The sequence below is a fragment of the Mobula birostris genome, chromosome 9 (genome assembly GCF_030028105.1).
Source record: "Mobula birostris isolate sMobBir1 chromosome 9, sMobBir1.hap1, whole genome shotgun sequence".
Lineage (NCBI taxonomy): Eukaryota > Metazoa > Chordata > Chondrichthyes > Myliobatiformes > Myliobatidae > Mobula > Mobula birostris.
The window spans coordinates 134,869,346-135,013,524 of NC_092378.1; the positions used below are offsets into that span (position 1 = coordinate 134,869,346).

The 144,179-nt window shown below is 41.2% G+C and overlaps 3 protein-coding genes across 6 annotated transcripts; 1 reads left to right on the forward strand and 2 right to left on the reverse strand.

Annotated features, from left to right (window-relative positions):
• Window positions 1-358: 358 nt before the first annotated feature.
• On the reverse strand, window positions 359-11,090 carry LOC140203102 (uncharacterized). 3 transcript variants are annotated; one of them, XM_072268902.1, is made up of 7 exons: window positions 10,525-11,090; window positions 10,291-10,420; window positions 9,106-9,273; window positions 6,131-6,224; window positions 3,472-3,631; window positions 3,142-3,294; window positions 359-2,243 (listed from the first exon to the last, which is right to left on the reverse strand). In XM_072268902.1, the coding sequence occupies exons 3-7, from the start codon at window positions 9,246-9,248 to the stop codon at window positions 2,068-2,070; spliced, it is 726 nt and encodes a 241-aa protein (XP_072125003.1). In that variant the 5' UTR covers window positions 9,249-9,273; window positions 10,291-10,420; window positions 10,525-11,090; the 3' UTR covers window positions 359-2,067. The 3 variants fall into 3 exon arrangements, with proteins under 3 accessions (XP_072125003.1, XP_072125004.1, XP_072125002.1); XM_072268903.1 differs by lacking the exon at window positions 10,291-10,420 and having other exon boundaries at window positions 10,585-11,090; XM_072268901.1 differs by lacking the exon at window positions 10,291-10,420.
• Window positions 10,731-62,136, forward strand: stub1 (STIP1 homology and U-Box containing protein 1). Its single transcript, XM_072268897.1, has 7 exons — window positions 10,731-11,162; window positions 45,706-45,904; window positions 51,290-51,455; window positions 53,548-53,638; window positions 54,486-54,542; window positions 58,143-58,259; window positions 58,349-62,136. The coding sequence occupies exons 1-7, from the start codon at window positions 11,049-11,051 to the stop codon at window positions 58,472-58,474; spliced, it is 870 nt and encodes a 289-aa protein (XP_072124998.1). The 5' UTR covers window positions 10,731-11,048; the 3' UTR covers window positions 58,475-62,136.
• Window positions 30,458-93,772, reverse strand: jmjd8 (jumonji domain containing 8). Of its 2 annotated transcripts, none has more exons than XM_072268900.1 (9): window positions 93,615-93,772; window positions 82,015-82,104; window positions 77,733-77,781; window positions 73,888-73,984; window positions 69,374-69,442; window positions 67,571-67,690; window positions 66,966-67,033; window positions 66,177-66,311; window positions 30,458-30,530 (listed from the first exon to the last, which is right to left on the reverse strand). In XM_072268900.1, the coding sequence occupies exons 1-9, from the start codon at window positions 93,698-93,700 to the stop codon at window positions 30,471-30,473; spliced, it is 774 nt and encodes a 257-aa protein (XP_072125001.1). In that variant the 5' UTR covers window positions 93,701-93,772; the 3' UTR covers window positions 30,458-30,470. The 2 variants fall into 2 exon arrangements, with proteins under 2 accessions (XP_072125001.1, XP_072124999.1); XM_072268898.1 differs by lacking the exon at window positions 30,458-30,530 and adding an exon at window positions 63,074-65,796.
• Between the last annotated feature and the right edge of the window lie 50,407 nt (window positions 93,773-144,179).

Below are 144,179 nucleotides of genomic sequence, written 5' to 3' on the forward strand. Positions count from 1 at the left end.
AGTCTGCCCCCTTCAAGAACAGTCATTAAATCTAAATTTCACTCCCACTGACAATGGCAATTAAATTAGATGCAGATACAAATTGATAACCACCAGTTCATAATTTGGTTAGAACTAATATTTGCTTAAGAATACAGCTTGTGGTTACAGTTTTCATCTGATTATTCTCTTGAGTAGGGCCTTGGATGTGTTACTATGCAGTAGTATTAACTGAGTACAAGATGTCCACTGATCCTTCATCAAGACAAACCACACACATGCTTTGCTTGGAATAACTCCCAAATCTACTTTTATACAATGAACTGAATAAAGTTGGAGGGTCACTCAATGTAACAGTTATTAATAAAAAATACACATGTTCACATAAACTATCACAATTTTATTAAAAAGAAAATCATACAGAACCTTATAAAATACTGCCAAATAAGCGTCACCAAAATTAGATTTTTTTACAAAAGGTTCAAGCTGAAAGAGAGTACATATACACCAAGTCAAAACTAATTATTGCATATACCTTGCAAAGCTCCATCACAGAGCCGCTCAGGAACATGAGTAATGTTAATCAGCAATTCAAATTTATTAACAGATGGCGGGAGTTCGGAAAGCACATTGAGCAAACAATCAAGGAAAAATATTGGAGCACTATATACAAAAAGAAAAGGTTTGCAGAGCAGAAAACAGCAGGTAAGGAATTTGAAGAACATAGAAAATGCAATCATAGTAAACAGCTTAACTAAAAACTGTTCAGCACCTGGTGATGTCAATTCTAAGGTCGCAAATTTCTAAAGCATTTCTATACTTGCCTTCAGTAATTCAAAGATCTAGAGACATCCCAGAAATATAATAAAATCATGTAGATCTCCCAATGAAAATTATATCACTATAGCCCATTTCACACATATGTAATCTTCACTTTCAGTTCATCCACTGCAAGCATGTGCTTGGGGGGCGGGGGGGGGGGGGAATTCACAACCGTCGGATGTCTAAGCAAAGCAAAACCAATTTTAACTATGCAAAATAAATGAGAAAATATTGAAGGTATCAGGAGACATCAATCTATCACTTTGGTTGAACACCTATTTAAATTATATACAGGATTTCTGTCTTTTGTGAAAAATACAAATTTCAGGTTTTAAACTGTATACATTCTCTGATATTAAATGAATGTTTGAAAATCACAACAACTGATTGGTATAAAGACTTTGCCAAATGGATTATTAGCTTCCACAACTGACCATTTCTAACATAATGTTTGCTCCGGTTCATCCCTTTGCTGGGTTCACTAAATAAAATAAGACACAATGATCTGTTATCACCAAATTATCTATGATATTCTTGGCAATCCACCTCCTCTTGACTGAGCTTTATACTTTTAATTTATAGTAAAACTCTGATGATCCAGCATCATTAGGACCTTTGTTGGCGTTGATTTCTGGTTATATTATTTAACACTTCTATTTCACTTTATGTTCACGTGTTAAGCAGAAATATGATAAATTTTCTAGTGAACCGGGTGAATTTAAAGGAGTGTGAATTGTATTTATGCAACTTAAAAGGATGTGTGGAAAACAGAAGCCACCAAGCTGAAACATAGGCACTCTGAACTCCAGACCTTAACTTCCAATGTTCCTAAGCCCATTATGTGTATACAGTACAATCTATGGCTGACCTAGTGAGTATATAGATCCACAATGGCATGTCTACAGATAACAACTTTATGTATTAATGAGGAAACAAGATAGCTAACTAATGGGATATCCAAACAATGAATCAGATTACTGGATGCAGTGTTCCCATTATAAAACAACAATGCCCCATCAATACAAAATTGCTATTTATTTCCATACAAGCTTGCATACATTAATTAAGTACATCAATAGATACCACATGAAAGAATGACAGCATTTCTTCCTTCACCTTCCTGCAGATTCAACATCTCTCCTTAGTGTATGGTCTCACTGAATTGCTTCAGACTTCAACATTCATTGTTGCACAGTTTAGGCATTGCAAAGCTGCAATTTTTTTCTTGCAACTTTGGCTGTTTTGATAAAGGGACTGATTTTCTTATTATTGCACTCTCTGTCTTTTCGTGGGTCTCACTTCTGTGAGTTTTTCGTTATTTGACATTTTGTTTTGATACATGATGGGACTCTCCAGCAATGAGGGTTTGACACTTTTGGCCACGGCCCAGGTCCAGAGACACTGTTCTATTTTGTGAGGTGTCCAGTCATTCACCGAGTCATCTGTAAATGACACGTACATCATTATAGAATGGCAATGTCAAAATACAGTCATATACATCACACTGACACAGACCAATAAGATCAAAGCACTGGATTTAATCACTGCATCACTCAATAGAAAATATTGCACAAGGAAATGAATTCCAAGATTGTGCGTGGACCTCATCAAGCATACAGTACATTCAGAACAACCTCCTAGATGTGTCCATCTTCATAATTTATAAATTCTGAATCACCACAGCCCAAATTCAAGTTTTTAATGGATGTTAATAACAGGAGTGGACCTAATACCGAAAGCAAGAAAACCAAACCTTCCTCTGTCTGAAGCCAAATCAAAACTATTGTTCATCCCTTCGCCAGTTCTGTACCCATATAGCTCCTGGTGTAACAGAGCGTAGTACATATCTGAAAATGGACCTAAATCACGGTCATCTTGATAACAGGTCTATGTAGTTAGATCAAGCTTAACTCCAATTTTCCTGTAAATTTTGTTCAATAAAATAATATAAATTTGGGTATGCTAAATTGTTAATCATTTAGCTGGAGAAAAGTGTAACCTGTATCAACAAAGTTTTTCTCATCATCTCTGAACTATATGCCTATCAAGTAATTTTAAAGTATGCTATTGTAATATGGGAGCTACACAACTTAAATACAAGACTATAATTTAACATCTTACAATCTGATTTCAAGGCGAGACCACACACTCATCTGACTACTAAATAACAATCTTCACCCTAACTCTTAATCGTCAACTTCTTTGTTAAAGCCACAACGTTTACCTTGTGTATTTGACATGAAGAATTTAGAAAACTTCAGTACACAAGAAAAACACATTTCCATAAATTTCCTTTGACACAAAATAGTGCATATCTGTGTACATGTGGGGAAAACTTACTTGTATTGAGTTGTTCTGCACACTCCCTCACCTTGTCCAGGTAAAGAATGTAGTGCTTAAGTGTGTATTTAATGGGAACCAAGCCTGGGATTGACTCCAGCACTTCGTCGGCCATGAAAGCAGCTTCCTGAGGAGCACCAGTAACCAACACAGCTAAGCACAAGAGAAAGCTTTCCATTAGAATACAAGCGACCCACGTGAATGAGCAAAGAAGGTAATGTGATGTAAGTGCTTTCTTACCTGACATGGTGGCAGGTCCCACTGCTTTTAGAATACAAGTGACCCACGTGAATGAGCAAAGAAGGTAATGTGATGTAAGTGCTTTCCTACCTGATGCGGTGGCAGGTCCCACTGCTTTCAGCTTAGTGAGTTCCGTGATTGCGGCCGACACGTCAGGAAGCAGCTTGAAAGCTTTCTGCGTGCACGACTCCACACTGCTCACAGAGTTACTCGCAATCATCTTCTGCAGCATCGGACGGAATTTGCCTCTCTGTCAGAAAGTAGGCACAGGGAAAGAAAAGTCAGATCAGTAGGTGTGACCCCACTGCAATATTACAAATCTAAAGGTTCGTAGAATAAACTTGACGCCATCTGTAATGGACGACTGCATAAGCAGCACTGTGTCTTCGATCACAGCACTTATATCATCCAAGTTGCTAACCTAGAAGCGATGCAATCAAAAATAATCCACTTTTCCTTTTGGACTAAACTATACAATCGGGATAGAAAGATATATAAAAAATGAATATGTAGAGTTTTGTACACCAGAAAACAGGTAAAGCCAAACCTTAGGCCATTCAACCCTTGAAGCCTATTCCTCCATTCAATAAGACTGTGGCTAATTATTGATTACAGTAACCTGTTCAAGCTTACTCTCTGTAACACATCATCTCCAAGAACAATATCCAATTCTTTCTTAAACATGTTTAATAGTTTGGCTTTAACTGCTTTCTGGTGTAGAGAACTCTACAGATTCATCTGTCTGAGGGAGAAAATTTTCTCATCATCCTCAGTCTCAAATGGTGTACTCCTTATCTAGCATTAGAAACATTCTTCCTGTATTAATCTGTCCAATTCTGTTAGACTTTATTGAGATCCCCTCTCAATCTTCTAACCTCTAGTAAATGCAAGCCTGATTGATCGACTGTCTTCAGACATTAGCCCTGCCAGTTTAAGAATGAATCTGATGACCTTCCCTGAACTCTCTCCATAGCAAAAGTATCCTACCTCAGATAAAGATCAAAACTGCACACAATATTCAAGGTGTGGTCTCATCAAGACCATGTAGAATTACAAAATTACCCCCTGCTCTTACAGAGAATCCTCTTGCCAAGAAGAGCAGCGTACCATGTGCCTTCTCTTCCTGAGCCCACATGTTTAACGTCAGTAACCCTCAGGTCTTGTTGCACTTCCCCCTTTCCGAACCTATCACCAGATAATACCTGCCTTCCTGTTACTGCCAACAAATGAGATAACTTCATATTTATCCATATTATATAGCATCTGTTATGGTTCCACCCACTCCCTCAACTTCCAAATCAACCGGACCTTTTCTGCATCTTCTTTAATGCTCGCCTCCCATCAGCTTTCTGCAAACTTGCAGTTCCCTCATCCAAATCATTATTATATGTGGTGGATAACTGTGATACCAGCACCAATCCTGTTCAACCCACTAGTCACTATCTGCCACTTGGAAAGAGACATGTTTATTCCTATTAACCAAACAGATCTCTATGCATAGAAATAGCTTAACACGATCACTGTGCTCACACATATCAGTGTTTGTTTTGCACACTAATTTCTTATATAAGACCTCACTGAAGCTTCCTGAAAGTCCAAGTATACTACATCTGCTGGGGATTCGCTCTCATCTACTCTGGATCGACTGGCTTTGCTCCTATGAATCCTATCACAACTAGCCTTCAATAAATAATGTAATTTGAATTTGGTTGCAAAAGTATGATAACTGAATGGAGATGTATCAATAATTCACAGTACATGAGAACCAAGCTCTCTGAGCTGATTTCAGTGTACCAAATAGACAAAATTCAGGAAAATGGTATTTAACCAATATGAGTTTAATAAACAATCAATTCTTTCTTGTAGTTCAAAAATTTGATGTTTCATAACCAAAGCCAAAACACTGACTATTGATTTAGACGACTAAATCTAATACACAGGCAGGTAACTGAAGGTTGCTGAAGACTTTGTTAGTACTCTTTGGAAAAGAGTATACTATATTACCTAACATGAGAGAAGTTTGGGAAAAGGTTCTGGGAGGGAAGACAGGACAAATGTAATAATGATATACAAAATAATTGAAGCAGCAGACTATGTTCCTATTGATAGAGTAGGGAAGACCAGTATGCATGCAAACAAATCCAATAGAGTTTTTTGTTGCTCAGATAACAGCACACTATGGGACAAAATTCTAATGCTTGGCAAACCTTTAAATGAGAGTGGGATCTGTACCTGGCAGAGATTATATCATTAAAAAAAAATGGGCAAAACATTAGACAACGTGGTCTCCTGAACTTGTTTATTAAGAGGTGTTTCAAATTTCCTTTTGTTCATTTCATTTTGATTTTTTTTTGTCTGGAGATGGCTTACCTGCTTTGTGCAAAGATTAACTAGTGACAACACCAAGGCAGGGTGTTTTCTACCAACACATTTTATAGTGTCAAGGATGGTACGATGATGGGAGCACTTTTCTAGCGTTTAAACATCTAAACAAAACTCCTCCAAAGACCCAGCATTGTACTCAGCAACAGATGCAAAGATTTCAATTTTGATCTCATTCCTGCGCAAAGAAAGTGGATCGCACTCCAGGGACCCCAACTTATCTTTCTACCAGGTTTAATGGGGGGGGGGGGGGGTAGGAAAAAAAGTACAAGCAGAATTCCCAATCTTGAATGCTGAAGAAAACTAAAACATGCAGAAATAATTTCAAATTTCATTACATATAGTCAACCCTACCTAGTTAACTTACCGTCAGCTTCCACTCCATCAACTGAACCAGCTCAGCATGGGTGAGAAATTTCTCCGTACGACTGCAAACTATTTCCGGTAACTCTTCCTGATACCTTTATTAGAAACATTAAATTTCAGATTGACCACCAATAAGTCAAAGAGCAGGTAAGTTTACTTCTCTCATTCTCTACTATAAACCACACACTACTCCTACAGGCATTGAACACTTTACCCATCTATTTACATTGATACAAGTGGTCTTGTGGTACTTCATTAATAAACAGATGGTCCTGCTGGTCTTCCCTCCCAATATCATAAAATATATTGACTGTTAATTGCATTTATAAAGGGCAATTTAAACCTTAATTTATTTATTCAGAGTTACAGCATGTAACGGGCCCTTCCCGCCCAAAGAGCCACACTGCCCAGCAACCCACCAAGCCTAATCATAGGACAATTAGCAATGGCCAATTAACCCACTAACCGGTACACCTTTGGACTGCGGGAGGAAATTGGAGCACCCGGAGGAAACTCACGCGGTTCGGGGGGAGAGCATACAAATTCCTTACAGACGCTGTCGTAATTGTACTCCAAATGCCCCAGGCTGTAATAGCTACATGCTAACCACTACGCTAATTCTCAAGATTATTTCAGTTACAAAATAGTTGTAAGTTTCAAATCCTATCCCAAACCATTCTCTTTTCATGTTAAAGGAAAATAGGATGCGGGTGGGCAAGGAGCTAACCACACTTCAGGAGATGGCCACCGCTTTGCTGAGCACCTCTGCTCTGTTTAAGGGCCATTTGCTGCTCCCATTTGATCGTCATTTTATTCCCCCCTCACATTGTCACACTAATCTGTCCATCCTTAGTCTCCTCCACTGCTAGTTTGAGGCCAGAACCAAATTCTACCTGGACAGTCCACGTACAATACAATGGGATGAGCACTGAATGCTCCAATATCAGATAACTCATTCCTGCTCTCCTTCAGAGCTACCCATGTCCTCTCACACACCCTTCTTTCCACCGCACCTCCCAACCCACACTACCCAGTTTCTCTCTCCCCCTCTATCTTTTCCATCTTGTCATCACACAATCCTCCCACTTGCCCTCCTATCACTTCCCGTCCCCTCCATGTTGCATGTGCCCACTACCTCTCCCTTACTTGGTCATATTCTTCAGCCTCATTCCTTATCAGATTTCACAAACTGCAGCCCTTTGTCATCTCCACCTATCATCTCCCAGCCTCTGTCTCCCCTTTTCCACCGATTCCATCTGTCAATCAATTTTCCCCTTGCCTGTATGTACCTATCTCTTATCAGCTCTTGTTCCACCGCTCCCCACTATTCTTTCAATCCAAATGAAAGGTCTCAAGCTGAATTGTCCACTGCCCATTTCCCTCCACAGATGCCACCTGACCTGCTGAAATCCTGTTCTTCTTTTGGTTTAAAATTCTTGACCTCAGCTTCAAATCTCTTCAGTGTTTTGCTTCGCCCTGCCTAAATTTCCTGTCCTACATGAGTGAGCATTCAGCAGTATCAGCATATTTTTCCCTACCATAAACAACTCTCTTTCAGCTGTTTTGTTGGCCATTTCTGAATGATGCATCTTCAGTACACTTCATTGTTGTTTCTTTGCCTGGATTTAAAGTTTCTTTATGAACAATTACTTTGAAAATCATTTTACTATTTTATGTGCTCAATGATCCACACTCATCAAACTTACTGCATTTTGCACACATTTCCAAGGAATATTTTACAAGAGTAAATCAAGCAACTAAAAAGTTTCTAACATAAGAAAAAGTTATTATTAGTAAAAAAAAAGTTTACAACAGTCAATGCAGCTTCAGGTTATTGTGTTTCTTTGTGAGAGGCACTTTCAGCCATCATGACCAAGAATGCAGAAAGTATGCATCTGTTGATTGAAGTGAGAGTCTGAGGCTACGTCCACACGAGACCAGATAAATCCATAACCGAAGCTTTTTCTCTTCGTTTTGACCCTCTGTCCACACTGAAATGGCGTTTTCCTTCCCTGAAAATGGAGCTTTTCTCAAACACTCTCCAGAGTGTTTAAATCTGAAAACGTCGGTTGGCCGTTGTAGTGTGTACGGGGTAACTGGCTAATTTTAAAAATGCTGTCATGACGTGCCGGAACAAATGGTGGCGGCAGCGCAGCATCTCATTGTTTTCTTGAATGCAGCCTCCAACACCACAACAATATCTGACAATAGATGTGTAACAGTCTAATGTAACATTGTATGGAAATACAAGATAACACTGATGCAGACATGTTTTATACATTTAACAAGGTATTTTATTAATGTATTATTTGTGCAAACATTCAATAGATGCAATTGTCACTTTTGCCCAGTAACTCGTTTTATTGCACATGTTAAATACAGCAAAATAATACACAAAGACATGGCAAAAGTAAAGGCAAACAAATGAGGTAACAGCAAATTTCACTTTTGCTCAGTAACAAGCCTTATTGCATTTAGTTGTAGCTGTCGTCCCTTTCATCGGTGAAGAGACTATGGCTGTACGAAATCTCTCTGGACAAACGCACACCAAGTCTTTCGTTTGGCAATTTCCTTTTAAGTTTTTCTAGTCTGTAACTGGACAAATGCGCACCGTTTCCTCTTCGCTTGTTTTCTGTGTGTCCTGCGCATGCCCAGTAGGAGGAGATTCGCCCAAATATCCGTTTTAATGTGGACGGAGGTATTTTCAAAAACGCCTGGTGTGGACGCCTAACATTTTTACACGAAACCAGTTTTTTCAAATTATCCGGTCTAGTGCGGATGTAGCCTGAGAATCCACAGGTTTGCTTGAACAGATTCCAGTTTTATTTGTGAAGTAGATAACTGTTAAGTGCAGAGTTTAAATGCACATACATTTGCCACAATAGAAAAGCAAAACAAAGCAGAATGATCTGAAGGCATGTCTACCTTTAGCAGATTTGTGCCACTTGTTTAAATTATTCAAGATCCACCCCTCACCATTTATCCAGAGCAGTCAGCTTGCCTGCTTTAACTCCTTTGGATGTCGTCGCCTTTGCTTCGATGACATCCTTGTAAACTGCAAGGACAGACCTCCATACAGCAGGATCCTTACAGTCATATAGTCTGCCATTTCCAGACATGGTTTCATGCAAAAGTGGCTTCAACCTGCAGGTTTTCATCAATTTGTTATTTTATAGTGATATCAAACTTGATCAACATACTTAAAACATTCTCTACTGATATCCATTGATAATCTGGAATGTCAAAGATTTGCTATGTATGAAAAAGTCTTAAGTTGCTCATATCCCTGGAAGCACATTGAACAACCAACATTTTTGCTGGTGGAGCTCAAAGTTGAGTAGCATCTGTGCTGGGGGTGGGGGGGGCATGGAGAGGAATTGTGGACATTTGGGAGTCAAAGCCCAGCATCAGAATTGAACAACTACTGAACGAAATGTTGAACAAAGTGTGGCCTGGCATGCTGCACAAATTGTGGCAGATGTGCAGTTTTCCAGGTCAGAAGTGAAATTGTTCTACTCTCTTCAAATAAATATCAGAAGAGTATATTACCTGACCCTGCTGGCTCCTCTAGCACTCTAATTCCCTGTCAGCGTTACGGGCAAACAGATTATCTGATTACTATTAGAATGTTACTTACTAGAATTTAGGGTAAAATGCCAGCTAGATAATTAAAACTGGATTATAATGCTTTCGCTGCAGAGCAGATTATAAACTGGGTATTATATAATGTAACTATCTCATAACTTATTTCCACATACAGAAAGGAAAAAGTACGAGATGTTATAGAAGTCTTACATTTACCACGAGAACAACTGCAAAGAGACTCATAAATCGTTATGTCATTGAGCAAAATGCAGAACAAAAAAAAACCATTGGAATAACATGCACAAAATGTTGGAGGAACTTAATAAGTTAGGCAATATCTATGGAGGGGAATAAACAGTCAACGTTTCCGGCCGAGTCCCTTCATCAGGACTAGAAGGGGTGAAGGGCTGAAAGTTGGCACTGGAAATTCATAATAAAAACAGAAATATCCAAGAAGCCAAACAGCAATTGTGTCGAAAGAAACAAAGTTAATGTTTCAGGATGATTAATTTTTTTCAATAAAATGTACTTTTATTTTAAGCCACTTTGTTCGATTTCTTCGTGTTCGGAACTTACAAGACAAGACAAAGCACCGACAGTGGTTGAACATCCAAGCAAGATCCGAGGAAGGGAACAAACTTGAAATTTGTGACAAATTAGGTAAATCCCACTTCAAAGTCAACGTTATTACCTTATGCACAAGTACCTGCAAATACAGATACAGTGAAAACCTACTTGCAGCAGGACTACAGGCGCATAGAATCAGATAAGCAGCATTCACAAGAAATACAACTACTTCGCACCAATTACCTGCAGCAACTTCAAGTTATTCTATTATCATTTTATAACTCATTATAGAGTTAAACTCACTCCCCTCAGTGTGGTCCTGGGCGACTCTCGTACGTCATCAAACATGCGCGCACCCATGGGTGGGTATGGAGGGATGACGCGCACCCACCGTATACCCAGTTTTGGCGGCGGCACATATCGAGTGCGTCGCCGGCTTCCTGACGTCATCAGCGAGCCGCGATGGGTGACGTCACCGAGCGCCGCTGTTTACGTGCGTTCTGTACACAAACGGCCCTCGTTGCTTGCGGCCCCTTTCCGGCAGCTCTGGGGACCAGATCCTGCCGGGGCCCGAGGTCACAACACCCCGTCTTCCGTTTCGGTAAACCACGGGGAGCCCGTCACTAGAGACACGTCCTGCCGGCTGGGCACGCTCCAACTTTGGCTTGGGCCCGCTGCACGGTGTCGGAGTGTCTGTCTACTGCTGCGGGACGCCGGCTTGTCTCCGCGCCTCTGTGGTCGAGTCACCGGGGATCCGGAGGAACAGCATGTCCGGAAGCCCAGAGAAGAGCCTTACTGCCCAAGAGCTGAAGGAGCAAGGGAATCGCCTCTTCCTCGGTAGGAAGTATCAAGAAGCCGCGGCCTCCTACAGCAAGGCCATAGTGAGTATCTCAACTGGAGTCGGGGAGGAGAGGCGGCGGAGAGCCCAGCCTCAGTTCAGTCAATCTCCCCTGTTCCAGCTAAAGGTGTATAGAAGACATCAGAAATATCTTCCTCCCTGTTGTTCATTGTGCTTTGTCATTCCTGGCTGTGGAATTCGGAACTAGTGGCTGTCAGAACAAAACTGCAATTGTTCATGTGACTTGCTCGGCGTTAATATTGTCGCAGTTTTTATAGGTTTGTTCTGCTACCACATTCAGTACACATTCAGTATTGCTGCGACATTAGCCAGATGTTGATGTGGTATACAAAACATTTATTTAGTCGACGAAATATAGAAGTGTAAACTTCTATGTGTGGGTGTGTATATATATATATATATATATTAGTGTGTTTATGAGTTATATATCGCTGGTGAATATCTAATGGTAGTATTAAGGTGTCTTGAACTTGTTGTATAATTGTAAAGGTCATGATAGAAAATATTTAATTCTGAAGATCACCTTAACTGTGTGTTGGGATTCTGAAACCATGGATTTGTTTATAAAGTTATATGATTCTCAGTTATTTTAACAGTATTGTTCCACAAACTAGCATGGTACTGCAAGACTGAAATATGTGTTTTAGGTGTGACTTTACTAACTTCGTAATTTGCAGAGTTGGGTCGCACCAGCAATGTAAAAAGACTGATTTTATTTTGCAAGATTTCATTCTTATAGAATGTAAAACAGTAGAGCACCGAAAAAGGCCCATGATGTCTACAGCAATGTGAATTCACGTTTAGCTGGGCATAATTTGTATCCCTCTGTCAATTGCATGTGGCTGTCCAAGTGCCTCTTAAATGCTGTGATCACATCTTCCACCGCTTCCTTTGGCTGTGCATTCCAGGCACCCACCACTTTCTGAGTGGGGGGAGAAAAATGCCTAGCAAATCTCCTTGAAACTTACCTTATTTTTACCTTGTGACACAGTGACGGTCTACCATGTCTATGCCTCTCATTATTTATATCCTTCTGACAGTTCACTCCCTGTCTCTGAGACTCCAAACAAAACTATCCAAGTCTGTCCTTTATTCCCATCTAGTTAATACTAAAATGTGTTGAGCTATTAATCTGCCTACTCCCTTCGACCTGCCCCCGGACCATAGCCCTCCATACCACTCCCATCCATGTACCTATTCAAATTTCTCTTCAATGTTGAAAACAAAGCCGCATCCGCCACCGTGAAATGCAAATTCAAGGTAAGTCATAGAAAACTACAGCACAGAAATAGGCCCTTCAGCCCATCTAGTCCATGCTGAACCATTTAAACTACCTACTCCCATTGACCTGCGCCGGAACCATAGCCCTCCATACCCCTGCCATCCATGTACCTATCCAAACTGCTTTTAAATGTTGACATCGAGCTTGCATGCACCACTTGTGCTGGCAGCTCGTTCCATACATTCAACATCATCTGAGTGAAGAAATTTCTCCTCATGTTCACCTTAAACATTTCACCTTTCACCCTTAACCCATGACCTTGAGTTGTAGTCTCACCCAGCCTGAGTGAAAAAGGCCTGCTTGCACTTACCTTATCTACATCCATGATAGTTTTGTATATCTCTGTCAAATCTCCCTTCATTCATCTACAGTCTGGGAAATAAAGTCCTAACCTGTTCAACCTTTCCCTATACCTCAGATCCTCAAGGCTTGACAATATCCTTGTAAATTTTCTCTGCACTCTTTCAATCTTATTGACATCTTTCTTGTAGGCAGGTGACTAAAATGGCTCACAATTCTTTAAATTAGGCCAGCAGCATCTTATACAACTTCAACATAACATCCCAACTCCTGTACTCCATACATTGATTTCCAAAAGTGAACGTGCCAAAGGCTTTCTTTACAACCCTGTCTACATGTGATGCCACTTTCAAGGGATTATTGATCTGTATTCGCAGATCTGTCTGTTCTACTGCACTCCTCAGCGGCCCCGTGCTCACTGTGTAAGTGCTACTCTGGTTGGTCCTCCCAAAGTGCAAAACCTCACAGTTGTCTGCATTAAATCTCATCTGCCATTTTTCAGCCCATTTTTCCAGCTGCTCCAGATCCCGTTGCAAACTTTAACAGTCTACTTCACTGTTTGTTACACTTTCAATCTTGGTGTCATCTGCAAATTTGCTAATCCATTTTATCACGTAATCATCCAGAATGTTGACATAGATGACAAACAGCAACGGACTGCACACCGATCCGTGAATCACAGGCCTCAGGCTGGAGAAGCAACCATCTGCTACCACTCTCTGGCTTCTTCTGCAAAGCCAATATCTAATCCAGTTTGCTACCTCCTCTTGAATGACAAGCCACTGAATCTTCTTGACCAACCTCCCATGCAGGACCTTTTAAAGGCTCTGCAAATCCACATAGAGAACATCCACTGTCTTGCCTTCATCAGCTTGCTTGGTACCTTCCTTGAAAAACTCTGTAAAATTTGTTAGGCATAACGTATCATGCACAAAGCCATGTTGACTATCCCTAATCAGTCCCTGTCTAGTATGTGGTCCCTTAGAATACCTTCCAATACCTTGCCCACTACTGATGTCAGGCTCACTATCCTGTACTCTCCTGAACCAAACAACATTAGCCAGCCTCCAATCCTCCGGCACCTTAGCCATGGCTAAGGGCATTTTAAATATCTCTGCTAGGGCCCCTGTAATTTCTGCACTAGTCTCCCACAGGGTCTGAGGGGACACCTGGTCAGGCCCTGGGGATTTATTCACCCTAATTTGCCTCAAGACAGCAAACACCTCCTCTGTAATCTGTATGTGGTTCATGACCTCATTGCAGCTTTGTGAGACTCTGTGTCTGTCTCACAACTAAATACAAATGCAAAACAATCCATTTACGATCTCCCCCAACTCTTGACTCCATGCGTAGGTGACTGCTCTGATCTTTCAGCTGACCAATTCTGTTCCTTGCTACATACACAAAAAATGCTGGTGAACGCAGCAGGCCAGGCAGCATCTATAGGAAGAGGTACAGTCAACGTTACGGGCCTGGACCATTCACCAGGCCTGAAACGTCGACTGTACCTCTTCCTATAGATGCTGCCTGGTCTGCTGTGTTCACCAGCATTTTTTGTGTGTGTTGCTTGAATTTCCAGCATCTGCAGATTTCCTCGTGTCTGTTCCTTTCTATCACTTTGCTCTTAATACATCTGTAGAAGCCTTTGGGATTCTCCTTCACCTTGTCTACTAGAACAACCTCCTGCCTTCTTTTAGCCCTCCTGATTCCCTTACATTTCTTGTAGTCCTTAAGTACCTTATCTGCTCCTTCCTACCAATACCTGCTGTGCACTTCTTTTTCCTGTACCAGGGCCTCAATTTCTGTCCTAAACCAAGGTTCCCAAAAACTGTTATCCTTGCCTTTTATTTTAACAGGAACATACAATCTCTACTCTCAAAATTTAAACTTTTTAAGGCCTCCCGCTTACCAAGTACTCCTTTGGCAGGAAACAACCTGTCCCAATCCACACTTGCCAGATCCTTTGTGATGCCTTCAAAATTGGCCTTTCTCCAATTTAGAATCTCAACCCAAACACCAGAGCTATCCTTCTCCATAATTAACCTGAAACTAATGATCAGAAAATGCAAAGTGTTCCCCTATGTTTTACCAAAGTGTCACTTGCCCTGCCTCATTCCCTAATAGGAGATCGAGTATCACACTGTCTCTAGTTCGGACTTCTATGTACTGATTAAGGCAACTTTTTTGAACACATTTTACAAGCACTTTCCCACCCAGCCCTTTTACAGTATGGGACTCCCAGTCAATATGTGGAAAGTTAAAGTCACCTACTATTACAACCTAAACAACAGGAATTCTGCAAATGCTGGAAATTCAAGCAATACACATCAAAGTTGCTGGTGAACGCAGCAGGCCAAGCAGCATCTGTAGGAAGAGGTGCAGTCGACGTTTCAGGCCGAGACCCTTCGTCAGGACTAACTGAAGGAAGAGTGAGTAAGGGATTTGAAAGTTGGAGGGGGAGGGGGAGATCCAAAATGATAGGAGAAGACAGGAGGGGGAGGGATGGAGCCAAGAGCTGGACAGGTGATAGGCAAAAGGGATACGAGAGGATCATTGGACAGGAGATCCGGGAAGGAGGACAGGGGCGGGGGGTGACCCAGAGGATGGGCAAGAGGTATATTCAGAGGGACAGAGGGAGAAAAAGGAGAGTGAGAGAAAGAATGTGTGCATAAAAATGAGTAACAGATAGGGTACGAGGGGGAGGTGGGGCCTTAGCGGAAGTTAGAGAAGTCGATGTTCATGCCATCAGGTTGGAGGCTACCCAGACGGAATATAAGGTGTTGTTCCTCCAACCTGAGTGTGGCTTCATCTTTACAGTAGAGGAGGCCGTGGGTAGACATGTCAGAATGGGAATGGGATGTGGAATTAAAATGTGTGGCCACTGGGAGATCCTGCTTTCTCTGGCGGACAGAGCGTAGATGTTCAGCAAAGTGGTCTCCCAGTCTGCGTTGGGTCTCGCCAATATATAAAAGGCCACATCAGGAGCACCGGACGCAGTATATCATCCCAGTCGACTCACAGGTGAAGTGTTGCCTCACCTGGAAGGACTGTTTGGGGCCCTGAATGGTGGTAAGGGAGGAAGTGTAAGGGCATGTGTAGCACTTGTTCCGCTTACACGGATAAGTGCCAGGAGGGAGATCAGTGGGGAGGGATGGGGGGGGGGGCGAATGGACAAGGGAGTTGTGTAGGGAGCGATCTCTGCGGAATACAGAGAGAGCGGGGGAGGGAAAGATGTGCTTAGTGGTGGGATCTCGTTGGAGGTGGCGGAAGTTACGGAGAATAATATGTTGGACCGGGAAGCTGGTGAGGTGGTAGGTGAGGACCAGGGGAACCCTATTCCTAGTGGGGTGGCGGGAGGATGGAGTGAGAGCAGATGTACGTGAAATGGGGGAGATGCGTTTAAGAGCAGAGTTGATAGTGGAGGAAGGGAAGCCCTTTTCTTTAAAAAAGGAAGACATCTCCCTCGTCCTAGAATGAAAAGCCTCATCCTGAGAGCAGATGCGGCGGAGATGGAGGAATTGCGAGAAGGGGATGGCGTTTTTGCAAGAGACAGGGTGAGAAGAGGAATAGTCTAGATAGCTGTGAGAGTCAGTAGGCTTATAGTAGACATCAGTGGATAAGCTGTCTCCAGAGACAGAGACAGAAAGATCTAGGAAGGAGAGGGAGGTGTCGGAAATGGACCAGGTAAACTTGAGGGCAGGGTGAAAGTTGGAGGCAAAGTTAATAAAGTCAACGAGTTCTGCATGCGTGCAGGAAGCAGCGCCAATGCAGTCGTCGATGTAGCGAAGGAAAAGTGGGGGGCAGATACCAGAATAGGCACGGAACATAGATTGTTCCACAAACCCAACAAAAAGGCAGGCATAGCTAGGACCCATACGGGTGCCGATAGCTACACCTTTAGTTTGGAGGAAGTGGGAGGAGCCAAAGGAGAAATTATTAAGAGTAAGGACTAATTCCGCTAGACGGAGCAGAGTGGTGGTAGAGGGGAACTGATTAGGTCTGGAATCCAAAAAGAAGCGTAGAGCTTTGAGACCTTCCTGATGGGGGATGGAAGTATATAAGGACTGGACATCCATGGTGAAAATAAAGCGGTGGGGGCCAGGGAACTTAAAATCATCGAAAAGTTTAAGAGCGTGAGAAGTGTCACGAACGTAGGTCGGAAGGGATTGAACAAGGGGTGATAAAACAGTGTCGAGGTATGCAGAAATGAGTTCGGTGGGGCAGGAGCAAGCTGAGACAATAGGTCGGCCAGGACAGGCAGGTTTGTGGATCTTGGGTAGGAGGTAGAAACGGGAAGTGCGGGGTGTGGGAACTAAAAGGTTGGTAGCAGTGGATGGGAGATCCCCTGAGCGGATAAAGTCGGTGATGGTGTGGGAGACAATGGCCTGGTGCTCCTTAGTGGGGTCACGATCGAGGGGTAAATAAGAGGAGGTATCCGCGAGTTGTCGCTGTGCCTCGGCAAGGTAGAGGTCAGTACGCCAGACTACAACAGCACCCCCCTTATCGGCGGGTTTAATAATAAGGTTAGGATTAGTGCGGAGGGAGTGGAGAGAAGAGCGTTCTGAAGGAGTGAGGTTGGAATGGGAACAAGGTGCGGTGAAGTCGAGACGGTTGATGTCCCGTCGGCAGTTAGCGATAAAGAGATCCAGAGCAGGCAGAAGACCAGAGCAGGGTGTCCATGAAGAAGAGAAGGGCTGAAGACGGGAGAAGGGGTCATCGGTGGGGGTGGAAGAGTCCTTGCCGAAGAAGTAGGCTCGGAGACAGAGACGGCGGAAGAAGAGTTCCGCATCATGGCCAACACAGAACTCACTGAGGTGTGGGTGAAGGGGGACAAAGATGAGGCCCTTACTGAGGACAGAGCGTTCTGCCTCAGACGGTTGAAGGTCGGAGGGGATGGTAAAGACCCAGCACGGATGACAGCTGGGATCAGAGGGGGGAGAGGGGAGGCTGGGGGTGTCAGTGGAGAGGGGAGGGTTGGGGTGAGAGGAAGGTGGAGCCTCTGAGGGCCCAGGTGCTGACGGTGGGATATGAGGGAGATGGGGCTGCGCGAGTGGTGGTGGGGGGAGGGGAGGCGGGAGTCACAATAGCAGCACTTGAAGACCCGGCCTGGAGTTCAAGGCTGGAGTCGCAGTTGGTGGTTGCGCAATCACTGTGAAGGTGTCCATGGTCGTTGTTGGAGTCCGGGTTTTGAATATGCCCTGAGGTGTTGGAGCCGGCGAGATCAATGGCAGGGGCCGCAATCTGAGGTTCATGCCTGCTAGCGTCGGGGCCGGCAGGCTCTGGAGTCCGTAGATGTAGCATCTTGCGATCTTTGCCTAACATGACAAAGTCAAAAAAACGGCGATTGCAGGCGTGAATCCGACGGAGGATGAAATAACGGGTAGGACCATTACAGACGGCGAAGAAAGTGTCCCGAAGGTGTGGAAGGGTCTGGGATAGGGACACCAAGTACCTCCTCATGGCGGAGAGGGTCGCCTTCAGAGCTTGACGGGAGAAGCGGCGAGAGGCAGAGTCAATAAAATGTGAGTACCTGGGATCCTCAGAAGGTCCAAACTGAGAGGCTGGGAAACGAATCCTAAGGCCAACTTGGTAACGGAGGCACGTTCCAAGAAAGGATATATGGCTGTGATAGCGAGTCTGAGTCAAAGTGTGGTCGAAAAGTTGAAGAGCCGAAGAAATTACAGATGGGGAGCAGTGAGAGATGGTTTCACTGAACTCCCGTCGAAGAGAGGATCTAAACTTCTTCGGTGTAGGCATCACCGGAAGAGGCTTCGCAGTAGTGAATTTAAACGCAAACAACAGGAATTCTGCAGATGCTGGAAATTCAAGCAACACACATCAAAGTTGCTGGTGAACGCAGCAGGCCAAGCAGCATCTGTAGGAAGAGGTGCAGTCGACGTTTCAGGCCGAGACCCTTCGTCAGGACTAAATGAAGGAAGAGTGAGTAAGGGATTTGAAAGTTGGAGGGGGAGGGGGAGATCCAAAATGATAGGAGAAGACAGGAGGGGGAGGGATAGAGCCAAGAGCTGGACAGGCGATAGGCAAAAGGGGATAGGAGAGGATCATGGGACAGGAGGTCCGGGAAGAAAGACGGGGGGGGGTACCCAGAGGATGGGCAAGAGGTATATTCAGAGGGACAGAGGGAGAAAAAGGAGAGTGAGAGAAAGAATGTGTGCATAAAAATGAGTAACAGATGGGGTACGAGGGGGAGGTGGGGCCTTAGTGGAAGTTAGAGAAGTCGATTACACGGGATCCCACCACTAAGCACATCTTTCCCTCCCCCCCCCCCCTGCATTCCGCAGGGATCGCTCCCTACGCAACTCCCTTGTCCATTCGTCCCCCCCATCCCTCCCCACTGATCTCCCTCCTAGCACTTAGCCGTGTAAGCGGAACAAGTGCTACACATGCCCTTACACTTCCTCCCTTACCACCATTCAGGGCCCCAAACAGTCCTTCCAGGTGAGGCTACACTTCACCTGTGAGTCGACTGGGGTGATGTACTGCGTCTGGTGCTCTCGATGTGGCCTTTTATATATTGGCGAGACCCGACGCAGACTGGGAGACCGCTTTGCTGAACATCTACGCTCTGTCTGCCAGAGAAAGCAGGATCTCCCAGTGGCCACACATTTTAATTCCACATCCCATTCCCATTCTGACATGTCTATCCACGGCCTCCTCTACTGTAAAGATGATGCCACACTCAGGTTGGAGGAACAACACCTTATATTCCGTCTGGGTAGCCTCCAACCTGATGGCATGAACATCGACTTCTCTAACTTCCGCTAAGGCCCCACCTCCCCCTCATACCCCATCTGTTACTCATTTTTATGCACACATTTCTTCTCTCGCTCTCCTTTTTCTCCCTCTGTCCCTCTGAATATACCTCTTGCCCATCCTCTGGGTCCCCCCCCCCCTTGTCTTTCTTCCCGGACCTCCTGTCCCATGATCCTCTCGTATCCCCTTTTGCCTATCACCTGTCCAGCTCTTGGCTCTATCCCTCCCCCTCCTGTCTTCTATCATTTTGGATCTCCCCCTTCCCCTCCAACTTTCAAATCCCTTACTCACGTTTCCTTCAGTTAGTCCGGAGGAAGGGTCTTGGCCTGAAACGTCGACTGCACCTCTTCCTACAGATGCTGCTTGGCCTGCTGCGTTCACCAGCAACTTTGATGTGTGTTGCTACTATTACAAACTTAATGTTTCTTGAAACAGTGTGCAATTTCTCTACAAATTTGCTCCTTGAAGTCTTGTAGACAGTTGGGTGGTCTGTAATATAATCCATTAACATTGTCATCCCCTCCTTAAGCCTCAGTTCTACCCATATTGCCTCAGTAGATGAGCTCTCCAGTCTGTCCTGTCTGAGCACTGTCATGACATTTTTCCTGCCGTCTCTACCATTTCCTCATCTAAAACGACAGAGCTCTGGATCATTGAGCTGCCAGGCCTACGCTTCCTGGAACCAAGTCTCACTAATGGCTAACATGTCATAATTCTATGTTACCAATTCCATGTTTCTGCTTACATTTGACCTCTCAAGGTACATTTGCTTGGATTAAACGCGATCTATCGGTTCTCTGCCCTTATTTGCAATTGATCTATATCCTGCAGTATCTTTTGACAATCTTCTTCACCTGTCCACAGCTTCCCAATTTTCATGCAAACCTACTAATTAGTTCAGTTTCATTTTTATCTAGTTTATTTATTTGTTTATTTATTATATATCACAAACACCAGAGTCCCCAATACTGAATCCTGCAGAGCATCACTGGTGACAAAATTTCAGTCGTAAACACTCTTTTTTCTATGTCTAACCCAATATTGAATCCAACCTAACAAGTCTCTATGGATCCCATTTGTGTTATTCTTCGAGATCAGCCTATTATTATTTTTAAACAACTCCCACTGGTTGTATATGGATTTGCCTTAAAAAAAAAATAGCTGTTCCCTGTCTATATTCCCTAGCTCTTACCTAGTGGAGTTGTAATTAGCCTCCCCCCCCCCCTCCAAATTTACCACTTTCCTCCAAGGTCCAGTCTTATTCTTTTCCATGACTGTCTGAAAAGTTAGATTTGTAATCACAGTAAGAGCACAAAATGCTCTTCCATTGAGATTCTATTCACCGGGTTTGCCTCATTTCCCAGTACGAGGTCTGCTCCAGTCTGACCCTTCACTGGTTGGATTATTGTCATTCTGTTTCAAGACACCTTCCTGGATCCACTTAACAAATCCTGCCTCATCTAAGGCTCTAACACTAATCAAGTTTCAGTTAATACAGAGAACATTGAAGTCACAATTTACTTGGATTGTCTCACCGGAGGGTCCCTCAAAGACGTCTGCTGAAAATGCAGCTGTGACATACACCCTAGTCACCCAGCTCTTTTAAATCCTCCTTTATCCCGTTGGAAACTCCTAAACCCTGGAACGCTGAGCTGCCACTCCTGCCCTTTTCTTAACCAAGCCTCTGTAATGGCCACAGCATTGTAGTTCTAACCAACAAACCTGTCTCTTGAGTTCATCTGCCTTTCCCATAACACACCTTACGTTGAAATAAGTACACTTTAATCTCTTGGTCTAAAAGAATTGAAATCTGTTGCATAGTAGCAGGTGATATAGACAGCTTGGTGGAATGGACAGTTAGCTGGCATTTGAAATTTAATAGTGAGAAATGCAAAGTATTGCATTTTATTAGGAAATACAAATAATATAAACTGTAGATACAGTTCCAAAAGGAATATAAGAACAAAATAATCTAGGGTCATTGATGTTGGCAAGGCAGTTTAAGAAAATGGTTTCAAGAAATGATATATTGAGTTTTATAAATGGGGATTTAGTGTAAAGAACAAGAAAATCATAATAAAACACTGGTTTGGCTGCTCAGGGACATTGTATCCACTTCTAATACTTTTTAAGAAATATGTACTGTCTAGAATCGATGCAAAATAAATTTTTAAATCGTTTTTAAAAAAAAACACCTCAGGGATGAGGGACCAGATACTTGTGTGGATTGACTAGTGAAATAGGATTTATTCTCTTAGTCAAAAGTAATACGGCTCAGAAATCGGAATTGCAGCCACCTCCAGAGCATTCCGACCCATTAGGCCAATCCCATTTTCTGCTGATCTGACTTAGCTTTCACATTTTGTGAGAGGATGCCCTACCAAACTAGACAGTAATGAGGATGCTCTCGATGATGGCCATGTAGAATTGCACCGTTATGATCTGGGGAAGGTGTAACTTTACCAACTGCTGCAAGAAGTACATCCTCTGTTCTGAAGGTTCTCCCGGATGAGGTCCTGGCAAATAATGATCCCCAGGAACCTGAATGTCGAAACGGTGCTAACTGTAGTGTTGTTGGTGAGTGTGTGGAGAGGAGACTCATTTGTCCGGAAGTTGATACGCATCATGGTTTTGAGGGCAGTGGGCTCCAAGTTATTGTTATTGCACGAGGACACTATCTTGTTTACGTCTTGGTAGTACTTGGTTTGTGGCCTCTGTTGACTAGTCAGTGGTGTCATCCACGGACTTTATGGATCACTGGAGACACGGTCATTGGTATAGAGAGAAAATAGGAAAGGGGAGAGAAGACACACCCGGGGTGCACCAGTGCTAAGTGAACGGGGTGTGAAGATGTGCTTGCCTAGTTTCTCACACTGCCTTCTGTCATAGAGGAAGTTTGTCATCCTCCTGCAGATGGGAGCTGGTACGTTTGGAGAGTTTCTCTTGCAGAAGCTCAAGGGTGATGGTATTGAAGGCTGAACTGAAATCAGCAAAGGAAATCCTGACGTGTACTTGGGGAATTGAGGTGCTGCAGAGTGAAGTCAAGACCAGATGTTAATGGCTTCATCTACAGATCTATAGGCAAACTGCGGCAGATCTTGAAAATTTTGAGTTATGGATTTGAGAAATGGCTTGATTAGCCTCTCAAAATCTTTATGACTGATATGAGTACAGCTGGTATTGGTCCATGGCATAATAAAGGTTGAGAACCCGAGTTAAGTGATTTTTGATTTTTTTCAGAGACTGGAACAATAACAGATTTCATGAAATGTGCTGGAACAGTGCATAGTCTGAGAGACTGATTGAAAATGTCTGAAAAGACTAGACAGCTGGTTAGCATAGTGTTTAAGTAAGAGGCAGGGGAGACGGTCGGGGCCAGTAGCCTTCTTGGTAGTTTGCTTCTTGAACAGCTTCTTCAACCACCTCTTCCTTTACAGCAAAGGGTGTGAGGCATTGGTGATGGTCTGGTTGAATAGGTACTCATGGGGATCTTTGAAGTGTGATCTGTGAGTCAAATCTGCAGTAGAATTGGCTTAACTGGTTTGGAAAGAGGGAGTCATCGGTTCAGGGGTGCCTTCTTTTTGTAGTTGGTAATGGACTGAAGTGATGCTAAAAAGTTTCTGACCGCTTTAGAATTTTCTCTATTTCTGCATAACTATGACCTAAAATATGATTAGATCTTCATGTAAGTCCTAAAACTAGATAGAAAACCCAATTAAATAAATAACACAAAAAATTATATTTGTTCATTTATTTATTGAGAATTTACATGTATTTGTTGGAAAAAAAAGTATGTGAACCTTTGCTTTCAGTAACTGGTGTGTCTTCCTTGTATAGTAATACCTTCAACCAAACGTTTCCGATAACTCAAACAACAGGAATTCTGCAGATGCTGGAAATTCAAGCAACACACATCAAAGTTGCTGGTGAACGCAGCAGGCCAGGCAGCATCTCTAGGAAGAGGTACAGTTGACGTTTCAGGCCGAGACCCTTCGTCAGGACTGACAGGTCTCGGCCTAAAACGTCGACTGTACCTCTCCCTAGAGATGCTGCCTGGCCTGCTGCGTTCACCAGCAACTTTGATGTGTGTTGTTTCCGGTAACTGTTGATCGGTTCTGCACATCAGCTTGGAGGAATTTTAGACCATTGCTCCATACAAAACTCTTTCAGTTCATCACTATTTCTGGGATGCCTTGCATGAACAGCACTCTTCTGGTCATGCCACCACATCTCAATTGGGTTAAGATCTGGACTCTGACTTGGCCATTTCAAAACACAAATTTTTTTCTTGTTGAACTATTCTGTTGTTGATTTGCTCTTGAGTTTCAGATCATTGTCTTGTTGCACCACCCAACTTCCATTAATCTTCAGGTGACAGAACGCTACCTTGACATTCTCCTGTAAAATGTCCTGTTACAATTTTGGATTCATTGCTCCTGCAATATTTGCAAGCTGTCCAAGACTTGACGCAGCAAAGCAGCCCCAAACCATGATGCCTCTTCCACCATGCTTTACAGTTGGGATGAGGTTTTGGTGTTGGTGTCTAGTGCCCTTTTTCCACCAAATGTAGTGTGCATTTCTGCCCAAATGCTAAACTTTTGTCTCATTTGTCCACAGAATTTTGTCCCAGAAGCATTCTGGAACATCCATGTGCTCTTTGCAAACAAAACGTGCAGCAAAGATTTTTTTGGGAGAGCATTAGTTTCCTCCGTGGTGTCCTTCCATGAACACCATTCTTGTTCAGTGCTTTTCTTCTAGTGGACACATGAACAGAGACCTTAGAAAGTTCTGGAGATACCTTCAGGTCTTTTTGCTGTTACCCTTGGGTTCTTTTTCACCTCCTTCAGCATTGCACGTTGTGCTCTTAGTGTGATCTTTGCAGGACACCCACTCCTAGGGAGAGTAGCAATAGTACTGAATTTCTTCCTTTGGAGACAATCTCTCTTATTGTGGACTGATGAACACTCAGGTCTTTAGAAATAATTTCATAGCCTCTTCCAGCTTCATGCATCTTTAAAATTCTTCTAAGGTCCTCTGAAAGTTGTTTTGATCGGGGCATGGTGCGCCTAAACAGATCATTTTTGAGAAGAGCAGGCTCTGTCAGTAGATGACTTTGTGTGTCTCTTTTAAAGGCTGGGCAACTCTGCAACCCACTGCTCCAATTTCATCTCATTGATTGGAACACCTGACTCCAAATAGCTCTTGTAGAAAGCATTACCCCAGAGCTTTACATACTTTTTTGAACCTAGTTGTGATTGTTTAAATGGTGTGCTCAGTATTGACGAGAAGAAGTACAATTGTTTGTATGTTATTAGTTTAGATTGTGTTTGTCTATTATTGTGACTGATGACGACCAGACCACATTTTTTGAGTAATCATTGCAGAAAACCAGGTAATTGCAAAGGTTTCACAAACTTTTTCTTGCAGCTGTAGTTAGTGATGGACTGAAGGACTTTCTAGGCTCAGACTGGTTTTCCCGTTTGACTGAGTATTGGTATTTGGCAGCTCTGATTGCCTTTGCTCTAAGAAGCTTTAGGTATTTCTTTTGTGTTTAGAATTAAAGTCAGATTAAAGCCATACTGTGTAATATTTATCTTTCTGTATAAATTATAAAGTTAATTGAGTGATTACAGTTGAACATGAAACAAAACTATGAAACAGTATGTTACCCAATTCTTGATAATTAAAACTATATAAGGGTATAATTTATCCCATGTCACCAGGATTAAGGAGCAGAAGCAATTGAATTAAAGTGATTGGTAAAAGAGCCATAGCTATTGTGGGTAAAGTGGGTCTGGGGAGCATTGCTGGTATTAGGTGTGATGAAAGAAGATTCCATTTTAGCATTGAAAATGGAGCTAGATAAATATCTGAAATGAAATAATTTGCAGGAGAGGGTAAAGGAGTGCAGAAGCTGGATTGGTATTGTATAGAGCTGGAATGATGTACATTCATGGGCCAAATAGCTTTCTTTGGTGCGGTAGCAATTCTGTAAGTCAGTATCAATGACTTTCAGAATACTACAGTCATCAATACAGTAAAAAGATTTGTATTATGCAGAACAGTGGCTTAAAGTTCTTGACAAATCTTTTGCTTAAGTAAATATTTGTTGCATATTTGTTTTCATAAATACTACATGTTCATAGCATAACAGTTCATTTTTTGAAATCACTGTCTCTTTAAAAGCGATAACTAATAATTTCATAATTCGAGTGGATAGAATAACAATCCATTTAATGAGTGTTTTATATGGAGCTTCTCCATTGCCACTCATTAGGTTATACTTGAAGATCTTCTAGTGCCTTTAGTTTCTCTCATTTGCACACGGTATCACAGTACAATGATACATAATTCAAGTTCAAAGTAAATTTATTATCAAAGTGCATGTATCTTTCTCTTTCTGTTTCTCTTTCTTTCTGTTTCCTCCTGATCACATGAGAATGCAGCAATCTCTCAGGGGCCAACCAAAAGGTGCAATTTTTTTACGATCCAAAGTCAATTTTACATGAAGAACTTTGGGTACTGTAGGACTATTCCAGTGAGCTGTTGGTTGATCAGAGTAGCTGGTTGAGATGTTGGAGGAGCTGATTTGGGCTCAGAGGCACTGGCCTGGCTACAGACCATGTTGCTGCCCGCTACTCGGAAGCATCGAAGTTGGTGCGTGAAGGCAGTGTGCAGTATACCTGTGGGAGATTATCTTGGACATTACACTTGCAATTGCAAGACCACAAGACTCTCTTGCACTGTAAGTTGCTGCAGGCCTGTTATCCTCGTCTGATGGCACAACAGGTTGTAATGGGCTAGGCCTCGGAACATTGGGCTTGCCTGCTACTGCAGACCAAGTGAGAAGATGCAGAAGCGCTACAGCATGGTGTCTGTGGTCGGCTGGGGTCTAGCTCTCCAGTCGGTGCTGCCCTCTCGTGTTCAAGCAGTGGAATGGCAGGCTGGATTGCACGCGTCTGCACTGCCGGGAGACTGTGCTATTGATTGCTGGGCATTGTCACTTGGGGTCTTGGACTATACAGTTGGAAGAAAAAGTTTGCGAGCCCTTTGCAATTACCTGGTTTTCTGCATTAATTACTTAAAATGTGGTCAGATCTTCATCTGAGTCACGATAATAAGTGAACTCAATCTTCCTAAACTAATAACACACAAACAATTGTACTTTTCATGTCTTTATAACACACATTGTTTAATCATTCACAGTCCAGGTTGGAAATAGTATGTAAACCCTTATACTTAGAACCTCCTTTAGCAGCAATAATCTCCACAAATGTTTCCTGTAACTGATGATCAGACTTGCATAAAGGTGAGGAGGAGTTTTAGATCATTCCTCAATAAAACAAACTGTTTCAGTTCATTAACGTTTCTGGGATACCTTGTATGAATAGCCCTCGTCAGGTCATGCCACAGCATCTCAGTTGGGTTAAGGTCTGGATTCTGATTTGGCCATTTCAAAACACAAATTTTCTTCTTTTTAAGCATTCTGTTGTTGATATACTCTTGTGTTTCGGATCATTGTCTTGTTGCGTTATCCAACTTCTATTAAGCTTCAGGTGGCAGACCACTACCCTGTCATTCTCCTGCAAAGTGTCTTGATACAATTTTGAATTCATTGTTCCCTCAACAATTGCAAGCTGTCCAGGCCTTGAGGCAGCGAAGGAACCCCAAACCATGATGCCTCTTCCACCATGCTTCACAGTTGCGATGAGGTTTTGGTGATGGTGTGCAGTGCCCTTTTTCCTCCAAACGTTTCTGCCCGAAAGTTCAGCTTTTGTCTCAGTTCTCTCCATAACATTATCCCAGAAGCGTTGTGGAACGTCCAGGTGATTTTTGCAAACTTGAGACGTGTAGCATTTTTTTTTGGAGAGCAGTAGTTTCCTCCGTGGTGTCCTTCCATGAACACCATTCTTGTTCAGTGTTCTTCTTCTAGTGGACTCATTAACAGAGACTTCGGCAAGTTCTGTAGATTTCCACGGATCTTGTGCTGTTACCCTTGGGTTCTCTTTCACCTCCTTCAGCATTGAATGTTGTGCTCTCGATGTGATCTCTACAGGAAGCCCATTCCTAGGGAGAGTAGGAACAGTAATGAATTTCCTACATCTGGAAACAATTTCTCTTACTGTGGACTGATGAACACTCAGATCTTTAGAAATGCATTTGTACTCTTTCCCAGCTTCCTGCATCTCTACAATTCTTCTTCTTCTAAGGTCCTCTAAAAGTTGTTTTGATCGAGGCATGGTGCACATAAACAGATCATTATTGAGAAGAGCAGGCTCTGTCAGTAAACTGACTTTGTGCATCTTTTTTAAAGGGCAGGGCACCTCTACAACCCACACGTCCAATCTCATCTCATTGATTGGAATACCAGACTCCAAATAGCTTTTGTAGAAGGCATTAGCCCAGAGGTTCACATACTTTCTTTTGAACCTAGACTGTGATTGTTTAAATGTACTCAGTATTGACGAGAAGTACAAATTGTTTGTGTGTTATTAGTTTAGGCAGATTGTGTTTGTCTATTATTGTGACTGATGACGATCAGACTACATGTTATGAGTAATTAATGCAGAAAACCAGGTTATAGTTTTTTTTGAGTGAATATCCTTCTTTGCTTTCTATGTAGAATTATGTTAGTTGCTATTTTGAATGTATGCTTGCTCCTTTGTATGTTTTGTACCTTAACCCCAGAGGAACACTGTCTTGTTCAGCTGTATCTCTATATGGTTGAATGATAATTAAATTGATTTGATTTAAAAATATGAAAACTTTTTGACATTGGTAGGTCAGGAAGGAACTGAATTTTTGAGAGTGTCCCTGTTACAGGTGGAAATCAACAAACAATAATTTACTCAGCGTCAAAATATTTACAGTGGATGGTAGGACAGGATGGAAATTGTTTCAGTTAGAATGCTTTCTAGGTTACTAATCTACCTGATATACAGGATGGAAGTTGGTTCAGTTAGACTGCTTTCCATGTTGCTAACCTACCCAGTTACAGACCATTGACTGCCTTATCAACATTTGCAGAACCTGTCGATCTCATTGGGTACGTTACTTTTGAGTATTACGTACACTGTCAAAAGCAATTATATCAATTATCAACACTGAGATACATTTTTTAATCTTTATAACTTGAACTAGACACCATTACCAAACAAGTATTGACCTGCGTACAGTAACTTGGCCGCAAGATTTTCTGCATTAGTTTTTTTTGGAGGCAGTAAGTGTGCCTCTAAGTATATTACTGGGATTTTTGTTTGACAAGGATCTGAATGTCAACAGAATCAAAAGAGATTTGGTTAATAGACTGATCAATTGTGTTCACGTTGGAACCATTTGTGAACTGACTGGTCAATTCCTGACCCTTGTGTTCCTACACATAGAAATTAAACAAGTATGCAGAGGATATTGACGATAATCCTGTGCCTGAAGCCCTTTCAGATTATTTAGTTTACAGATAATTTTTTTTTCCATTTTGGTATGAGAACTGTCATTTACTTTTCTCCTCGGTTCCTGTTCCTAATCCGTACTATCTAAGCAGAGGCTGCTCTGATAATGTGCCTCCCTGAGATCTGCCCTAAAATGAATCATGAAATATCAAAGTTCAAAGTAAACTTATTAGCAAGGTACACGTGTGTCACCATCCATGACCCTGGAGATTCGTTTTCTTGCAGACAGTCACAGTAAATACGAAGACAAACAATAGAATCAATGAAAAACTTAACACAACAAAGACAGACAAACAACAAACTATGCAATACAAAAACAGAAAGAAAACCCAAAATATTAATAAATAAATAAAGCTGGCCGTGGCATCAGCACTGGACTCTGAAGTGAATGGTCCCGAATTCGAATCCAACAGGCTCCTTGCATATTTTCCATCTGTACTCGGTTGAGCCTTGAGCTAGCAACTCGGCCTCATTTTAAAGAAAACAGCCAAATGCTATGGAAATGGCAAAATGCTGCCTGATGTGCCACAAGGTGTGAAAAGGAACAGCGAATAAATAAATAAATGAATGAGCAATAAATATCAAGACCATGAGTTGTAGAGTCCATTAAAGTGACTCCATTGGTTGTAGAAGCAGTTCAGTGCTGGAATGAGTGAAGTTCAGTGATTAAGTATCCTCCATCAGCATCACCACTTTACGTAGTTGTGGAAGGAAGTTATTTGCTACTATTTAAAAAGTAGAAGTACTTTGGGAAGGTTCAAAAGTTCATTTTATTGTCAAAACATGCATGTAGAATACAACTCTGATGTTTGTCTTCTCCAGGTAGCCATGAAATACAGAAAGACCATGGGAGTTGATGAAGGAAAAGACATCAACTCCCCCAGCATTGGCACGAAAAGGAAAAGAAACAAAACTCGTAGATCCTAAAATCCCCTCCTCCCCCCCGCAGAAAGAAAACAGCGACAATATCATCAAATCCCCACCCCTCCCCCGCAGAAAAAAACAGCAACAATAATAATCCCCCCCCCCCACTCGCAGAAGAGAACAGCAACAGCGGCATCGAAACCCCCAACCACCCCCTCACACACAAAAACTTAACAGATCACCCACCTGCCAATCGGCCACTAGAAAGAAAACACCAAAAAACTGAAGGAAACCAATACACAGTCCAAAAATCACATAAATCTCAGGCTATCGGGGATGTCATTTTGTCGGCATTCGAGGAGAGCAGCCGGATGAACTCAATCCTTCCATAAAGAGCGATTGCCGACCAGGATCGGACAGCGCCAATCCAGTTGCTGACCTTCGTCGCCCCAGAAGGTGTCCCAGAAACAAAACTTTTATTGCTTTATGTGTGAGTCATGATTCAGTTGAAAAACACCTTGCTCCTGAGTCAGAAGTCTCATTGATGCAGTTTCCACTCAGAATGTCTAAGGACAAAAATCCAAATTGGGATTCCAGGAGTATTGGCAGTCCTTCCCTACAGCTGAGCTGCCAATTCCACGTCAGTTCATTCTCTTCTGGCTCATTTGAAAGACTCAATTGCACTTGTTGGCCTGGCCAATATATCTCCCTTAATGACTGTCTAAAAAAGAGAATTACATGGTCATTATTATGTTGCTCTTTGTGGGAGTTGGTAGTGTATGCATTTAGATGCTGTTTCTAATATAATGTCAATGTCAAATTCATTATGTTGGCTTTAGGATGACATGAATAAAATTCATAACTTTATTAAATTTCATAGACATGGGTGATTTAAATTAGTTTTTTATTATTTTTGTTTAGGGGAGATATTCCAGTCGTAATTCTTCCATGTTAATGAGTGTAGTTATGAAACTATGAAATACAGACTGGTGATTCATGTGTTGGTTGTGTCATGCAAGTGAATATAGCCTGTTTGTTACATCTAACATCAGCTGCGCTTACTTGGTTTACTCTCTGATGTCAGAAGTTTGTGTCCTTTGATGAAAAGCCATATGTCCCTTTATGAAAGATAGCTTGCTTCTGCAACATGATTCAGTATAACCACCTGCTGCTGCCATGAATTTAAAATCCATGAAGATCTCAGCGGAATGGATCTCTTTTTTTAGAGCAAAAGTATGCGGTCATCTCCCGGTTGTTGAAGGGCTCTGATCCTGTGAGCTATTTGCAATCTGAACAGTTTGCAAGTTGGAAATGTGGGTGTCAACCAAACTGCTAGGCAGCAAAAGATGCCTGTAGCCCTATAGTAGCCAGCAAATCCATGCTGGTTGTCCTCCAAATGCTCTTTCATGTGTATGGACTGTACATAAATAGGATATTCATGTTCTGGGGACAGTCTGTATTTTCAAGTGAAGTAATATTTTATCCATCATATGATAATATTCTACTTTTTAATGAAAGCTCTGCACTCAAATCTCCAAAAGTTCATCTAGAATTTTCTTTTAAAGGATAGTTAATGTTTTTGTGTGTGTGTGTGTGTGTACACACATATACACATAAACCATTTATTTTTTAACTCCGTGTTGGCCAATCTGGTGTCCAGTGTGGAAGGTGAGAGCCAAAGTAATCCCAGTGGTGATAGGAACACTTGGAGCTGTGACACCTGGACTGGGAGAGTGGCTCCAACAAATCCCAAGAACAAAATGTGAGATCTCGGTCCAGAAGAGCGCATTACTAGGAATAGCAAGGATACTGCACCAAACCCTCAAGTTCCCAAGTCTCTGATAGAGAACACAGGATTGGGGGAAAACATAACACATACACCACCCATAAGGGGTGTGGGGGGGAGAAAAGGAATGAATGAATAAATAAATATAGAGGCAAACTGGAAACATTCTGAAAGCATCAAAAACAAATTTAAAAACAAATCTGGTTCACTAAATTGATGAAAGTACAAGGCATGTCAGACTTGTGAGTGCTTCTAGTATTTTCTGCTATTCATAAATCACAGAACTTGCTGAAACGTGATGGGATCACCTTCTGTATTAAAGATATAAATAGAGACCATAACTGGTGGATTTTGTTGTAACATTGACTGTGATGAGTCATGAGTTACCTATCCTGAATGGCATTCAGTATCCCCTGTTCCCATAAAGTGGAGATTATTTCATCATAGAGATTTTTCGAAAACCAAGTGGTGAGCCAAAGTGTTCAGCTTTTGTGGTTGGTCTGATTTTCATGTTTGTCAGAGTCATAGAGTAATATAACAAAAAATGGGACCTTCTGCCGGAGATGTCCACGCCAGTCAAAATGTCCATCTGAGCTAATCCCATTTGCCCACATTTGGCACATAACTTAGCTGTCCAATTGTCTTTCAAATGTTGTTGTACCTTCCTCAACCACTTCCTCTTGCAACTCATTCATAAATGTACTGCTTTCTGCTTGTTAAAGTTGTCCCTCGGCTCTCTTCCAAATCTTTCTCCTCTCGCCTTAAACCTATGCCCTCTAGTTTTTGCAAACACGAGGAATTCTGCAGATGCTGGAAATTCAAGCAACACACATCAAAGTTGCTGGTGAACGCAGCAGGCCAGGCAGCATCTATAGGAAGAGGTACAGTCGATGTTTCGGGCCGAGACCAGTCCTGACAAAGGGTCTCGGTCCGAAACGTCGACTGTACTTCTTCCTATAGATGCTGCCTGGCCTGCTGCGTTCACCAGCAACTTTGTGTGTCCCTCTAGTTTTTATATCACTTGCCATGGAGAAAGTTTACGCATTCACCCTATGCTTTTATGATATCATGCAGGTTATTATATTACATTTGAGTCTCCTATGCTCCAAGAAACAACATTCTGGCCTGGACACCCTGTAGCCCAATGGCTTCACCGTTCTCCATAAACAAAGGACAGCTCAAACCTTTAAAGATAGAGGAGGTAAAATCTGCTTTATGATTAACTCGATGTACAGACGTAGCAGTTCTGCCGCAGTCCTGCTCACATGATCTGGAATATCTAGTGGTCAGATATCATCCATTTTATCGGCTCGTTTTGTTTGTTGGAGCTTTCCGCTATCATCCTGGTAGCAGTGTACCTTCCACCTCAGGCCAACATCTGGCAGGCACTGGAGGAGCTGAACAACATAATCAGCAGGCACGAAACTGCGCAACCCGATACCTTTCCTATCATTGTAGTAAGACCATAAGATATAGGAGCAGAATTAGGCCATTTGGCCCATCGAGTCTGCTCTGCCATATCATCATGGCTGATCCAGTTTTTCTCCCAGCCCCAACCTCCTGCCTTCTCCCCTTATCCCTTCATGCCCTGACCAAACAAGAATCTGTCAACCTCTGTCTTAAATATACATAAAGACTTGGCCTCCACAGCTGCCTGTGGCAAAGATTTCCACAGATTCACCACCCTCTGGCTAAAGAAATTCCTCCTCCCCTCCATTCTAAAAGTATGCCCCTCTATTCTGAGGCAGTGTCCTGTGGTCTTAGACTCTCCCACCATAGGAAACATCCTCTCCTCATCCACTCTATCAAGGCCTTTCACCATTCGATAGGTTTCAATGAGGTCAATCCTCATTCTTCTGAATTCTAGTGAATATAGGCCCAGAACCATCAAACACTCTTGTATGACAAGCCATTCAATCCTGGAATCATTTTCGTGAACTTCCTTTGAACCTTCTCTAGTTTCAGCACATTCCTTCTAAGATATGGGGCCAAACATGCTCACAATACAACAAATGAGGCCACACTTATAAAGTTTCGACATTATATCCTTGCTTTTATATTCTCGTCCTGTTGAAACATTGCATTTGCTTTCCTCGCCACAGACTCAACCTGCAAATTACCCATTAGGGAATCCCACACAAGGACTCCCAAGTCCCTTTGCGTCTCAGTTTTTTGTATTTGCTCTCCATTTAGAAAATAGTCAACACATTAATTTTTTCTACAAAGTGAATGACCTTACACTTCTGGACAATGTATTCCATCTTCCATTTCTTTGTTCATTCTCCTAATCCGTCCAAGTCCTTCTGTAGCCTTTGTACTTCCTCAAAACTAGCAGCTCCTCCACCTATCTTCATATCGTCTGCAAACTTTGCCACAAAGCCATCAATTCCATCATCCAAATCCTTGACATATAACGTAAAAAGAATTGGGCCCAACACAGGCCCCTGTGGAATGCCACTAGTCACCAGCAGCCAGTTAGAAAAGGCTCCCATTAGTCCCACTGTTTGCCTTCTGCCAACCAGCCACAGCTTTATCCATGCTAGAATCTTTCCTGTAATACCATGGGCTCATGGTTTAAGCAGCCTTGTGTGGTACCTTGTCAAATTGCAGAAGATTTAAACTAGGCAAGTTTAAAGTTTCTGAACAAGAACCATCATGATCTCACCTGTGGAACCATAGGTGCCAACACACTCGACCACTGTTATTCCACCATCAGGAATGCTTGCCATGCCACCCTACACCCGCACTTAGAAAAGTCCAATCACCTGGCTTCTACTCCCAGCGTATAAGCAGAAACTATAGACCTCAGCGTCATTGGTGAGGACTAAGGAGGCATGGTCAAGGAAAGCAGAGAAGCTCTGCTTTGAATCGGCAGACTGGACATTATTCAGTGATATATCTTCCGAGTCTGATTGAATACACCACAGTTGTCACTGACTTCATCAAGACCTATGTGGATGAGTTCGCACCTTCGAGATCATGCTGGACATACCCAAGCCAAAAGCCATGGATGAACCAGGAGATTCATGTTCTGCTGAGGGCTATGACATTCAAGAACAGTGATCCAGAACTATACAAGAAGTCCAGGTACAACCTATAAAAAAACAAGAGAAGATCTGCAGATGCTGGAAATCCTGCTGAAGGGTCTCGGCCGGAAACATCAGCTGCACTCTTTTCCATAAGTGCAGCCTGGCCTGCTGAGTTCCTCAAGCATTTTGTGTACGACCTATGAAAGGTTATTTTAAGAATGAAAACCAATTGAGGTTAGAGTCTGAATTGGATGCACGTCAGCTCTAGTAGGCTTGTAGGACATTACTTCTTACAAAGCGAGTCATAACATTATGAACGGCTGTGATGCTCATTCTCAAATGAGTTCAATGCCTTTTATACATGCTTTGAAAGGGAGAATAAAACTACACCCGTGCGAATCCTTGCAGCATCTGGTGACCCTGTGATCTCTGTCTCAGAGCCTGATGTCAGAACATCTTTCAAGAGGGTGAACCTTTACAAGGCTTCAGGGCCTGATAATCTAGCTGGTAGGGTTCTGAAAACCTGTGCAACCATCTGGGGGGAGAGACATCTTCAACCTCTGCTGCAGTCAGAGGTTCCCATCTTCTTCAAAAGGGCGACAATCATTCTGGTGTCCAAGAAGAGCAGGGTTAAGCTGCCTCAACAACTGTAGCCCAGTAGCACTCATATCTACTGTGATGAAGTGCTTTGAGAGGTTGTTCATGGCTAGAATCAACTCCTGCCTATGCAAGAACATGGATATGCTGCAATTTGCCTATCGCCACAATAGGTCTACAACGGAAGTAGTCTTACTGGCTCTTCAAGTGGCCTTGGGTCACCTAGATAATAGTTATGCCTCTATCAGGCTGCTGTTTCTTGAATACACCTCGGCATTCAACATAATCATACCCTTAGCTGTAGTCAACAAGCTCTAAAACCTGGTCCTCTGTACTTTCTTCTGCAACTGGATCGTTGACTTCTTCACTGGATCAGAAGTAACATCTTGCTGACAATCAACACTGATGATACCTACTATTGTGTGGCAAAGCATAGTTCAAATGCCATCTATAAATTTTCAAATGACACAACTATTGTTGGCAGGATTTCAGATGGTGACGAGGAGGTGTACTGGAGTAAGATAGATCATCTGGTTGAGTGGTGTCTCAGCAACAATCTTGAACTTCACGTCAGTACAACCAAGGAGTTGATTGTGGACTTCAAGAAAGGGAAGTCAAGGAACACACAACAGTCCTCATCAGGAGAAGGGTGAGCTGCTTCAAGTTCTTGGATGTCAACATCTCTGAGAAGTTGCGGTATCCTAGGCCCAACATATTGATGTAATCACACAGAAGGCTTGACAGCAGCAGTACTTCATTTGGGGAGAATTGGTATGTTGCCAAAGACACTTGCAAATTCCTACAGATGTACCATGGAGAGCATTCTAACTGGCTGCCTCACCATGTGTGTGTGGCGGGGTGAGGGGGCTACTGCATAGGATCGAAATAAGCTGTAAACGTAAGTCAGCTCCATCAAGGGCACAAGCCTCCATAGTATCCAGGGCATCTTTAAAGAGTGATGCCTCAAAAAGGTGGCATCCATCATTAAGGACCCCCATCACTAGGACATGGCCTGTTCTCATTGCTACCATCAGGAAGGAGGTACAGGAGCTTGAAGGCACACACTCAGAAACAGCTTCTTGCCCTCTGAATGGACATTGAACCCATGAATACTACCTCAGTACTTTTAAAAATGTTTTATTTTTGCACTATTATTTAATAAATATACTTGCTGTAATTCTCATTTTTAACCTATTATTACTAATTCTGTTGTACTGCTGCCACAAAGTTAACAAATTTCAGGACATACACTTGTGATATTAAACCTGATTCTGTTTCTAATCCAGCCTCACTGGGCAATTTGGATTAGTAGTTCTTTCTTGGGTGCTGATTTCTCTGCAGTATTCCATCACCTATTTCGCCCCACAGATGAATTAAGGTAATAGCCAGAGAAATTACATCCCATTTATTATGCTTTGTTGCCACTAAATTTGGTGAACTTGATATTTTTAAAAAGGTTTTTGTGCTTTCAGGTTATCTCACATATTGCTTCTGGATTCACTGTATTATTTTAAAATACCTTTCTGTAGCAATTTTTTTTTCTGTTTCATACTGTTGATTTCTCTGATTTTCTGGATGGACTTTTTTCCCCCCATGATCATTAGCTACTCTTAACAGAGAATGAGCTGATAAACTTTTGAAAAGGTTTAGTGTATTGACCTAATTTTAAAATCCTTATGTTGAACCTGCCCCATTCATCCAGGGAAAATGTTATGCTATGTAGAGCTGGTGCACAGTTTTATTACCTGAATGTGTAGCTGTTGCAGATAAATTGTTAAATTTCATAAATAAAGGATATCAAGGCTGTGTGGGTAGGACCCCACTTGTGGAAGGAATCTTTGCAAAAATATTACCATAACAGAGTTTGCCAAGAAAGACTGGACAGGCCTAGACATGGTCAGAAGGATGGAGTGTAATGAAGTACGTTAAGAATTGCCTGGGAGTATGGTCCCATACAGTTTGCCATAATAGAAATTACTTTTGGTGTAAATTCTGTGTAAGTTTAGAATTTGACATGGAATATGCATTTTGAAATGGAATTTGGCATCCCAGATATAATAGTCTGGTCCTGAGGTTGATTGATTATTGGGCATCCCTATGAATTATATTGTAGTGCTTGAACAACAGCTAATGGGTTGATACAGTGTTTCTTTAAACCTAATTAAAGATGGAAATTCCATTTGTAGAAATGCAGGTCAATATCTAACAGTTTGATAGAACTTTTGTAGAGAGGAATAAACAATCTGAGACCTTTCATCAGTACTGAAAGTCAAGGGGGCAGAACCAGAATAAGAAGATTGGGGGAGGGAAAAGGGTACAAGCTGGTAGGTGATAGGTGAGACCAGGTGAGCAGAAAGGTGGGTGTGTGAATGAAGTAAGAAGCTGGGACATGATGTGTGGAAAAGATTAAGGGCTGAAGAAGCCATTTTAATGTCTATCTTAATAGGAGAGGACAGTGGGCTGTGGAATAAAGGATGGGGGGGGGGTTATCCAGAGGGATGCCATTATTCATTGCCACAAACCTGTTGGCAGATCGTGTTCCTGTGGATATGGGAAGTGTGAGAGGATCCAGGAGTGCCCCTATTAACTGTTTGAGGAGGGACAGAGAGAGAGTTATTTACCACCGATGTTGCTTTTGAAAAGAGAGAGAGAGAGACGAAGATTAACAGTTGGACTGTCACTTTAAGACATTGGAAGTAACTTTGGATTTCTACTGAGTTGGGTTTGGAGACAGCACCGAGCAGCTCGAAAGTTGCTATGGTGACCGACAGGACAATATTGATGTTACTTTCAAGGACTTGTTGCCTGCTTGCATTTCTTCAGAGAAAAGGAAGGAGGGATTATTTGAATGACAGTTGATGCTCAGTACTGTGAGATAATTAGGAGGTCAGATGATACAGACCTCAGACACATGATCTGGACACTGAATGAGCATTGTTGTGCCCGCAGAGAAAGTGGGTTTTGGAGGATTGATCAGGCAGATGGATCCAAATTGCGATTCCAGCGGTGAAGAAGAAGTTGACTGGTGGGGAGTTGTCTATGTATCCACCCTTGCCGGGGTGATAGCTCCACCACAGGAACACCGGTCCCCCTGGTTAAAGTCACAGTTGGTGACTTATGAAGGATTTCGGAGGACGACGAGAAGATCGCCGGCAACAGCTCACCTGAAAACTCATATCTTTCTCTCTCCCTCTCCCTCTCCCTCTCCCTCTCCCTCTCCCTCTCCCTCTCCCTCTCCCTCTCCCTCTCCCTCTCCCTCTCCCTCTCCCTCTCCCTCTCCCTCTCCCTCTCCCTCTCCCTCTCCCTCTCCTCCCCCCCCCCCCAACTACCTGAACGGAACTTTACTCATCATTATAAGACTGTATCTTTTTACCCCTAGACTTAAAGAAGCTTGGTTTTTATTATGTACTTATATATATAAAATCATTGTTAACCTGTGTGGTTTATCTTCATTTATATTACTGTATTGTGTAGTTACTAATAAATATTATTAGTTTATAGCAATACTGGACTCCAAAGTGGTTTCTATTTCTGCTGGTTTCTTTATCCCCGTCACGGGGTACGTGACATTAGATTGGGGGCTAGTCCAGGATATGAACAAATTGGTGGGGAGGCTGATTTGAATTGATGGGGGAAAATCCCTTTTGATTTGGTTGTGTGGAAAAACAACAGAAATGGATGTTAGGGACTTTCTGAAATCACCAGACCTGGTGACTTTTAAGTTAACTAAAAAGTATGAGTTGCGAGACATTGCTAAAGAATTGAAAGTTGAGGTAAAGAGAGGTATGACGAAAGTAGAAATTCAAAGAAAAATAGTTGAATATTATATAGATAAGGGAACGTTTGATGAGGAGGCATTAGAGTTGTTTGGGGAAGGTGAACCGACTGAGGATGAGTTTCAGCTTCTGTTGGAAATATTAAGAAGGGAGCATGAATTGAAATTAAAACAGCTCGAGAGAGAGGCCAGAGAGGCAGAGAAACAGAGAGAAGAGGCGGAAGACGGAGACAGCTCGAGAGGGAGAAATAGCAACTTGAAGATCATGTGGCAGAAAGGCAGAGACAGTTTAAAAGGGAGAGGTTGCAGCAAAGATGTTTAGTGTCGGACCCTGTTGATATTTACAGCTTGGAAGGGCTTGTTTTGTGTGATGAATTTAAAAGTTGTGTTCCTGATGAGGCAAGGACATACCCAGTTGCAAAGGATGCCCCTACCCTGCAGGGGTCTGTTGAGAAAGCAGACGAAGAAGTTTTCACCCACGAGGTTGAGTCAACTCCAGATGAGAGTTTGCCAGAGAGTAGCTGGGAGGATCAGGGTAACCTGGAATTTGAAACTGGGACAAGTGATGACAGCCCAGAAGAGGCAGTTGTTCCGATTGAATGTGTTCAGGTTGTTGAAGTACCTGTGAGTTCACAAGATTCTGAACCTTGTGTTGAGGCTCAGCTGAAGTCTGAGGTGCCTGAATTGGTTGGAATGGAAAGCAGTTTTTGTGTGTCAGATGGACTTGGTTCAGTGAGTAAGGGGTTAACTTTGGTACCAGTGGAATGTGAGGATTCTCAGTCATTTGTATTTGACCGTGTTTTACAAGTTGGTCATGAAGTGGAAATTGGTGAATTCAGTTTTGCTGGAAGTAATGGGGAAAGTGCTGTTCCTGGACTTTTGGATAAAGTGCTGGAAAAGGTTGGATTGGTTGCATGACCTTTGACCCTGCTGGCAGGACAGAGGCCTGCTGAGACAGGATGAGCTAGTTTGTTGAATTTTGTTTGGACATTTGAGCACCTGCAAGGTCATGCTGTTATTTAGTGTAATGTGATGGAAGCAAGTTGTAGTGAAGGTCGGAGAAAGTTGATAAAGAGATTGTCATTTGATGTTTTTCCCTGTATTGTTTAAAACCCTGTGATGGACGTGCTCAGTACTGTGAGATAATTAGGAGGTCAGATGATACAGACCTCAGACACATGATCTGGACACTGAATGAGCATTGTTGTGCCCGCAGAGAAAGTGGGTTTTGGAGGATTGATCAGGTGGATCGATCCAAGTTGCTATTCCAGCGGTGAAGAAGAGGTTGACTGGTGGGGAGTTGTCTATGTGTCCACCCTTGCTGGGGTGATAGCTCCACCACAGGAACACCGGTCCCCCTGCTTAAAGTCACAGTTGGTGACTTGTGAAGGATTTCGGAGGACGACGAGAAGATTGACGGCAACAGCTCACCTGAAGACTTTTCTTTCTCTTTCTTTCTCTCTCTCTCTCTCTCTCTCTCTCTCTCTCTCTCTCTCGCACTGTCTCTCATCACTACTCAACTACATACCACGAACTGAACTGAACTTTACTCAACATCGTAAGACTGTATCTTTTTATCCCAGACATATATTTCCACACTTACTGATTTACGTACTTTTATATATAATCATTGTTAACCTGTGTGATTTATCTTCATTTATATTACTGTATTGCGTAGTTGCTAATAAATATTATTAGCTTATAGCAATGCTGGACTCCAAAGTGGTTTCTATTTCTGCTGGTTTCTTTATCCCCGTCACGGGGTACATGACAGAAGGATCAAAAGTATTATGGCCTGATTACAAATGGACCCATCTGATTTGGCGTGTGTATTCAGATAGTACTTCATTGTTTGGCTGTCCATTTGTGATGCCAGGTATTTGGCCAGTGACTACATGTAGCAGCGTTGGGATTTGGGTGGTTTTTAGATGGCACTGTGTTTGTTAACAGTGACATCAGTGCTAGTGCAACTTGCTAGGATGGAATAGGCAAGATTTGCCTTTTTTGCAATCAGGTCGAACAATCTTGAGCTCAGACTCCAAGTTATAGAGTCATACAGTACAGAAATAAGTCCTTGTGCTCAACTTGTCCAAGCTACCCATCCATGCTCATCCCATTTATCCATGTGCATCTTTTTATAGATGCACCATAGTAAGCATTCTTCTAGGGTGCATCACAACCTGGTATGGAAGTTGTCCTGTCCAAGACCGGAAGAAGCTGCAGAAGATCGTGAACACAGCCCAGCACATCACACAAACCAATCTTCCGCCCTTGGACTCACTTTATACCGCACGCTGTCGGAGCAGTGCTGCCAGGATAATCAAGGACACGACCCACCCAGCCAAAACACTTTTCGTCCCTCTTCCCTCCGGGAGAAGGCTCAGGAGCTTGAAGACTTGTATGATCAGATTTAGGAACAGCTTCTTTCCAATTGTGATAAGACTGCTGAACGGATCCTGACCCAGATCTGGGCCATACCCTCCAAATATCCAGACCTGCCTCTTGGTTTTTTTGCACTACCTTACTTTCCCTTTTCTATTTTCTATTTATGATTTATAATTTAAATTTTTAATATTTACTATCGATTTGTACTCCAGGGAGCGCGAAGCGCAGAATCAAATATCACTGTGATGATTGTACGTTCTAGTATCAATTGTTTGGTGACAAAGTATAAAGTATGTGACCCATAAATCTAAACCTTTCCTGTCCATGTACCTATCTAAATATCTCTTAAATGTTGTTAATAATTATCTTACTGACCTGTCTTACCATTGACCTTCGGACATTCACTCAAAAGTCCCTTTACTCCTCCACACTACATAATATCCTTACATGCATTGCTCTAGCTATATCATCTCAGTCTTTCGTAGAATCATGCATCACAGAAGTGGGCCCAGCTCGTCTATGCTGATTGTGGTGCCAATCTATGTTAAACCCATTTGCCCACGATAGGTACATATCCTTCTATGCCTGCTCTATCCAAGTACTTTTCTAAACACTTTTTAAATATCGTTATATCTACCTTTACCACCTCCTCTGGCAGCTCATTCCAGATAATCATGACCTGCTGTGTGTGAGAAAACTTAATCCTTCAGATCTTCTTTAAAACTCCCTCCTCTCACCTTAATCCTGTGCCCTCCAGTTCTCGACTTACCTGCCCCAGAAGGAAAGAAAAACTCCGATTACATATCTTCTCATAATTTTATAAAGCTCTTAACCTTCTATGTTCAACTGAAAATAAACCTACCCTATCTAATCTGTAAACGCAGCCTATCTAATAATGAGGAATGATTTCTATTTGACACTTTCTTGCACAACTGGCCTGTCTATTCTAAGTTTCCTCTGGAAGGACTCAGCAGGTTGAGCAGCATCTGTGGGAGGAATACAACGATTGACACCTCAGTCCAAAACGTCAGACTGGTCCTGATGCAGGGTTTCGACCCACCAAGCTCCTGAAGAGATTGTTTGTGGCTCCACATTCCAGCATCTGCAGTCCCTTGTCTCTAAGCTTTTCTCCTCAGTCAACCACACAGCCAATATTCTTGTCAGTATTAATAATTTAATCCAACGTGCTCTGTGTTCTTCCTCACATGTATCAAGGCCTAATGTCTCAATATTGCTTCAGTACTTATGGATATCTGGTTTGTCAGAGCAAATGATTTTGATGAAATCTGTTGTACCAGTTACGTTGCTGCTGCTGCGCTCCTAAGAATCTTTCTAACATCATCAAATTAAATCAAAGACTGAATCGCGTTTTTGAATCATAAGTTTTATACCTGAAACCTTGTATATTACCATCTAATCAAATAGAAGATGCTGAATCAAGCAATAATCTTATATTTTTTCTAATCCAATTTACTTTTCATCTCCGTTAGCTTTATGACAAACAAAAATAAAATAAATGAAAGTGGTGAGTAATCACCATCAGATTGTGCTCTGGATCCAGAAATATTTTGTTATTAGCTTACTTTTATTGTTTGCATGATGTTTTTTTTCTCCTGCACATAGGGTGTTTGACGGTTTTTTTAATGTGTTCTATTAGATTTCTTTATATTGTGTCTGTAAGCAGATGAATCTCAAGGTTGTATATAGTATATAGTCTTTGTTAACAAATGTACTTTGAAATTTGTCTTTTTATTGACCAGTTTGACGTGTGGTTGGCATTTTGTACATTGCAATATAAGAATCGACTAATATCTGTATAATTAACGACCTCAGCCTATAATCGATATCTGTGTTGCGATTCTGATTCCGGAATTGTTGTCATTGTTTTACTATTGAGAAAGAGTAATTCGTTTCAAAAGAAGAATGCTGACATCTTCCAATTATCAGTGTATGATAAATTTTATGAATATTTCATATTTCCTATATCAGATTGCTTAATTTAAATACACTACATTAGCATTTATCTGTTAATTTCAACATCTACCTAGAGGAAACTTGGAATATACTTTATTTTAAATATTGCTTTTAATATGCAGAATGTTGGAGGCAAACATAAAATATAACTGTTTTTAGTTAATGATTAATGTGCTAAACCTTTGCTCAGGACAGAAAGAGAAAGGAATGTGTTTTAATAGTGTTTGTTTTGACATCCACTCCTCTACACTTGATTTTTCATTTAAAGTTTTGGGAAATAAGATGGAGTTAATGAATATGTAGACTGGTGTGGATCCAAATTTTAGCAAATGCCTTTGGTGATCCACTAGAAGTGTTGTTTTACAAAGTTTATTTTATTTTTGATTTGTATTGTAAAAGTTAGAAATTTGAGCTGATTTATAGTAGGGTTAACATCTTGTTTTAATGTGTTATCTTACAAGTTGCATATCTGTTAATTGAATTTATATGGGAATCATTGGACAGACTTTTGTTACAAATTGTAAGTGAATGTAATAGTGCATTATAAACACAAGAGATTCTGCAGATGTTGGAAATCCAGAGTAATTCACACAGAATGCTGGAGGAACTCAGCAGGTCAGGCTGCATCTATGGAAATGAATAAACAGTCGATGTTTCAGACCGAGACCCTTTTTCAGGACTGAAAGGGAAGGGGAAAGATGCCAGAATTAAAAGGTGTACTATCTGGGAGGTGATAGGTGAAGACAGGTAGGTGGGAAAGGTAAAGGGCTAGAGAAGAAAGAATCTGATGGGAGAGGAGAATGGACCATAGGAGAAAGGGAAGGAAGAGGGAACCCAGTGGGAGGGGGTAGGTAGGTGAGAAGAAGAGGTAAGAAGCCAGAGTGGGAAAAAGAGGAAGAGGGAAAATAAAACTACTGGAAGGAGAAATCGATATCCATGCCATCAGGTTGGAGGCTGCCTGGGTGGATTATGAGGTACTGCTTCTCCACCCTGAGATTGACCTAATTGTTGCAAAAGAGGAGGCCCTGGATTGACATGTCAGGACAGGAATGGGGATAGGAATTAAAGTGATTTCTGTGAAGAATTTTAGAATATTTAAGTTACATATAAAAGCAAATTGTTGTAGTTGGTAGACCAGTTATTTAATGGTTTGATTTGCTTCCAATTATTTTTATGAATTTATAATTACAATTGCTTATACAAAATATATAATTTTGTATCGGGGCATATAGGTAGGGTAAATGCAAACAGGCTTTTTCTACTGAGGCTTGGTGAGACTAGAACTAGAGGTAACCTTTTGGCCTTCTCGTGTGCCTTAACTACTAAGCCCAGCAGAACTGTTTCTACTGACAGGAGAAGGGGCAAAGGTGGGTTACTGAACCTTAAAGCCAGTTGCTTTGTAAAGGTGGGCTCATCAGCCATGGTTAGCAACTCATTTTGGAGAAGGAAAATTGATTTCTAACCTCTGCTGCCTTGCAGCTTTACCCACTCATAGGGAAGGCTTTGGGAGTAAAACCCTTGGAAGTATCTGGAACTGGAGTCCCTAAAGCAGTCTCACGTTGAGTTTAATGCTGACTGCCAACTCCTGCAATGCCGCTGATGCCAAACTGTATTGACCTCTGCTGTTGCTTTGGATTCATCAGCAGTGTTGCGGGGGGGGGGGCGGTGGTGGGAGGCTACTACATGGGCAACAGCTTGCTCTCCATATCGTACTGCCTTGGCTTGAGTATCTAGACAGCAAGAGTGCAATATACTTGGTTGACTCCACTGATAGGGGCCTCATAATCGCTTTATCCCAAGCAAGTGGAGAATTTTCCATCATTAAGCTGACTAGCTATTTGTAGAAGGTGAAAAGGCTCTGAAATATCAAAAGGTGGATACAAAAGATTGTAATGATTCAGTGTAAGATATTTGCACTGCTTACTGGACGAAATTCTTTAGAGCACATGTGCTTTCTTCCCATTGTTTGTTCATCTTTTCCAAAGCAACGTGCTGAGGAAATGTACTGATCTCATTCTCAATGAAACTAAATAAAGAGGGTTCCATGACATTGCAAATACTTTCTCAGTTCTTAAAACATTGAATAAATTAATACTTACTCTCTTTAACTGATTTACATTTATTTATACTTTGATTTTTAAAATTATTATCCACTCTGCTACTAACTTCTACTTCCTGTAAAAATCAGAAACGATTTCTCATTTTAGTTAAGAATGCGCATCAGTTAACTTTTAATGCAATATTTGTCATTCTGTTAGAAACCACATTCATTTAGCCTTTTTCTTTTGTTTGCTGAGTATACCAGTCAGTTTTTACTTCAATCTCATACCTACTTTGGTTTGTCTTTCAGAACCGTAACCCATCTGTGGCAGTGTACTACACAAACCGTGCTCTGTGCTATGTGAAGATGCAGCAGTTCGATAAGGCGGTAGCAGACTGTAAACATGCCCTGGAATTAGATAGCCAGTCTGTTAAGGCTCACTTCTTCCTCGGACAGTGCCTGCTGGAAATGGAGAATTATGATGAAGCTATCGGCAACCTGAATAGAGGTCAGGGGTCCGGCTTCTGTTAATAATCAATGCGTAATTGTTTACAGAACCACAGCAATAGGAAATATGAAGGGATTTATTTCTTGCAGTTCTTTGGGACGAGGAATTCCCTAGCCTGGCCAGAATTTATTATTCATCCCTTTTTGCCTTTGATGGTGAGAAACCTTTTTGAACTGCTGAAGTTCTTTCAGTGAAAGAATGTCCATAATACAGCTGGGGAAGCTGTCCCTGTATTTAGACCCAACAACATGAAGGAATGTCAGTATATTTGCAAGTCTGGGAAGTGTTATTGGTGTTCATCATCTTTCATGAAAGTTGATTCAGAAACACGTTCCTCTTTTTTTTACATTTATATTTTTTGGTGACATGAGATTTGCTTTTCCGTTTAATTAATGAGGCCATCATTGTCCACCTCGAGTCTTTATGTAATTACACTGGCCTTTTCTGCTGTGACCTTTGAGTTAAGCACAGTTCTCCTTTAGACATTTGAGACCAAATCGCATCAATTGTCCATGATAAATGTGAAGTAGACTGTTGAAAAATTCTCATTTTCATGTCAACATATGGTATTTCCCAGAAGATGTGACGTAGGATTCCTGTGCATGATCACATCATATGCTCAGTTTCAGAAGAATAACCATAATAAGCTGCTGTGGTATTTTCTATAGAACAATTTCTTGGTATCTCTCAAAGACACTGAGGTGTATACAGTATTGTTTTAGTACTATAGTTAAATGGTTAATGGAGTGTTGCAAAGTACCTATAAATAATTTCATACACTACCCAAGAGCTACTAGTTAAGAGGAGATATTTTAATGACATAATTTTTATAGAAGAGTGAAAAACTTAAAGCAGAGTTGTTTTAATTGTGATCACTTCTCAGTGCCATTCATAAGTTACTTCATTGATGACCGTTCCAAAAACATGTCACTTGCTGATGAGTTGCCAACTTGCGAATCATTCATGTTGCATTAGGAGAGTGAACACAAAAGATTGTGAAGGTTCAGTGTAAGATATTTGTCAGAGATGGAAAAAAAAGGCAAGCTCTGTAGAAAAATGAACTGCAGTACATTTCAGTACATTTTCAAAAGCAAAGGAAGAAAGAGCAAAATTGAAATAAATTTTTAGAACTTTATAATGAAGCTAATTCAGAAAATTTTGTGAAATAGAATTTTATTTATTCAGAGTAGAAGTTGCTCACCAGACCGGAATTTATTGCCCATACTTCATTGCTCCTGAACTGTATAGGTTGTCAGCCATTTCAGAACAGTTGAAATGTCTGGATTTGCATTTTGGATGGATCAGGCCAAGTAATGGTAAGCAGGTATCTCCTTAAAGGCAATAAGTGATCTATTTGGCTCTGTACAACAACTTTGTAGTTTTGTAATCACCGAAGAACATGGAACATAGAATAATACAGCAATGTACAGGCTAATTTTGTGCGGATCTTGAGCAACACGCGTAAAATGCTGGATGAACTCAGCATTGATGCCAAATTATAGCAAATGCCATCCTCCGGTGTATCATCCATGTCCCTCTATTCCTTTCATATTCATGTGTCTCTCTTAAAGCCCATTAAACGGCACCAAACTGCCTGATTCCACTCCCATCCCTGGTAACCTCTTCCATGCACTTATCACTCTCTCACTCTTTCCAAATCTGCCCTTCATATCACCCCCCCCCCCACCCCAACCTTAGAAGCATGTTCTCTGGTTTTTTATATTTTTACCCTGGAGAGAAGATTATGATTCTCATAACTTAAAAAAAAAACTCTTACACGAGGAAATCTGCAGATGCTGGAATTTCAAGCAACACACATCAAAGTTGCTGGTGAACGCAGCAGGCCAGGCAGCATCTCTAGGAAGAGGTACAGTCGACGTTTCTCCTTTGGCCTCCGATGCTCTAGGGAGAAGAACCCAATTTGTCCAACTCCCTAAAGCTCATAACACCCTAATCCAGACAGCATCTTGATAAACATAGGAGATTCTGCAGGTGATGGAAATCCAGAGTAACGTACACAGAATCTGGAGGAACTCAGCACGTTAGGCAACGTCAGTGGATATAAATAAACAGTCAATGTTTTGGCCGAGACCCTTCATCAGGACTGGAAAGGAAGGAATGGAGGGGGGAAGAAGCCAAAACATGAAGTGGGGGGGAGTACAAGCTAGAAGGTGATGGGTGAACCCAGGTGGGTGGGAGAAGGTGGAATGAAGCAAGAAGCTAGCAGGTGAGAGGTGGAGAAGAAGGAATCTAATAGGGGAGGAGAGTGGACCATGGGAGAAAGAAGAGGAGGAGGGGCACCCGGGGGAGGTGATAGCCAGGTGAAGAGAAGAGGTAAGAGGAGGGCCAGAGTGGGTAATTGAAGAAGAGGGGATGGGGAGGGGGAGGATTTACCACAGGTTGGAGAAACCAATTTTCATGCAATACAGATAGAATATGAGATGTTGCTCCTACAACCTGAGAATGCCAGTAGAGGAGGCCATGGACTGACATATGGGAATGGGGATTGAAAATAGAATGGTTGGCTGCCATGAAATCCTACTTTTTGCGGATGGACTGAAGGTGCTCGCCAAAGTGGGAGCACTGCATACAGTAGATGGCCCCCAACAGATTCACAGGTGAAGTGTTGTGTCACCAGTCAGGACAGTTTAGGACTCTGAATGGATTCTGGTGAACCTCCTGAAAAATCTCTTCTGCACACTCTCCACAGTCTCTGCATCCTTCCTATAATGGGATGATCAGAACTGTGTACAATATTCCAAGTGCAGTCTGACTAAAGTTTTGTATAGCTGCAGAATGACTTCCTTACTCTTCTACTCAGCACCCCTACCAATAAAAGCAAGTGTTCCATACACCTTCTTTACTTCCTTATCCACTTGTGTAGCCAATTTCAATGAACTATGGACCTAAACCCCACGATCCCTCTCTACCTCAGTACTATTAAAGGGTCTACCATTAACTGTATACTTTCTCCTTTCAAAGTGTAACACCTCACATTTGTTGGGATTAAACTCCATCTCCCACTTCTCTGCCCATATCTGTAACTGATGTATGTCCCACTGTTTTCTTTTATTGTTCTTTAAACTCTACCTGTTGTTTCTCCCTGCACCTTGTGGCGCATCGGGCGGCAACCTTGCCGTTTCCTTAGCAGTTTTCTGTTTTTTACGAGGCCAAGTTGTTAGCTTGACACTCAATCCAGCACGGATAGAAAACGTACAAGGAGCTGGCCAGATTTGAACCCAAAACCACTCGCCTCCAAGTCAGTGCAGATTCTTCTACACCAACGGCTTTTAAACTCCACACAACTCCACGAGCGTGATGTCCTCAACAAACTTGTTAATCTACTTAACTACATTTTTATCCATATCATTGATATATATCACAAATAACAGGTTCTAGCACTGAATTTTGTGGAACAACACTGGCCATGGACCTCCAGCCAAAAGAACAGCCTTCCACAGGATCCCATATATCTTTATCTTCAGAGTCAACCCACCATAAGTGACATTATTAAAAGCCTTTCTAATATAATTGAAGATAACTTCCATTTTCTCAGCTCCTCAAAAAAATCCTTTCTAGTTTGTAAGGCATGACTTGCCCTGCACAAAGCCATGGTGACTGTCCCTAATCACACCCTGTCTTTGCAAATGCACGTAACTCCTATCCTTCACTATCCTCTCTAATAGCTTCTTTATCAATGCCACGAGGCTCACTGCCCATAAATTACCTGGATCATCCCCATTTCCTTTCTTGAACAAAGGCACAATATTTGCCACTCTTCAATCCTCTGGGACCTCACCTGTTGCTAGTGAAGACACAATAATGTTTGTCAAATCCCTAGGAATCTCCTCACTTACTACTTACAATATTTTGGAATATATACCATCAGATCCTAGAGTCTTACCCACCTCAGTTCTTTTCACGTTGACGTCGTGTTTCGTGCATGCTTCAAGCACTCCATCAGGTGATGCCAACTCAGGGCCACCCATGTTGGAACAGCTATGGACGAGCTGCCAGACGAAGATTGATTCAACCCCGGCTCCCGAACGGACAGACTCGTGTCTGCCCATCCTGGATCACGCTTCAATTAGAAGTGTGAATGCCATACAAAACAGCAACAAATGCTTTTCAGAAGACCTTGTACTTCCTCCTCCTTAATCTCAAAATGTCCAGCACATTAGCATGCCCATTCTCCCTTCACTATCTTCCAGATCCTTCTTGGTAAATACACAAAATACTCATTTAATATTCAACCACTTGATTTGACTCTAAGCACAAATTCTCGTGTTACAGTTTCTATATACTGAATTTAAATCCCCCAGCTATTGTCAAGGGATTCTGATTTAAGTTTTAGTTTGTTAGTTCAGGACTCTGGTAATGTTAATTTGATTAGCACCCAAAGTGTTTTTGCTCTATCTATGTGTGATGTAAGCTTTAAATTAGATGACTATTCCAAGTAGAACCAGTTGTCTGAGGTTTAAATTTACTTCCTTTGTAAATCCTCCTTTATTACTTGTTAGGTGCCCTGAGCAAGCTGCTAGAAGTCCTATTTATGTCAAGATCCTGGTGTTATAATCTGGTCTGGACATATGGAGCCAAATAAATATTCAGCTGGTGTGAAGCTTTGCTAACTTTTATCTTGGAAAGGACACTGGCTCACGTTACCTATTGCCCAATTTCTCACTTAGATAAATAACGTTAGAAAGCCCAAAGAAGGGACCGAGGAACATTAAACTTCATAAAATCAGAATCAGGTTTAATATCATCAGCATATGTTGTAAAATTTATTTTTGCAGCAGCAGTACAGTGCAATACATACACGGTAATTCAGTTTTTATTAGTATGTGTGTGTATGTGTATATATACTGTTAGTTAAAATTAATACATAGTGCAAAAAAGTAGTGAGGTAGTGTTCATGGGTTCAATGTCCATCAGAAGTCAGGTGGCCGAGGAGAAGAAGCTATTCCTAAATTATTGAGCGTGTGCTTTCAGCTCCTGTACCTCTTTCCTGATGGCAGCAATGAGAAGAGGGCATATCCTGGGGTCAGTGGGATCCTTAATAGTGGATGTTGCCTTTTTGAGGCATTACCACAGTACCTTCATAAGGAGAATTTACTACAAAAGTTGTAAGAAATTGTATCTGTACTGTGTGTGTGTGTCTAGAAATTTGTGACAATTAATTATGGATCTTGGGGTATGAATAAATGATAGAAGTGAACAGAACCTTATTTGAACAAACCTGGATTCATTTTCTTACTGTGCAGACTCTATAAAATGATGAAAAATTCAAGTAATGGATGCTCTTGTTTGAGCTACGCTCACTTGGGAAGCAAGGTAATTGGTTGCTTTTGTTTTTATAGTTGTTATACAAACTCCCTTTTTCAGCTTACAATTTAGCAAAAGAACAAAGGTTGAATTTCGGGGATGACATTCCAAGTGCCCTGAGGATAGCGAAAAAGAAGCGATGGAACAGCATCGAAGACAAAAGAATACAGCAGGAGAATGATCTTCATGACTATCTCACCAAACTGATCCTCTCAGAAAAGGAAAGGTTAGTTTAAGTACTTCAATTTACAGGCAAAAGAACTGCAAGATCACTTTAGTATCTAAAATAGGCTACATCTAATGTTCATTAAGACCAAGAGTATTAAAGGTCACTGTAAGACTCTCTTGCTACCAGTAGTTTCATACATAGAAAAGCATCCTTTATACTGAATGATAACCTGAATACTATATATTGTGAAAACTTTTCTGCCAGTGTTCAATTTGATTACTACTCTTCCAATTCTAATTTCCAGGAAGATAGATAATATGAAAGTTAGGCCCTAAAGTATTTCAAACTTTGGAGCCAGAAATTGCTGATCATAACTAAAAAGACATGTTCTACAGCTTGTGGTGGGATCTCATGAGCAGCTTTAGTGTGAAAGCCATTTAACTACAGTATATTAGCCTAAAGATAGTGGAGGTAGCCATCTTACCAATCTAGAGCTCTATTAAATGTACTATATATCTTTTGTTAATTGAATTGTATGTTTAAGGTGTTACTTCAAGCATGCTATTGCTACCAGTTGGGGAACCATGCAATATTTAAACTCAGTTTAATGGTCCTTTGATTCTTCCTTTCAGATCTTTAATTAGAGTCTGCCACTGTTCTTTTGGTATTTCAAGTATTTTGTTGAAGGCTCAGGAACTTAACTGGAATTTTAGATCAAATTATTCTACCTTGTTTAAGCACCTTGACAACTGTAATATGTTTCTGAGCAGCACATCGAAAGTAGAAGAGACTTTGTGGGGTACTTCAAAGGAGGAGAGCAGACAAACGTGTGCCCAGTCAAAAGCATAAAGACAGGTGACATCTGCAGAAATCTTTTCAAAAGAAGCTTACAGGAGGGAAGTAATGGAAAGATTCAGGAAAAGAACTCCATTGCATTGAGCCGAGAGCGCTGATGACATGGCTCATGGATGACAGAAATGATAAGAAATGCCCAAATCATAAACACAAATTCTGCAGATGTTTGAAATCCAAAGCAACACACACACAATATTGGAGGAACTTGTCAGGTCAGGCAGCATCTATGGAAATGAATAAACAGTCGACATTTCAGGCCGAGACCCTTCTTCAGGACTGGAAAGTAAGGGGGAAGTTGCTAGAATAAAAAGTTGGGGGAGGGGGAGGGAGGATAGCTATAGGTGATAGGTGAAGCCAAGTGGGTAGGAAAGATAAAGGGCTGGAAAGGAAGGAATCAGAAAAGAGAGGAGAGTGGACCATAGGAAAAAGGGAAGGAGGAGGGGACCTAGCAGGAAGTAATAGGCAAGTGAGAAGAGGTAAGAGGCAAGAGCATGGAATAGAAGAAGTGTGGAGGGGGAGGGAAATTTTATTTTACTGGAAGGAGAAATCAATATTCATGCCATCATGTTGGAGGCTACCTCCACCCTGACGGTGGCCTTATTGTGGCACAAGTGGAGGCCATGGACTGAAATATTGGAATGGGAATGGAATTAAAACATTTGGCCATCATGAAGTTCTGCTTGGCGGTTTGAAGAAGTTTGGCGGTTGAAGAAGAGGTGCTCAACAAAGTGGACCCCAATTAGTGTTTGCCCAAATAGTGCTTTTTGAATAGGAGCTGAACGGGTGAGGGGGGGTGATGTTACAAAGTCAAAATAGTAGATTTGACGGTGGGGCTTAAATTAGGTCAGTTGCCTAAAATTTCAAACACTATAAAAGTGGACCATTCTCTATCAAGAGTGGATAAAGAGTTGCCTCCTCTGATACCTTTTAATGGAGCTGCCTTTATTTAAAAACAAAAGGGCATAAAACGTTTAAGGCCTAAACTCTCAAGCCTATGCTGCTTTGATGTCCCAGCTAATGGGAGGTTTGAATTATGTGAGATATTTTATCGCTGGTCTTCAATCCCGTTCTGTCTTGTGTAGATGATTGTCTAAGCAGTGAGCAGAGATTCTTTGCTATCTTTACCAAGTAACAGAATCTTCAAACTTGCCATATCCATGTGCTTTGTTAGCTGTCAGTTAGAGCCCACCAGATCAGTTTGTGTTTTGAGAATAAAAACTGGAAAGCAGTTACAAAGACCATCTTGTAAATGGTGATTTGATGACAGTTACTGTGTCACTTTTACTGTGAACAGGGAAGTGGAGCAGTGTAAACGAAAACTCCATGAAGAGAACATGGATGATTCCCGAACTCGAATGGAAATTGCAAAGATAGAAGCCAGACATGTAAGATTTGATTCTCCCTCATTAGGTTTGAGAACTCTTTGAGCACTAACTGCAACGTTATGCATGTCTAATTTTTGCCTTCATGCAACTGGTAGAGGAGTATATTGCATCTTGATTAACTTATTCAAGTATATTATTTATTGCCACCAGAATTACAGCAAGAATGTTTTGAATTACAAAAGGGTATTTTTATTCTGTATAGATGATTCTATTTCAGATCTGGGCAAAGAGCTTTATTGTCTTTACTTTATTTTAATAAATAGAAAGTTAATTGTGCAATACAGTTGGTTTTTCAAAATACTTGAGATTCTTGGAAAACTATTTTCATAATTTAAATTTATATAATGAATTAATATAATGCAGAACCTGTTACAGCAATTTTTAAAAAAACTCATCTGTAAAACATATTCTCTTGTTACAAAATTGATAACTAACTGGTTGAAGTGATTGGGAAGAAAAATATGCTTGATATTGTTACCAGACCAGCCTCCTTGGCTATAAACCCATTCAAATTGACCTCTCCCTCCTACTCTTTACAGAATGTCCAGATGTGTTGTTAGCGAAAGCTGATTCTCATTTGTTCTCTCTCATTTTCCCCTTGTAGTTGAATTTTGTTGCTAACTCTTTGTGTCTTTTTATATTTGTGTATCTGTTTTTCAGGGATCAAATGAAAAATCCCTTATTAAGGTGCAGCAATTTCTTCTCCCTTTGTGCTGAATGAATCTTAGATTTTTCCTTGCAGCTCATTTATTGCAACCATCCTTTGTAAGCTAAAATAAAACTAACAGTTACATTGTTTTCATGCCTTTGTTCATGCTGAAGTGCTGATTTTAAATATCTTTTGCAGGACAAGTACATGAATGAAATGGATAACTTGTTCTCACAAGTGGATGAGAAGAGAAAGGTACTTTGCTGAATAGGTTAATTAAAACTTGACTGACAGGCCTGTCAAATGTGGTTACTGAGTCCAAGACATTGTTATTTTTTTGTTGATAATTTGTTATTTGTGGCACCAAATTTCCCAAATATATTTGCACCACATAAAATAATATTTAGTTATGGACATTGACAAGTGCCGCACTACTCAATACACTCTTTATATGAACAGTTACATTGTTAAAAATTGAAAATGGTCTAACTTTTTACCACGTGAACACGAGAAAATCTGCAGATGCTGGAAATTCAAGCAACACACAAAATGCTGGTGGAACGCAGCAGGCCAGGCAGCCTGTATAGGAAGAGGTACAGTCAACGTTTTGGGTCGAGACCCTTCGTCAGGACTAATGGAAAAAAGAGATAGTAAGAGATTTGAAAGTGGGAGGGGAAGGGGGAGATCCAAAATGATAGGAGAAGACAGGAGGAGTAGGGATGAAGCCAAGAGCTGGGAAGTTGATTGGCAAAAGGGATACAAGGCTGGAGAAGGGGGAGTATCATGGGACGGAAGGCCTTGGAAGAAAGAAAGGGGGAGGGGAGCACCAGAGGAAGATGGAGAACAGGCAAGGAGTTATTGTGAGAGGGAAAGAGGGAAAAATAAATAAATAAATAAATAATTAAAGATGGAGTAAGAAGGGGAGGAGGGGTACAGGTCAAGACCCTTCGTCAAGACTAACGGAAAAAAGAGATAGTGTTACGTACCCCGTAACTGGGTTGCCAAACCAGCAGAAATGGATCACTCAGTTGGAGTCTGGATTACTAGAACTAAGAAAGTTTTATTAAAGAAACAAGCAACACAGTACTCTAATCAAAAGGATAATAAATGCAACAGTTCAGCAATGATAAACACACATGTACACAGAATTAAGATAACAGGATCAAGCAAGCTCTATCGTTGTCTAGGGGCAAATGACCAGTTTCAAAGTGATGCAAAGTTCAGTTCAGTTCGCAGTAATCGCTTCCGTGGGAGATGGACAGTGTGGGGGAAGGAGAGAGAGCAAAACGAATTAATATTCAAAACAGCTTCCACACACAGATCTTCGCAGTCAGCTTTCGGGCGAGCCCTTTGTGATGTCATCTGAGGTCACCGACCGTGACCCCTCCGTTTCCAGATACGACCGTTTCTCTGCGCTGAACCTGGCACCCAGGCAAGGGTGGACACACACCAGGTTCCTGCCGATCGTGCCTTTCCACCCTGAGCGTCTAAGACTTGATCCCGCGATCAGCCGTCCAAAAGCTTTCCACCGACTTGTGAGAGGCGCACCACTTCCAGGGTCTCGTTACCTCGGGTGTCGTGTGTGTCTTGCCTTAGCGAACCTGTCCCTTTTTATCCCCCTGCTGGGGTATCGCCTGTCCATCACTTCAAACAGTTCAGGGTTCAAAGGGGGAGCCGCTCTAGACAGCTCTCTCTTCCGTCCCTTCATTACACATCTCCAAATGCTGCTCCATTGTTTTCCTTATCTCTCTCTCTCCTGAAGACAGGTGGCAGACCAACTGCTGATTACACAGGACAGCTAACATCTTAATCTATGTGTATTCCTGTCACAATAGTAAGAGATTTGAGAGGGGGAGGGGGAAACTCTATCCACCAGAGGAAGCAGGATCTCCCAGTGGCCACACATTTTAATTCCACGTCCTATTCCCATTCGGATATGACAGTCCATGGCCTCCTCTACTATCAAGGTGAAGCCACACTTCGGTTGGAGGAACAACATCTTATATTCCATCTGGGTAGCCTCCAACCTGAAGGCATGAACATTGATTTCTCTAACTTCTGTTAACGCCCCTCCTCCCCTTCTTACCCCATCCCTAATCTATTATTTATTATTATTACTTTTTTTCTCTCTTTCCCTCTCACAATAACTCCTTGCCTGTTCTCCATCTTCCTCTGGTGCTCCCCTCCCCCTTTCTTTCTTCCAAGGCCTTTCGTCCCATGATACTCCCCTTTCTCCAGCCTTGTATCCCTTTTGCCAATCAACTTCCCAGCTCTTGGCTTCATTCCTCCCCCTCCTGTCTTCTCCTATCATTGTGGGTCTCCCCCTTCCCCTCCCACTTTCAAATCTCTTACTATCTCTTTTTCCCGTTAGTCCTGACGAAGGGTCTCGTCCCAAAACATTGACTGTTCTACTTCCTATAGATGCTGCCTGGCCGGCTGCGTTCCACCAGCATTTTGTGTGTGTTACTTAACTTTTTACCATGCAGGTTAAACTGGAGTTAACATAATGGGGAATTACTGAAGGATAATTAGTGACATGTTGGTTGCGCCGTGTTTCGTTGGAATAAGATTGACAGGGATGACCATGAGTCAAAGTGTATTTAAAAAATATTGTTAACAATGGCCAGCAGTTGTAATAATGGAAGTGGAATTAAATATTGATGGGAAAGAAAAAGGCAACAAAGCAGACTAAATAATATTATGTTTAAATTAAGTCATTCTTTTGCAGACACTGCTGTAATTGGCTGCAGCAGTTAAAATAATTTCCAACATGATTTTTGGAAAGCTGTTGCTGTGGAAACTTGCTGTGCAAAAACTGGCTGGTGCATCTTCCAGTAAGGTGCAGTGATCATAGTTTTTTTTAAAAAAAACAAAATCCAGGCAAAAACAGAATGGGAGTGTAGCAAAGCAGCCACTTCCCTGTGTTCCAGACTCTCTACTTTGATTTACAGCCTGATTTTATAAATTAGGAAGTTTTTTTTCCCACAGAAGTCCAAATAATATGAAGTGGCAGCAATGTATGCAACATACACAAAATGCTGAAGGAATTCAGCAGGTCGGACAGTGTCTATGGAAAGGAATGGCCCTGATGAAGGGTTTTGGTCTGAAACATCGACTGTTTATTCTCCTCCGTAGATGCTGCCTGACCTACTGAGTTCCTCCAGTATTTTGTGTGTGTTGCTGTGGACTTCCAGCATCTGCGGAATCTCTTGTGCTTATGACTTGCAGGAGTGTATGCATGTGGATTTGCTGGAGAAGAGCAATACAAGGCAGTGTTCAAATTCTGCAGACATGCACGTGCAGTGAAATACCCTTTTCATGCTAGTAGACACCTACAGCTCACCAGCAGATCTGCTAAAGTCTGGAATGCATTTTGGAATCAAGGACATCTTTTGGACATTGTTTGCTTGGCTGGGGATCAACAGCTCATCGATGAACTTGCGTAGGAGTATAGGAACACTTGGCCTCATTTACATGCTGTGAGGGAAAATGGGTGATGCTTAAAAATAGTTTATTGGATATTAAGCACTTTGGATGGATGTGATATTAAATAAGAGCTAATCTCTTATTTTTGGTGAAATAATTCTACTCTCTGAGTAATAACCATGTAGAATTGGGATTATTGCATAGTGATCTATTGAAAAATTCTAATTGTTGTATGATGGTATTTGAAACTTAAAATTCTTTCAAAATCTCTTAGTACCAGTTTGATTTATAAAATAACCAAATATCTAGTTTGACAGACTGTTTAATATGATCAATATTTTTGGGTGATTTGGCAGTTTGTCAACATGTATTTTAAGTTTGTCTGTTGTGTTCTATCTACTGTGTATAATTTAATCCTCTTCTATGTAGAAGCGAGATATTCCTGACTATCTTTGTGGAAAGATCAGCTTTGAGTTAATGAGGGAGCCATGCATTACACCCAGTGGGATCACATATGACAGGAAAGATATAGAGGAGCATCTTCAGGTATAGAAAATAAACTTTGAGAACTAAACAGTTGGAGTCATTCACAACACATTAAAGGATGCATAATATGTGCATCTTTTCTCTTTCAGCGGGTGGGTCACTTTGATCCAGTGACTCGAAGTCCATTGACTCAAGAACAGTTGATTCCAAATCTGGCCATGAAGGAGGTAATTGATGCATTTATATCAGAAAATGGCTGGGTAGAAGATTACTAAACTGGATTTAAGGCCATCAGGACTTGCATATTTGCACTGCAGCATCAACTCAATGATTGGACTAACAAACTGAGTGAGAGTGAGCAAGCCACAGAAACTGACGGAATGATGGGGAACGAGGGGATGTGCAGGTATCGCCTGCAGCTCTGTACCTGAGGGACACACATCTTTTTGCTTATGTTTAAATTTCTCTTACATGCATGTATATAAATCATATTTGCCAGAGGAATTCTGAACCTAGAGCAGTTATTAAAATGTTACTGGCTCTTTAATGCTTGGTGTAGTGGGGTAATCTGATTTACAGTTTTGATTTCTTTGATTTTAAATTTAAAAAAACAGATGAATTGGATTATATTCCATGCAATATTTGAGTGCTTTGTTTTTTATTGTAAATGTTGGTATATGATCTGATTGAAAAATGAAAACTTCCTGACATCAAAAGATCTAGAGCCATTTTGTGATTGAATAGGCAATTAATGCATAGTTTATATTTCACTCAAATGCCTTCTCTGCTTTAGATTGTCTTGCTGCCAAAATGTGTTGTCTGTTAACAGGCACCAACTAAAATCCAAACTGCTGATTTCTCTATTGTCACTCAAGGTACTCCTCTCATCAGCTATATATTAAGAGAACAACACAAGATCAGGGCGTGAAATTTATGACTTTCAATACTGATCTGAAAACATTTAGATCTACTGCAAACATTTAGTATGTGTCTACGAGTAGGACCTATCGAACGTGTGTGGGCTAAAGACATTTATGGAGATACTCTTTGTGGCTACACACCCTAAGCAGACACCTGCAAAGTAGGCCAAAGTTTTATTTTCTCATTTGTGCCAGTATTTGGTCAAGTAATGGATTTCTCAAATCACAACCTTAAAGCCTGTGAATTTGGGTTAGTGCACTAGTTTAAATCTCTAGAATAGCAACCTTGTTTAAAATATGAGACTCTACCTGACAAATATAAATGAATAATTTAAAAATAGTAACTAATGTGTCTAAAACAACACAGCCAGTATAAACCATTCAGGTTAGAAGGTACAAACTAATCTCTTGTAGTAAATGTGAATAGTGTGCCTCCTTGTGAAGTAAATACTGCATCAGAATTGTTGGACAACAAAGTTGTGTTGTCCAGTTTGCTTGTCTCCTTCATCCTCTTTCACTCTTTCCACTGCCCCTCTCCAAATGACAGCTGTTGTCATATGATAACTTGGTGAAATTTACATATCCTAACTTGATTTCCTTGTAGTGTTTCTTGTTCTGTTAAAAATATCTGAATGTGTGCTATCAGTTTGGGAGATACCTTGACTTAGGTGGCTTTATCAGTATTTCTGTAAATGAGAAAAATAAGAAATCTTTCTTTATTGATGAGAAATCTTTTTTGATAGCTTTCAGGAAATCAGAATAAATCCAGAACATCTAACAAGATATTCACATTTCCAAGGTGTTTAAGAGGCTACTCGTTGTGTTAATAAAGTTTATAAATAATTGGAATTTTGATTAGCATGTATATTATTCAGCTCAATAATTGTCGATATCTCATCCATTCCTCTCCTGTACAGCTCCTTAATGTGGTATTGTAAGCAATGTAAGCAATGTTGACAGGGTTAAGCAACGTGTCTATGCATGATGGTGCTGGTAGTATCAGGTGACAGTGATTATGTGATGGGATGGAGATGTGTGTCAAACAAGATTCCACGTTAGAAATGTAATGGTAATAATTTTCTTTTTCCTCCACCAGAACTTAGTATCTGACTATGTAGTATCCTTGAATATGATTAGGAACTCAAATGCAAGATATTATTCTTGTGTACCTTCTAGCTTCATATACGGTTAATCTGTCGATGTACTGTCACATTATTTAGTTTTATTTCTTCATTATGTACGGTGTGTTAAATATCATCTTTTATCCATGATTTCTTGCTACAGTTATCTAGTGGCATGGAACTGTTATCTTGATTCAGTTTTACTTTACAAATCGAATGGTTGTGGTTTTCTGCCAACCGCCCCCCCCCTTTCTATTTGTGTGCAGTTTATTAAATAGACAGAGTTAAATAGTTGTACAAATCACTGCATTGTGCTACTTCACATTCATTAAAATGTTGCTGTGGCTCAGTCGGTAGAGTTCTTATTTCAAAGTCAGAGGGTTATGGGTTCAAATTCAATTCCATTAACTTGAGCTAAAAAAACTTAGTGTTGGACTTGGTGACTTTTAAGTAGAGCTCCTGTCTATCCTAACAGATGTAGAGGATACATTGGCACTATTTCAGCAGACGAGGCAGTAATCCATGGTGTCTGGGTCATTGTTTATCTCACAATGAATTTGTCATTCTCACATTGTTGCTGCTGGGAACTTGATGTGTTCAAATTGGTTAGTGTACTTCCTACAACATTTCCTCTGGCTATAAAGTGCAATGGCATGTTTTTAAGCCTTAAAAGGTCCTTCAGAAATTCAGGTCTTTCTTGTGTTTGGAATGGGTTAGATGAAACCCTTTAGAACAGACGTAAAGAGGAATTTTTTTAGCCAAAGAGTAGTAAATCTGTGGACTGCGGTGGAGGCCAAGTATGTGCATATGCTTAAGGCAGAAGTTGATCGTTTCCTGATTGGTCAGGGCATCAAAGGATATGGCAAGAAGGCAGGTATATGGGGTTGGGTAGGATCTGGGATCAGCCACGATGGAATGGCGGAGCAGACTCGATGGGCTGAATGGCCTAATTCTGCTCGTCATATGGTCTTAAAAGGTTGCCATGTTTTGCCTATAGGCCCTTTTCCACACTACAAACCTCGATTCAGAAATTGTCATTTCTCTGCATTCCTGCAGCTGAGAATAGTCTAATTATTTACTCATATTTTTTGATCTTTTTCAGGCATAATTTGCCAAGTTGTATAATGTGCATTACTATTTTTGCCAAGCTCATTCCTCTTGCCTTTGTCTACCTTGATCAAAAACTAAAGGAAGACAGTTCACAATTTGTTCAGCTTTATGAATGCCATTCTGCCTATTGATCACGGAAAGCATTTGGTGAACCTTGGACAACTTAGTACAAATGAGAAGCCTAACTAGACTGCCATAGGAATGTGGTGTGGGGAAACCAGTTAGGTACACAAAAGGTTTTACCATTGTAGAGACACCAAAACTGTCCAAATGCAATCTTTTATGAATTGCATCTTGATTTAAAATGTTCCGTATGAAATTTTTGAGATGTCTGTTTGTATTGGATTTGGGATTACTTGGACAGAAATTGGATAACAATCACGCTGTTATTCTGGATTAAATGTCTATTAGAGTTATAGGTCAATGGTCATTTAATAGTGCTTTGACTAGTCATGAATTCCAGAAGTTAATTAATATTGTGACCTGAGCAGCAACCAACTATCAGTGAAACCGTGTGATCTAATAAAGTAAGTTTCTTGCCAATGGGAGGCGCTGCTTTTCTTGTGTTATGTGAATAATATTTCTGGAAACAAATGTTTTTTTCCCCAGTTACACAGATCTTTTGTGTTGATTTTATTTCTTGGTTTCTGACTAAATCATTAATTAGAAAGTGGGTGATAATGTGGCAGATTTTAAAGAATATCAAACCAATTCACTAAGACTTACAGGTGATCTGAAGGATTATTTTTCTCTTGAAAAAATGACAGGATTTATGAAATACATAGGCTTTTAGAACAATTTAAACTGAATTCATATTTTGAACCATTTTTCACATTTTTAGGCGATATAATGGGTTGAAAGGAAGGTAAGAGTTTGTATATTTTGGTGCATAACATAGAATGTTGTGGGATGGGCAAATGGACGAGATCTTGTCCACTGGATCATTGGAAAAAACTTCTCTTTTAGCGGTAAACAACTGAAATTTCATCTGTATTTACTGTATGGCCTAAATAATACCTCAGACATAGAAATAGTGTATCGATGAAGTAATCATCTATAAGATGTAGAAATGGAACTGTAACTTTATAATTATATCTGCATGGCCTTTTCACGTAACACAATATCAGTTAAGTGCTAAGTGAACCTGGTAAATATTCTGTATTGCATGGTGTGGGCAAATGCAAAATTCTGCAGTAATTTGCTAAATATGTTTTCACCTGGATTTTGCAGAATTTTTTTTTCTATTGAGATCTTTTATTATTTTTTCTATGCTTGTAATCTGCTGAACAATCATTCTGTTTGGTATTTATTACTACACACCAATAATAATGTACTACTAACCAAATTTGACTACCTGAGGTGGTATCCATGACTTAATTGTACAAGACACTCACTTAATGATGATCTGATATGGAAGATGTACCATAATCATTTGTGGCTGGAATGGCATTCTTGTGATTACTTGAAAAGAGAAATTTTTTGAGAAGGATTGAGAATTTCTGTGCAGGCCACTAAGAGAACAGAGTTCCTCAAGCTAGAAGACAGGTTTATGGTTGTTAGGGGATCTGAGGATCCTACCTTTCACTCCAAGGGCAGCTGGACTCTGGAATGCTCTTCTTAGGGGGTGACTGAGGCAAGTACTCTCAATATTTAAAGAGCAGAAAGCCCTTGAATTATCAAGGCATAGAAGTGCTGAGAAATGGAATTAGTATGGAATATGTGATTAGAAGGTCTGCTTCAACAAGGTGGGCCACAAGATCTGTGTCTGTCATCTGTGACTCCATGATATAAACCAACACACAAATACTTGAGAGATCCTTTAGTTTTGACGTTCAGACATTTATTTATTTATGCATGGATGGCCCTGTTCATTTTTATTACAGCAATTTTTCATTCTTCCTGAGAATAACTGTGATCTGGCTGCAGGGTCCATCAGAATCTGTCTGGCCTATTACTATGCTTCTTTCAGAGCCTCCAGAAAAAGCAAAGTTGAAATGCCAAAACAGCGGTGTGAGGCCCTCCATTTGTTGAGGTCGGCCATGGATGCTGCATCCTGACTGTCTATGTGAGACACAAGCTGAGGCACTGCAATAAGGAGAGCAAGCTGTTGCCCGTGCAGCAGGCTCCCCTTATCCATGCAGCTGATGAAACTAAACGAATGCCAGAGACCGATATAGCAGGTAAAAATAGATGTTTAAAGTGCCATGGTAAACTTTCACATATTCAAGTTATGAAAATAATTGAGTTACAGTTTGTCCAGCATTCTAGAGGGAAGTACTCTTACTTTTCCTATGACAATATTTTCATTCTGTACTAAGCAGTGCAATGAAATATTAAATGTCTATAAACACCTGACATTTATGATTCTAATATCTTGAACTGTCTGTTACTTAATGTCAGGACATTTACACTATAGCTGCACTTAAATCATTTTATGGTGTAGACATCAAATTACAAGAAATTCCTTTCTTGCTAGACTAGATTCTCTCAAGTTAGTCTTAACATCAACTTTAAACTGCATTTTGTTCAAAGCATGAAATTGGTTTTCAGATAAGTTATAATGTAGGGTTATTATATAACTAAGGAGAAATGAATTGATAACTACTGAAACAACTAACTTCCCATTCTTGCTATTTCATTATTTACTTGTAATTCAATATATTTTTTTGTAGGATATTAGTTTGTTAACATAATATGAAATGTCACCTTGATGAGTCTGTCAAAGTAGGTTTGGAGAGATCTAGATCTCTTGATACTGATGCAGATTAATAATAGGCATTTGATTAAGTTTGTTTCAGTTATTTTGCAGGTGACTATTTTACAGCTTTTTGAATGCTCAAACTGTAGCTATAGATAAATAATTTTGAAGAGAGTGGGGAGTTACTGGCTACCATTTAACTCACCCTCACCTGCCTTAAACATTATCTGGAATATCTTACTGCTTGTGCTTAATTGTTTGCCATGTTTTCTGGATATAAAGTGCTTTGGGAGAGCTGTTTCGTTAGATGTTGCTCTAATCTGACACAGTATGATAGAAAAATGGAACATTTCATACCTTAAAGCAGGGTTTCTCAACAGGGTTCTGTGAGAGATTAATTTTTTTAAAAAGTTGTTTTATGAACTGCGCACGATGCTAGTGCTCGCAGTGACCAACTTGACCTGGTAGTAATTTAGTCAGAGGTCCCTCAGCCCAGTATGGCTGTGCACAGTAGGACCATGTTTATTTGGTGGGTCAATTGTCAGTTTTTGACACAAGATAGGAGAGGTCATTGATAATTAGTGAGCGCTGTATTGCATAGAGGGGAGGGTGGTATGCTGATGAACGTGAAGTGTGTTTTCTGAGCATTTGAATGGACTTGCCCAACTTGGGCTATGACGTCAGCCTCTCCCTCCCAAATTATCTCCCCCAACTCTCCCTTGCACCCTGCCAACTGACTTGCAAATAGCATTAATTAAAATTAATTTACAGCCTTTATTTAAAATAAATCTACCAAGCCTACCTTCAGAAAAATTAATTCCCATTTTAGCTTAAGCTAGTTATTTAGCAGGTTTATTAAGTTTGCCTTATGAGGTTTTTAAAATTTATGAAAGGGAAAGGTTTAATTTCAAGAAAAGTAAGCTAAACTACCTGCTTTTATCAGGAGAATTTGGTTAAAAATTCACAAAGGAGAAAATCTACAGCTGCTGTGTTGCTTGGCATTCATTCTCTACTCAAAAGAGCAAGGACAATTATTTTTGGATTATTATATCTACAACTTACTGATCACGTTATCTGTAGTGAGCTGTAGGTATAACAATTTTTATGCAGGGTTTTTGAGACATGAATATTATTTCATGAGATCCTGCAGGGCAAAAAGGTTGCGAGAGGCTGCCTTAAAGTAAAACGGCATGCTTACACCAAGACTGAACTAGGAGACACTATATGTAGCAACTCTACTTGCAACAGGAATTGGGTACAATAAACTAATTGTTAACCATTTGGGTATTACAGGAGAAAAGTGAACTATTACAATACTGGAATGTAAGAAGTTTTTACAAAGACAATGTAGTACAAGCAAATCAATATTTCAAGTCTGAGCATTCACTGGAGAATCTTCAAACAGTGTTCATTATATTTGTCAGTGGTCCACTTCCAGTTCAAAAGACACATGTAACTTTTAATGAGCTTCTTTTCATTTCATTTTTAGGGTAGGTTGGATGTTCACTTGCATTCATATTTACTTCGTGAGTAAGAACACGGCCATTTTCAGTGCTGATCATTTTGTGCAAATTTGAGGTAGCTGTTTCAGACTTTTAATTCTCTATTGATTCATGGAAGGTTGAAGGAAAATGGATTGGGTAAAGCCATGTGATTTGAGTTTGCATTCATCCTAAAAATGTAGAAATGAAGACACTGGTGTCAATATTAAGGGTAGCGTGCCACCAGTGATCTGGAAAATACAGTATCTGCAAAAGGAAGAACAAATTTAAATGAAATGGGGTCTCACAGCAGGAGGAGTATGGCAATTTAATAAAGTTGGTTCATTATCCCTTTCTGTTGAACAAAGATGTTAAATCCAGCTATTACACAAAGTATAAAGCGGTCAGTTTTGAAACATGTTTCAATAAAACATTATAATAATGTTTTTTATTTTCACTCCCCAGGCACTTTCCAATGCCCTAAATATTCCTCTTGAAACATTTTCAGTCTTCCTCCATGAACAAGGTTTTGGTCACCTTAAATTCCTTTGATATGGTATCCATTTTCACGTCAAACTTCTGCACTGCTTTTTCTACTACCAAGACTAACAAAGATTGTTCCCAATGACAACTATTTTAAAACTTACTTCTCCTGGATGTATAGTACACTCCAGAGGTTTGTCCATTTCTGATAGATATGGATATGTGTCAAGCATCCACGATAGTGTGGTCCTGTTTGGATGAAATTTTGGTGTCTTGTCTGGTGGATAAAGAAACCAGCGCTGGCCAAAACATGTAAAAGGAATTAGAACCAATGTACAGAACAAGAATACAATTATTTACTACTTTTCCACATTTAATGTACCTCTTAATTTTAAAATCTTTTGCTCTAATAGAAACTGTACTTAGCGGCACCCTCAACTCACATCATCATAAATTGTTGGAATAATGCTGAAATCTGTGTTGCCCAAATCAGTAATTTTTTTTTAAAATTGTAGCAAAACCACTGTCATACAACTGAGATTTCCTTGGATTGTACCTTCAGACCATCTTGGATTTTTTTTTCATAAATGGCTTTACAAACATACCTCTGAACAGCCATGTCTCTGATCTCCCTTGCTCTTCATCACCTTTCCATTGAGTGTAACCTCATTTTTTCCTTTATAGTGGATTATCTTACACTTTTGTAATAAACTGTCTCATCTTTTATTATTACAGGTTATGGTCTGCACTGTACAGTCTAGGAGAGCGATGGAATTTAACTGGAACCTTTATAGAGGGAATTGTATTTAAGTTAAAAAGGTGGAGAGCTATGGCTAAAGCGTTGGACCTAATTCAATGGCTCAAAAGATCTGTCATAGCCACAATAGGTTAATTACTTCTACTGTTCGTAATAATTCTAATTCAGGTAATGAATTAAGAATTGAAATTCTCACCTTTCGCCCATAGATAACTTCGGAATATCCAGCTCCATGCCAGTGAAAAGGCACTCCTGTACCTGCACCTTAAAGGAGACAATCAAAAAACTTTGTTGTAAATTACAAATTATATACAACAAGAAGATGAGAACAAACCCATTTGTGGCAAGCTGATAGTAGATTTGCATTTGTTTTCTTTTTCAGGTTATTTTGTATTTACTACAGAACATGAAGATACCTCTTTTCCCAAGATAGAATCAGTCTTTAATAGAAGCTATGAATGACAACAAATAATTTGCACGGATAGTAAGGCATCCTAAATAAAGTCCCCATTTTTTAATATATCTTATTAAGATGCTGTCCTCTGAACATTTTCTTCAATAACATTTCGGTTTCTTCTCATCTGACTATCTGTGATCTGCTGCCAGTCTGAGGAGGAAAAATCTCCCTCTTGTTGTTGTCACCCTCTGCGTGTCCCACTAGAACCACCTTGTTTACATAGAAACTACGTCCAGTTTGTGTGCACAGATCCTATAGAAATGTCCTCTATGGTGTATTTTTACTTTTGTAGAAATGCAACTTTTACACATTGAATACCAGGAGTGTTGAAGCTATGGACTAACCAGCTATCCCAAAACTGTAAGCTCCTTTGGTTCCAGGGAGTTGGTATGGAGGCTGGATGTATGTTCTGAAGAGAGAGTCCCATTCTGTAAAATTGTTATCTCCAAAAAAGTATAGTGTATCTGTTCAAAAAAAATTTTTTAAAAATTAGTAGCTCATGAGCAAACTTTGATCCCACTATAACCATCCATGGAAATATTGTATTTAGTTTTTTTATAAAATGCTTGCGTTAAGCCTGGAGCCTAGTTACAAATAGCTTCAGTTCCCCCGAAGGCAGTAAGTCCCTTACTTTGACCAGCTGAAGTGCTTCCCTGCACAAAAAAATCTGAAAGAGGTCTCAACTCAGGCTGTTCTCAGTTTGAATCTTCAGTGCTAAAAATGGTATTGAGTGAGGGTTGGAAAGTAGATTTTTTTTAAAACATGCCTTTATGTGGAAACAAAAGTAATTCATTTTCATCTTTTGAGATAGTTCTCTTTAAAAGTGGAGGCACAAATAGAGTGCAAATGCAGGAAATCTGGAGCAACTCAGAATACTGGAGAAATTGCATGTTAAGCAGCTTCAATGGAGGAAAATGTACAGCCAATGTTTTGAGTTGAGACTCTTTGTTGGGACTGGGCAGAAAAAAGAGAAACAGTCTAAAAGGGTGAGAGGCAGGGGAAGAGTGGAAAGTAAAAAGCTGAGGAGATAGGTGGAAAAGATAAAGGACTGGAAAAAATAGAATTTGATAGGTCATGGAAAAAAAGTAAGGGGAAATGGAGGGTGGAATCTGTAGGTGATGGATAGATCAAGGGGATAGGGAAGGAGTAGGAGCAGAGGTGATGGAGTCAGTGGGATAAGGGAAAAGAAAAAGGAGATAAAAGAGAGTGGTTACTGAAACTTAGTAGTTTTCAATCTGAGGGCATGAACATAGATTTCTCTAAAACGGAATATCAGGTGCTATTCCTGTGGCCTCATTAGGGCATAGGAAAGGGAAGTGGAATTAAAATGGCTGGCCACCAGCAGATCCTGGCTATAGCAGTGGCTGGAGCGAAGGTGATTGACAAAATGATTCCCCAGTCCGTGTGGGGTCTTACTAACGTAGAGGAGGCCGCACCGGATGTAATAAAGGATACTGATGAATTCACATGTGAAAATACTGCTTCTCCTGCAAGTCCTGAGTGATAATGAAAGAGGTGGTGTAGGGGCAGATGTATCACTTAGTGCAGTTGCAGGTACAAGTCCTTTGAGGGGTATCAATTAATGCCCCACTTAACAGGGATGGAGCTCTCCTTGTCCTTACCTGATACCCACAGGCCTCTGCACCCAAATATTCTCTGCAACTTCTGCATTCTGACTTTCACCCTACAGTTCCTCTACCTATCTCCTTCCCTTTATTCTATGGTTCAATGTCCCATCTTGACTTAATCAGATTCCATTTTCTTCAGCCCTTCATATTTCCATCACCTCTCAGCTTCCTGCATTATTCCCACTCTACCCTCCAGCACCTAACTTTCCCCTGCACCTGGATTCAATTGTCCCCTACCATCTCTTGTTTCACCCCTCCCCCACCCTTTTATACTGGCTACCTCTCCCCTCTTTCTTTACAATCCTGACAAAAGGGCTCAACCCAAAAAATCAATTTCCTTCCATAAATACTGCCTGTCCTACTGAGTCCCTCCAGCATTTTGTGCATTGCTCTTTAAAAGTGGAATTTGAGATGACTTGTCATAGGATCAGATGTGAATGATATTTTATTATTGATAAACGTTTTGACAAGTTTGGAGCTGTTGACTGCATTACCAGATAAGTTTTTAAAAAAACTCACCACTACCCAAAGAATCCAAAGGCTGAGGCTTCATTATGTTCTCGACATATTCTTTAAAAGGAACATCAACTGTGAGAAAAGAAGGAAATTGATTTAACTATCGAAAGACAACTGCAGAACAAGCAAATACAGTTAACATGGCATTGTTTCACCAACACCTACATCTTGAATGGTGATGACCTGTAAGTAGTTCCTGTGGTGTGTTCCATTCAGCTAAGCCTTGTACATGGGACAGAATGCAAATTAGGAGAAATAAATTGGATTCATTAAATAAACTGAGCAAAGAGATTGGTGGCCTAAATGGTTGACAAAGGATGTTCTTTGGCTTGATAACATTAATTTTTATGACAAATGCACTACTTGTGATGATCCTCAACTGTCTAAATTTTACAATATTGTTTGTATTTTGAACAGATAATGCTCAAGTCCATTAGCACCGGTGAATATTTCAAGAGGTGGTCGTCCCACAGTTCAACAGTGCAGGCTGAACATAACTAGATAACTGCCAGGCAGACAAGATAAAACAAGCAGATAGTCCAGGAGCGTTCTCCCCACCCAAAGAGTATATCTTGCTCTCTGAACAGATCAATCCTTTCCCAGATTACAAACACCTGATTTATACATGTCTGTACCATCGAGCCACCATAACATTGTTAAATTCAAAAGTCTAAATTCAAATATACAGAACGTACATATGTTCCCATGAACAGCAGAACTAGGTTCTTTCAATTCTTCTTCAGTCTAATATACTTTTGATGCCATTCATTACAATACTGTATGATTTACCTCATCAAGTGATATTTGTGTACTTTCCAAGTTGTGGATAAAATTGACTTATCTTTAAAACAGAACCCGTTTGTTACCCAGGGATAAGCCCGTCTTGGGTTTTGAAGACTGTTACTGAAGGCGGCTCCCTGGGGAGTGTAGCCACAGTCAAGAGCACAGCACCATAGATGGCAGAATTGAATAGGGCAGGAGGAGAAAAGTCTTGAGATCAATAGGTACATGATATTCTATAGTACAAAAAAACTGACAGAAGATTCTGTGGTCACAGGACTAATTCCAGGATAGCGTGTTGCTTCCCTGGTGCTTGATATTGTTGATATCAGCCAGTAGCTGCAGTACATTCTGAACAGGGGAGGGTAAATAACTAGAGACCATGGTCCAACAATATAGGGATCATACCCTGTCGCATTTCAAGAAGCACAAGTTCAAAAATAACAACCTCCAAATTTATTTAGTGAGTGATGCCAGTGAGTACAAAAACAAGTAGGAGGATGGTGAAGATGAATGCAGTACTGAGAGATGGTGCACGAGGAGGGCTTTTGAACTCCGAAGCAATGCGGTTGTTTGTGAGGAAGGTGGGATCCGTACAGTCCGGATAGAAGCACCTTAACAGGCCCCAGACCAATATCCTTATGGACTGGATTGCTATTGCTGTAGGAGTGTAAAAGTGTAAAACTAGTTTGGTAAGTGGATAGAAAGCTGAGTTGGGGTTCAAAAAAGAGAAAGGCAGAATGGAAACTGTACAAAAAAATTATTAACAGTTTGGAAGGCAGGACAAGCAAAGGTTGGAAAGTAGAAAGGTATCAGGCTGTGCTTAACAGAATGCATTTAGTGAACAAGGCATGTGAACTGAAGCCATTGAAAACATAATACTTTAGCTAGGACAGACGAGAGGAGCAGGATTGACATCAAGATGAAGTTTGCAGATGATATTAAAATTAGCTGTACTGTTGATAAGAAGGAAGATTATAGGTTGCAAAAAGATACAGATGGTTTGGTCAATTAGACATTAAAGTACCGCCTATGGTGCTCACCACATTGCATATGCTCTAGTATTATCATGTTGCTTCTACAGAGAATCTTGCCAAGACTACAGCATTTTTGATATGAGGAAGGAATGGCTATGATGTTGTTTTCTTTGGAACAGAAAAAATTGAGGAAAAGTTAATTAGGGTGTATGTAGTTATGATAGGACTAGATACAGTAAATAGGAAAGATTTTTTCTAAGCAGGTTGGTCAATCACTAGGTGTGTTCATTTAAATTACTGATCAAAAGAGCAGATATTTAAGAACTTTTTCACTCAATGTGATAGGAGTTTTAACACGTTATAGAAATAGAAGCCTCATATTTGAAGAGAACTTGTTTGTGCATTTGAAGAACTGTAAATTGCAAGGATATATACAGTTGCAAAAAAAAAAGTTTGTGAACCCGTTACAATTACATGGTTTTCTTCATTATTTACTCAAAATATGGTCTGATCTTCAAATATGTCACAATAATAGACAAACACAATCTGCTTAAACTAATAACACACAAAAAATCTGTACTTCTCAGTACTGAGTACACCATTTGAACAATCATAGTCTAGGTTCAATAAAGTATGTGAACCTCTGGGTAATGCCTTCTACAAAAGCTATTTGGAATCAGGTGTCTCAATCAATGAGATGAGATTGGAGGTGTGGGTTGTGGAGGTGCCCTGCCCTTTAAAAAAGACACACAAAATCAGGTTACTGACACAGACTACGCTTCTCAAGAAAGATCTGTTTATGTGCACCATGCCTCGATCAAAACAACCTTCAGAGGACCTTAAAAGACGAATTGTAGAGATGTAGGGAGCTAGAAAAGGGTACAAAACACGTTTCTAAAGACCTGAGTGTTCATCAGTCCACAGTAAGAGAAATTGTCTCCAAATGGAGGTAATTCAGTACTGCTGCTACTCTCCCTTCGAGTGGGTATCCTACAAAGATCACATCAAAAGCACAATGTGTAATGCTGAAGGAGGTGAAAAAGAACCCAAGGGTAATAGCAAAGGACCTGTGGAAATCTCTAGAACTTGCTAAAGTCTCTGTTCATGTGTCCTCTACAAGAAAAGCACTGAACAAGAATGGTGTTCATGGAAGGACACCACAAAAGAAACCACTGCCCTCCAAAAAAACATTTCTATACATCTCAAGTTTGTGAAGACCACCTGGATGCGCCACAATACTTCTGGGACAATATTCTGTGCTCAGATGAAATAAAAGTTGAACATTTTGGCAGAAAGGTACACTGCTATGTTTGGAGGAAAAAGGGCACTGCACACCAAAATCTCATCCTAACTGTGAAGCATGGTGGAAGAAGCACCGTGGTTTAGGGCTGCTTTGCTGCCTCAGGGCCTAGACAGCTTGCAATTATTGAAGGAACAATGAATTCAAAATTGTATCAAGACATTTTACAAGAGAATGTCAATGAATGTCTGTCTCCTGAAGCTTAATAGAAGTGGATGGTGCAACAAGACAATGATCCAAAAGACATTAAAAAGAAGAAAATGTGTGTTTTGGAATGGTCAAGTCAGAGTCCAGATATTAACCCAATTGAGATTCTGTGGCATGACCTGAAGGGTGCTGTTCACACAAGGTATCCCAGAAATACTGATGAACTGAAAGAGTTTTGTATGGAAGAATGGTCTAAAATTCCTCCAAGCTGATGTGCAGGACTGATCAACAGTTACTGGAAATGTTTGGTTGAAGTTATTACTGTATGGAGGGGGCGGGGAGGAGGGGTGTCACACCAGTTACTGAAAGCAAAAGTTTACACACTTTTTTCAACAAATACACATGATATAGGATAATTTTCCTCAATAAACAAATGAGCAAGTATAATTTTTTTGTGTTATTTAATCGGGTTCTCTTTATCTAGTTTTAGGACTTGCGTGAAGATCTGTTCACATTTTAGGTCAAGTTTATGCACTAATAGAGAAAATTCTACAGGGTTCACAAACTTACTAACACCACTGTACCTATTGTTGGAAGGTGGAAACAGACCGGATCGCTATTTTTCAACTGGTATGAACATAAAGTCATAGAGTTATCCAACACAGCAGAAAAACCCTTTGGCCCAACTCGTCCATGTTACACTAGTTGTCTACCTGAACTAGTTCCATATCCTTCTAAACTTTCCTATATTATAATTGTACCTGCCTCTACAACAACTTACAACTGTTTGATCCATATACCCATCACTCCCAGGTTCCTTTTAAACCTTTTCCCTCTCACCATAAGCCTATGTCCTACAGTTTTAGATTCCCCTCCACAAGAAAAAGTTTGTGACATTACCTCCTGTGTTGCAAATTTTCTATAATTATTTTTCTACATATTGCATGGCAAGGACATTCATAATCTCAGGAATTTATAGTTCGGGAGTCCATTTCATTCATAAAGAGTCAAAAAGGAACTTTTTTGCTTCATCCCATGTTCTTACTTCTGGTCTATGGCTTTACAAATTACAGCATGCCAACTGCCACACTATTTATAGTAGTTCCTTGATTAACCTGTAGTTGAGACATGTTTTATAGAATTCCTGTAGCTCTCTGTTATAGTGGTTAGACCAGGAGTCTGAGGCCAATGAGATGAATTAACCCACAGAATTATGAACATTAGTGAATATAGTATTACCTAATAAAGAAAACAATAAGACATTTGTAAACATTATATTTTAAAAGATTAGGTAAGATATTTACTAAAAATACCTTTCTGATAGGAGTAAGTGTTTGCTGTGCTCAATCTCACCAAATGATTTCCAAACTTCTGCAGAAGCCTTTGCTTAGAGCAGAGAGCCCTGAAATGCTGCAAAATACAAACACAAAAAATACTTATCCACAGTAACACACACAAGATGCTGGAGGAACTCAGCAGGTCAGGCAGCATCTAGGGAAAGGAATGAGTTGATGTTTTGGGCCAAGACTCCTCAACAAAATACAGTTTTGCATTGTGGTTGACTGTGCCATTTCATTTTATCCAGGTATATCACTAATCCAGTATGCATTACTAATGAATGTTGTTGGCTTAATAATGCCATTGCTATTTTTCAACACTACAGGATGTGGAACAATAGACTGGCTTGCAAAGGAATAACAGGCTATTTTTTTAATTGAGCACTGATAATATAAATCTCACGACTGTAGTTTGAGATTAAAAATTGAACACAAGATTAAATTAGAGTCTTGAGCGCAATCAGATGACTAGGATAAGCAATTACATGTGTTTTCAGTAGCATAGCAACAATCAGCAGGTGGGTAGTATGATGGCTTGGTTCTGACTGCAACTTGAATAGGTCCAAGGAAACTGGACGTCATTTCATGAAAACAAAAGGAAAAACACTCATTCCTGTTTCAGAGCCGCCAGCATTGCAGTACATCATGGGAGAAATACAGATAATCTTCTGTAGTTCCAATAATTTGTCTGAAGCCAATGCGCACCTCAACCAATGTTTGTCCTGAAACCAACACCTCGGAGTTGAATGATGTCATTGTTTTCACTGGCAATAATATTTTGTGGCACATATGGTTACATGTTCAGAGAACTAATATTATAATGTACTTAAGAGATCATTTGTAATATATGAAGTATTTTGGATAATTTCCAAGAGTTCTTATCTCCACATAACACAAATGCAACTTTTATGTTCTTCCAGGCAGAGAAAAAAGTTTGAGTAGAATGTTATTGTTGTGATTTGAAAAAGCCACCTGAAAACTGAAAGAATGTCATTCAGGAAAGTACATAGAACATAGAAAAGTACAGCACAGTACAGGCCCTTCGGCCCACAATGTTGTGCCGACCCTCAAACCCTGCCTCCCATATAAGCCCCCACCTTAAATTTCTCTATATACCTGTCTAGTAGTCTCTTAAACTTCACTAGTGTATCTGCCTCCACCACTGACTCAGGCAGTGCATTCCACGCACCAACCACTCTCTGAGTAAAAAACTTTCCTCTAATATCCCCCTTGAACTTCCCACCCCTTACCTTAAAGCTATGGCCTCTTGTATTGAGCAGTGGTGCCCTGGGGAAGAGGTGCTGGCTATCCACTCTATCTATTCCTCTTATTATCTTGAACACCTATCATGTCTCCTCTCATCCTCCTCCTCTCCAAAGAGTAAAACCCTAGCTCCCTTAATCTCTGATCATAATGCATACTCTAAACCAGGCAGCATCCTGGTAAATCTCCTCTGTACCCTTCCCAATGCTTCCACATCCTTCCAATAGTGAGGCGACCAGAACTGGACACAGTACTCCAAGTGTGGCCTAACCAGAGTTTTATAGAGCTGCATCATTACATCGCGACTCTTAAACTCTATCCCTCGACTTATGAAAGCTAACACCCCATAAGCTTTCTTAACTACCCTATCCACCTGTGAGCCAACTTTCAGGGATCTGTGGACATGTACCCCCAGAACCCTCTGCTCCTCCACACTACCAAGTATCCTGCCATCTACTTTGTACTGTCTTGGGAGTTTGTCCTTCCAAAGTGTACCACCTCACACTTCTCCGGGTTGAACTCCATCTGCCACTTCTCAGCCCACTTCTGCATCCTATCAACGTCCCTCTGCAATCTTTGACAATCCTCTACACTATCTACAACACCACCAACCTTTGTGTCGTCTGCAAACTTGCCAATCCACCCTTCTACCCCAACATCCAGGTCGTTAATAAAAATCACGAAAAGTAGAGGTCCCAGAACAGATCCTTGTGGGACACCACTAGTCACAATCCTCCAATCTGAATGTACTCCCTCCACCACGACCCTCTGCCTTCTGCAGGCAAGCCAATTCTGAATCCACCTGGCCAAACTTCCCTGGATCCCATGCCTCCTGACTTTCTGAATAAGCCTACCGTGTGGAACCTTGTCAAATGCCTTACTAAAATCCATATAGATCACATCCACTGCACTACCCTCATCTATATGCCTGGTCACCTCCTCAAAAGATCTCAGGCTTGTTAGACATAATCTGCCCTTCACAAAGCTGACTGTCCCTGATTAGACCATGATTCTCTAAATGCCCAGAGATCCTATCTCTAAGAATCTTTTCCAACAGCTTTCCCACCACAGCCGTAAGGCTCACTGGTCTATAATTACCCGGACTATCCCTACTACCTTTTTTGAACAAGGGGACAACATTCGCCTCCTTCCAATCCTCCAGTACCATTCCCGTGGACAACGAGGACACAAAGATCTTAGCCAGAGGCTCAGCAATCTCTTCCCTCGCCTCGTGGAGCAGCCTGGGGAATATTCCGTCAGGCCCCGGGGACTTATCCATCCTAATGTATTTTAACAGCTCCAACACCTCCTCTCCCTTAATATCAACATGCTTCAGAACATCAACCTCACTCATATTGTCCTCACCATCATCAAGTTCCCTCTCATTGGTGAATACCGAAGAGAAGTATTCATTGAGGACCTCGTTCACTTCCATAGCCTCCAGGCACATCTTCCCATCTTTATCTCTAATCGTTCCTACCTTCACTCCTGTCATCCTTTTGTTCTTCACATAATTGAAGAATGCCTTGGGGTTTTCCTTTACCCTACTCGCCAAGGCCTTCTCATGCCCCCTTCTTGCTCTTCTCAGCCCCTTCTTAAGCTCCTTTCTTGCTTCCCTATATTCCTCAATAGACCCATCTGATCCCTGCTTCCTAAACCTCATGTATGCTGCCTTCTTCCACCTGACTAGATTTTCCACCTCACTTGTCACCCATGGTTCCTTCACCCTACCATTCTTTATCTTCCTCATCGGGACAAATTTATCCCTAACATCCTGCAAGGGATTTCAAAACATCGACCACATGTCCATAATACATTTCCCTGCAAAAACATCATCCCAATTCACACCCGCAAGTTCTAGCCTTATAGCCTCATAATTTGCCCTTCCCCAATTAAAAATTTTCTTGTCCTCTCTGATTCTGTCCTTTTCCATGTTAATGCTAAAGGCCAGGGAGCGGTGGTCACTGTCCCTCAGATACTCACCCACTGAGAGATCTGTGACCTGACCCGGTTCATTACCTAGTACTAGATCTAGTATGGCATTCCCCCTAGTCGGCCTGTCCATATACTGTGAAAGGAATCCGTCCTGGACATACTTAACAAACTCTGCCCCATCTAAAGTAGATTATCAATTCCTCAAAGAAGGGATTTTCCTGTAACAAGCTCGGTCTGGTGCCAAAAGTAGTTGCTGGGCCTCAAGGCAGAGGACATGACAGGTCTAGGCAGTGCCCTTCAGGAAATGTGCATGTCCTCTGAGTCAAACTAGAAAAGTTTTTCTCACAATTGGACTGAAACAGATAGTTATTCTCCATATAACTCAGAGGTTTAACAAGTGTTCAATATCATGAAAAGTTTTACTCGAGTAAACAGGGATCAGTATCTGGAAGGCAAAAACATAAGGCAAATAGTAAATTAACCAAAAGCAACACAAAAACAAACTCTGAGTCAAATTATTCTTTTCCCAAGAACACACACAGAACATGAAATACAGCACTTCAAAATGCAGCTTTTCATTGAGTTATATTTGGTCAGAAAATAGCACATTGAATATCACTCACCTCATTCTGTGGGAATCCTCGAAGAATAACTGGCCTTGAATATGCATACCTGTAAGATGTGGACATATTTACCTTTTTGCTTTAGGTTGGAATTATAAACATTTTACCTCTTTGGCTGCTATGTATGAGAAGGGATGGGATGTCTTAAGTTTAAATCAATGTTCCCAATACTAACTGAGCTTCACACACAACTGGGGCAACTCAGCAGGTCGGACAGCATCTGTGGAAACGATCAGAACGTCTCGGGTCAGAACCTTTTGTCCGGACTGAAGAGGGAAGGGGCAGAGACCCTATAAAGAAGGTGGGGGGAGGGTGGGAAGGAGAAGGCTGGTAGGTTCCAGGTGAAAAACCAGTAAGAGGAAAGATAAAGGGGTGGGGGAGGGGATAGGCAGGAGAGGTGAAGAAGGAATGGGGAAAGCACAATGGGTAGTAAAAGGAGGCGGAACCATGAGGGAGGTGATAGGCAGCTGGGGGAGGAGGCAGAGTGAAACTGGGATAGGGGAAGGGGGGGGGGGTAATTACCAGAAGTTGGAGAATTCTATGTTCATACCAAGGGGCTGGAGACTACTCAGACGGTATATGAGGTGTTGCTCCTCCAACCTGAGTTTAGCCTCATCATGGCAGTAGAGGAGGCCATGTATGGACATATTCAGATTGGAGGAGCAACACCTCATATGCTGTCTGGGTAGTCTCCAGCCCCTTGGTATGAACATTGAGTTCTCCAGCTTCCGATAATTCCCTCCCCCTATCCCAGTTTTACTCTGCCCCCTCCCCCAGCTGCCCACTACCTCCCTCATGGTTCCGCCTCCTTCTACTAACCATCATGTTTTCCCCTATTCCTTCTTCACCTTTCCTGTCTATCCCCTCCCTGCTTCCCCTCCCCCATCCGTTTATCTTTCCCCTTACTGGTTTTTCACCTGGAACCTACCAGCCTTCTCCTTCCCACCCTCCCCTCACCTTCTTTATAGGGCCTCTGCTCCTTCCCTCTTCAGTCCTGACGAAGGGTTCCGGCCCGAAATGTTGACTGATCGTTTCCACAGATGCTGCCCAACCTGTTGAGCTCCCCCAGCGGGTTGTGTGTGTTGCTTTGACCCCAGCATCTGCAGAGTATTTTATGTTTACTAACTGAACTTACTCTGGCAGTTGATTTTACTGATAAGTAGCATAGCAAGACTAACCATTTTCAAATATGTAGGCAATAAAATTCAAACACAAGACACCATGAATTGTTCCCAAATCCCCACTCAGCCCTTTCCTCAATTAAAATTTATTTTCCTGAGGAAGAAATCATTGTCCTGGCTTTAGACACATTGCAAACTATTTCCTGAGAAAACATTTGCTGATTTTGGCAACAATTGCCATCATTTAGGTTGCTAAGTCCCTAATAAATCATTGGCGAAATGGTAGCTAAGTTTCCTGGAGTACAATTTTTACCATAACATTGCATATTAAAAATAATCTGGTTGAAGACCAATATTGATCCTGTCAATAACAACATGTGAAAAGCATCTCATGTTTTCACTTTTCAAAGGATCTTGAACTATTCCCTTGATTTCCAATTAACACAAAATATTATTTTACTGACTTAATGCCAGAATTCATATAGGAGCAGGAGCGAGCCATTTGGTCCCTTGGCCCTGCTCTGCCATTTAACAAATTGATGCTGATCCTTTACTTCAGCACATAGTCCCATTAGCCCTGAAATCCATCCTTAGAAATCAAACACCGAGTTTCCATCCCTTTGCAGGTAGAGAAATCAAACAATTCATGAGCCTCTTAGTAGAGCAGTATCACTTTATTTCAGTCTTGGAACAGTTGATCTCTTGCTGAACTATGTTCCTGGTTCACGACATCTAGCTACCGGATACATCTTTTCTGCATCCACCTTTAGAACCCCTCAAAGAATTGTTGTACTCCTTCAATGCCAAGCAAAAACTTTTCTTTAGGTAAGGAGACCTAATATGTACACAAAACTTTAGGTGCAGTCTCACCAGGGCCCTATTCAACTGCAATAAGAAGGCTTTACTCTTGTATTCAAATCCTCTAGTAATGATGGGCAACATGTCATTTCTCTTCCTGACTGCCTGCTGCTGCTACTACATATTAGCTTTTAGTGACCAAAGTACTTGGACATTTGAACATCAAATCTTTCTAATATCTCATCATTTTGAAAGAACATCAGTCACCCTGAATCTTCAACCAAAGTTGCTAACCTCAGTTTTCCACAGTACACCATCTGCTGTGTTGTTGTCTAATCTTTCAGCTTTTCTTCATGCTGCTGAAGCCTCTTTGTATCTTTATCAGTGCTCTCAATGCCATTTGGTTTCAGGTTGTCAGTAGACTTTGAATTGTCACATTTGTCCTATCAGTCAAATTATTGGTATAGTCTGTAATTAGATGAGGTCCAAACAATTATCCCTGTGGCATCTCACTCATCGCAATTTGCCAACCTCAAAAGAATCAGTATTTCTATGATTTGTTTTCTATTAATCAACTCTAAATCTACACTAATTCATTATCCCCAATTCCACATGCTCTAACCTCATTCAGCAACCTCCTCTTCAGACCTTATCAACCTTTCTCAAAATCAACATGTACTGATATCCCTTCACCTATTTATCAGATACCTCCTCAGAGAACTTTGACAGATTACTCAAATATAATTTGGTTAATAAATCATAATTCTATGTTGTCTCCATCCATACATATTAAAATAATGTGTGAACCTCACATCCTTTATTATACTGACTACCATTTTTGCAAGTACTGTTGGTCTAACAGGTTGGTTGTTTTCTGTTTACTCTTTCTCTCCTTTCTTAAATGGTGGGCTCACTTTTGCTACCCTCTAATCTGCAGGAACCAGAATCTATAGAATTTCAGAAGATGATAAACTGAGCACCCATTATCTCCACAGATGTCTTTCAAAACTCTGTGATGTCGACCACTACATACTTCGGATTTAACAGTTTTCAGCCTCAGTAACATCCACAGTTATATTTCTTCATCAATTCCAACTTTTTTTTGCTTGGTTCTCCAATAATTCTAGTAGATTTTTTTGAAATCAAAGTATTGTTTAACTCCTCTGTCATGTCCCTATTTTCCATTGTGATCTCTCTATTCTTAGTAAGGAATTCATGCATTGTAGCTCCTAGATTCTATATTTTTCCCCCAATTTTTTTGCCAGCTTATTTTAATATTCTTAGTTTTCTTTTCCTTATTAAATTTCTTGGTCAACCTTTGTTAAAATATAAACAACTTTAACAGCGAAAAGACTCAGTTTCTTCTGGCAATTTAATGTACCTTTCCTTAGGAAAGTACAATCTTTAATCTCTCCATTTGCAGTTGGACCAATTTTTGTCCTTAAGGAATATATATTTCCAGTAAACACGGAAGCAAATGACTTGCCGTCATCTGTCTGCTTATATCCTTTAATATAGTTTCACATTCCACCCTACCCAAACTGTCCCTCGTTACCTTCTGGATTTCAGACAAAATAAATCACTTCTGAATTTACATGTTAAGCTCTATAATATCATGGACAATCTTTAGTAGGGGCCCCATCTACATCTTCTATTTGGAATCCCATTAACAACTCTCATCAATTTATTGCCCTTTCTGTTTCTTAGTTTCATCCAAGCTGATAAGGTGACTGCTAGCACATGGGTAAGAGTCAGTAATAAGGGTTTTACATGGATCTGTGGTGATCTCATAAAATTTCAGGCTACTTTGGAAATTGTAAACTCTAATCAAGAAAAAAGTTTGGTGTGTATCTTGCTTAGATTGAATCCCAGTAGTTTAAATGCTATTTGCAGTCACTGGGCAAAATTCAATATGTGGCTTGCGCCAAATTTCACAAATATTCCAAACCCTAGGGAATAAAGCAAATTATTTTGTCAAATAATTTTGTCCATAAATCATTCCACTGCTATGCCTTTTGTGCCATTATTTTTGAACCTAGGGACACCGGCATAAAGAATTGCTTAAATTTTATCACCACATATTTCATTGGGAGTTTGCGGAAATCAAAGTGATTATTTGAGCAAAGAGTAATGACAATGCAGGGTAAAGATTACAGGAAATTATAAAAACTAGCTCAAGTCCCTCATGTATAATGCCCCAGAACATGCTGGAGATTTCCAGTATCTTGTCATTTTCCATCAGTTTCAAGGACAATAGGATGAGATGCCTGGAGCAGAAATAGCAATGTGGCCATGCTTTGATATCATCCAATCCTTAGTCCAGAAGGGAGGAGTGTGCACTACATTTGACTATGAAAACATACCGATGAATAAATTCAGAATAAGTCAAAGAGTCTCTCACTTCCACACTGCATGATCCTTTGCCAACCATCCGCATGGCGTGATCTGTATGCCTGCAAAAATTGAGGTGCAAAAAAAATGTTATGCACATTTCAATTGGCGATTGTGATTTAAATATTCAAAACTATATCAGCATACATGCGTCCCCTGCTTTTCGAACGTTCGCTTTACGAAACCTCACTATTATGAAAAAAGAGTAGCGCGCGATAAAAAGCCGCGTGTGCCCCGAGCAGCCGCTCTCCCCCGGATTCGGAATGGCATTCTTGCTGGCATTGCTTAAACACATGCCTGTGAGCAGCCGTTTGCAAGACGAGTTCTATGGTATCGGAAGAGCCTGAAAGAGCTCGTAAGGGTGTTACACTTAGCGTAAAACTAGACATAATTAAGCGTTTAAATCGTGGTGAACGAAGTAAGGACAAGGTGAGTTTGGCTTGTGGAAGCTGACGAAGATGATGTTGAAGAGGTTTTGGCATCGCATGACCAAGAACTGATAGATGAAGAGCTAATGCAAATGGAAGAGGAAAAGATAACAATCGAAACCAAATGCAGTAGCGAATTGAACGTGAAGCAACTGCGTGAGAGTTTTGCTGCAATGATAAAGTATGACTTTAATTTTGAAAGGGTACGTCAGTTTAGGGGATATTTGCAAGATGGTTTGAGTGCTTACTGTATGATAGAAAAATGCGCGAGGCTAGCAGTCAAGCAAGCCTTCCACATCAGCCACAGCAGACGATGAACCTAGACCTTTGACATCGAGGCAGGCAGACAAAGGAGAAGATGACCTGTCTGCTCTAATGGAAACAGAAGATGAGATGACACCCCAGAGTCCCAACACCCCAAACCCCCAGGCCACGGACAGATACCGATTTGCGGAGAATGCAACGGTAGCCGGGAGGCACACAGCACATCTTTAAGAAAAAAGCCAAAATAAACATGCTAATTAATCAGGTGCCGCCCGACACGTAATTGTCGGCCCAGATCAGAGGCGACGCAATCCACAATCGGCATTGACCTGGGCCGACAATTACGTGCCGGGCGGCACCTAATTCATTAGCATGTTTATTTCGGCTTTTTTCTTAAAGATGTGCTGTGTGCCTCCCGGCTACTGCTGGACCCCTGCGTGCCTCGCGGCAATGTATCGGTCGGCAGCCTGGAGGGTGGGGGCCACTGCACCACCCCAACCTGCGACAACTCAGCCTAACTCACCAACATCAGTGTGCTCGGTGCTGTCCCAATTCCGGTAAGTGATACTACACTGTCCATACATTATTTCTACTTTATATTGGCTGTGTATTTTTACGTGTTATTTGGTATGATTTGGCAGCTTCGTAGCTTAAAGGTTACTGGAGAGAGTGTTTTTGCCAACAGCACTTGCGTGAGATTTTCTGCCGACGGTGCTTACGTGAGATTTTCGCTACGGAGAACAGTGCAGCAATGATTGTGGAAAAGTATTTCTACTTTACATAGGTTGTGTATTTATCATATCATTCCTGCTTTTACTATATGTTACTGTTATTTTAGGTTTTATGTGTTATTTTTGGGTCTGCGAACGCTCACAAAATTTTCCTATATAAATAAATGGTAATTGCTTCTTCGCTTTACGACATTCTGGCTTACGAACCGTTTCATAGGAACGCTCTACCTTCAGATGGCGGGGGAAACCTGTACAAGACTATAATATCATTTCAATTTATCTACTGAAGAACCATAGTTTTGAAAGATCTCAGAAAATAACTCTTGGATATTCAAAAATCTCAAATATCTGACACTTAAGGCTCAAAATCAAATCTGGAGCAAATTGATTTACTGCCAAATATTAAATTTCTATACATTGTTTGTTTTGATAAAGATATTCACATGGACATGCAGTCTATTGAGTACATTTCTGTTATTTAACACAAGCGTACGTGTATTATTTATTCAGCTTATGGGACCGGAACTATTTTCCTATAATCAATCCTGTTTCCTAAATGCCACAGGCAAGGTATTCAAAGCAGCATTATGTAATAATCTGTCAGAGAACTGGTCTACGTCCAGGGGATTGTGACTCACTGCTACTGTGAAAAAAATTTCATTTTAATAGTTCCAAAAGATGTCAAAACATTTTGTTCCAAAAGCAGAGCAAGTTTCTCATTGCTTTTTCATAAATGTACAAAATCCTGTGACAAATGATGATGTTTAATTCTGACTATTGGACATTTATTATCTAAGCAAAATTGTAAATGATTTGACTAATCTCAGAATCAGGTTTAATATCACTGGCATATGCAGCAGTACAATACATAATAGCGAACAAAACATCTGAATTACTGTAAGTATATATGTAATAGTTAAATAAGTAGTGCAAATGAAAAGTAGAAACATTTCCTTTAAAATAACCACCAAAAAACTGCTGGTGTTAGAAATCTGAAATAAAATACAAACTGCTGGAAACACTCAGGACGTGGCTGAGCACATGAAAAGAGAAACAGGGTTAGCAAATCAGATCAAAGATCCTTTTATCAAAAGGGTTGCTTTTCCAAGGGCTTTCAGAGGCTGTAATTCATTTTGAGTTATAGTGAAAGGGATGTGAAAAAGGGACTATATTAATGCAAGTTTATCTTTCTTTATAATGCATTTGCTTTTTCATTAGTTTTAACAGCACATTTTATGCTCCTTTTAAAATCTTACAGTTCAACAGACATTTTCCAATGTTCAATCTATTCACATGCAAATGTCCTGCAATTTTAATTACATAATTGAATTTATTAGGGTAAAGTTTAATAACGGATTCAAAAATCTGATATATTAATTTGTTATCAAATGTAGCTGAACAGTTCTGTACTCCTTAAACCCAATCCTCAGTCTTGGTAGTTCCATGCACCTGACTGCTTTCGCATTCTAAAGGCCTTTATAGCACTAATCAAACACAACCTGATACTGAATCACATAAGTATATAATTGGACAGTTGATTCAAAGGGAGATTTTAAGCATGATCATAACAGTGTAAGAAATTGAATACTGGGCTTAGTTAGGGCCTAAAAGTTGTCAGTGGCAGGTGATAGTAAATCATGTAATTGAGCAATGTGGCAACTGTCGGTCAGGCTGCATAGATTCATAGATACGTAGATGGCCCTTCAGCCCATCGATGCCAAAACCATTTCAACTGCCTACTGTCATCGACCTGCACCAAGATCATAGTGATCTATACTCCTACCATCCATATACCTATCCAAACTTTGTTTCAACATTGAAATCGAGCTCACTTGCACAATTTGTGCTGGCAGCTCGTTCCACACTCTCACGACCCTCTGTGTGAAGAAGTTTCCTCTCATGTTCCCCATAAAATTTTCACCTTTCACCTGTACCCCATGACCTCTGGTTGTAGTCCCACCCAACCTCAGTGGAAAAAGCCTGCTTGCATTCACCCCTCAATTCTGTACACCTCCTATCAAATCTCCTCTCAATCTTCTACATTATAAGGAATAAAGTCCTAACCTATTCAATCTTTCCTCATACAATGACAATGTTAGTGCAAGATAGTGTCCATGAATATTGCCGGAGAATTACAGGAACAGGTACAGACCATTCACCTCTTTGAACCAGTGCCACTACATCTGTGGTTTTACTCTGTTCTCCCATTTTGTTCCGTCAGCACACAAAGCTCTCGTTTTAAAACATCTGAATGTCTCTTTGAAATTTTCAAATGATCTGACATCAATAGCTTTCCTTGGGTTGGAGAAATGTTGCTTATTTCCAATATTCATGAATGAAGGACAATTTCAAATGTTCCAAAATGCTTGACAAAATATCAAAGTTTGATACTAACTACATCAAAAGCTTTATCAGGTAATGATTAAACAAATAGATTTTAGGATCCACCTAGAAAATGGGTGATGAGTAGTTACAGATTCTAGAGCTCAGGTGCTAGCAGAAGGCACTGCCACAGTAGCTCACAGAGATATGCTTCACAGTTTGAGCAATGTCGGTTCAATTCTGACCTATGGTGTCGTCTGTGTGAAGCATGCATAAACTTCCTGGGTGATCAGGTTCTGTTCCACATCTGAATATAGACTGCTCATTTAATTTGCTGCTATAAACTGTCCCCAGTCTGTGGTAGAACCTACGGAGTGGCAAGAGGAACAACAGGAGAATAAAATAGAACTAGCAGAATTGAGCGCCCAATAGTAAATGCAATAATCCACAGGAAGCTAAGAGTTGAGGAGCTAAGAACACAGAGGACTTTGAAACTGGTAGAAATTACAGGGACAGAAAGAGAGAAAAGCACAAGGAGGCATTTGAAGGCAAGGTGATAATTTTACGAAGGAAACAATACTAGAATAGCATCCAATAAAATTTTGTGCAAATTAAGGTAAAGGAAACAAAATTTTGAATAACCTCAAGCATGTCAGACTTGGAAGGTTGAAGCTCTATCATAGACTCGTGAGAATAGGCCTTTATTTCTTGGAACATAGGAAAATGAGGGGGCAACGTTATAGAAATGTTTAAAATTATGAGAGGCATAGATACAGTAGATACTAACAGTCTTTGCTCCAGATAGGTAAGATCAAAACTAGCAGGCATAGATTTAGGATGGAAGCGGAAAGATTTAAAAGGGACCTGAAGAGCAACTTTTTTCACTCAGACGGTGGTGAGTACATGGAATGAGCTGCCAGAAGCAGTGGTTGAGGCAGGTACAATAGCTTAGGTAGGTACATGATAGGAAGGGGCTTAGAGAGAAATTCAGACTAGTGGGGTGGGGGGGGGGGGGTTGTTCGCATGGACTGATAGGGCCAAAGAGCCTGAATCAATTCTGAATTGATTGTTTGGGGGAGGGGAGGAGAAGATGGCGGCGCGACGCAGCGTGCGCGGCCGCTCCAAAATGATATCGTATTTGTTAAATAGGGGCGGTGCACAATCCTGATTTGATGGAGACAGATGTGAGAAGCATGGAGGAACATCTGAAGAAACTTCTGAAATGCCTGCTTCGCTGCCGCTGCTACTATGTGATCGAGAACCTCCGGAGGGGAAGGCTCCAAATCCTTGCCTGTTGCCAGGGCCGGGGTCGAAGCACTCGGCAGAGGTGGTGCTCAGAGGGCTGGTTGGAGGCTCGAAGTTTTTGGACGGACTCAAGAGTCGGCTGCTTCCAGGATGCTGCATCAGCAAGTTTGTGGTGCTGGAAGCTCATGGCAGGGAGAGTTTCTCCCTTCTGCCGTCTGCGTGAGATGATGGGACTTTCGAGAGACTTTGAGACTTTTATTTTACCGTGCCCATGGTCTGTTCTTCATCAAATTACGGTATTGCTTTGCACTGTTGTAACTATATGTTATAATTATGTGGTTTTTGTCAGTTTTTTTAAGTCTTGGCTTGTCTTGTGTTTCTGTGATATCATTCTGGAGGAACATTATCATTTCTCAATGCATGCATTACTAAATGACAATAAAAGAGGACTGCATGTCTTCATAATCTAATCTAATTGCTTCATAACTTTGAGACCACTGTACGATAGAATCTATTGATAAAGGAATGGATAAGTGATTCAGTTGCTGGTGAGTTCTGGCAGGGATAGAGATGAGGAGGTTATGAAGGTAAGTTTCAATGATGAGTATTGCCCGAGTTAAGTCTTCCCTGGCCTGGTGAGCTCCAGAACCTGGGCCTCTGTATCTACTTCTGCAACTGGATTCCTCAACTTCCTAACCGGAAGATCACAATCTGTGTGGATTAGAAATAATATCTCCACCTTGCTGACAATCAACACTGGCGCACCTCAAAGATGTGTGCTTAACCCACTGCTCCACTCTCTCTAAGTGCATGATTGTGTGGCTAGGTATAGCTCAAATGTCACATATAAATTTGCTGACGATACTACTGCTAAGTTTCAGATGGTGACGAGAGGTCTTACGGAAACGAGATACAGTTGCAAAAAAAAGTTAGTGAACCCTTTGCAATTATCTGGTTTTCTGCATTAATTATTCATAAAATGTGGTCTGATCTTCATCTAAGTCACAATAATAGATAAACCCAACCTGCCTGAACTATTAACACATAAACAATTGTACTTCCCATGTCTTTCTTGAACACATTGTTTAATCATTCACAGTCCAGGCTGGAAAAAGTTTGTGAACCCTTGTATTTAATAACTAGTGGAACCTCCTTTAGCAGCAATAACCTCCATCAAACATTTCCTGTAGCTGCTGATCCATCCCTACTGAAATCCCTACTGAGTGGAGGTAGCATCATGCCATGGGGATGCTTTTCAGCAGTAGGGGTGAGAAATCTGGTTAGAATTGATGGGAAAAATGAATGCTGCTAAATACAGAGAGATTGTGAATAAAAACCTGCTATACTATGCCAGAAAGCTTAAACTAGGAAGGAAGTTAATCTTTCAGTAGGACAATGACCCAAAGCACACAGCCAGAGTAACCATGAAGAAAGCGGAAGTTCTTGAGTGGCCCAGTCAGAGTTCTGACTTTAACCCAATCATATATCTTTGGCAAGACCTCAAAATTGCTGTCCATTGCCGCTTCCCAACTAACCAGGCACAGCTTAAACAATTTTGCAAGGTGAAATCCATCACATTATGCAAAGCTAATAGAGACTTATCCAAAAAGATTACTGGCTGTAATAGCTGCGAGAGGGGTTTCAACCAAGTACTGAGCAAAGATGGGTGAATACTTCTGAACTGCTGGCTGCTAAAAAATCAGTTATTGATTTTTTACTTTTTCATGCTTTACAATTTTCCCTGTTTTTTGGGCTTTATTGTGAAGAGGAGCATGTCATTCACAAATAAAAATTCTCAGTTAAATTGATCAAAATCTCTGGTTGTAATACTCATTCATGTGAAAAAAGGGTTAGGGGCTGAATATTTTTTCAAGGCACTGCATAGCAAATCCAAATGTCAATAAGCTCTCGCTTTTAGTTGCTTTGTTGAAGGATAAATATTGGTTGGGAGTAATTCCCCTGCACAAATTGCTAATAGCCCTGGGAGATATCTTATGTTCACCTATTAAAAGAAACAGGTCTCAATTTACACAGATTGTCTAAAATGGTGGACCTCTGACAGTGCAGCATTCTCTCTGTAATGCAGATATCACAAACAATATGTACCAAGCTCCCACAAAGTGCCAATTAGCATTCTGAGAGTGTTAAACATGAAGTAGGGTTACCTCATAACTTGTCTACAAATTTATGTACATTTGAAAGAATTAATGTCTCATGCTTTGAAAACACAGCACACCACTCCAAATTTAGCAAACTGGGGTGTCTGCCTGCCTAGATTTTTCTGAGCAGAGTAATGAATCTGTAATCTTAATTAAAAGGAAATACGCTATTGACAATTTCTACTCATCACGATACTGGGCATCGGGCAAGCATGGGTTAACCAGAAGGAGTAGGGGAGGTCAAGAATGGGGGGGCAATCAGACTTGGAAACACAAAACAAGCTGCTTCTTTCCATAGATGTTTGCTGAGCATTTCCACCAGTTTTTTTGTTTTTATTTCACACCTCCAGCATCTGCAGTTTTTTAAAAAATTAGTAGTAAATGTATTATTGGCAAATGTATATAGAAGACATTGCATTTACTCCTTAAGTTCTAATAATGCATTAACGGAGATGCCTCCTTTCAATCATACTGACATCTTTCCTATAGGCAAGTGACCAAAACTGCACACAATACTCCAAATTAGGCCTCACCAATGCCTTATACAACTTCATAACATCCCAATTCCTGTATTCAGTACTTAGATTTATGAAGGCCAATATGCCAAAAGCTTTCTTTACAACCCTATCTACCTGTGACACCACCTTCAAGGAATTATGGATCTGTATTCTCAGATCCCTCTGTTCTACCTCACTCCTCAGTCCCCTACCATTCATCATGCAAGTCCTACCCTGATTTATTCTCCTAAAGTGCCATACCTCACGCTTGCCTGCATTAAATTCTGTCTGCCATTTTTCCAGCTGGTTCAGATCCTGCCGCAATTCCTCCCATTCCACTACACCTGTAATCTTGGTCTCATCCACAAACTTGCATATCCAGGTTACCACATTACCATTCAGATCATTGATATAGATGACAAACAACTGACCCAGCATCGATCCATGTGGCACACCACTAGTCACAAGTCTCCAGAGAAGCAGCCATCTACTACCACACTCCAGTACTTCAGCTTCAATGCCAAGTGACTGAACCTTCTTGACCAACCTCCCAATGCAGGACCTTGTCAAAGTCCATGTAGACAACATCCATTGCCTTGACTTCATCAACTTTCCAAGTAACTTCTTCAAATAGCGATAAATTTGGTAGATATGACCTACCATATACAAAGCCATATTGACTAGCCCTCTCTAACCAGTCCCTGAATATCCAAATACTTAAACTTGCCGTCCTTTAGAATACCTTCCAATGCCTTACCCTCAACTGATGCCAGGCTCACCAGCCTATAATCCCTGGTTTATTCTTAGAACCTTTCTTAAACAACAGAACATTAGCTAGCCTCCAATGCTCTGGCACCTCACCTGTGGCTAAGGACATTTTAAATATCTCTGCTCAGGCCCTTCAATTTCTGCACTAGCCTCCCACAGGGTCCAAGGATATACATTGTCAGGCCCCAAAGTTTTTTTCCTGAAAACAGCAAATACCTCCTCCTCTGTAATCTGTATTCGTTTCATGACCTCACTGTTGCTTTGCTTCACTTCTATAGAGTCTGTGTCTTCCTCACAAATAAATAGATGCAAAAAAAATCTATTTAAGATCTCCCCCATCTCTTTCAACTCCATGACCACTCTGATCTTCCAGAGGACCAATTTTACTCTTAATATATCTGTAGACACCCTTAGGATTCTCCTTCACCTTGTCTGCTGGAGCAACCTCATGCTTTCTTTCAGCCCTCCTGATTTTCTTCTTGAGTGTTCTCTTGCATTACTTATACTCCTCAAGTACATCATTTACTCTTTCCTTCCTGTATCTGCTGTGCACCTCCTTTTTCTTAACCAGGGCCTCAATATCTCTCAAAAAACAGGGTCCCTAAACCTGTTACCCTTGTTTTTTAACTCACAGGAACATACAAACTCTGTACTCTTAAAATTTCACTTTTGTACACTTAGTAAGTACACTTTGCCTGAAAACATTCTGTCCAATCCACAACTACCCGATCCTTTCTGATACCATAAAAAATTCGCCTTTCTCCGATTTAGAATCTCAACACGAGAACAAAACCTATCTTTCTCAAATGTTCAAAGGTTAATTTTATTAGCGAAGTAGGTATGCAGAATACAACTCTTGAGATTCATCTCTTCCCCAGATAGCCATAAAATACAGACAACCACAAAAGTAGTTGAAAGAAAGACATCAATACCCCCCCTCCCACAGGAAAAGAAAAAGCAAACAATCACACACAATCCCAAGCACCCCCAGCAGATCACCCAAACCCAGAGCCTGCTAATCCACAAGAAGAATGGGCGAGAACATGGAAAAAACATAGAACTCAATATGAACTACAGTCCAATCGATAAATATCAGAATTTCGATAACACCTCCGAGAGCATCGAGCCCCAGCAACCCTCTGACAGCACCAACTCGAACCAGTGACCACTCCGCTGGCAGCAACTAGAACCATCAATCGTACTGACTAATGGGATTATGATCACTAGACGCAAAGTGTTCCCCTACACAAACTTCTGTCCCCTGCCCTGTCTCATTCCCTAATAGGAGATCTAATATTGAACTTTCTCTAGATGGGACCTAGTCCCAGTCATCTCTTTCACGGCCATGGCATCTCCACTCCGTCCCCCTAACTACTGAGTGTCCTACCACTATTGCTCTGCCTGACTTTACCTAAGAGCCAGCCACACTGATACTACTGTGCCCTGAAAGGTCATTCCACCCCCCCACCAGTATTCAAAGGGGTATACTTGTTGCTGAGGGAAAAGTCACAGGGGAACCCTGCACTGACCGCTTACTCCCCTTATTACTTCAGATGGTCATACATCTACTATTTGGAGGCTGCACCTCAGTAAAGTCTCATCTATGATGTTTACAGCCTCCTGGATGGTCCTAAGTATATCCAGCTCCAGTTCCTTGACCTTGTCAGTCAACAGCTTGATGTCAGGTGCACTTCCCATAGATGTAGTCATCCAGGAGGCAATAGATACCCTGCAATCCTTTAACTTACCAGGAGCAGCATTCCACTGCCTCGACCATCATCCGCCTACACTTGCTATACCTCTAACTTCTCAAGCTTAAGTTCTAAACTGTGCCCTCAATTTCCAGCAACATCCTTGTGAATCTTTTCTCCTCCTCCCTAGCTTAATCACATTCTTCCCAAAGGATAGGAGACAATATTCCAGATGTCTCACCAACACGTTGTATAAGTGTAAAACATCATCCCATCCCTTGTATTCAGCTCATGAAGGCAAACTTGCCATAGATCTTGTTCACCATTGCCTATCCTAACAACATGGGAATCATTGAATTGTACCCCGATGGTACCTCTAGATCCCTGTGTTCTACAACATCCCCATGGGCCCTGTCACTCACTGGGTTGGTCCTGTCCTGGTTTAATTTGCCAAAATGCATCACTTTACATGTACCAGTTAAATACTATCTCCCATTCCTTGGCCCATTTTCTCAGTTGAACTAGATCCTGTTGTAACCTTTGTCAACCTTCTTCACTGTCCAATAGCTCACCAATTTTTGTGTCATCTTTAAACTTACTAATCAGGCCTGCTGCTTTCACATCCAAAGTGTTAAAATGCATGACAAACAACAGAGGACTTAGCACCAATCCACGCAGCACACCACTGGTCACAGACCACATCTGTTGAATCAGAATTGCAGATAGCATCTAAAGTGTCAAGACAGCACCCATGTATAGAAGACAAACTGACCCAGTGCCAGAAAATGGAGTTAACACAGAAGGGCCACAGTGAGCCAAACAACCTGCGTCCACACTGCGAGTCTAAAGTAGACAAAAGGTACAAGGAGAATGTACAGAAATACATTTTAAATGTAGTGGCTATGATCTAGAACTCATTGTGTAAAGGTTCCTTCAGGAAATCGGCACAAGCCTCGAGAGCCAAAGGCCCATTTAGAGACTGGTGTATATAAAGAATCCCATGGCCATGGCCGGATCAAGGTGCTCGGCCGGAAAATGCTGACTTTTTTTTCGTTTCTTTCGGTGCTGCCTGACCTGCTGAGTTCCTCCACCATTATGTGTGTTGCGCCATATTTTGAAATGCCGCGAGTATTAATTATAATAAGTGACTTTTTTTTAAAGCGTGCAGATGCTAGAAACACTCAGCGGGTCAGGCAGCATCACTGGAGAGAGGCACTCCGATGAGCCTGAAATGTTTAACTCTGCACGCACACACAAGACTGCAGGTGCTGGGAATCTCCAGCAACACTGGAGCAGTGGACTTCTCAGGTCGAGACCCTCCACCCAGTCTGGGACAGGCTCTCTACACAGATGCTGCCTGGCACGCAGTGTTTCTAAAAATTTCCCACTTTAAGAACCGAATCAGCCCGACAGCGCCGGGCAAATTCACACCTTTCCACCGCTCCCAGTGCAGTTCCCAACTCTTACCAGCCTCCGTCCGTCTCCAAGTCTCCAGCTGAAGCTCCACCGAGTAGCACCGACGAGAGCAGAAGCCGCAGTGCCCGCCACCCCATCGCCGTTCTCGGTGAGGGAGGACCGGCTGAACGGAGGTTGGCGACAGACTCCGCCACCTGGCACCCGAACCGAAGCTGTACTTCCCATTAGACACTGCGCTGTCCCGTTGTGCATCCTGGGAATTGTAGTCCGCACTGCGCACAAATGCTGGAGAAACTCAGCAGTCAGGTAGTACAGTATTCGGACTCTGCCCGAAACATCGACTGTTTATTTCCCTCCATAGATACTGCCTTACTTGCTGAGTTTTCCAGCATATCTTGTGTGTGCTTTGTTCAAGATTTACAGCATTTGCTGAATGATCTCAAGTGTTTTTGTGTCTGTCCCCATAGTCCAGCTTCTCTTCCTTTATGGTGATAACAATCATTTCTACAAAATTTGCCTTTAGTTTGGCTCAGCTTCAGGGGTAGTTGTTCCATTCATTTACATTTTAGACAATTGCCTTTTATTCCAGAAGTATTTATAATGAAAATCCTATTTTAAAAGACCAGTGATAGAACATAATTACTCATTTATGGGTGATTCATCATTTAGCGGCACTTTTGACAACTTGAAATAATGAAAAATGACATTTCTTGAAACTTTTTTAATGTTATAACCTTTATTTTAGGCTCTGGAATGAATACCAAATGCTGGCATTCATCAACCTTTAAGAGAACTTTTATACTTTAGGGTGTTTTTGCAGAGTTTTCAAGGATGAGTGTCATTACCATCATATTAAAATACTGAGTTTAATTTAAAATTAATTGACAAACAAAGATTTTGAAGTCAATCCTGCAAATAAAAACCATACCCTTTAGTAAATTTGTTTTTTTAATTACATTCAGAGTATATTTTTGAGACACATTCTCTTAAGTGTGTCAATATTTTCCTCTGCTAGACAACAAATCACTTGTCTGCTAATTAGACTATTGGAATGTTAACCCTTTCTGACAGAAAGCTGATTTTGGCATCAAAGCACTTGATGCCAGCAAATGAGTTCAGGCCAATATTTCTATACAAAACTTCATTTCCCATCAAAATATGCACTGTGGTAGTAATGTTAAAATACTTTTGACATTGACAAACAATGGTTTTAGTTTCTTCTTTTTCTTTACCAAACAGCTTTGACTTTGGTAGTGGGTATAGATTTTTATATAAAATTGTTCATATTCTAACATATGAATTAATCTAATCTATATGAATATAGGGTAAGGAGTTTATTAATGTGATTCAATATAATGTATCTGGTAATATTATATTTTTTCTTTTGTTTTATAATAAGTATTTTCTTGGACTCTGTATTCTTCTATGTAGAAATTACAAAAAGTATTGAAAAAGAAAGGAAGTTTAACATTAACTCGGACAAAACACCTGTCCAGCTATTACAATTAATTGCAACACTTACAATTAAAAACACATCCTTACAGACTGCACTATTTGTCAAAATTCTATGAGCTCACAGTTTTTAAGACAGGCAGCTGGAGTACTTTATTTAAAAACATCCACGTGAAACATGAACATAGGCAGCCCAGCTAAACTAGGCATTGTCTAGTCTGTAAGAAAAAAAATAATAATGCTCACAATCTGCCTAACTCCGGAAGAAGCATCAACTCAGATTTCAAACAGATTATAGAGATCATTATTTTTCAACTGTCCATAAGAGAGAACCTTTTTTTTAACAGCAACAAAACATTTACTCAATCTTCTACACACTTTTAAATCAGTAATGCTTATGAAACATTCACAGAAATCTCAACAACTCTGAAAAAGCAATACTTGAAATTTAAAGCACGTTCTTATAGTCTCATTAGTGCAGGGGTGAAGCCTCAGGAGGATGGAGGTCATTCTGTTCTTGTTGCCGGCCTACTGGAGATGCTGGTCTCAGATACAAAAGTTTGTACTGCCTGTCTTATCAACGGTCCTTTTGTTCCTTTGATTAACTCTCCACCGTTGTTCCTTCCGTCTCCATTCGTACTTTGGTACTTGTGAGATGATCTTAATTGATCCTGCCTCCATTCTTTTGTATCTTTCTCTTTCTAGGTACTGTTGACATTTCACTGAGTCTTCTTTAATTGTGTCTGTGTATTTTTTAAATTGGTCTGCTGATAATTCTGGGACCATTTTGAGAACTTTACAGCCAGTTGTGAGATGGTAATGACATTTCAGACTTTTTAAAAGAAAAGTTGGCTCGGTCTCACACAGGCCAACTCAACTACATAGCTAGCTTGTAAATGTAATTTAAATATACAGAAATAAAATGAAGTTATTTATTTCTCAGTCAAAACACTCAAATAGTAACTTGTTTGATAAGGACATGAAATAAACACACTCTCAGATCAGGAGGTACAAGTCTTTAAATTACTTACATTTCTGGGCATCAGAATGTCAGTCTTCTGCCATGACAGCCACATGCTCCCCTGTCACTTCTCATTGTTATGGCAACCACACCAGCAGTTGTTTGAAAAAACTTGATTTGTCTCCAAAATATGTTGCGTGTTGGTAATGGCAGAAGTGTTGGAGAGAGCAGCTCTTTGTCATTAAAATATACAACTTGGAAAAAAAGTACCTGAATTTGACATGTATTTAAAAAGTTTTTGTGAGAAAACAGAAACTAAAAGTTTCATGAATTTAATACTTTTTATTACTTTATATTGAAGACAAAGTTACAGAGTCTGGGTAATAGTGAAATTCTGCTACTTTCAAGTTTTTAACTCACTTAAGAATTAGGAAAATATTACTTATGAAGCATACTGAAAAAAAAATTAGAGTTACTATCACCTAACTTTTAAAATTACAGTTCTTGTTTTTGTAAAAACTACTTTTTTTCTTGAAAATCTATCCCAGGGACAGAAAAGTTACCCTAATTAAAGTATCCCTCTTATCTTGGAGTATTCATTATTCAGAATCTGGGCATTGAAGGCTGGAATTTGAGTCATTGGTACAATTATACAGCATGATAATAGGCTGGGACTTAAGAAATTTCTTGTTAAGTATCTGCCTCTGCTGAACTGCCATCTTACTCTCAGCCTTAAATACAAGGATTCTGCTGCCCCTGATCTCCAAGTGCAAAAAGTTTTGAATATTCACGGTCCACTTAGAAAAGAAACATCCTTTCACCTCAGACTTTAATGGATGCCTCCTCATTCTTCCAACCTCAACTATTGCAAATGGTGCTCATGATGTGGCCTCTTCTACAATGGCAAGATCAAGCAAGGCTCCCTCTCCCACCACCACACCACCTTAACTGCGTTTTACAGCACGTAATGATGATGAAGAAAAATAAAATAAAATTTAAAAATTAGTGCAGAAAGAGAGCAAAAGGTGAAGTAATGTTCATTAGTACATATGTTATATGCTCAGTGCATATATGCTAAATTATGATCACAACATTGGTTCCTGTGGCACCCCACTGGTCAATACATTATCCATGCCAATTCTTTGTGCTCTGATCTTCTGACTTAACCTTTTGTTGGACAAGTTGATGGACATCTTGTAAACGTCTGAATATACTCTAGACTCTGGTCAAAACATCCTCAAAAAAACTCTGACAAATCTGTCATTTACACCTTCCTCACAAAGCCATGGTGCCTATGTATGGTTAGATCATGAAGTACCAAATCTGCTGCTGAAACTTCCTTAATTACACAGTACCAGATCTAAAATAGCCTGCCCCTTGGTAGGTTCCTTGTGGTATTTCAATAGGAAACCACCCCAATTAAACTCTGTGAATTTGCCCTCGAGGCTCCCCTGCCAATTTGATTTGTCTGACCTGTATGATAATTAAAATCGCTGATGATTACTGCAGTGCCATCCTCGCCTGCTTTATCTCCATCCCTGCAGTGCGGGGCATTTCCCGTCCTTGCTCAGGTTTCCATGTACTGAAATTATTCCCTGTACTTCCATCAGTTCCACTGCCTTCATCTCCAATCTTGCCATCAGCTCTGACCTGGCAAATGAATGTCTTTGTCCTGTCCCACCAAGTCTTGTCTACTCTGAATCTCCATTCTTGCTAGTTAACACTGCCAATGTAGCCCTTAGCTTCATCAATTTAAAACCACTGTGCTTGTGTTCAAATTGCTTTGAAGTCCACAATCCATAATATTTATGTAACTTTTTAAAAAATTAGTCCCGTCTATATCTCTTAGTTTATGACTTTTGCTACAGTTCTCTTCCCATCTTACCGCACCAGTAAGCAGAGGTATAGCACTTCAGTTCTATTTTCAGAAAAATTACATTTATTATCAAAGAACGTGTAAATTATATAATCTTGAGATTTGCTTGCTCACTGGTGGCCACAAAGCAAGAAATCCGAAAGAACCCAACTAAAGAAAAAAAAATAAAAGACCAACACTCGATGACTTCAGAAAAGGTATTTTTAGTGATGTTTTTAGTCAGATTTCTTAGCTTTTTGACTACCAGAAAGCTGTTGCACATGTTCGGTAGCGCCATCTTAACCAGAAGTTATCCTTTCCAGGCCTTTTATTGTCACTGGGCCTTTATTGCTCTTCTGCTCTAGGAAGTTCTGAGGTTTTTCTTTACTAAATAACTAAATTTCTAAATTGCTAAATAACTAAGTTGCTGCAGTATGAGGTAGAGAAGCTTTCCAGCTCCACTGTGAGCACTCCTCGGCCTCCTTGCTACGATGGTTGAGAAAAATGTGGACCATTTCTTCATTTTCTTTCATACCTACTTGAAGTAGAAACAGAAATACTGGGAATTTAATTGTCATATCACAACAGAAAAATGTTAACCTGCTAGGATATCTTTTGTAGAGTCATTTTCGGTTGAGACATATCAGTTTCGGTGCTGTGTCACTGGATCATGCAGGCAATTTAGTATACCTCACACAGTAACATCAGTTAAAGGCAAAACTAATGGCTCTAAGAACATAGAACAGTAAAGCAGAGGAACGGGCTTTTTCACCAACTATGTCTATGCTGAACATGATGGCAAATAAAAATGAGTTGAATTGAATTGAGTTTATTACGTCTTTATATTAAGTCTCTGTCTAAATGTGCAATGTGCAATTTATAGTAATTTATAATAAATAGTATGTACAACAGGACAGTCAATATAACATAGAAATACTATTATATCAGCATGAATTAATCAGTCTGATGGCCTGGTGGAAGAAGCTGTCCTGGAGCCTGTTGGTCCTGGCTTTTATGCTGCAGTACCGTTTCCTAGATGGTAGCAGCTGGAACTGTTTGTGGTTGGGGTGACTCAGGCCCCCAATGATCCTTCGGGCCCTTTTTACACACCTGTCTTTGTAAATGTCCTGAATAGCGGGAAGTTCATATCCACAGACGCGCTGGGCTGTCCGCACCACTCTCTGCAGAGTCCTGCGATTGAGGGAAGTACAGCTCCCATACCAGGCAGTGATGCAGCCAGTCAGGATGCTCTCAATTGTGCCCCTGTAGAAGATTCTTAGGATTTGGGGGCCCATATCAAACTTCTTCAACTGTCTGAGGTGAAGGAGGTGCAGCTGCAGACATCCCACCCTGCAAAAACTCATTTCAGGGAGGTCTCAACCTCATAGCAGTCTGTGTCAATGAATTTGTTAATTTTGCAAGACATCAGATTCACAAGTGTTTTGTGAGGCAGCTGACTTCTGAATTCTGTCTTAATGTGATGCACCATGCTGAATGCCCTTTCTGCATCACAATTAGAATTTGACAGCACCAAAAGCAGCTTCATCAACTGGCAGAGCTCTTTGAGTCTCAACTTTGGACAGCTTCCCCCAGAACTCATCAACTGGCAAACTTTTGTAGTTTGGCACCAGTCCTTCAAGGTTAGTTAAGACATAATCCAGGACTCACCTCAACATGTCTTTTACAGTCACTTAACCCATCATAGGCAATAGAAAAGTCACAGTTGCAAACAGTGCAGTGAGCAACACTGTCATTATTTTTGACCCCTATTAGGCAGGGGTATACTTTAGTGTAGTCTGGGGTGAAGAACGTTTTATATTTTCTTTTTCTCGAACATTCTGCCATGGCACTGCAGGACACTAAACAGAACTGATGGACAACGAAAGAGAGAGAGAGAGGTCGACTGCAAAGCACCCACAGAGAAAACTGATAGATCTACTTAGCACAAAGAGAGACCAATCAGGATGCTCTCTCTTTCACACTCTCGCTACGTCTGTCACTCGTTCTGTCTGTCTGTCTGTCTGTCTGTATCTCTCTCCCTCTCACTCGCTTGCTCGCAAAAAAATCGATTTCTGGGATATTGTATATAATTTGCAGGCGTCAGGGAGCCGCTATTAATATGTGGGAGACCCCCGGAACTTCCAGGAGAGGTGGGATGTCTGCTGTTGTGCTTTTCTCATCACGCAGCTGGTGCGTACAGACCACATAGCCTGTCTCCATTCCTCCTGTAGCCCACAATCAGCTCCTTTGTTTTTGTGATGTTGAGGGAGAGGTAGCTTTCTTGACACCACTGTGCCAGGGTGATGACTTCTTCTCTGTAGGCTGCCTCATTATTATTTGAGATTAGGCCAATGTAGTATTGTCAGCAAATTTAATCAGCAGATTGGAGCTGTGGGTGGCGACACAGTCGTGGGTATGCAGAGGGTAAAGGAAGGGGCTTGGGACACAGCCTGAGGGGCACCCGTGTTGAGGGTCAGAGGGGCAGAGGTGAGGGAGCTCACTCTTACTATCTGCCGACGATCTGCATGTGCATGGTCTTTATCTCTCCATTCCCCACCTGCCTAAATGCCCCTTAAACATTGTTATTATAAACATGCTAAAAGATGGCCAGACAAATACATAAGGGCCATTGTGTTGTGCTTAGTACTTGCACATGCAAGCTTAGCAAGTTCACAAGCCCAACTCTATGCTATAATCTTGCAATGGACTTCCGGTTTCAATGCAGCATGAATCATGTTCTCCATTTGAATACCACTATTGTCTCTTGATGCTAAAATTCTCACTTGTAACACTACCTCAACATATTTCTTTCCTTCTTTGTTAGATATATTGGTTATGTCCAAAGGAAAAAAAATGGCTGGAATCACTTTGCATTTTAGTGCTAGGGTGTTTATTAGGTGCATCAAAAACCAAACTTACAAAAATTAGGATAAAACAGTGAAAAGGAAACTGCCAATATTTATGACATTTACACCACATTCTGCACCTGCAAAGCTAACAGTATTATGAAGGTCCCCACGCACCCTTCATATAAACTCTTCTCCCTCCTGCCATCTGGCAAAAGGTACCGAAGCACTTGGGTTCTCAGACCAGACTACATAACAGTTTCCTCCCCCAAGCCATCAGACTCCTCAATTCCCAGAGTCTAGTCTGACACCAATCTACACACACATACACACTCACTCAACTGAGCACCACTCCACTTCCTTTGCAATTTTTGCTCATTTCTTTCTCAATTCCTGTTAAAACATTGGTTACATTGTTTATATTTACATTTACATCATTTATTATTATATTGTAATTTGTCCTTTACTGTGCCTATTGTCTTGTTTATTAATTATTGTACTGTCTTACACTGTTTTGTGCACTTTATGTAGTCCTGTGTAGGCCTGGTCTAATGTAGTTTTGTGTTGTTTCATGTAGCATCATGGTCCCAGAGGAACGTTGATTCGTTTTTACTGTGTACTGTACCAGCAGTTATGGTTGAAATGACAATAAAAGCGACTTGACTTGACTTGACTTGAAAAGATATCTACCAGAAAACCCAATAATAGCTCCCCACTCATTTCTTGTCCAGTACGAACTCCTGGCAGCCCTGATCTCTCTAACTGAGGGCGATGAGCTCCTTTTTATTCAGCACTAGGACATGCCATCTCTAATTACCAACAAAGTGAAGTTAAAACTACACATGAATTAGAATATGATGCTCCCCATAATGTTGGTAAATAAACAAAGTAATCAGAAGTATCCACCTTAAATACAGTATACAAACAATTTATACATATTTACACAACCCCATTACTTCCTTAGAGGTTTACAATGATTTGGCATGACATCTGATGAGGTCTCCTTCGGTCAGGGTTGACTGTGTCTTAGCTGTCTAGATAAACCAGCCAGGGCAGTATGGTTTGGAGAGCAAGCTGTTGCTCTTGTAGCTGACTCCCCCTCTCCAATCATCTAATGAACCCAAAGGAATGGCACCAGTTTGGCACCAGCAGTGTCGCAGGAGTTGCCAGTCAGCATTGAACTCAATGTAGGACTGCCTTTGGGACTCCAGCTCCAGATTTTTCCCTTGGGGTTTACTCCTGACGCCTTCCCAATGAGCTTGTATAACCACAAGGCAGCTGAGGTTTGAGATCAGAGTTTTCCTTCTCCTAGATGAGCTGCCAACCACAGCTGATGAGCCCCATCTGCCCGAAGCGACTGGTTTTAAGGCCTTTGTCCCTCCTCCTATATGTAGAACCAGTTCTGCCAGGCGTGGTTGCTAAGCCGCATGTGAAGGCCAGAAGCTGGACTCGGTTGTCAGAGGCTATTTGGGTCGCACACCACTGGGAGCATTTCGTAGGTAGTGGGAGCTTGTCCTCACTACCTCCCTTGGCTACAAACATTAAAGAACTGGCATGATGCCTAAAACTTCGACAAACCTTTATAGAAGTGTGGTGGAGAGTATATTGACTGGTGGCATCACTGCCTGATATGGAGACACCAGAGCCCTTGAATGGAAAATCCTACAAAAAGTAGTGCATCATGGGTAAAGCCCTCCCCACCAATGAGTACACCTACACGGAGCAATGTCACAGGAAAGCAGCATCCACCAACAGGAGCTCCCCATCACACAGGTCCTGCTCTCTTTTATCTGTTGCCATTTGGAGGGAGGTAGAGGAGCCTCGGTACTCACACCATGAGGTTCTGGAACAGTTATTACCCCTCAACCATCAGGCTCTTGAACCAGCGTGGACAACGTCATTTGCCCCATCATTGAACTGTACCCACAACCTATGGACTCACTTTTAAGGGCTCTTCATCTCATGTTCTCAATCTGTATAGCCTATCTTATTATTATTATTATTATTATCATTACTTTCTTTTTGTATTTCCACAGTTTGTTGTCTTTTGCATACTGGTTGGTCGGTCTTTCATTGATTCTGTTATGGTTATTGGTTTTCTTGAGTATGTCCACAAGAAAGTGAATCTCAGGGTTGTCTATGGTGATATTTATGTACCTGGATAATAAATTTACTTTAAACTTTGAAATTGGTTTATTATTGTCACATGTACAGAGGTACCACTGTGAAAAACTTGTCTTCCATACCATCCAAACCAATCAATTCATTGCAATGCTGCTTTGACAGAATACAAGATAAAACAATTACAGAGTGCGGAATAGAGTATTACACACAGAGAGGATGCAGTGCTGGTCGTCAGTAAGGTGCAAGGTCACAGCAACATAGTTTGTGAGGTACAGAGTCCATCTTAAAGGATTAGGTAAACAAGGACACAATATTCATGGTTGATCCTGACTGATGGAGGCCTCACTCACTCAGGTAAACATTCAATAGTCTATTGTGGTACCGTTTTTTTCGTGAAGTTTGATTCCGGTTATTCAAGACGCGTTTTTCCACTGTTAATGTTTTCAACATTGAATGCATGTTGGCATAACAGTACAGTGCCCAAGTCTGGTACTCAGGCATCTTTGTATGTTTGAAATGTCTTCTTAGATTAGGAGAACAAGTCACGATTTAACGTGCAATATTGGAGCATGCAGCACAAATAAGTTATTAAAGGAATGTTAACAACTGCCTGTGGTTATTGTGTTAGTATGTCTCCCTGTTCTCTAACAGTGACTGTGATACCATTTTCTTCCCAGTTGATTGTTAATCATCACAATGACTGTCATCAGGTTAATTGTTGGTGCTGCAACATAAGATAGGAAGGGCTTCATTCACCACTTCTCTGTGAAAGCCACTTGCAAAGGCTTCATCAGTCTAACCAGTCCAGCAAGTGTTTTCTGAATCTCTTTGCAATATTACAAATAAAGTCACTACTGCAGAACCTGTTTTATCCTTATTAACGCAGCCAGAGAGCCTGAAGGCACACACTCAAAATTTGAGGAACAGATTCTTTCCTCCACCATGAGATTTCTGAACAGACAACAAACCAACCCATGAACACTTCCATATATATCTAAATCTACATACTGTATGTTGGCGTGTGGCCAAGTGGTTAAGGCGTTCGTCTAATGATTTGAAGGTCGCTAGTTCGAGCCTTGGCTGAGGCAGCGTGTGTGTCCTTGAGCAAGGCACTAAACCACACATTGCTCTGCGACAACATCGGTGCCAAGCTGTATGGGTCCTAATGCCCTTCCCTTGGACAACATCGGTAGCATGGAGAGGGGAGACTGGCGGTATGGGCAATTGCCGGTCTTCCATACAACCTTGTCCAGGCCTGCGCCCTGGAAATCTTCCAAGGCGCAAATCCATGGTCTCATGGTGTGGATATACATACACACATGCACACATTTATATACATACACACGCACGCGCACACACACACACATACGTCTTGGACCTCCAGGTGGTCCACAGCAGGGGTGATTGATAAGTTCATGGCCTAAGGTAGAAGGCGATGAGTTATTAACTTCAAACTTTCTGCATAATCACTCAAAGAGTTGAACTGCATATGCATGTAACAAGAGCTGTATAACTCATCTCCTTCTACCTTAGGCCACAAACTTATCAATCACCCCTGCTGTGGACCACCTGGAGGTCCAAAACTTAAACTTCTACAAAGAAGGGATCTGTATGCTCCACGACCGCTGGACTAAGTGTGTAAGTGTAGGAGGGGACTATGTTGAAAAATAAATGTGCTAGGTTTTCTAAAATGGACTCCTTCTACCTTAGGCCATGAACTTATCAATCACCCCTTGTGTATGTGTGTGTGTGTGTATAGATATATATTTGCCACAATACAACAAATTTTACAACATATGTCAATGAAATTAAACCTGATTCTGATTCTCATCATATCAATCATAAACATAGAGCACTCCCAATCAAGTCCCTTTGGCCTTTCTGGGTTCGTGATTTTATTAGATTTTCCCTCAAAAGTAAATGCTACTATTCTTACCAGAAATTCAGCCCTTGATATATCTTGGCACTCAGTTGGTGAGAGCATTACTGCTTTGTTCTAATTGACATTGTCTGATGACGGGGCTGCCAATCGTGTTGGAACAAAGTCTAAAACACAACAGGTCCTGATCCACTTTGACCATTTATATTCTACAATAAATCAGTTTCAGATTCTGAGTAATCATGAATGCAATACACTTCAATACTCTTCAATAGTTCTTCCTGAGTTTTGGAGAGTAGGTGGGGGGGGGGGGATGATGTTTCCACTAATTGGAGTGTCTGGAACCAGGGATCATAGTCTCATAGTAACAGGTTATACATTCAGAACTGAGAAGAGAATAAATTTCCTCACCAAGAAGAAAAGAAAAGCTTACGAAAGGTTCAAAAAAACTAGGTAATGATAGAGATCTAGAAGATTATAAAGCCAGCAGGAAGGAGGAAGGAGTTTAAGAATGAAATTGGGAGAATGAAACCCTGAGTATGTGAAGAGCAAGAGGATAAGACGTAAAAGAATAGGACCAATCAAGTGTGACAGTGGAAAAGTGTGTATGGAACTGGAGGAGATAGCAGAGGTACTTAGTGAATACTTTGCTTCAGTATTCACTACAGAAAAGGATCTTGGCAATTGTGGGGATGACTTACAGCAGATTGAAAAGCTTGAGCATGTACGAGTAGATATTAAGAAAGAGGATGTGCTGGAGCTTTTGGAAAGCATCAAATTGGATAAGTTACCGGGACCGGACGAGATGTACCCCAGGCTACTGTGGGAGGTGAGGGAGGAGATTGCTGAACCTCCGGCGATGATCTTTGTATCACCAATGAGGACGGGAGTGGTTCCGGAGGATTGGAGGGTTGCGGATGTTGTTCCCTTATTCAAGAAAGGGAATAGAGATAGCCCAGGAAACCATACACCAGTGAGTCTTACTTTAGTGGTTGGTAGGTTGATGGAGAAGATCCTGAGAGGCAGGATTTATGAACAATTGGAGAGGCATAATATGATTAGGAATAGTCAGCATAGTTTTGTCAAAAGACCATAGTTTTATTAAAAGTAGGTCGTGCCTTACGAGCCTGATTGAATTTTTTTAAGGTTGTGACTAAATACATTGATGAAGGTAGAGTAGTAGATGTAGCGTATATGGATTTCAGCAAGGCATTTAATAAAGTACCCCATGCAAGGCTTATTGAGAAAGTATGGACACATGGGACCCAAGGGGACATTGCTTTGTGGATCCAGAACTGGTTTGTCCACAGAAGGCAAAGAGTGGGTATAGATGGGTCATATTCTGCATGGAGGTTGGTGACCAGTGGTGTGCCTCAGGGATCTGTTCTGGGACCCCTTCTCTTTGAGATTTTTATAAATGACTTGGATGAGGAAGTGGAGGGATAAGTTAGTAAATTTGCTGATGACACAAAGGTTGGGGGTGTTGTGGATAGCGTGGAGGGCTGTCAAAGGTTACAGCGGGACAGCGATCGGATGCAAAACTGGGCTGAGAAGTGGCAGATGGAGTTCAACCCAGATAAGTGTGAGGTGGTTCATTTTGGTAGGTCAAATATGATGGCAGAATATAGTATTAATGGTAAGACCCTTGGCAGTGTGGAGGATCTGAGGGATCTTGGGGTCCGAGTCCATAGGACACTCAAAGCTGCTGCGCAGGTTGACTCTGTGGTTAAGAAGCCATACGGTGCATTAGCCTTCATCAACCACGAGATTGAGTTTAGGAGCTGAGAGGTAATTTTGCAGTTATATAGGACCCTGGTCAGACCCCACTTGGAGTACTGTGCTCAGTTCTGGTCACCTCACTACAGGAAGGATGTGGAAACCATAGAAAGGGTGCAGAGGAGATTTACAAGGATGTTGCCTGGATTGGGGAGTATGCCTTACGAGAATAGGTTGAGTGGACTCAGCCTTTTCTCCTTGGAGTGTTGGAGGGTGAGAGGTGACCTGATAGAGGTGTGTAAGATGATGAGAGGCATTGATCGTGTGGATAGTCAGAGGCTTTTTCCCAGGGCTGAAATGGCTAACATGAGAAGGCACAGTTTTAAGGTGCTTGGAAGTAGGTACAGAGGTGATATCAGGGGTAAGTTTTTTACGCAGAGAGTGGTGAGTGCGTGGAATGGGCTGCCGGCGACGGTGGTGGAGGCGGATACAATAGGGTCTTTTAAGAGACTCCTCGATAGGCACATGGAGCTTAGAGAAATAGAGGGCTATGGATAACCCTAGGTAATTTCTAAAGTAAGTACATGTTCAGCACAGCTTTGTGGGCTGGAGGGCCTGTATTGTGTTGTAGGTTTTCTATCTTTCTAAGACAGAATGAATCTTTGGAATTCCCAGTGAAGGCTTAGTCACTGAATATATGTAGGTGGAGGTCAATACACTTTTAGATATTAAAGGAAACCTTGACCATGTCATTAGTACAAGAAAGTAGTGCTTACGTAAAAAATGTGTCAGCCACAATTTTATTTTTATCCAAAAATAAACTTTATTCAAAAAAAATATATGTTTAAAAACATATTTCTCTTGACACCTGTTCAGTCTATGCATTCACAGTGTTACATTGATTGTATTTGCACATTTGTGTACCGAACACCGTTGCTACTCATGAGGCCTCCTGTGATAGACAATGCAAACTTCAAGTGTATGAGAGGCTTCAGCTTCTGATCTAGCCCCTCAGTGTCTAAAGGTGGAAGGATCTTAATGTGCTGTTCTTCCCCACTTTCGTGATGGCTACACCAAGTCTTAGTGTGTCCCTCGGCATGTAGCTCCTGCAGCCTGCAATGTGCCAGGGAACAGCTTTCCCTTGTGGTCATCTCATTGTGCTGGAAGACCAACAAACCTTGGGCCTCGGGCAGGCCAAAGGGCATCTTTTACCGAGTTACGCCGAGCCGAGCTGAACTGGGAAGGTCAGATGGGGGCTGAATCGGGGCGGCAGGGCTCGGGCTGGAGAGCACACTGAGGCGGCAGGGCTCAGGCTGGAGAGCACACTGAAGTGACAGGGCTCGGGCTGGAGAGCACACTGAGGCGGCAGGGCTCGGGCTGGAGAGCACACTGAGGCGGCAGGGCTCGGGCTGGAGAGCACACTGAAGTGACAGGACTCGGGTCCGAGAGCACACTGAGGTGATAGAACTCGGGTCCGAGAGCAAGTAATGACCAAGATTTGGACAATTTCAGCACAGATTGCAAAGATCAGGGTGCTGAGGACAGAGGCGAGAGAAGGGCCAGCTCAGCTCACTGCCCTGGGAGGTTTACTTCTCCCTCTACTGAACTGAGGCTGTGGCCTGCAACTAATGGGCTTTGAATCCGTTCTGAATTTATGTTCCTGAACATCAGTTACGAATGCTAATTAAAGCTTGCCTGATTAATTTCTTTCTCTGCACATTGGGTGTTCGACAGTCTTCTTTCATTTTAATGGGCTCTACTGGGTTTCTTTGTTTTGAGGCTGTCTATAAGGGGATGAGTCTCAAGGTTATTTAAAGAGTACACACTCTGATAATAAATGTGCTTTGAACCAGTAGTCTAGGAACAGCCGGAAGTCCATTGTTACAGATCTCCTTGGGATAAACTGCAACAAGGCAACCTGCATCCTTCTCCAGACCTTCTTTGCAAATGTGCAACCATCTCTAAACCTCATTGTAGCTATCGCCAGGGCAGTGCGGGGTCAGACTGAGACTCTGTGCAAGAAGGTTCAGCCAGGATCTCATTGAATGGGATGCATGAGGGGCTTCATGGATTCACCGCTGATTTTACTTAAACATTTCCAAAAATATTCGTCCACCAACATGCATCATGTCAAGACTAAACTAACCCTGACTAATATCATTAGTGGAAATGACTCCTCTCTCACTGTTATTATGTCCAGAGCTGTGGAGGTCAGCCAACAGTGGGACCATGTGTCACACACTACAGAAGGCTAAGATCCCACAACAGCTTATTGAAAGGTTGCTATACACTACAATTCTAAAGTATACATTTACTTCAAGGGAGATGAACTGTGCAGTGCAAATTAACTGCAGCTTACATCCCCTGCTCAGTCTCTCTATTTTCTCTGTTCATCAGGTATTTCTGAATGAGGTTTAAAAAATATTCATCCATTCAGATTGCTGAAGTTTCTGGAAAGTGCATACTCTATCACATCTTGTCGTTTCTTAATGCATTCAAAACTTTTCCCAACCTAATATCAATCAGCCATACCATAGGACCAAAAATATCACTGATGGACAGAAATTTTTGATTTGTATGGAATGAGTTATTGGTAAAAACACAACTTACTGCAGCAAATCACAAACACAAGAGATTCTGCATTTGCCGGAAACGGGCAACTTACTGCAGGATTGTTTCAAACTGCTGCAATGCCATGAGTTGCCTCTTGGTGGCAGTGCTGACATGAGATCCCACGGAACTATAAGATGCTGCCAGCAGTGTTGTGAAGTCAAAATGCAAACACCTTACTACCCAGTATTTCAACTCTGTTATTTTTTTCTGTATTGGTTTAATTTAAATTAATGATGATATGAATTTATAAAATGGAGTAACATGAAAACGCGCAACAGAAAAACACTTATGCTCAAAAGATCAAGCAGGAAGAACATTTTAGTATACATAAAGCCGAGGCCTTGTCAATGGATCAGTCATTTACACAGCAGGACTGCTACGCACATTATCTGGGTCAGTTGGAAAGAAAAGGTTTCTATTTATATAGAACCTTTCATGGGTTCAGGGCATCCCCAGATAGTTAAGCAGAAATACTGTAGTCATTATTATAATGTAGGGAATTGCAGCAAATAATTTATACATGACAAGATTTCAAAATTGAAAATTGATAAAATCATGTTTGTTTTAAATACTTTGGCCAGGAATGGATTTTGGCCATTGCATCCACCCAGTCCTTCAAAAACAGGCTGGGGATCTTGAACATTCATCTATAGTGTGGACAATAGGCTTCAGTTTAACATTTCTAGGGGCTGATAACACTTCCAATAGCATCGGACTTGAACCCAGGAGTTTCTGTTCCAGAGATGAGAGAAGTACCATTGAACTAAAATTGACATTATTCCTTAGCAAACTTCAATCATGAACCAGGAAGACTGATCAACACGTTTCATGACTCGGTCAGTTCCTCCCTTATAGAGTAACTTGCGGTAGTGTAGCAGTTAGCGTGGGTTCAATTCCTGCTGCTGTCTGTGCATTCTCCCCGTGACCACGTGGGTTTCTTCCGGGTGCTCCGGTTCCCATCCACCTTCCAGAGGCATAGGGTTAGCAGGTTAACTGGTCACATGGGTGTAACTGGGCGGCAGAGACTCAGTGGGCCAGAAGGACCCGTAATGGCACTGTATCTTTAACTAAAAATTATATTAAAAAAATAATAAAAAGTTCCATTCAGTAGGTCTACTGCTTCAACTGGCACAGCAGAAAAGGGCAAACAGATTTGGTGATTCGGTGATGCACTGATCTGCCCATCAAGAAGGCATATGTGAATGAAAGTATACAACCAAATTATAACAGCCACCATGGAGGAAAAAAAAACTTCAAATAGACAGAAAATCTGTTACTTATACTCTATGAGATTGCGATATTCTCTCTACTTTTAACACTTGTAGAGCTGTGAATCCAACAAGCAAGCTTTCCTGTGAGTGTTTCCAGGGCACAGACTCAGCGTTTCCCTTAGAGAGTCTATAGAAAATGCAAGAAGAGAAAATTAAAGGCTGTCAGTCTGACAGAATTGCATGAGCTTCAGTTGAAACAAGGGAACACTGGAGGAACACAACATGTTGCCTCATCTTGTGTGAACTTCGACAGAGTTTGATTCAATAATTATGAAGGAAGACAAGCCAAATAGCTTCAAGCTTCAGTCACCTCTAGCCCACAAACGTGACATTGCAACATACTCTACAATGCTACTCCAAAAATTTGTCACAGAATAATTTCTCCTTTAGCCTTCACCCATGCATGTGATATCCTGGAGGGATACAGATGTGTCACACTGTTTCTTGCCTGTTCCATGCCAAGAATATGTTCCCTTTCAGAACATAATCTGCCCCCCACCAGACTGTTGACCATGTAGCACGCTAATCCGTCTACGTAGCGTGTTCCATCAGGGGACGTCCATTCCGCCGCGTGTTCCAGTATTCAAGGAGATTGTGGCTGATCTGTAATACAACTCCATCTACCCACCTTGCCTCCTTATGCCCTGAGCATCCTCAGCAAAAATTAACCATCAGATTTGTTATTTTTAATGAAGTTAGCACACTGTCCTTGTGCTCTGAGCTCCACGCGTCTCCCATGTCTTGTGTCAAGAGGTTTTTTTCCGTAATATCTCCCTGAATAGAGTGGCAGAGATTTTATGAATCCTTCTGTATCCTAAACAACAGGATATGTCTACCTACCTTATTAATCCTTTCAAAGTCAACAACGTCAGCCCTTTTAAAAATGCAAACACGAGGAAATCTGCAGATGCTGGAATTTCAAGCAACACACACAAGAATTGCTGGTGAATGCAGCAGGCCAGGCAGCATCTCTAGGAAGAGGTACAGATGACGTTTCGGGCCGAGACCCTTCATCAGGACTAACTGAAAGAAGAGGTAGTAAGAGATTTGAAAGTGGGAGGGGGAGGAGGAGATCCAAAATGATAGGAGAAGACAGGAGGGGGAGGGATGGAGCTTCGAGCTGAAAAGTTGATTGGCAAAAGGGATATGAGAGGATCATGGGACAGGAGGCCTAGGGAGAAAGAAGTCTTCATCAGATAGCCCTCGATAAGATTCTTGCAGCTCGGTATTATGCTCCTTCCAATGCACGGATCCTCCTTTGTCAGATAACATTCTCATATCTGTGTAATATTACAGATGTTCTGCCAGATACTTATGATGATAAGTAGGTTACGGAAGCAAGCAGCTAAAGGGAGGTGACAGAAACAAGTTCCTCTAGTCAGATTTTGTAAACTGTTATCAAACCTCGTTAACTGGCTGAAATATATAGAGCATGAGAAATAGAAGCCAAGCTGGGTCACTTGGCCCCTTGTACTTGTACGTCATTTTAATTGTTGATTTTTTTCTCCACCTCACTTCTTCTTACCTCCACTAACCCCATTTCCCATGAATCCCATAATATCCGAGAGAATAGAGACTGCAGAATGCAAATTAAAGGCAAGTCACAGGGTCATAGGAAAGTACAGCACAGAAATAGGCCATTCAACCCATCTAGTCCATGCCAAACCATTTAAACTGCTTACTTCTATCGAGACCTGCACCGGGAGCATCGCCCTCCATATTTCTACCACCCATGTACCTATTCAAACTTCTCTTAAATGTTGAAATTGAGCTGGTACGCACTACTTGTGCTGGCAGCTCATTCCACACTCTCACAACCCGCTGAGTGAAAAAGTTTGCCCTCATGTTCCCCTTAAATTTTTCACCTTTTATCCTTAACGACCTCTGGTTGTAGTCCCACCCAATGTCAGTGGGAAAAGCCTTCCTGCATCTACCCTATCTATACCCCTCGTAATTTTGTATGTTTCTATCAAATCTCCTCTCAATCTTCTACATTTCAAGGAATAAAGTCCTAACCTATTCAATCTTTCCTTATAACTCAGATCCTTCAGACCCAGCAACATCCTTGTAATTTTTCAGTGTACTCTTTCAACCTTATTGACATCTTTCCTGTAGATAGGTGACCAAAGCTGCACACAATCCTCCAAATTAGGCCTCACCAACGTCTTATACAACTTCAACATAACATCCCATCTCCTGTACTCAACACTTTGATTTATGAAGGCCAATGTGCCGAAAGCTTTCTTTATGACCCTCTGTACCTGTGATGCCACTTTCAACAAATTATGGACCTGTATTCCTAGATCCCTTTGTTCTACTACAATCCTGCATGCTCTACTGTTCCCTGTGTAAGACCTACCCTGGTTGGTTCTGCCGAAGTGCAAAACGTCGCACTTGTCTGCATTAAATTCCATCTGCCATTCTTCAGCCCATTTTTCCAGCTGGTCCAGATCCCATTGCAAACTATGATAGAACGTCCTCGCTGTCCACTAAAGCCCCAGTCTTCGTGTCATCCACAATTTTGCTGATCCAGTTCACCACATTATTATCCAGATCGTTGATGTAGATGACAAACAACAACAGACCCAGCACTGATCCCTACGGTACTCTACTAGTCACAGGCCTCCTGTCAGAGAGGCAACCATCAGCTACCGTTTCTGCCACAAAGCCAATGTCTAATCCAATTTACTATCTCATCTTGAATGCTGAGCAACTGAAACATTCTGACCAATTTCCCATGGGGGATCTTGTCAAATGCCTTATTAAAATCCATGTGGACAACATCCACTGCCTTGCCTTCATCAACTTTCCTGGTAACTTCCTTGGAAAACTCTATAACACATGAAGCCATGCCGACTATCCTTAATCAGTCCAGGTCTATCCAAATACTTATATACCTGGTCCCTCAAAATACCATCCAATACCTACATTCTTTTTCATTCATTGTTAATTGTCATTCCAAATATTCTTTTAATAATATCTTATCACCTATAAGTCTGTGCGCAAGCTGTGATTTTATGTCATCCTGAAAATTCAATCAACAGGAATCAAAATAAATGTCTAAAAATGTTAATTGTATTTACCAAAATATTAAAAATAAAGAGCTTATTTCATTATCCCTACCAATATCACACCCTGATCAGTTAAACATTCAATATTTTGTAATATATTGTGCACCTGCTTAAATGGTAGAAGGTACATGTTATATTCTCTGGTATGAGTATCAGAATGGATGATCCTTGCATGCTGCTTCATCTCACCCCAGCCCTTTTCTATTTAAAATTTTTGCATAACGAGACCACATAAATTATATCAACAGACACCAGAACTTGTAAGCTCAAACATATTAAAAAGAAAGTCAGGCGTCTTCCTCTGTGTAATGAACTCTTTGGGCCGTGTGAGGGGCCAGAGACAGTTGGCCTCCAAGGTTTTTAGAGCACCTGAAATGGTTAATTGTTGTTTAATAAGAGTTATTAATCAACGAGGGTTCCTTATGTTTTTCTCAAGCAACCCGCTCTTTGTAATGAGGTCTCCTGGTGCTTTCTTTTAAACTTGATAAGTTTATTTTGATAGGCTCATGGGGTTCCAAGCTATTTGCATTGTTTAAGTGGATGGCCAAATAGCGCTAATCACAGGGTCCTTGTTTTGAGAATGTTGCGTCTTGTGCATCGCTCAGCCGGGCCACCGATGTTCTGTTGGAATTCTTATGAATAAACTCTGGTCACCATCTCTGCGTTGGAGTCTGTCAGGTTGGAGGCTACCCAGACGGAACAAGTGCTACACATGCCCTTACACTTCCTCCCTTACCACCATTCAGGCCCCAAACAGTCCTTCCAGGTGAGGCAACACTTCACCTGTGAGTCAACTGGGGTGATATACTGCGTCCGGTGCTCCCGATGTGGCCTTTTATATATTGGTGAGACCCGACACAGACTGGGAGACCGCTTTGCTGAACATCTACGCTCTGTCCGCCAGAGAAAGCAGGATCTCCCAGTGGCCACACATTTTAATTCCACATCCCATTCCCATTCTGACATGTCTATCCACGGCCTCCTCTACCGTTAAGATGAAGCCACACTCAGGTTGGAGGAACAACACCTTATATTCCGTCTGGGTAGCCTCCAACCTGATGGCATGAACATCGACTTCTCTAACTTCCGCTAAGGCCCCACCTCCCCCTCGTACCCCATCTGTTACTTATTTTTATGCACACATTCTTTCTCTCACTCTCCTTTTTCTCCCTCTGTCCCTCTGAATATACCTCTTGCCCATCCTCTGGGTTCCCCCCCGCCTTGTCTTTCTTCCCGGACCTCCTGTCCCATGGTCCTCTCGTATCCCTTTTGCCTATCACCTGTCCAGCTCTTGGCTCCATCCCTCCCCCTCCTGTCTTCTCATATCATTTTGGATCTCCCCCTCCCCCTCCAACTTTCAAATCCCTTACTCACTCTTCCTTCAGTTAGTCCTGACGAAGGGTCTCAGCCTGAAATGTTGACTGCACCTCTTCCTAGAAATGCTGACTAACTATATGGAATAGTTTTATCAAATCTGTTTAGTTAGAGGATACCTTATTTGGTATTGGTATAGGTATATTATTGTCACATGCAGCAAGATACAGTGAAAAGCCTGCCTTGCATATTTGTTTATACAGATCAAGTCATTACACAGTACATTGAGCTGGGACAAGGAAAAACAATAACTAATGTAAAAACTACTGAAGAAGTACAGTACAGATAAACGATAAAGTGCAAGATCATAATGAGGTAGATTGTGAGGCCGTTCCATGATTTAGTTCGATTCATAGTTCTTCCAAATCAGAAAGTGCAACAGTAGATTCCTAAACATAGAACAGTACAGCACAGTGTGGGCCTTTGGCCCACGATGTTGTGTCGACCTTTAAACCCACTCCAATTTAACCCTTCCTTCATACATAGCCCTCCATTTGTCTTCCATCCATGTACCTATCCAAGAGCTTCTTAAATGTTCCCAATGTGTCTGCCTCTGCCACGACCGCTGACACTCACCACTCCCCGTGTAAATAACTTACCCCTGACTTCTCCCCCCTATAATTCCCTCCAATAGCCTGAAAATTATGCTTCCTCATATTAGCCATTTCCACCCTTGGGGAAAAAGTCTCTGGCTCTCCACTTGATCTATGCCTCCGATCATCTTGTACACATAAAACAGGAAGTTGCTACATAGAATCCCCAAACATAGATGGCAGAGCTTCAGGAAGAGCTGGTGATTGAACTTGCGTTGATAAATGAGTAGCCTTACTACTGTAAAAAAATAACACCAGAATTTCCAGTTACTCCTGAATATGTTTGCATTTCAATCGCATTCTCATTGGTTTAAAGATCAGGGGACACAGTTTTCAAATACTGGGCAATAGACATAATGAATATGTAAGAGGCAAAAAGACTATTTTACTCATAGAATGTCTATGATCTGGAATTCACTTCTTCAAAACATAATCAATCAGTGCCTTTGACAAGTAATTGGATAAGTGCTTGAGAAAGAATAATTTGCAAAGCCAAACACAAGAGATTCTGCAGCTGCTGGAAATCCAGAGCAACACACACAAAATGCTGGAGGAACTCAGCAGGTCAGGCGGCATCTGTGGAAATGAATAAACAGTTGACTTTTGGGCCAAGACCCTTCATCGGGACTCCGATGAAGGATCTTGGCCTGATAAATCAACTGTTTATTTCCCTCCACATTTGCAAAGCTACGAGGAAATAGCTGGGGAATGAGAATGCTGGGATTCCTCTACCAGAAGGTGGTATAGATTTGAGGTCTGAATGATTCTTAAAATGTTGTAGCACAGAGAAAGGCCGTTCAGCGGCAGCATCTGAAACATCAAAAGCAGAGCATGAGGAAATGAAATATCTCGCTGAACGGACTGCAAGTGGCATCTTGCATCTGATTGATAAGGAACAGATAGAGGAACTATTGAATGGTTTGTGTGGTAGCAGCAGATTATGGACTGAAAATGATAATGCATGGGGACATACTATCAGAGCCTGAGGTGTGACTTTTAGCAGACACTCATCAATTCAGTTTGAACATTTTTTACCTTTTATTTAGCACCCAGGCTTTTCTGTGTCTCGTACGTGGTGAAGTAGAGCCAAGGGCTATAAACACCAGGGTCAGAAACAAAATTCAGATGAGAGCTAACCAACCTAGTGGCCTGGACAATGCTTTTAGCTGGCAGCACATCCTTGAAAGATTTATGAACGAAAACTGTCAAAGAACTGGCTGATGGGGGTGGCAAACTGCATCTAGCCTCCTGGGCCTGGAAACAATTTTGAACCAGACTGTAGCATGTCATGAGAGGCTCTAATGCTACAGCTCATCTCTGCTGAGCATGATTTATGTAGCCAATCCTTTATCAGGTTGCCTGCTCTGTTGGGAGTTAGTTTTCCACTTACTTTAATCATTCTGAGTACCCATATATTCCAGCACAGGGCATGTAGAGCTGTTCATTTCAGCTGCTGTCAGGAGAACACAGAGCAGTACAGGACAGCAAGTTTTACCAAACTTCCAACCTACGCTGAGACCACTCTAACCTCTTCATCCCGCCTAGACCTCCAGTTTTCTTTCTTTAACAGAAAACCCTGGGAAGCCAAGCATGGGTGCTAAATAAAGGGAAAAAAAATGTTCAAACTGAATTGATGAGTGTCTGCTAAAAGACACACCTCAGGCTCTGATGGTATGTCACCATGCATTATCGTTTTCAGTCCATAATCTATTGTTACCACACAATCTATTCAATAGCTCCTACATCTGTTCCTTATCAATCAGATACAAGGCATCGCCTGAGGTGGAATGTTTCAACCATGAAGAATGCCTGGGTTTGTTTTCCATAAGACCATAAGATATAGGAGCAGAATTAGGCCATTTGGCCCATCGAGTCTGCTCCGCCATTTCATCAGGGCTGATCCATTTCCCTCTCAGTCCCAATCTCCTGCCTCCTCCTCGTATCCCTTCATGCCATTGCCTTAGAGTGGAGGAGACTGAGGTAGGGGGCTGGGGAGTAGCCTGACAGAGATGTATTAAATTTTTTGTGGCCTTTCTCAAGGTAGATACTGGGCAACTTCTCCCCATTGCAGAATCGGTGAAGACATAGATTTAGGGTAAGCGGTTTCGGGTAAGGAACTTTAGAGGGGATCCAGGGCAGGATTTCTCACCCAGTGGGTGGTTGGAATCTCGAATGCTCTGCCTCTGAAGATGGTGGAGGCAAGTACTCTCACAACATTTAAGAAGGAGCTAGACAAGCCCTTGAATCACCAGACGGAAGCTCCGGGGCAAGCACTGGTAAGTGGGATTGGGATGGGCGGGTGGTTGGTGGTCGAGAGGGACGCAGTAGGATGAAAGGCTGGTTTCATTGCTGTAAGGTTCTAAGATTCCATGACTGACATTTACAAGGATGCTGCGTTTATTTATGTTAAGACAAAAGCAAGAAACAGTTTACTAGCAATGATGACATCACTTCCACAAGTGCCACACTTGTTACAGACCTGCATGATTATGGATTTAACCATTCTCTATGGTTTAAACTTGGAATTATGGAGTGATTGAAAGTTACATTACAGATGTAGGCCATTTGGCTGATTGAGACAACACATGCACCCTGTTTAGTCCAATCCTGCTTCCCAGTCCCAGACCTAGTTTTTTTAATCCGGTAATCTAATCCAAATTCTCATCCAAATACTTATTAAATATTTCAGTATTTCTGCCTACACCACTTCTCCAACTGGAAAGTTCTACATTCCCACCATCATTTTCCCTTGATCCCCACTTTAATCTGTCTGCTGCCTATGTTATATCTCTGCCCTTTCTGCTATGAGAAATGAACCTTGTCTAACTACTGTATTATTTTATATGTTTCAGTTACATCCCCAACCCACCCCCCTGTGGTAAACCATGTATATATGTTGTAACTCGGTTACCTGTCTGGACACACCCCTCTGCTGACTGCCCCTGTGGCTCCTCCCACAGTTTCCTGTATGAAGGTGTTCGCCTTGCCCCTCCCCCTCAGTCCGGGGGCAGACACTCACTGTGGAGGTCGTATTGTACAGCGAATAAAAGCCTTTCAGTATTTTACCAAACCTCAGTCTTTTGGAGTAATTGAAGGTGCTTCACCCCACCCCCACACTGTTCTGACGAAAATAACTCCAGTCTCTCCAATCTTTACTCACTCTCAACACTCTCATAATCTTCACCATGTCTTTTTTAGTTCAGTTTCATTCTTCCTGAAATCTGGTGTCTGGAACAACTAAGCAGTTTGGGTCAATATCTCAGATACCACCCAACATTCAGTGAAACGTTCTTTTTAACAAAGGACAGCATAATTCATGAAAGCCCCTGCTGTCAGTATTACCATATGGTGTTTACAGGAGCTAATAGCTTTTTGTGGGTTCTTTAATTGTAACTATGGTTATGATTAGTCTGCAGTTCTTGAGTGCCTTAAATTTCTGACAGCAGCTCAATAGAATTCAAAGATAGGTTATTAGATCAGTAGTGAGCAAATGCAATTAAGTTCCTTGGAACATTATGGGTGCTAATTGTTAAACGTAAATTATATATGTCCTCCCCGTGGAATGTGTGGATTTTCCCCAGGTTCTCTGGTTTCCTCCCACAGTCCAAAGACATACCAAGTAGGTTAATTGGGCATTGTAAATTGTCCCGTGATTAAGTTAGGGTTAGTCCCCAGGTTGAGCTGGTTATGAAGAAGGCGAATGCAATGTTAATAGAACATAGAACACAGAATACTACAGCACAGTACAGACCATTTGGCCCACAATGTTGTGTCGACCCTTAAACCCTGCCTCCCATATAACCCCCCACCAATATTGGCAGTCATTTCTAGAGGTATAGAATATAAGAGCAGGGATGTGATGTTGAGGCTCTAGAAGGCACTTGTGAGACCACACTTGGAGTATTGTGTGCAGTTTTGGCCTCCTTATTTTAGAAAGGATATACCGACATTAGAGAGGGTTCAGAGAAGATTCACAAGAACGATTCCAGGAATGAAAGGGTTACTGTATGAGGAATGTCTGGCAACACTTGGGCTGTATTCCCTGGAGTTCAGGAGAATGAGAGGGGATCTCATAGAAGCATTCCGAATGTTAAAAGGCCTGAACAGATTAGATATAGCAAAGTTATTTCCCATGGTAGGGGATTCTAGGTCAAGAGGGCACGACTCCAGGATTGAAGGACGTCCATTTAGAACTGAGATGCGGAGAAATTACTTAAGTCAGAGGGTGGTAAATCTATGGAATTTGTTGCCACGAGTGGCTGTGGAGGCCAAGTCATTGGGTGCATTTAAGGCAGAGATAGATAGGTTCTTGATTAGCCAGGGCATCAAAGGGTATGGGGTGAAAGCTGGGGAGTGGGGATGACTGGAAGAATTGGATCAGCCCATGATTGAATGGTGGAGCAGACTCGACAGGCCGAATGGCCTACTTCTGCTCCTATATTTTACGGTCTGATTGGGTTTGTCGGGGCTGGGTCGAAGGGCCAAAAGGGCCTATTCCGTGCTGTATCGCTAAATAAAAAATAAATTGCATTTGTTACGCTGCAGAATTATTTATTTATTTAGAGATACAGCACAGTAACCGGCCCTTCCAGCCCAACAAGCCTGTACTGTCCAATTACATTCATGTGACCAATTAACCTACTGTACGTCTTTGGAATGTGAGAGGCAACCAGAGCACCCAGAGGAAACCCACACGGTCACAGGAGAGTGTATGGAGAGTGGCGGAATTAACTAAGGTTGCCAGTGCTGTAATCGCATTACTCTAGCCACAGGGCCTTAAGGACAATCTAATTATTGGTAATATAAAAGAGATTTTATTTTATTTCACATGAGCACTGTAGACAGTTTAAAACCAAGAGGTTGTTCCACTAACTAGCACAAAGATGCACTGTTTTCCTGAAGTAAATTGGGAAAAAAAAAATCAATTGAATTTTAATTTTCATCAATAGAGCTTTAAGATTTTTCTTTACCTTCATCCTAAGTTGGCAGAACTCTTCCTGCTGAGTCAGGGAAGTTCACTTTAATTCCCAGTCCTGAAAATTGACCAAAAAATCAAAAACTGACAGTGGAGAGTGCTACTGCCTTTTAGATGAAATATTAAACTGAGATTTGCCTGTAGTTTTAGATGGATGCAAATGATCTCCTAATATTATTTTAAGACCAGAGGAGTAACATCAATGTCTTAATATTTATTACTGAATAAGCACCAATAAAACAGATTCTTGTCTAATCATTAGATTTGGGGTATACAAATTGGCTGCTGCACTTCAATGGTGACTATACTTCAAATGTTTCATGGAGGTAAAAAGATTTTGCAGGTCCCAAGGTCATGAGACCTCGCTTTTGTTTTTTTTTTATTTATTGTTGAAACCAGACCAACTCTGTAAGGGATAAATAATTAAAGAGCATCAAAGGAATGGTTTCTAAATTATATTCTGATACTCATGACTCTAATCCTGCCTGTTTATTCATATTGGCTTCTGCCGGCAAGTCTGAATGAAATTTTAATGTGAGGACTTTGAAAGAACTTTAGCTTGACATGCTCTGCTCTTCCTGGCCTCACACAACACTGACAGTTTAATGGTTATCATTTGCTTGGAGATGGATGGAGCTGAAAAACGCTGAACCTTGAATAGGCTTCTGCTATTAAACAGAAAACAGCTGGGACAATAGCTGGCCTCCCTTTGCTCGGGGAAACAAAGGGAAGAGGCAGCAATCATTCCCGCCAAGCTGTAGTAGTGTTTGCTTTCGTGCGCCTGTACTCCAGGTCTGTGTGCGCAAGTGCTGATGCTGATGGGTTGGATTAAGCTGGTTCTGCACGCATGAACAGTGGGTGGAGTTGAGAATAAAGAAAAAACTGGGCTGAAAAGGTGCATGAATCGAACACAAGCACAAAACGCATTCACACACACACACACACACACACGCACCATCAATCACTTAGGGTTTAGCATGCTGCCCATTAACAATCTAAATCTACTGATGTATTGCAAGTTTCCCCAGGCCAACTGACTTCAGATGAAAACCAATTCCCAAACATCCTCAAAGCATCTCAACTTACTCCTAATTAATAGATAGTCTGACTCATAAAGCATAAGGATGCACATTGTTGCAATCAAGCACTTAAAGATCCACCAGAATTTATGAATTTGTAAAGGGAATATGTGCACTATGTGTATTATGGCACACTGTGTGTCCATCAATATAATAGGATCTCATATTATCACTACACATTTAATCAATCTTTGCTGTTAAGGCCCATACTGAATTTTATTCCTTTTAAGGTAAACATAAAAATAATGTGGTCAGTGCCCCTGACTCTTTCAGAATGCTAGCTAAGAACTAAGTGTGTACCTTTACAAACTTGTCGATTTTTTGGCTGCAGAAATACAGTACAGGTGTTTTGGTCTAGATGGTGATGCAGGGTTCAGCGGTCGAGCGGTTAGATGTCAAATGGAGGATGGTGGGGAGAATAGTGGCTGAAGGGTGGTGTTGTGTCTGGTGCGGGAGGGGCAAGTGTGGGAATTGGACTCGGGCAGAGTGAAGGCCAGGGGAATGTTGACTGGGTTTAAAACCAGAGGCAAGGAGGGAAGTGATGCTTACATAAATATGGACAATGCTGAGAGACCAGCTGAGGAGCTGTGTTCAAGTTAAGTACTCTATATTTTGGAAACTTACAGATGCCTCAGGCTTAATTCCTTCCTGGGAAACCCCACTGGTTCCTCTGATTCTCTTGACATTCTCCAAAGGGCCAAATGAATGCAACATTTATCCTTCTCCATAGAAGGTTCTTGCATGATTCACAGTAAATTGGACATTGTATTTTATGCATGTCATGATGAGGAAGTATTTCATTATCAGGTGGAAGATGGATCGCATCATTGAAAAGGTATATTGGCTTTGAATGGAGGCTCAATAGTTGACCTTTAGAATGATACTAAAGCCTCAAGGTTTCAGTTATATCAACATATTACATAAACTGGGTTTCTATTCCCATAGGTATCAAACACAAGCTGGGTGAACACATTGGGACGGTTAATATGATTATAAGATTTCTTTGGTAGAGAGAGGGAGACAGAAACTGCTTCCTTGTTAATGGAATCTGGAACAGGAGGTCATGAAAGGGCAATGGCAGAAACAACATTCCAAATTATTAGCTGGTCCACAATGTGGCAACGGTCCAAGCAGTTGCCAAGACAATTCAGAATCAGAATCAGATTTATTATCACCAGCATATGATGTGAAATTTGTTGCAGTACAGTGCAAAGACATAAAAATCTATAAATTACTAAAATAAATAAATAGTGCACAAAAAAAGGAATAACACAGTTCATAGAGTTCTGGATCATTTGTAAATCTGATGGCAGGGGAGAAGAAACTGTTCTTAATATTCTAAAAATACCTACTGATGCAATTCCAATTCTATCTCTCCTTCCTCCTTGATGTGACTCCTTGCCATTTTCTGTAGATGCCAACCCTTCTCAATATCTTTCATTTGTTTGTCACCAGTGATACATTTAATCCTTCCCAAAGTGACAGCAAAGGAGAGGAGAGGAAGTGAAGAGAGAAAGGAAGAAGAAGAGTCAAGGAAGGAAATAAAACAAATTTATAGACTCTAAACGTTTCACAGTGCTTCACATAGAGTAAGCTGCTTCTCAAAATCTATTCACTGCTTTACAGTCATAAAGACAAGCTCAACAGTTCCTTGAAATCTTGAGTCGGTGGTGAAGAAGGTGAATGCAATGTTGGCATTTATTTCTAGAGGAATAGAGTATAGGAGCAGGGATGTGACGTTGAGGCTCTATAAGGTGCTGGTGAGACCTCACTTGGAGTACTGCGGGCAGTTTTGGTTTCCTTATTTAAGAAAGGATGTGCTGACGTTGGAGAGGGTACAGAGAAGATTCACTAGAATGATTCCGGGAATGAGAGGGTTAACATATGAGGAAAGTTTGTCCGCTCTTGGACTGTATTCCTTGGAATTTAGAAGAATGAGGGGAGACCTCATAGAAGCATTTCGAATGCTGAAAGGCATGGACAGAGTGGATGTGGCAAAGTTGTTTCCCATGATGGGGGAGTCTAGTACGAGAGGGCATGACTGAAGGATTGAAGGGCACCCATTCAGAACAGAGATGCAAACAAATTTTTTTAGCCAGAGGATGGTGAATCTATGGAATTTGTTACCACGGGCAGCAGTGGAGGCCAAGTCATTGGGTGTATTTAAGGCAGAGATTGATAGGTATCTGAGTAACCAGGGCATCAAAGGTTATGGTGAGAAGGCAGGGGAGTGGGACTAAATGGGAGAATGGATCAGCTCATGATAAAATGGTGGAGCAGACTCGATGGGCCGAATGGCCAACTTCTGCTCCTTTGTCTTATGGTCTTATGGTCTAACACACACAAAATGCTGGAGGAACTCAGTGAGTAATGGAGGGGAATAAGGAGTTGATGTTTCAGGCCGAGAGTCTTTCTAGATTCATAGGAAAGTCCTTCAAGACGAAGTGAGTTGAACCAGCTGTTATATGTTTTCTGGTGGTTTAATTAATCATGGTGGCTTAGACATGAACAAGGTTCAGGCATTCTCCAAGTTTAGTTGTGTGATTTATTTTTTATTCACCTGGATCACTGGAGCTAGCAAAGAGAGCTTCAGATTGATGTCCCATCAGAAGAATCCCCCTCAGTAGTGCAATACATCTTCCTCATTGCAGCAAAGTGCACAGTTCCTGCTATGGGATTTAAACAATGTCACATAAGACATTTCTTAGTACGATGCCTGCCCAATAAGTTGTAAATCTATCATACAAGTCCCTTCCAAGAAAAAAACATTGTATTCATCAGTTTCTAATCAGTAATTTATTATTGATGAAAGATTTGTGATGGTCTACAAAGAATTACATATTGCATTGAATCTGCCCCTTAAAACAGGGTCTTCAACTCAACTTACTAACCCTCTCTACAAGTGTCATCTCACCTACATTTATTTAACCCTGTCAATATATTCCTTTATTTCTTTCTTCTGTACCTGCTTTTCTATTTCTTAAATACATTAGTGCTATTCCTAGAGTTGTCAGGCAGCTGTATTTCAGGAGGGGTTTGAGGAGGTTTGCTATGTCACCAAAAACTCTAGCAAATTTCTACAGCTGACCCTTGGACGGTATTCCGACTGGTTGCATCAGTGTCTGGTTTGGGCGTGCCTGTACACAGAATTGATAAAGGGCTTCAGAAGGTTGGAAACTCAACCTGCCCCATCATGGGAACTATTGAGGACAACTTCAATAGGTGACTCCTCAAGAAGGTGGCATCCATCACTAAGGACCCTCACCACCCAGGACATGCCCTCTTCTCATTACTACCATCAGGGAGGAGGTATGGGAGCCTAAGGACGCACACCCAACATTGCAGGAACAGCTTTTTCCCCACTACCATGAACACTGCCTTACTATTTTCCTCTCCTTTTGCACTTCTTATTTAAATTTTAGTACTCCTTATTGTAACTAATAATATTTTATTGTATCGCACCATACTGCTGCCACCAAGCAACAAATTCCATGACACGTGTCGATGATAATAAACCTGATTCTGATTCTGAGCACTGAAGGTAGGAAACCGCAGGTGCCAAGCGTAAAATACTGGAATTTGTAGCAGGCCAAATAGAATCTGTGGGGAGATAAAGAGAGAACGTTCTGAAGATTGATCTGAAACATAAACTTCATTTTAATCTTGCCCGAGCTCTTGGGTCTTCTTCCAGCAGTCTCTTAAACATAGAACATAGAGCAGTACAGTACAGGAACAGGCCCTTAGGCTCACAATGATGTACTAATCCAAATAAATTAATAATCAAATGGCCAACTAAGCTAACCCCTTATCCATATCCTTCCATTTTCCTCACATTCATGTGTCTAGCTAAACATCTCTTAAAAGTCCCTAATACACTTGCTTCTAACACTATCCCAGGCAGCACATTCCAGGCACCTAAGACTCTCTGTGTAAAAAACTTGTCTCTCCATTAAAAATTGCCCTCTTTCACCTTAAATTTATGCCCTCTGGTATTAGACATTTCAATCTTTGGAAAAGATACTGTCTTTCTTCTCTATTTATGCCTCTCATCATCTAATAAACCTCTGTCAGATCTTCCCTCAGCCACCGCTGCTCCACAGAAAACAACCCAAGTTTGTCCAACCTCTCGATTTAGCACGTGGCTGCGAATCCAAGCAGCATCCTGGTAAACCTCTTCTGCTCTCTCTCTCCAAAACCTCAACATCCATCCTATAAAGGGGTGATGAGAAATGTATGCAATACTCTGGTTGCAGTCTAACTGGAGTTTTATAAAGCTGCAACGTAACTTCCTGACTTCTGAACTCCATGCTTTGACATGCCATATGCCTTCCTTACCACCGATTAACCTGTTCAGCCACTTTCAGGGAGCTATGAACTTGGACTCCAAGATCTCTCTGCTCATCATGGTGTGGACTTCAGGAACGTAAGTCGAGCGAAAGCACAGTAGTCCTCATCGAGGGGTGAGCAGGTTCAAGTTCCTCAGTATCAACGTCTCTGAGGATCTATCCTGGGCTCAACATATTGATGCAATTACAAAGAAGGCTTGAAAATGGCTATATTTCATTAGGAGTTTGAGGAGAAGTGGTATGTCCACCAAAGGCTCTCACAAATTATACAGATGCACCATGAAGAGCATTCTGACTGGTTGCATCACCATCTGATCTGAAGAGGCCACTGCATAGGACTGGAAAGGCTGCAGAACGTTGCTGACTCAGTCAGCTCCATCATGGGTGCGAGCCTCCCCAGCACCAGGACACTCCAAGAAGGCAGCATCCATCATCAAGGAACACCATCACCCAGCACATGCCCTCTTCTCATTGCTACCATCGAGGAGGAGGTACAGGAGCCTGAAGATACACAGGAATAGCCTCTTCCCCCTGCCATCAGATTTCTGAATAGACAATCAACCCATGAACACTACCTCAGTATTTCCCTCTCTTTTTGCACTATTTGTTTAATTTTACATATCTTTTGTAATTTATACTTATTACTATGTATTACAATGTACTGCTTCCACAAAACAACAAATTTCATGCCATACTGTAAGCCAGTGATATTAAATCTGACTCTGATTCATCAACACCTTTAAGGGTCTCGCCTTTAACAGTGTACTGTCTCTTTACATTTGACTTACCGAGGTGTAAAACTTCACATTGGGCTGGGTTAAACTCCATCTGCCTTTTCTCTGCCCATATTGCAGCTGATCTATATCCCATTGTGTCCTTTGTAAGTCACCTACAGCTTCCACAACACCACCAATCGTTGTACCATCTGCAAACTTACTAACCCACCCATCTACATTTTCATCCAGGTCATTCGTATACATCTCAAATAGCACAGGTCCCAGTACAGATCCCTGCAGAACACCACTAATCTCAGACCTCCAGCTAGAATTATGTCCCTTTGACACCCACCCTCTGCCTTCTTTGGGCAAGCCAGTTCTGAATCCAAATGGCCAATTCACCATTGATCCTATCATCTTCATCTTCTGGATGAGCCTCCCGTGAGGAAATGTCTTACTAAAATCCATGTAGACAATATCCACAGCTCTACCTTCATCAATCACCCTTGTCACCTCATCAAAAAACTCAGTTTAGTAAGACACGACTTGCCCCGTACGAAGCCATGCTGACTCTCCCTAATTAGGTAATGGTTTTCCAAATGCTCATAAACCCTATCCCTGAGCATTCTCTCCATTAACTTCCCTACCACTGACATGAAACTCTCCGGTCTATAGTTTCCAGGATTATCCTTGGTCCCCTTTGTGAATAATGTAAGAACATTAGCTACCCATCAGACATCCGGGACCCTCACCTGTGGCTAGGGAGGACATGAAGGTATTGGTCAAGGCCTCAGCAATCTCTTTGCTTGCCTCTCTCAATAACCTGGGGTATATATCATCACACCCTGGGGACTTACCAACCTTACTGGGATGATATCAGTTGCAGATAATACTATTGGGACAAGGTGCATTCTGTGCATGTTCCATAGTCTTTCAATTTCCTCTTTTAATTCATCATAGTTCTGATGTTTTTCACTTATTGATTTCTGTATGTTATGGAGAAGAGAAGTTAGAGTCACTCGGCACAGGAACAGGCCCTTCTACCCTACTGGACTATGCCAACCAAAATGTCCATCCATTCTAGTCCTACTTGCCAGCACTTGGCCCATTACCTTCTAAACCTCTCCTATCTATGTATTGCACTATGTATCCATGCAAAAGTCTTAGGCACATATATATAGCTAAAGTGTTATGTGTGTTTGGAATGGCTATATCTATTAAATAGGTTGTTCTTGCTAATTTATCCTGTATTATTATTATTATTATTATTTCTCTCTTCAATGCTGCTACAGTATCCCCAGCATTTTCTGTTCTCATTCCAGATGTTAACCACTCATTAAGTAAAGAAATGTTTCCTGAATTCCCAGTTGGGCTTTACCGGTGACAATTCTGAATTACCATCTCCAGAAACATATAACCTGGAGTGGGAGAGTTTTCCCTCTTACATTGAACCGAACTTAATGTCTGTAATCATTATGGTGCATAGGGTTCTATTAGTTGGTAAGTGGCTGTCTGCGATGCACGAAGGAATGCTGGAACACAGTGATGATGGAGCTTATTTCATTCAAAGTTTTTTTAGTACTGCTTTGTAATCTCACAAGTATAGGTAATTAGAGGTACATTGAGAATTTGCTTTGCTGACTGTATTAAATAGATTTTTTTTATTAGTTATACTGGATAAGTGAATTATTTTCTGTCATCTGAATATGTCTTGTTTGTGTTAATGATGCCACAAGGAGCTCAGCTGTAGTTCTGAGGAACTGGTTGCTATGGTTACAGCTGGTGCCCGCTGGTATTGAGAGCGTGTGTTTAGGTTTTGATATTTTGGTTTGAATTGTCACTTCTATGTGACAAAGTAACATGGTTTAACAAGGGCTAAAGTGCAAGGTTAAGCACTTGCCCTCCTAATGGGCAAAGTGCGTAGAATTTGATGAGGTGTGAACATTGTTGGCTAAAAATTGCAGAGTCATCTTCAGAACAGGAATTGGGTGGGAAAAAAACTGCATTTGCCATATCAGTGCTGTTTGTGTGCTGCTAATTTATTCTGTACTCTGCATCTATGTGATGTTGACTACAATCGTAATGCTGTTATGCTGCTGGTGACTTTATGACATTATCAACCCAGAGCACAGAATCCATTTTGAATCCATCAGGGAATTATAGAATATTACAGCCCAGATAGTGACTGTTCATCTAACAAATCTTTACAGAATTTTTGTTTTGCCTCAATGTAATTTACCTAACACAATCTATTATCCTGTTGTACCAACTAGTATTCCTGGTTTTCAATCAACCATTTTTAATTGATCTGTTTTGTGACCTTTATCTTGCTGATAAACAGGTCATTTTTAGATTGTCAGGCTGTAACCTGTGAGGTTCCTGGGGGAACGGTACTGCTGCTCAGCTATTTACGACCTATATTAATGACTTAGATGAAGGGACTAAATGTAATGAATCTAAGTCTGTTGATACAGTGATCGGTGGGAAACCAAATTATGCAGAGGACAAGAATAATGTTCAAGGGGAGTGCTACATGAAGCATACTATGGGAATATCTGAGAAAGAATAGAGAAATATCATACTATTTTAATAGAATGAGATTCCTAAATGTTCAAAAAAACTTGGGCACCCTCATATATGAAATACCTAGCATCCAGGTACAAGTAATTAGGAAGGCGAATGTAGAGTTTGGGAAAATGAGGGATGATCTAATTAAGGTATACAAAATAACGAGGGTTATAGATAGGGTAAATTCAAGCAGGGTTTTTCCACTGAGATTGGTCTGGGATGTGTGCTGGTGGTCATAGGTTAAGGGTGAAGTATTTAAGGGGAACCTGAAGGGAAAATTTGGCAGAAGAAATAAACGGGCAGACTATTATTTAAATGGGGAGAGAATTCAAAGTTCTGAGATGCAATGGGACTTGGGAGTCCTCGTGCAGGATACCCTGAAGGTTAACCTCCAGGTTGAGTCAGTGGTGAAGAAGGCGAATGCAATGTTGGCATTCATTTCTAGAGGAATAGAGTATAGGAGCAGGGATGTGATGTTGAGGCTCTATAAGGCACTGGTAAGACCTCACATGGAGTACTGTGTGCAGTTTTGGGCTCCTTATTTAAGAAAGGATGTGCTGACATTGGAGAGGGTTCAGAGAAGATTCACTAGAATGATTCTGGGAATGAGAGGGTTAACATATGAGGAACGTTTGTCCGCTCTTGGACTGTATTCCTTGGAGTTTAAAAGAATGAGGGGAGACCTCATAGAAACATTTCGAATGCTGTAAGGCATGGACAGAGTGGATGTGGCAAAATTGTTTCCCATGGTGGGGGAGTCTAGTATGAGAGGGCATGACTTAAGGATTGAAGGGCGCCCATTCAGAACAGAGATGCGAACAAATTTTTTTAGCCAGAGGGTGGTGAATCTATGGAATTTGTTGCCAGAGGCGGCAGTGGAGGCCAAGTCATTGGGTGTATTTAAGGCAGAGATTGATAGGTATCTGAGTAGCCAGGGCATCAAAGGTTATGGTGAGAAGGCGGGGGAGTGGGACTAAATGGGAGAATGGATCAGCTCATGATAAAATGGTGGAGCAGACTCAATGGGTTGAATGGCCGACTTCTGCTCCTTTGTCTTATGCTCTTAAGTTTAGGGTGCATGGCAGAATAGGTAAGGGTGTTTTCCCTGGCGATGTACGAGGCCCTAGGGTACTTCCCGGAGTACTAGGGAGTCCAGAACTCAGGGTCAAAGTGTTGGGAAAAGAAGTTGGTTATTTAAAACTGATGTGAAAAAGACTTCTTTCTTCTTAAAGGATTTTAAATCTCTGAAATTCCCTACCCCAGGCAAGTTAATCCCAAATTTCATATCTAATGTTAAAATGGTGCACGAACAAAGAACAAATGGTTGAATTGACACAGTGATGTCAGGTACTGGTGATATCACACTGGTTTGAATGGTTTCCCTACTGACCATGAGAATGCTTTTGTCAGAGAATATATGCAAATATTATATATTGCCATGTGTTGGCACGTGGCCAAGTGGTTAAGGTGTCGGTCTAGTGATCCGAAGGTCGCTAGTTCGAGCCTCAGCTGAGGCAGCATGTTTGTGTCTTTGAGCAAGACACTTAACCACACATTGCTCTGTGACGACACCGGTGCCAAGTTGTATCGGCCCTAGTGCCCTTCCCTTGGACAACATCGGTGGTGTGGAGAGGGGAGACTTGCAGCATGGACAACTGCCGGTCTTCCATACAACCTTGCCCAGGTGTGTGCCCTGGAAACCTTCCAAGGCTCAAATCCATGGTCTCATGAGACTAATGGATGCCTATATATTGCCATTATAATATAAATCTGGAAAAATGTAATAATATTTTTGAAGTATAAACTTCAAGGCTATTTTTCAAATTTAGTTTGCCATCAAGTGCGTCATCATAGAGTAGTCTTGAAACGACAAAAGTTATAATTCTGTTGGGTAAAAGCAATAGGGAAGAAATTACATTACATAGATATGCAAAAAAAAGTGTTATGTAAGAGTCTTGGTAGAGAATTTGAGAAAGTGATATAAATAGAGAGAGGTTTTAGGCAATATATATAGGCAACTCAAACTCTGCTCTTGTTTTCTATGACTTTAAATGACTCCTGTGCTTGAATTTCTTCCTTGACTCTCCTGGAAAGTTATTCATTATCTTCAGTAAGTTCAGCATATTGAAGCAATAAATGATTAATGTTGTTATTTTAACTTTGCAGCCTGGTCATTAAATATCACCTGGGCAGAATGCCAAAAAAACAAGTATGTTGGTGAGACCCTACACTAGTAACAGAACCAGAATGATTTCACCTCAGGGACTGTATGATTCTCCATAGCATTTTTTTTCACATGGGTGGTATATTTCTTATCCATATGCATTATTCATATTTAGATAGTTGTTATGATTTGTAATGCACTACCCAAATGGATGAAAAATATTGATTTATTAGCAAAATTCAGAAGAGAATTGTTTCAATGCCTTAAAAAGAAAAGAGATATTTGCAGAGCTTGTTGAAAGCGAGCTAGGAAGCACAACTGCCTGGGTTGCTGCCAATCATCACCAAAGGCAGGATGGGCCACATTGCTCCTTTGGTTATCTTATCTATTATCAAAATTATCTCATTACCCAGCAGACAACACGATTTTTATTGGACTGGGCATAATAAAATGTTAATTTATTACAATTGCTTGGCAAGCTCCTCTGTTGCTGCACTGAAAGATTAAGCTGAGTTTAATTTCGGTCCCATTCTTGATTGGATGGTGGCAGGAGCAGAAATTATACTATGATGACTTAATTTAAATTGAATCTGAGCTTGGTATATTTTAATTAATCAAATATAACAAGGGGTATGAGGAAATTGATCTAAATAGAGCAACACACACAAAATGCTGGAGAAACTCAGCAGGTCAGGCAGCATCTATAGAGGGGAATAGACAGTTGACATTTTGGGCTGAGACCCTTCCTCAGGGCTCAAAAGGAAGAGAGCAGAAATAAGACACTGAGAGGTGACAGGTGGAAGAGGTGAAGGCTGAAGAAGAAGGAATCTGTTCGGGGAGGAAGAGGAAGAAGGAGGAAACTAGAGGGAAGTGTTGGACAGGTGAGGGAGAAGAGAAGTGGTGAGAGGAAAACCAGGGAATGGTAAAAGAGAGAAGGGAGAGGGGAGAAACTACCTTAAGTTAGAGAAATCGGTGTTCATCTAAATAGATCTTTTTGAGTGTTTGAACCATGAGGGGCTAACTTGCTTTGTCACCATTGAAAGATTAAGCTGAGTTTAATTTTGGTCCCATTCTTGATTGGATGCTGGCAGGATCTGTCCCTGTGATCTGAAGTGCAAGCTTTCCAATCGCAAATCTGATTTTCATTGCCATGGTTCTAACGTAAATGTTCGCCTTTATTAGCTTTACTCCAATCCTCCGGCATCTCACCTTTGGGTAAGGGTGTTTTAATTATCTTTGCTACGGCTTCTGCAATTGCTGTACTAGCCCCCCACTGGATCCAAAGGAACACCTTGTCAGGTGCTGGAGATCGGTCCACCCTGATTTTCCTCAAGAAAGTAAACTTCTCCTCCTCTCTAATCTCTGTATGAGTCATGACCTCACTGATGCTTTGCCTGAGTTCTATAGATATTGCATCTGATTCCTGGGTAAATACAGATGTAAAAAATTCCATTTAAGATCTCCCCCACCTTTAACTATTTAACTCTTTTTTCAGAACCAAATCAAATCATGCCTTTATTGATGTGGCCCTAAAGTGAATAGATCTAACTAAAAGAAAATTAATGTTCTTTAATAAAGATATGATTCTTCTGGCCCTTTTCCAAACTTTTACAAAGTTATGCTTCGCTCACTATGAGATGGGATGTGAAATAGTGCATGTGTAAATTTGGATGTGGTGAAACAGATTAGTAAGGTTACCCGCAAGACCTGTTGTAATCCTGATGGATGCTTGATGGTGAGGCTGAATCCACCTCTGTAGTAATCTTTTATCAATAACATCAAGGAGGAATATATCTTCCTTAGAACAAAGAACAGCACAACACAGAAACAGGACTATGGGGACTCTGTCAGTGCCAATCATGTTGCCACTCTAAACTAATCCCACCTGACTACACATTGTGTATATCCCACAATTCCTTGCCCCATTATGTGTCTAAGTGCCTCTTAAACATTGGTACCCTATCTGCTTCTACTACCTCCCCTAGCAGAGTGTTCCAGACATCTACCACTAAAATTCTGCCTCACAATTGTCCTTTAAACTTTACCCCTCTCATCTTAAACATACCTCCTCTAATATTTAACATTTCTGGACTGGAATAAAGATTCTGACTATCTATTTCCAAACAATCTCTGCAAGACCACATCCTCTAAAGGAGATGCTTAATGAGTTTTATTGGATCATTGGCTGCTATTTGGTATTGGTGCCTGATATTTAACGATATTAATTGAAATGGAACTAAATACATGTGAACATACACATTCGGAATAAGTCACACTTATTATAATCTCATGCTCTCAACTACTTCAAACACATTTTTATGCTTCTGTAAATAGAGACCAGAACTGTACACAATACTTGAAATGTGGTTTAACCAATAATTATTTGTGACCTATCATTGTAACTTTCCCAATTCCACACCGATCTGTCCAGCCTTGGCCTTCTCCATTGCATCAGAGAGGCCAAGTGCAAATTGGAGGAATAGCATTTTGTATTCTCCTTGAGTAGCTTACTGCCCAATGAACATTGAATTTTCCATTTTTGGGTAACTCACACTGTGTCCCCCCCCATCCCCCCAAACATACTCACCTGCTCAGCTAGTTTTCTTCTCCTTTTGCTCATCCCTTTCATCCTTTCTCTTACCCCCTCTCCCCAATTCCATTTCCCCTTTAGACCTTCCCCATCTGGCTTTACCTATCGCTTACCAAACTCTATCCCACTTACTTTGTATTTCAACTTCCTGTAATGTCTCAGGCCCAATGCAGGGTCTTCTTCTTCTTCTCTGTCTTGTTTTACAGCAGGGTAATGCACCCAGCTTAATGGTGCATTACCGCCACCTTCTGCTCCGGAGTGTGTAATAGACATACATTATAAATCCCTTCATCCAATCACACACACACACACACACACACACACACACACCCTAACTTACACTTTATCCTCCCATCTTTGGCTAACCCAGTACCCTATTCCTGCTTATCCGTCATATCCTATAAAAAACCCCTGTACCCCTTAAGAAAGCTAAAAATACCCTGACCTGTGCTTTCTCACCCATGCACAGCAACCCTTTTAATGTGAATTCCTGCACCCCCAATTCCCTCAGATTAATTCTCATCATCTCTCTCTGTATCCCATACTTCCTGCAACTCAGAACTACATGTTCTACTGACTCCTCTTCCTGACATTCCTCACACAATCCTGTCTGGTGTTTCCCTATCATTTTCAATGTTTTGTTTAATGCACAGTGCCCCAGCCCTAACCTAGTCCACACAGTTTTCTCTCTTCTGTATCCACCACCTACCCTAGTACCTCCAACACTTCTTTGAATTTGATATAAATGCCTCCCTTTCCCCTCCCTGTCCCATCTTTCTTGCCACATTTGGTTGATTTTTTTCCCAGATTACACACTTAACCTCTGCTTTACTGATACTAATGTGCAATTCTATATTTTCTTTTTTCAATGCCTCCTTTGCCAACTCATCCACCCTCTCATTCCCCTTCACCCCTACTTGTGCTGGAACCCATAGAAATTTTACCTGACCTCCCTGATATGCAATTCTTGTGACTAACTGAAGGACTTCATAAAGTACATCTTGCCGACTGTTTGAGTGAAAAGACCTTAAACTTGCTGGAACTGAGGATGAATCTGAACATATCAACACTTTGACTTGTCTAGCTTTCTCCACCCATTGCAACGCAACCAACACTGCGAGCATCTCCACTGTATACACCCCTAACTTATTAAATGTTCTTCTGCTGATTCCAACTTCTTTTGCTGGTATAGCCACCCCAACCCCTGTCACTCCTGTTTCAGGTTCCTTAGTACCATCTGTATAAATCTGAGTATAATCACTATACTTTTCCATCACATGACAGTTAAATGCACTTACCAAATCAATTTTATATTTTTTATAATGCAGGGTCTTGACCTGAAATTTCAAACTTTCAATTCCACAGATGCTGCTTGATCTATTGAAATTCTTTCAGCCTTCTGCCTTCTGTTCACCAATAATAATCTGTCAGCTTTTTTGAATTACCTGCTCTACCTGTAGACTAGCTTTTGTAAATAAGAATCAGAATCAGAATCAGGTTTATTATCACTGCCGTGTGACATGAAATTTGTTAACTTAGTAGCAGCAATTCAATGCAATACATAATATACTACTACTACGTCGACTCAGGCCTAGGGGCCCGGCGTCAGGCATGATGACGGACTCTCCACTTCTCCCTCTCCCTCATCAGTGTGTTCAGTTCATCTACATTAGCCACACCGCTGTCTTCTAGGAGCGTGTTGACCATAGTCTTGGGAGGGCGCCCAGGGTTCATCCTCCCATGCTTGGGCTCCCATATGATGACTAGGCTGGCAGGTAGCTCGGGGTAGCGTAGACAGTGCCCCGCTAGTTGCAGTCTTCTCGCCTCGATTTTAGTGGAGAGCATCAGTAGGTTGTTATAGGGCTCGACGTTCATCATGTGCTGTTGCCAACTCACGTCAAGAGCCATCAGAGCATTTGTGTATAGCAACCATCTACAGACTTTCGCATCGTCCTGGTGAGTATCCACGTCTCACATCCGTACGTGAGAATTGGCTCTATGACTGCTATGAAAAATCCTCTTTTTAAGCCCTCTGGTCAGGTTCGACTTCCAGATTTCCTTCATGTCGTTCATAGCCCTCCACACTAGCGCCTTCCGTATCTTCATGTCCTTCTCCGAACTCATCATTCTTGACCCGAGGTACTTGTAGTCAAAGACTTTCTAAATGGTATCATTCTGTACGGTCTTGAGATTACCTTCATCGCAGTTAAACGCCATGTACTCTGTCTTTTTAGCGTTTAGGTGAAGTCCAACTTTATTGCATTCTATTTCCACTTCTGTCAGTAGCTGCTGTGCTTCATAATGCATAATATAGAAGAAAAAAAATAAGCAAATTTAATTCAGTATACTTTATACAGTATACGTATATTGAACAGATTAAAACTTGTGCAAAAAACAGAAATACTATATATTAAAAAAAGGTGAGGTAGTGTCCAAGGGTTCAATGTCCATTTAGGAATCAGATGGCAGAGGGGAAGAAGCTGTTCTTGAATCACTGAGTGTGTGCCTTCAGGCTTCTGTACCTCCTACCTGATGGTAACAGTGAGAAAAGGGCATGCCCTGGGTGCTGGAGGTCCTTAATGGATGCTGCCTTTCTGAGACACCACTCCTTAAAGGTGTGCTGGGTACTTTGCAGGCTAGTACCCAAGATGGAGCTGACTAAATTTACAACCCTCTGCAGCTTCTTTCGGTCCTGTGCAGTAGCCCCTCCATACCAGACAGTGATGCAGCCTGTCAGAATGCTCTCCATGGTACAACTATAGAAGTTTTTGAGTGTATTTGTTGACATTCCAAATCTCTTCAAACTCCTCATAAAGCATAGCTGCTGTCTTGCCTTCTTTATCACCGCATCAATACTTTGGGACCAGGTTAGATCTTCAGAGATCTTGACACCCAGGAATTTGAAACTGCTCACTCTCTCCACCTCTGATTCCTCTATAAGGATTGGTTTGTGTTCCTTCATCTTACCCTTCCTGAAGTCTACAATCATCTCTTTTGTCTTACTGATGTTGAGTGCCAGGTTGTTGCTGCGGCACCACTCCACTAGTTGGCATATCTCACTCCTGTACGCCCTCTCATCACCACCTGAGATTCTACCAACAATGGTTGCATCGTCAGCAAATTCATAGATGGTATTTGAGCTATGCCTAGACACACAGTCATGGTATAGACCAGTGGGCTAAGCACACACCCCTGAGGTGCGCCAGTGTTGATCGTCAGCGATGAGATGTTATCACCAATCCGCACAGATTGTGGTCTTCCAGTTAGGAATTCGAGGATCCAATTGCAGAGGGAGATACAGAGTCCCAGGTTCTGCAACTTCTCAATCAGGATTGTGGGAATGCTGGTACAAGTAAACCAGATCCCATTGTTTCTCAGGGCTCTATATGATATATATATATATACAATATCTGAAATACATCTTATGGAAATGTTTGTTTGATGATGAACTTCAATAAAAAATAAATTACAAAAAAAAGAAGAATTTAACATTGATGATTCCCATGATTCCCTTCTCTTTGCTCCGTTCTCACCCTCAGACCACAGTAGAGACCCATATCAGTATCAGGTTTATCATCACTCATATATGTCATGATTTTGTTTGCAGCAGCAACACAGTGCAATACATAAAATTGTTGCTGTACAGTGCAAACGTCTTAGGCACCCTAGCTATATATCGAGTATGTGCCATTATATAAATTTTAAATCTTGGAACATAATACTTTAGGGAAGTAGAAGGCTGTTTCCACCAGGATGGGAAACGAAAGCTTGGTATACTCCTAGCCAGCTATTGCTTTGTATTGTTGATTTTATGGTCCCTTTATCACTGCCCATTATCCTTTCCATTGTTTAGTGAAGGGACGTTGACGAACTATCTAAATGTTTTAAATGAGAGTTTCTCATGTGAGCCAAGTACTTTGTATTCCTAAGTACTTTGATCAAATAAGTGAAATTTAAAGTGATGTACAATGTCCAAAAGATTATGTCCTATGGCTGTTGAAATATGCATTAAAATAGTAGCGTGGCTCCTCTCTTTCTCTATCAGTGATGCCATATCCAAGGAGTACTGGGAGTTTTCACAGAGTCATGCAGTAAGGAAACAAGCCCTTTGGTCCTCCAAGTGTGCACAAGCTATCAAATATCCATTCATATTAATTCCACACAAATCACATTGCATTCTCCCACATTTCTCTCCAGAAGCCACTGACAACCTGCTGAACTAGGGGGCTCCCGTCCACTCATTGCAGGTCTAACACCCGACATCCGACCACAAATATCCCACATCCACATCGCTGGTTTCAAAAGCTGAGCAGAGACTTAGACTTTAATTCCTCCACACCCCTGTTCCTAAACCCTAACATGACCACTATCTCCCCTCTCCATCCCAAAAGCATCCTCACAAACTCAGAAATCAATTGTAAATTAAACAATTAATAATTCTGAGCTGTTGCTCAATGGAGTAATATTCTGCTCTGCACCACCTTGAGGTAAGTCAAGCATTTTGGTTCACCTATATTTTCTAAAAAGCATTGTGTTTGTACACCAGATGAGTGAGGTCCTGTGTCGGTCAGCGTTGACCGTGTAGCAAGCTGATCCTCTCTATGCAACTGATGAACCCAAAGGAACGGCAGAGGCCGATACAGTTTGGCTCCAGCAGTACTGCAGGAGTTGACACTCAGCGTTGAAGTCAATGCACGACTGCCTTAGGGACTCCAGCTCTGGATTCTTTTTCTTCAGGGATTATTCCCGAAGCCTTCGCCATGAGTGGGTACAGCCACAAGGTAGCAGGGTTTGAGATCAGAGTTTTCCTTCTCCCAGAGGAGTTGCCAACCACGGCTGATGAGCCTTGACTGCCCGAAGCGACTGGTTTTAAGGCACCAGTAACCTGCCTTTGCCCCTTCCCCTGTCAATAGAAATGGTTCCACCGGGCTTAGTAGCTAAGCCACACGTGAAGGCCAGGAGCTGGACTTGGTTGTCAGGGGCTATTTGGTACCCATGGTGTAAAGCTGGGAACTAATGTGAAGTGTAGCTGTAGTCTTCACTTAGGGGGTAGCTGCTCCGTCAGTGAGCTCGATTAAAGAATAGGCAGCTTTTAACCATCAGCGTGTCTTGGACATCTGTCTCTGAAACTGTAGGTGCAAGTTGTCCTGGGCTGTGAATGACTTAACAGCCACCAACTACTAGTAAGCATAACTGGGCAAATGAAATGAGTTTTATGCTGTAATTGACTTGGGCATCTGCTGCTTTCTTAAAAGTATACAGTTCCTGAACACTGGTACCTGTTGAATTTACTGAACATGAAAAATCAAGTCTCTGATAAAAGGGCCAAAACTGTACCTACAAAGCATTAAACAACATTAGCATCAAACTAATTGTCACAAAATGCTTGAGGAACTCAGCAAGTCAGGCAGCATCTATTGAGGGGAATAAACAGTTGGTGGTTTGGGCTGAGACACCTCATCAGCTCTGTTTCATTCTCAGTATATTGATGTGCATTTTCCTTAGTTCATTTGTGTGAAGCTATAATCTGTTCTAGTCACACTGCTTTCGTATGCAACACTCTGGGAGCGGTTTCACTGCTAGCGTAATGGTCTTTCTGTAGAGGCAGTGTTTGGGTTATGGTCAGAGATAACGGGTGCTTTGGAATGTGAGCTGGGACCTTTGTTCGGCGGCGGAGGAAGAGAGAAGATGCTGGAGACGGTCGGAGGATTCGACCCAGTGGGGGATCGTGATTCGATGGAGGCAGGTGCCGAGATCGACTGCGGATCAGTGAATATGAAATTTGGAAGAGTTGCGCTCCAACTTGTGCACATTTAACTGTTTAATTATAATAATTGTTTTTTCTTTTCTTTATTGACCCTTAAGTTGAGATTTAGAAATATAATTCCTTTGATCGTATGCAGTATGCTGTCTATTATTTCTTGGCACTGAATTTGTAACAGGGTAGCAAGTTGCACAGCATCCACTTAAACCAGGGTTTGGAGTGGGAGAGCCGTCTCAATCTCATGGGTTTGGTGGGACTGGAGTGTGTATTCCCTAGACTTACGCAGATCAAGGAAACCAGTGGGGTTTAGAAACATAGAAACATAGAAAATAGGTGCAGGGGTAGGCCATTCGGACCTTTGAGCCTGCATCGCCATTCAGTATGATTATGGCTGATCATCCAACTCAGAACCCTGTATCTGCCTTCTCTCCATACCCCCTAATCCCTTTAGCCTCAAGGGTCATATCTAACTCCCTCTTAAACATAGCCAATGAACTGGTCTCAACTGTTTCCTGTGGCAGAGAATTCCACAGATTCACCATACAATCTGTTGCTTCTCTTCTGTCAAGGTTGGACAAGATCTGGTTTGCCTGTCAACTGAATTGTTAAGGAAAAATATCTGGTTGCAGGGTGAGGTGTGGGGTGTGTGGTTAAATCAATTCCATTTCTCCCCTGAGACGTGTATTCAAATCCTGCCAGGCCTTTATTCTGTATGAAATCTGAATGACATAGTTAATTATGTCTTGAATTATTACCTCAAAATCAAACTTAGGCTCCACAGCAAGAGGGAGATAAATCACACAAACAAAGTGCTGGAGGACCCCAGCAAGTCAGGCAGAAACTATGGAGGGGAACAAACATTTGATGTTTTGGGCCGAGACCCTTCATCAGGACTGATCAGGACAAGAGGGGGGATAAGTTAAATCAGTTTACCTACCAAAGGTCCATTGTGGACTGCCCATACATTATATAACACTCTGCTGTTAAAACTAGCACAGAATAGATTACAGCTAAAATTAAATGATCTTTGCATGCCTTTCTAACCTGGGTGTTGCTATGTCAATAAGGTGAGTGGAAATATGATGGCCAAGTTTACGGGACAATAGGGAGAGGAGGAACAGATTGACTGAGCAGAGCCAATCCTGGGCCATGACTATTTTCTTTCCCCTCCACCCCCTCATTCTCGCCCATTCCACCAACTCTGAAATTAACAGATATGAGCCCTCAGAAAAGCCCTGAGTAAAATTCCCAGCATGAAGATCAGTGTAAGCAGAGAGATGCCAGTGTTAGCAGGGCGAGAGATTGCTGCAGCCGGGTGAATCTTTAAACACTTTGGCTGTCTTGATCCATAAGGAATCCTAGCAAAGGAGATAAAACAAAATTGTGCCTCGGCCTCTCCTGGCAGTCCTGCCTCTGGGTCTCACCAGTGGGCCCAGCGTCTCTTGCCATCTCAAACGAAAATGGGGCTATTGCAACACTGATCTCATCAATCACACCATGTCCATGTGAAGTGACACTGGATGGGCTGGGCAGATGTCACACATCTGATCTAATACGATTAGTGATGCCAGAGGAATATACCATGGACAACCAGGAATGAAGTGCGACCTGCTGACACCCATCAACTTAGGATCAAAAGTAATGCAAAACACTGTAGATGCTGACATTACGTTACCAAACATCAATAAACCTCTCAGCCTCAGTCCCAGCCAAGAAAACATCCTGTTGCTAGGAGATGCTGGTTCCCATAACAACTGATATGCACTAGCCACCAGCAGCCTAACCCGTCCTTGGAAATATCATCAGTAGAGGCTTTGCCCTGCTCTGAGCAGTTTTGAACAAGTCACAGTTCAGTGTGATAAGGTCCTGACAATCAGACACAACCGGCTGTTCAGGTCAAAGGACACGCTGTCTTGTGGCAACTGAAGGACCGAGGAATCACAGACACATTTACACATTTATGTTGCTTTCTGCTGAGAAATTCATTCAAGCAGGAGAGAGATTGTTGAGCCTGGATTATTAATATATAAACCTTTAGAAAAACTGTCATTCTTCACTTTTGGTTAAATATTAGATGCATTATTACATGAATAATTGAACAGCCATGCTTTTTGTCTGCCTCATGCGTACCCTCAGAATTAATTAACTGAGATACTGGCAAGCACTTGCTCTGTAATGTAATGGCAGGATTCACTTCCAATGAAAGCAGTGAATGTTGAAAAAATATTCAGCAGTTCAAGCAGAATCTGTGGAGGGAGAAGCAAGCATCAGGTCAAAGATCTTTGTCAATCTGAACCATTAACAACCTAGCGGTGGGAAAAGCCAAACGCGTAAAATCACGGACAGAAATGTGGCGAGTGACAAGTTTTCACAATCAGAATCGGATGTTTGAGAAGAAAAAGAATTTCGGGATGTATATTGTATACATTTCTCTGACATTAAATGTACCTATTGAAACCTATTGATTAATATAATTGGCATATGTCATGAAATTTGTTGTTACATGGCAGTAGTACATTACAATACACGAAAACGAAGTATAAACAAGTTCAAAGTTCAAAATACATTTATTATTAAAGTATGTATACATTATACAACCTTGAGAGTCGTCTCCTTACAGGCAGCCACAACCCAAAAGAACCTGTAATAAAAAAAGACCAACAAACACCCAAAATGCAGAGAGAGAGAGAAAGAAATAAACCCTGCACCTTAATGAAGTTACAATAAGATTAAATAAGCAGTGCAAACAGGAAACAAAAATTATCGTCAATGTTCATGGGTTGGTTACATGCAAATACGTAAATGAAGATTTTGAGGAAGAACTGATGGGTGTAAAATCTGAACCAATATGTATTGTTACTACCGCCTACTTTGACATATTCACACCAAAACTGATGCATCTCGTTACTGACATTTCTGAGATTTTAAAAAAAATTGCAAAAGAAAAAAACTGAACTAAAAATAAAAGCTGAAAAATCCAAGGCTGACGAACAAGGCTCACCAGAGAGGTTGAACAGGGTTTCAGCATCAGCTCGAGGGGAGTTGATATGTTTGTGAGAGAGAATAATTTGCGGGGAAACAAGTGGGTGAATGGAAGAGTCGGAGTGGGTTAAGACCATAAGATATAGGAGCAGCAGTAGGCCATTCGGGCCACGGAGTCTGATCCGCCATTCAATCATGGGCCGATCATCAGGTCACCCCCATACCATTTGGTGCCCCGGTTAATCAAGAATCTATCTATCTCTGCCTTAAATACACCCAATGACTTAGCCTCCACAGCCGCTCGTGGCAATAAATTCCACAGATTTACCACCCTCTGACTAAAGTAATTTCTCTGCATCTGTTTTTCTATCCTGAAGTCGTGCCCTCTTGTCCTAGAACAAGGGTTGAATGGTTTTCTACAAAGTCATAAGGAAATATGAGTGCTGGCTATTTCTAAAGTGATCTTGTACAAACTGTATGGGCTGAACAGCCTTCCTTGACTGTGTTCTGTGATTATATGTGCATGTAGGGAAGTGACAAGCTACTGAGGCCATAGCTGTTAGATTACAGAATCACAGAATGAAACAGCACAGAAGGGGGCAAATTGGCCTATCATGTCTGTGCTAGCTCTTCAGTAGAACACAATTAATCCCTTATTTTCTCCCAGCTGTCTCGTAATTATTTGCTCATCAATATTTTAAATATTTTCATTTGAAAGCTTTCACATTTCTCCTCATGCAGTGCAGAACAGATCACAGCTTGCTGATTAGAGAAGTTTTTCTCTTGGTGCTGCTCAGTGTTATATTGTCAGTCATCCTTTCATTTAAGTGCACTGTGTCTGTCATTACATAGTCATAGAGTAATAGAACACTACAGTACAGAAACAGGCCATTTGGCCCATCTAGTCCATGCTGAACTATTCAAGTTCCTTCCTTACTCCCGCATTCTTCAGCACCTTCGCCCACATGGCAATGTGGCTGATAAAAGGAGAAGCCGTGAGTATCAAATAACACACGTGATTAACAACTTAATATTTACGACATTCAAAGATCAACTTTATTTGCCATACACATTTACGTGTGTTAGAAATTGGCTGTGGTGTGTTGGCGTGACAGTCACCAAAAAACAACATTCAAAAGTTATAAAGAGTAAAGAATTATGTAAACATAAAGTTAGGAGTGCAGATATGGAATAAAATGTGCATCAATACATAAATACCAACATGTATTTACAAATCAAAGAGCATTATGAAACTGGTTTATAGTGTTTCCAGTGCAGTGACTGAGGTAGATAGAGGGGGTGGGGAGGAGCCAGCTAGATCGGTTGATCAAATTAACTGCCCGGTCAACTATTCTTTGGTTGATCTGATTAACAGCCGGAGCATCACTGAGGGAGATCCTGCATTTATGAAGCAAATGGTCGGAAATTTGTTCAGAGGGTTCAGGTCGTCAGGACATCACAAAGCAACTCACATTCAGCAAAGTGCTAATAAAGTGTCAATACTTTCGTAAAGTGAGAAATATGAGACCCAATTTCCATACATCAAGTTGTCACAAAAAGCAATTGGTCATGACCTTGGCAAGTTGATTAATGGACAAATAACAGATCGAGCTGTACTATTTACAGTCACCTGAAGCATAGAGAGGGTCTCGTTCAAAGTCTTATCCTTGAAGATTA

Excerpts from the sequence above, each read along its gene's own strand:
- LOC140203102 (XM_072268903.1), bottom strand. The coding sequence starts at position 9,248 with ATGTCTGGAAATGGCAGACTATATGACTGTAAGGATCCTGCTGTATGG. Across the intron at positions 3,632-6,130 it reads TGATGGAGTGGAAGCTGACG|AGAGGCAAATTCCGTCCGAT; the intron begins GTAAGTTAACTA and ends ACTTTCTGACAG. Across the intron at positions 3,295-3,471 it reads GGGACCTGCCACCGCATCAG|CTGTGTTGGTTACTGGTGCT; the intron begins GTAGGAAAGCAC and ends TCTTGTGCTTAG.
- stub1 (XM_072268897.1), top strand. The coding sequence starts at position 11,049 with ATGTCCGGAAGCCCAGAGAAGAGCCTTACTGCCCAAGAGCTGAAGGAG. Across the intron at positions 11,163-45,705 it reads CCTCCTACAGCAAGGCCATA|AACCGTAACCCATCTGTGGC; the intron begins GTGAGTATCTCA and ends TTTGTCTTTCAG. Across the intron at positions 51,456-53,547 it reads ATCCTCTCAGAAAAGGAAAG|GGAAGTGGAGCAGTGTAAAC; the intron begins GTTAGTTTAAGT and ends TACTGTGAACAG.
- jmjd8 (XM_072268898.1), bottom strand. The coding sequence starts at position 93,700 with ATGGGGTGGCGGGCACTGCGGCTTCTGCTCTCGTCGGTGCTACTCGGT. Across the intron at positions 73,985-77,732 it reads GAGGATTCCCACAGAATGAG|CATTTCAGGGCTCTCTGCTC; the intron begins GTGAGTGATATT and ends TGTATTTTGCAG. Across the intron at positions 66,312-66,965 it reads AAGTTATCTATGGGCGAAAG|CGCTGGTTTCTTTATCCACC; the intron begins GTGAGAATTTCA and ends TGTTTTGGCCAG.